The following is a 144,179-nucleotide window of genomic DNA, read 5'->3' as shown; positions in this document are numbered from 1 at the left end:
CATCAATAACAGAACTAAGAATAAAAAAAAAAAATCTGTGCATTCAAAAACAGTTTCTTTGAAAGTATATAGTCAGAGGAGGGAAAATATAAAGGGAATAAAGAAAACTGAGGGATTTATGGGACATTATAAATGTTTAGTTCTAGGAGTTTGAGGAGGAGGGAAGAGAAGCCTAAAGGAGAGGAGGAAGCTTGCTTTGAAAGGAACTGATGTGAGTTAAGGAAGGCCAGATGTCTCCATCCAAACAAGATTCCACCAAAATATAGTGCACTTAAGCTGTTGAAAATGAAAGAAAGACAAAACCCTGAAGGTGGCAAGAGGAAATAATCAAGACACATGTACAGGATTTTCTATAGGTCTAGGAGCATATTTCTCAGCAGAAACTATAGAAAGTGAGAGAGGGGGATGACGCATTCAAAGTGCTGAAGGAAAAAAAAAAAAAGCACAACGAAGGCTACAGTACCAGTAAAGCTGTCCTACAGAAGCGAAGCAGAGGTGACAAGTTTGATAGGTGCACAAGAGCTGGGGAAGTTTCCCACCACCAGACCTGTGTACAAGTCAGTCGGAAGGGAATCAATCTGTAATCTGAAAATATACTAATCAGTAACACAAAAACATAGCTAAATACTTCAAGATACTGGTACAAGTCATTTTCTGGATAGGACCCCTAAAAGGGGACAAAAGGAAAAAAAATGACAAATGGGATTATATATATATAAAGCTGCTTCATGGCAAAGGAAACAATCAACAGTAACAGAATAAGATTTAGAAAGGGAGAAACATGTATGAACTATGCATCTGACAGAGGGTTAATATCCAGATATATACAGAACTCAAAAACATAATTAAAACAAAAACAAGTAATCCAATCTAAAACATGGGCAAAGGGGCTGAATATACAATTCTCAAAAGAAATACAAACAGCCAACAAATATATGAAAAAAAATGTTTAAATATGATCAGCCATCAGGGTCAGATATTTCAACAGTTAAAATAACTATAGCAAAAAAACAAGAAGTAACAAATGCTGGTGAGGATATGGAATAAAATGAATTCTTATACACTATTGGTGGGAATGCAATAACACTGCCACTACAGAAAATGGTGTGGACTTACCTCAAAAAAACTAAAAATAGAACTACCCAAAGATCCAGCTGTCCTACTCCTGGCTCCTGGGTATACCGAAAAGGAATGATGTCAACATACAAAAGAGGCATCTGCATGTCCATGTTTATTGTGGCACTATTCGTCATAGCTAAGGCATGGGAGAAGGATGTAAGACAGCGGGGGCAAGGAAGGCAGTTGGACATGATCAATGCATACAGTGTACACATGGAAATTTCACACTAAATACCACTATGTACAATTAATGTGTTAAAAAATATATAGAAGAATAAAACCCATGAGTACACAAATTCAGAATACTTTAATAATAGAATAATGTCATATAAACCACATAATTTTAGTATGAAGCTATTAAAACAATAGCCACAATAAATTTGTTAAGGAATATACAAGAAACAAATGTGATAACAAAATATATTTGAGAATGGAGTGAAAGCATAGAGTTGTGTGCAAAATGAACTTGTTTAAAATAGCCTGTTGTAACTATGTTTTACATAAACCTCATGATAATTACAAAACCAAAACCTACAGATGCACAAAACAAAATGTAAGGCATATGCACAAAAGCATACTACTAGATAAAAGTCACCTAATCACAAAGGAAGACAGTAAGAGAGGAAGCAAGGAAGAGATCTTTAAAACAGATTGAAAATAAAATGACAGTAGTAAGTTCTTGCCTATTAATAATTACCTTTAATGTAAATAGATTAAATTCTCCAATCAAAAGACATAGTGGCTGAATGGATCCTTTAAAACACCCCAGTAAGATCCAACTATATGCTGCATAAGACTTTTCACATTTAAAGACATATATAGGCTGAAAGAAAAGGGATAGAAAAAGACAGTTGATACAAATAGGAACCAAGAGAAAGCAGGAATAGCTATACTTACATCAGATAAAATCTATTTTAAGTAAAATTCAAAACAACACCTCCCCCTCCCCCCAAAAAAAAACCCTATAAAACAAGACTATCATGTATTGACAAAGAGATCAATTCACCAAGAGGCTCTAACAATTGTTTATATACATGTACCCAATACTGGAGCATCCAAACATACAAGGTAAATATAATAGGTATTATAAAGAGACAATTGTAATAATATAATTGTAATAATACAATTGTAAGTGACTTTAATATCCTAATTTCATCATGAATAGATCATCTAGAAAGAAAATACTTAGATCAGAGAAGAAGAAAGTTCTCAAATAACCTAATGTTATACCAAAAGGAACCAGAAAAAGAACAGCAAAGTAAACCCAAAGTTATTAGGGGAAAAAAATGAAATAAGATCAAAGCAGAAATAAATAAAATAGAGACTAGAAAAATACTAACTCCTATGCTGATCTCTTCTTTTTAAAAAGGAGCAAACTTTAGACTAAGGGGGAAAGGGCAGCATCAGAAATGAAAGGGGGAATATTACAACTGATACCACAGATACAGAAGAGATAAGAAACTGCTGTGATGACAATATACCAGCCAACAGTCTACCCTATAAAAAATGTCCGATTCCTAGACACATAAGACCTTCTACAACTGAATCCTGAATAAGCAAAAAATCTGAATAAATCAATGATAAGATTCAAGTCAGTAATAGAAATTCTCCTAATCAAAGAAAGCCCAGGATCTGACAGCTTTACTGTTGAATTCTAATGAACATTTAAGAACTAATACCAATTATCCTCAAACACTTCCTAATTTTGAAAAGTAGAAAATTTTATTTTATTTGGGCAACATTGTCCTGATAGCAAAACCAGACAAAGGTACTACTAGGAAAAGAAAACTGCAGGCCAATATCCCTGATAAACAAAGGTGCAAAACTCCTTAACAGAATACTTGCAAACAAAATGCAATAGCACATTAAAAAGATCATTTACCAGCGTCAAGTGGGATTTATTCCAGGGATTTATCCCACAGGATTGTTCAACATATGCAAATCTATAAATGGGATATATTACACTAATGGAAAAAAGAACAAAAGCCATGCGACAGAAAAGCAACACATGTGGAAAAAATACTAGACAAAATTGACCTCCACTTCTCCTTAAAAAAATATAGGTATGGAAGGAATGTACCTCAACACAATAAAGACCATATAACAAGTCCACAGCCAACATCAAACTCCATAGTGAAAAGTTGGACGCTTTTCTTTTAAATTCTGGAATGAGAGAAGGATGCCTACCCCGTCACTGCTGTTCAATATAGTACTAGAAGTCCTAGCCAGAGCAACTAGAGAAAAGCAAGGGTCATCCAAATTGGAAAAGAAGCCAAATTGTTCCTGTTTGTAGACAATCTTTTTAAAAATTTCTATTTGTTCTTTTTAGTTATGTGTGACAGTAAAATGTATTTTGACACATTATACATAGAGCATAACTTCCCATATTTGTGGTTGTGAATGATGGTGTTATACTGGACATGTATTCATGTAAGAACATAGGAAAGTTATGTCTGATTCATTCTACTGTCTTATTCCCATCTCCCCTCCCTTCCCTTTATTCAGTGAACTTCTATGCTTTCCTCTCCCCAGTTATTATGGGTTAGCATCAGCTTATCAGAACAATCAACCTTTGGTTTTTTTGGGGACTGGCTTATTTCAGTTAGCAATGTAGTCTCCACTTCCATCCATTTACCAGCAAATGCCATAATTTCATTCTTTTTTAATGGCCGAGTAATACTCCATTGTGTATGTATATCACACTTTAGCCATTCATCTACTGAAGGGCACCTAGGTTGTTGGTTCCATAGCTTAACTATTGTGGATTAAGTTGTTGTAAACATTGATTTGGCTGTGTATGCCAAGTTTAAGTCCTTTGGGTATATGCTAAGGAGTGGGATAACTGGGTCAAATGATGATTCCATTCCAAGTTTTCTGAAGAATCTCTATACTGCTCTCCAGAGAGGCTGAACCAATTTGCTGTCCCATCAGCAATGTACAAGTGTACCGTTTCCCCCAAATCATCGCTAACATTTATTGTTACTTGTATTCTTGATAATTGCCACTTGGACTGGAGTGAGGTGGAATCTCAGTGTAGTTTTGATTTGCATTTCTCTAGATGAAAAATGTTCAACATAATCTTATATATAGAAAAGCTTAAAGACTCCATTCAAAAACTTCCAGAATAAATTCAGTAAAGTTCCACAGTGTGAAATCAATGTACAAACATCAGTAGCTTTTCTACATGGTAACAACTATCGGCAAAAGAAATTTGCAACCCATTTTTAACAGCTACCAAAAAATAGGAATTGAAGTTAAACAAGGAGGCACAAGACCTGTACACTAAAAAAGCAAAATGTAGCCAGGCGCGGTGGTGCATGCCTATAATTCCAGCAACTCAGGAGTCTAAGGCTGGATGATCAAGAGTTCAAAGCCAGCCTCAGCAATTTATCGAGGCCCTATGCAACTCAGTGAGACCCTGTCTATAATAAAATATTTAAAAGCAGGGGAATTCTGGGGATGTGGCTCTGTGGTTAATTGCTCCTGGGTTCAATCCCTGGTACAAAAAAAGAACAGAAACAAAACTAAAATGTGTTTGAGCCAGGTATGGAGGCACATGCCTGTATTCTCCGTGAGGCAGGAGGATTGCAAGTTTGAGTTCAGCCTCAGCCATTTAGTGAGGCCTAAGCAACTTAGTGAGATCTTGTCTCAAAATAAAAATTAATTAATAAATAAAATAAAATGAGCTGGGAATGTAACTCATTGGTTAAGTGCCTCCGAGTTCAATTCCTGGTAAGAAAAAAGAAAAAAAAGTTTTTGAAAGAAATTAAGAAAAAAAATAGGAAGATCCTATGCTATTTTTGAATGAGATTTGAGAATGTCTCACAAGGGTTTATGTGCTAGAAGCTAGGTCCCCAGTGCAGAAACACTGAGGTGGCGAAACCTTTAAGAGGTGGGGCCTAGTGGAGGATGATTAGGTCATTGGTGGTGTTGCTGCTTTTGGCAGGATCAGTGTCATTCTCTGGGGAACCCCGATAAGTTTTTGCAAGAGAATTATTTTAAAGAGGCTGATCCATGCACTTGGCTCCTTCTGCACATGGTCAGTTCTCTTCATTTTTCTGCCATGTTGTAATAAAGTCAAGGTGATACTTGCCAGAGAATGAACAGAGGAGCCATCTAATCTTGGACTTTTATCCTACAAAATTGATATTAAAAAAAAAAAAGGAGGGGGGCTCTTTTCTTTGCAAAGTACCTATTCTCAGATATATTTCTATGACATAAAGGACTAATACATTATGTGTTTATAGACTGATAATATAACAATGTCCATACTATCCAATGTAATCTACAGATTAAATGCAATCCCTATTGGAATTTCAGGACTTTTATTCCACAAATATAGGAAAATGAAGCTCTAAAATTATAAATACAAGAGACCATTATGGAAAACAGTTGGAGGTTCCTCAAAAATATGAAAATAGTACTAGATGACCCAGCTATCCCACTTCTGGGAATAGACTCAAAGGGAATGAAGTCATATCAAAGAGACACCTGCGCTCCCATATGCATTGCAGCATTGTTTACAATAGACAAGACACGGAATCCACCTACACGTCCCTCAGCAGACGAATGGCAGAGAACATATGTGTGTGCACACATATACATGGATACTGTTTGTCCTTTAAAAATAAGGAAACCTCGTCATTTGTAACAACAGATGAATCTGGAGGACATTAAGTAAAATAAGCCAAATGTAGACAAATACTGCATGATTGTACTTACATGTGGAACCTAAGTTGTTGAACTTGTAAGTAGAGAATGGAATAGTGGTCACCATGAGCTGGGGGACAAGGTGAGGTTGGGGAAATGTTGGTCAAAGGACACAAAATATCAGTTAAATATCTAAAGTTCAAGAAATCCACTCATCATGGTGACTATAACAATGTATTGTACTCTTGAAAAATCACAAAGATACTTCAGTGTTTGCACCACACATCATTATAAATAGGTAAGATACTGCATGTATTAGCTCAGCATTCCACAATGCTCATGTTTCAAACATGTTTTCCAAAAGCCAATGTAGTTTTTCATTCTTTTTTTTAAAGAAAAATGTTAGTCTTGGTGTTGCTACAAAGGTATTTTGTAAATGTAACTGAAGTCCATAATCGGTTGTCCTTAGTAATGTAGATTGCCCTACATGATCTGGATGAATCTTAAAGGCAAGGCTAATGGTTTGGAGAAGGAGATATTTCAACTGTGCATAGCAGCTGTGGGTTTTGAATTTCTCCATCAACCACCACAATTATATAACCCACTTCCAGGTAAGACATCTTTCAAGATCTATATTTTCTACTGGTTCTGATTGTCCAGTTAAATCCTGACAGATACAGTACTCCTTATGCCCATTTTACAGATGGGAAAACCTAAGCAAGTGTCGATACATGCAGGTTACACAACTAAAAAGTAGAGTCAGGAATCAAAGCTAAGTATCCTGATCTGAATCCTTGGTCTTATCTATTGCTACCTCTTTGGGCCATAAGTCTTTTCTGCTTCTTACCCAGTGATTTTTCCACAAAAGTAAGTTAGTTACACATTAGCAAACAGAAAACATAGGAGGCACAATGAACCGAAATTAACAGCTGAGACAAGATAAGTGGGACAGGTTTTGGAGGGGAAGAGAGAAACCAACCGTAACTCCCTTCTGCTTCCTACTTGGAGCTGACCCAAGCTTGGCATGGAAAGATGCCTCAATTTTACATCAAGTTCATAGTCTTGGTTATTATTGGGTTCTGAGTTAGTAATTAATGAATGAAGACTGTGCTGAAATTTAGAATAACTGGAAGATTTTTATTACACAAACGTGAGCAGGAAATTCATGAGACTCTGAGCTGTCCTCCATGGAGGAAATTAACTCTGCCAGATAAAAATGCTATAGATGGTTCAGTAGCACTGTGTGTGTCCACATTTTTATAAAATGGATAGATCTCCAGAACTCTTTCATCTCATTACCAGGCAGCCCAAGATCCTGCCAGGGAGGAAACAGTCTAGGCCACAATACCCGCTGTTCCACAAACATCGAAGTTAACTTGGTGGGAAACAGGTTTTGTCCAAAGCCAACTTTGAAGATAGAAGAAACTCAATTGTTTCAAAATTTCCATCTCTGAGAAACTCTGGGAGGAGGAAAGCCAATTCCAAGAAGGGGGAAAGGGTATATTACTGATACCATCTTGGAGATGAGGAATGGGTTCTCATCCTCCCGCCCCTTGTTGAAGATTAAACACCCACGAAATGCCAAGGCAAGAGTAGAAAGTTTATTTGAGAGAGAGACAGAGGTGCAGACTTCTGCAGAGAGAAGGGGGGCCCAGAGCTGGGTGCCCTAAGTCTTGCTCTTTTACAGACCCCCCAGAATGCCTGCTCCTTCTTCTCTATTGGTGCCCTGAGCAGCCCAGGGGGTAATGGCTTGTGTTGGGAAGTGGCTCCTGGGAGGTATTAGCAACCTTTGTCTATTCTTTGATAACCAACCCACGCCTTTCTCAATCTCCATTATTCATCATCTATACCGACTTGGCAACCTACCACCCCCTGCCTCAGTTTGTTGAGGAATGTGACATTTCGTTTCCCTCAGGACAGGTGGGGTTGCAGGCAGATTACTTTTGGGCAAAGAAAACATGGGGAGTTGAGTTCAGTGGGCTCCTTATATAGATCTATATAGAACTTAACCTCATGTTCCCATCATCCTCATCTATTTGTCCCCTTACATTAGGATAAAAGGGAATTTCTCAAGTTTGGAACAGGTTCTCCCTTCCAGGAATTTCACAGGTTTTTAACTCCTTGAAGCCCCAGGGATCTTTCCTTATCACATCAAAATGAGCTGGGACCTCCTGGGTCCAGCAGTTGTACCATCCTAATTTGGTGGTAGGGGTGGTGTGTGCCCCCAAATTGTCTGTTTCAGTCTTGAAAACTGAAACTATACACCCACTATAAAACACCCCCCATTTCCTCCCCACCCCTCAGTCCTTTTAGATATCTTGAATAAATGGAATTATACAATATTTGCCTTTTCAATGATGGCTTATTTCACTTAGCATAATGTTCAAGGCTTATCCATGTTGTAGCACACATTAGAATTTATCTTTTTAGGGTGCAGTGGTATGCTATTGTATGCACATAACATTGTGTCTATCCATTCGACCATGGATATCTGATTTTTTCCAACTTGGTTATTGTGAATAATGCTGCAACAGACATGGGAATGCAAATCTCTGAGATCATGTTTGCAATTCTTTTGGACACATCCAGAAGTAAAATTGCTGTATCACATTCTAGATACATTTTGAGGAACCATCATACCGTCTTCCACAGTGGTCACCCATTTTACATTCTCACCAACAGTATACAAGGGTTCCAATATCTCTCCATCCCCTTTTTCTATTTAAAGTGTGGAAGCAACCTAGATGCCCTTTAATAGATGAATAAAGAAACTGTGGTACATATACAAAATAGAATACTACTCAGCATTAAAAGAATAAAATTATGGCATTTGCAGGTAAATGGATGGAGTTGGAGAATATCATGCTAAGTGAAATAAACCAATCTCATAAAACCAGGGACTGAATGTTCTTCTCTGATAAGTGGGTGCTAATCCATATGGGGGGGGGATGGGATGAATGTAGGAACTTTGGATGGGACAAAGAGGAGGAGGGGAGGGGGCAAATGGTAGGAAAGATGGTGGAATGACTACTTCATGCACAACCAGAGAAGTGAAACATTCTGTTCCATTTGTGTAAAATAATTAAGAGCTTTCAACTGTCATGTATAACTGATTAGAATAAATAAATATCTTTCATTTTATATGTATTTATTGGGATCTACTACATGCTGAATGGATATAGTAATTTGGAAGTTTATTCTCAAGAATTGTATATTGTACTAGTTATCATTTATTCAATGTTTTTCTTAATCACCAACTATGTAACAGACTAAGGAAATCTACCATTTTTTATAAAATAGCTGTACATCAATATTTTCCTATGTGCACATATGATTACATGACCAACATAATGGTACATCATGTAAACCAGAAGAATGAGAAGTTACACTTCATATAACTATGTCAAACTATATTCTACTATCATGTATAACTAATAAGTAAAAAAGTGGGAAAATAAAATAAAGTGAGCCTGTGTTGCAATGACAAGTTACATGTCTTTTTCCTTTGCTCTTTGGCAAAAACACTTCTGCCCGTGTCCTGTGATGAGGCACCTTTTTCACTAAAGAAAGTTTTGCAGAATCACTTGTGCAAAAGGACATTCTTTCCCTCCTACACCATGAAAGGAGAACATTGTAAAGTGTGTAAACACAGTGAATGAGGCAATGCTGCTACTACACTGGTGATCCTGGATCTTCAATGTGCATCATTTTACGTTTCTTTGCTTCCTTCCTTCACAAAAGAAAAACTATATATGGCAAAACAAACCTCAAGTAGATTTCCATTAACCCATTTGAAGAAAGCAATTGTATATCGCCCTGTATTTGGGAAAGCTTCTTTGCATTTCAATAGTGTGCACTTACTAATATAACCAGCAAAACTGAATATGGGTTAAATGGATAAGATGCGGCATCTAACTGAAGGGTTATAATACATGAAAACTACAGGTATCTCTTTGCTTGTCACCAGGAGAGAGTACTACAGTTTGGATGAGAAACACAATTCATGGGGTCATATGCGTGTTTACATCCAATCATTCTTTTGCAATTCTACTAAATTCTCCCAAATTGCCTGCTTTCTGAGAAGTTGTGTTGCTGTTTACATGGGCTCTTTTTTCTTGATATTTTACTATTGGCAATCACTGCCATGGAATTTTTCATTTTCCTCTCTTGATTCAGGTCTAGGTCAGAGGCAGGGTGGAAATGAGTGACATGTCCACTCAACACAGAAATATCTGGCTGACAGCAACCTGTGACCTTATACTCTTAATCAGAGACCCTCTCCATTCATTCTCATTTCCCAGGATTTTCTGTCTGTGATATGAACAATGAATGGAGTAGAAATCAGTATAAACCAGAACAAGCCATTTGCATTTTGTTCACATTGCCATGAAAATGCATTGGTACTGGGAGGAAAGACTGGAGGGTGGGCAGGGCTGGAGTTACAACTGAGGTTGGCAGAGCCACCTCCCCACCTGGCCCAGTCCAACCTTCTGGTATTTGGTGAATGCCCCCAGGGTCTCCTGTGTGTATACACATTTTTGTATGAGGAATTGCCTCAACCAGTCCCTGGCAACGTGAGGAACTGGCTAGAAACCATGCGTTTAGTGTCCTAGTTCATCTTCCACAGCACTCTGCAGGGAGAAGCCTGCCTTTTAACTCCTCAGATTCCCGGGGGAGGGAGGAACTGGCCCAACAACCTTCCTCACACAGCCCTAGGCCTGGTCACCATTTTTCCCTCCACCACCAACCCCATCCTCACATCTTTAATAAAAGTTCATTGATAGTTAATTTGCATATTGAAAAATTCAACAAGTTTTATATGCAGATTAATAGATTTTGAAAATTTTATACAATTGAGTAACCACCACAGTAATCAAGAGACAGAACTTAAACCATCGTATGAAGTTCTTTCCCTTCCCTTCATAGTCAACCCAACCCCTACTCCTAGCCCTAGTTTGTATGAAATTCTAAGAAAAATTATATGAACAGACTCATACAATTCGTGCCTGGCTCCTCTTAATGATTTTATGATCCCATTTATGCTGTTGCATCTGCTGAGTGGTGTTCTGTCATATAGATGTTCCAAAATTTATTTTTTTTAATTAATGAACTTTTTGGTCCTTTCCAGCTTTGAGGGGATTACGATTAAGGTTGCTTTATAGGTCTTTTGTGGGTCAAATTTAGTTGTTTCACTGAGGTAATACCTGGAGTCGGATTGCTTGGTCATATGGCAAGTGTGAAGTTTGTAAGAATTTGTTCATTGGTTTCCAAAATGAGCACACCTTTTTGTATTCCCACCAGCAGCATCAGATTCTGGCCACTTCACGTCCTTGTCAACATGTAAAATTGCCCATTTAAAAGCTTTTGCCATGCTAGTGGGTATACAGTGGTATCTTATTGATTTAAATTTGCATTTCCTTCTTAAATGATGTTGAAGATCTTTTTCATGTGCTTACTTGCCATCCATACTGCTTCTTTTGTGAAATATATGGTCAGATCTTTTGTACCTTTTTACTGATTATTCATTTTTGTCAGTTGTCATTTCAATCACTCTGGGAGTCAACCCTCAACCAGGGACTCCCAGTCTGTGTGAAGCCACAGGTTCTTGAGGGCAGTGTGTACATACTGTAACATGGCAGCATGTTGCAGCTCATCATGGAGTTCATGCTGCTTTCACTACTTTCCTGCCTGTCGGGTACTGGCCCTAGGGGTGAGGCTGAGCTTTCCACCTTGAGCCTCCATCCTCAGAACAGGGTTTCTGATACCTGCTGCCAGGCCTCCCTGGTGGCAGCCCCTGCCCACTGGACCCAGGGGGCTTTCAGATGGTCTTTACCCTCCTCACACACATAAGTTAGTTTACTTCAGAGTTTTGTCTTTTAATTTTGAATGTGTTATCTTGGCTGCCCATCTTTCCATCTCATCCTGACCCAGGGCTCCCAATCACATCATTGACAAGACCAAAGGAAGCCAGTGTAGCATTGAACATCATCTGCAGGCAGATTCTACTCTTGTTTCATTGTATATCCTTTACAGTTGTTTAATAAAAAAAAGACACCCAAACATATTATATCTACCTGAAATCTTCACGCATCTCTCCTCCTCCAGTGATGCTCCTGTCTTTCATCCAAATCCCACCAGCCTTTCAGCCCCAATTCTAATCTCATTTGCTCTGTAAACTCCACCTTGATCTCCCTTCTTCCCCAACAAGCATTTGCTACCTCTACAAGGTTTTGTGTCCAGTCTTCCTCCCTCCACATCAGCAATCTTAGAAAGCACTGTTTCTTAAACTCTCCACAAACTCCAATATTTAGGAGTTTAGCTCCTTGATTTTTTTTTTCACGTCTTGTCTCACCTATTAATGGGAAATGTCTCCAGAGGAAGACCATGTCATCTTATGGCAACTGCCACATGCCACCTTGCATAGAGTAAGTGCTCCATAGTTGTTTATATTCCCTGGGTTTTTTTTCCTTTTTTTTGTAAATGAAGTTTTTAAAAAAATATATACAAAAACAAATGGTACATATTAATGGGATGCCATGTGATGTTTCAATAAGTGTATACATTATATACTCAGCTTGAGCATATGCCCTCAAGCATTTCTCATTTCTTTATGGAAAGAATGCTCAAAATCTGGCTTTTGGAGACAGGTACCACAGTCTCTGTCTATAGCACCCCTTCTGATTAACAGCACACCAGAGCATTTTACTCCTATCTGATGGCAGTTACCTATTTTTATTTTGTTCAACCAAATTCTGTTTGAAGATTCTTTTCCTGTTCTTTATGCTGGACCAGAGGGAGCAGACCAGCGGCTGGGTAGGGTGCAGGGCTACTTGAAGAATAGAGCCAGCAGGGGAAGAGAGAAGGGAGAATTGGAGGAAAAGGAAAGGAAGGAGGATTACCATCTCCTTAGGCTTTTCCAGTTGAGCCAATGCCCTCAAGATCTTCTATTCTCCACTCAAGAGTAGTTCTCATTCATATGATGACATACAGTTGGTCTCCGCCCATGTAACCCAGCATCACTCTCTCCCGAGGTTAGTTTACTGCCAATACCTATTACTCTCTCTGCCTGAGAAAGTAGGAAGTACAAGTTAATGCTTATGGAAGCTGCCCTCAATCAAGGGTGGATGGGAAGCTGATAGATTAATGTCCCAACTTCGTTGCCAGCTCCAAGGTGAGCTAGCTAGCACCAAGATGTGTTCAGCAGTCTCCTAGAGATCTCCAACAGAACTGAGATCCAGTTCACCACAAAGCCTGATCCACACCCTTGATTTTCTTTCTTCTTGTTGCTTTTTTTTACTTTCCTGCTTCCCTAACCAGATTTCCTGGGGGCAGTCTTTAAATAACTTACTTGTACACAACTTTTTGTGTTAGCCTTGTTAAAAATAACAAGGTAGGGCTAGAGATGTAGCTCAGTTGGTAGTGCTTGCCTCACATGCACAAAGTCCTTGATGGCCAGCACCACACACAAAAAAAGTATCCCCAAGGATATCAAACCTATGCTTGAAGTAGGTTATCAAGGCATAAGTGTACTTCTACAGAAAGATGCACTACCAAAGAGAAAAGATGGAGCTAGTGTACCTGGGTAGAAAGTCCACCAACCAATTTAAACAGATCAATTTCAAGCAAGAAAATAAAAGATCATCAGAAGCCTACCAACCAAAAAAACCCAAGACCAAATGGATATACAGCCGAGTTCTATAAGACCTATAAAGAAGAACTAATACATATAAAAATTATTTCATGAAATAGAAAAAGAGGGAGCACTTCTAAACTCATTCTATGAAGACAATATCACCCTGATTCAAAAACCAGGCAAAGACACAATGAAAACTACAGACCAATATCGCTAATGAACATAGATGCAAAAAGTCAATAAAATTCTGACAAATCAAATACAAAAAACACATCAAAAAGATAGTGCACCACAACCAAGTGGGGTTCATCCCAGGGATGCAATGTAGGTTTCAACATAAGGAAATCAATAAATGTACTTCATCACATCAATAGACTTAAAAATAAGAACCATATGATCATCTCAATAGATGCAGAAAAAACATTTGACAAAATACAGCACTCATACATGTTCAAACACTAGTAAAATTAAGGATAACAGGAACATATCTCAACAGCATAAAAGCTATCTATGCTAAGCCCCAGACCAACATCATTCTAAATGGAGAAAAACTGAAAGCATTCCCTCTAAAACTGGAACAAGACAAGGGATGCCCTCTTTCATAACTTCTATTTAATGTAGTTCTTGAAACACTGGCCAGAGCAACTAGACAGATGAAAGAAATTAAAGGGATATGGATAGGAAAAGAACTCAGATAAGCACTATTTGCTGATATGATTCTATACCTAAAAGACCCAAAAAATCCCACCAGAAAACTTCTAGAACTAGTAAATGAAATCAGCCAAGAAGCAGGATAAAAGTCAACACCCATAAATCGAAGGCATTTCTATATATCATTGACAAATCTTCTGAGAAGGAAATGAGGAAAATGACCCCTTTTACAATAGTCTCAAAAATACTTGGGAATCAACCTAACAAAAGAGGTGAAACACCTCTACAATGAAAACTACAGAAGGCTAAAGAAAGAAATTAAAGAAGACCTTAAATGGAAATATCTCCCTTGTTCTTAGATTGGTGATTTTGACAATATCAATTCTGCCTTACTACCAAAAGCACTATTCAGATTTAATGCAAAAATCCCAATGACATTCCTCATAGAAATAGAAAACACAGCCATAAAATTCATCTGGAAAAATAAAAGACCCAGAATAGCTAAAGCAATAATTAGCAAGAAGAGTGAAGAAGGTGGCATCACTATACCAGACCTTAAACTATACTACAGATCAGTAGTAACACAAACAGCATGGTATTGGCACCAAAATAGACTTGTAGACAAATGTAACAGAATAGAAGACACAGACTAACCCACATCATTACAGTTATCTTATATTAGACAAAGGCTCCAAAAATGTACGTTGGAGAAAAGATAGCCTCTTCAACAGATGGTTGAAAACTGGGAAAACTGGAAATCCATATGCATCAAAATGAAATTAAACCCCTTTCTCTCACCATGCACAAAACTCAAAGTGGATCAAGGACCTAGGATTAAACTAGACACCCTGCACCTAATAGAAGAAAAAGTAGGCCCAAATCTCCATCATGTCAGATTAGGACCTGACTTCCTTAATAAGACTCATAGCATGAGAATTAATATCAAGAATAATTAAATGAATGGATTCAAACTAAAAAGCTTCTTCTCAGCCAAAAAAACATTCAGTGAGGTGAAGAGAGAGCCTACACTTTGGGAATAATTTTTTTTACCCCTCACACATCAGATAGAGCACTAATCTATAGGATATATAAAGAACTCAAAAATCTTACACCAAAAAAAAAAAAAAAAAAAAAAAATCAATGGACCCAGGAACTAAACAGACACGTCTCAGAAGATATAAAATCAGTCAACAAATATGAAAATATGTTCAAAATCTCTAGCAATTAGAGAAATGCAAGTCAAAACTAAGATTTCATCTCACTCCAGTCAGAATGGCAGGTATTAAAAAAATAACAATAAGTGTTAGAAAGGAAGTGAGGAAAAGGGCACACTTGTACATTGCTGGTGGGACTGCAAATTGGTGCAGCCAACATGGAAACAGTATGGAGATTCCTCGGAAAACTGGGAATGGAACCACCATCTGACCCAGCTATCTCATTCCTCAGTCTATACACAATGGACTTAAAAACAGCATACTACAAAAGGACACAGCCACATCAATGTTTATAGCAGCACAATACAATAGCTATACTATAGAATCAAACTAGATGCCCTTCAGTAGATTAATGGATAAAGAAAATGTGGTATATATACACAATGGAATATTACTCACCAATAAAAAGAGAACAAAATCATGGCATTTGCAGGTAAATGGATGGAGTTGGAGAATATAATGCTAAATGAAGTTAACCAATCCCCCCCCAAAAAAAAGCCAAATGTTCTGATATAAGGAGGCTGATTCACAGTGGGGTTGGGAGGGGGAGCATGGTAGGATGAGGTGAACTCTAGATAGGGAGGGAGAGGGAGGGGGCAAGGGGTGTAAAAAACAGGGTAATGATATCCATCTCATTCCACCATAAGTACATATATAAAGACACAAATGATGTAAATCAGAGACATGAAAAATTGTGCTCTATATGTGTAATAAGAATTGTAATGCCTTCTGCTGTCAGAAAAAAAAATAGAATTTAAAAAAAAAAGCCCTATCCAATGCCAACAGAGGTAGAAGGACTGGCTCTAGCATCTCCTGTCAGCCTTTCTTGGAATCACATTAGGGGTCCACTCAAGCACTCTGAGCTACCTCTCACCTGAGGTGTTTCCAGTAGACTCCAGGTCTGGCCATTTCTAAAATTCAGAGCTAAATAAAATGCACTTCAGGAAATTAAGAAAATTAGAATTAGAAAACTTCTTGTGATAAAACCTGCATAGAATCTGATCAAATTTTCTGATGTACCTACTTTATGGTGGTTTTGGGGGGTGTGCTGGGGATGGAGCCCAGGGCCTCATACATGCTCAGCAGGCACTCTCCCACTAAGCTACATCCTTAGCTGCCCCTCCCCCTTAATACAATAAGATTTCCTTCTTTACATTGAACCCATAAAGCAAGATGGCCCAGCTTTGACATTTGTAGACATAAAAACATGGTGCTTTGGAAAGAGTTATAAATGCTTCACTGAGCCTCAGTAGAAAGACTTTTTTTTTTTTTAAAGAGAGTGAGAGGGAGAGAGAGAGAATTTTAATATTTATTTCTTTTTTTTAGTTATCGGTGGACACAACATCTTTGTTTTGTATGTGGTGCTGGGGATTGAACCCGGGCCGCACGCATGCCAGGCGAGCGCGCTACCGCTTGAGCCACATCCCCAGCCCCAGTAGAAAGACTTTTTTGAAAAAAAAAAAAAAATGAAATCAATGTCTAGTGTAATGTGTAACACTTTGGAAATAAGGCAGATTCTATATAAGCAACAGAATGTTGCCCGAGACAATAAGCTTGAGTGCATTCAATTTCACTATTGTTGTTATTACCAACACTGGCTGAAGAAAGTTCTTACCAGAAAGCAGCTTTGGAAATGCCAAATTTACAGTGCAATGAGAACTAGATAGGACACATTGCAATGCTGGATCAATAACCATCCTCACTATCTGGCAGGATGGTCTAATATGTCTACTGCACATCACTAGGGAATGAGAACGCTTCGTTCGCCATGACTAGGGATTGCACCTCTTATGGGCTGGTCTGGGAATCATTTGTTGCCATTCTGCTGGTGTTCATCTGTGGATCAAGTGTGTTCTTGTTACTTTCACTGTGAGACTCCTTACTCGTTTAGAGAAAATTCTCATTCTACTTAATGCAGTTGGTCAGTGTTTACTATAGAATCTTTACTCAATTGCTAAGAATATTCTGTTTTCCATCACTGACCTGCAGTAGTATACTCCTTATCGCTGGTCTTTGTTGGTCCGAGATGAGCCCTCTTGGAATCAGAGTTCCAAGTCTGGGTCAAGTTAACGTTTGCCTCTGTAAATGTCTTACTTTGAGATGACACTTATTTCTAAAATAATTAAAGGCAGAGAAAATGCAATAGATCTTTAGAGGGGGAAAAAAGTTCCCAGGGTAATGAAAATCAATTGGATAATGTTAATGTGGAAACAACTTTCAGAAATGGTTAGAGTAGTTTATCATAATATTAGTCACAGACCTCAGAGGACATTAAGAAAATGTTACTCACATATTGGAGCACAGGGAGTCTTCTCTCCACCACATAATTTTAGATGCAGATGACCTAAGTAATTTCTTAAATTTGTTTAATGGCTCCAATGCTTAGGATCCTACTTAAAGGTAGTGCTTAAGCTCTTTGAATGTGATGGGAGCAGCTGAAAACATTTCCCTAGAATTGTTTTCTGGACCTCAGCTAGAGGCCAAAAGGTCAGGCTGAAATCATTTATCATCTTGTATTAAAATCCCAGCTGGGATTTTTTTTGGACCTCATGCTATTATTGATTGTTCCTCCTCTCTCCTGTGTCAGCCTGGGCCTTATAAATGGCTCCTTTCCACTAACATTTAAACATGCTCAAGGCTCTGTCTCAACAAGCCTCCCCATAACTTCTTTTCACAGGTGAATTTTTTATACTTCGGTTTCTTACCCCTCTCTCAGTCCTCAACCCAAATTCAGCCCAACACCGTGTTCCATGAAAACTGCTCTTGCCTTTGTTACAAATGGCCTCCTCTACCAACTTTAATTATTGTTGTTGTTGATCCTGCCACCCCGAGGGTTCCACTAGAATGAGGGGAAGCTGGCAGGTGGAGGAAGCAGCTCCCTGCAGCTCTGAAGGAGATGAGGGGTAGAAGATGCAAAGGAAGAGGGAATTAGGAGGACAAGAGACCTCAGAGCTTCAGGACATACTTCACCTCCACAGTTCTGCCTACAATAGTGCTAGAAATATGACTGAGGGCAGTGCTGTACTGCTTGCTGTAGAAAGGAAGAAGCAAGACTGGCTTTGTAGCATCTTCCACCCACCCCTTTTTCCTCCTCAAAATTCTTCCAATCCAGTTAGATATGAGATGATGGCTTCCAGGCAACATGCATCATACCTCCCTGTTTATCCAGCATAATGCACCAAAATATAAGTTTGTTTTTAAAAAAATGATGGAACTAGGCAGGGTTTGCTATCCGTTTCCTTCTCCCTTTATCTTCATTTGGATGCCTCTCCTCCACATCACCCCACTGACAGGGTCATGAATTTCTATAAATAGCCATAATTTCTGATTTACACACTCTACCTTCACCCTTGCCAATATATTTGTCTGTACCATGACATGGGAGTCATGACTTCTATCCAACTGGCTTTCTGTGGTGCCTGCAAAATGGCAGCCGTGAATTTGTTTTCTTCCGTTTTCTATTTTTATTTCCTAGACAGAACTCCTGGCATGTAGATATATGAGGCCATAAGCACTGATCTCTATGATCTCCATCCTTTTTATCCTAGGCACTTTACGTAGCCATTCTGCAGTTGGCCTTTTTCTGTCATAATACCCATCATCCTGCTGGTATTCAGATTGCTATTGTTGAACAGTTCTCTATGAACACATTGGTGCTTAATAAATGTTTTGGTTGGATCCCAAATCTGTCCTCACTCTAATGACTCTTGCCATTTTCTCTCCTGTTTGCTACCCAGGGTCACCCTAATCACCTGTGCCTTCTGAGAAGAGGGTGTGTTGTGTGTTCTGCACAGCACTCTAAGAGAATGAGGATTTTACATCTCCATTCAGGGCACTACCACAAAACATCCCCTTTTCTCTTTTAAAGATAAGGAATTTTTTTATTATTATTAGAGAAAAACGACGAGAATCCTGAAGTATTTACAGGCCCTACTCCCAGTCGTTCTGCTCTTCTCTGGTGGCTTCCCAACCACACGGCCTTTCCCTGGACCAGCACCTTTGCCTTCTCCCCTCTGCCTGCATTATTCTTCCTCCCCATTTACTGCTGGGCTCTTTTCGCCTCCCTCAACTCTGCTCAAATGTGACTTAAGCCCCAACAACCTGCACATCCTGCCTCAGAATTCCTGATGCCCCAAATTCTTATTTTATCCTTTTATCCATAGCAGATGATACCATTTAGTTATTTGCCAGGTTTCTTGCTCATTGTCTACCTCCTCTTGGCTCTCCAAAAGGGGACGAATCTGACTCTTCACCATATCCCAAGTGCTAAGAAAATGTCAGGTCCCCAACTGATTATATGAATGAACAAAAGTTTTTTTTTAAAAAATGAAGAAACATTAAAAATTTCAAATGGTTATCTTTTCCTGATAAAATACCTCCAGCTCTATTTACTCTCAAGGTTTTCAAAACTAAAAAAAAAAAAAAAAAAAAAAAAAAAAAAAAAAAAATGACCCTCATGAAAAGTTGTCAAAGAGTTTCGTTTGCCAGAAATCGCGCTTTGGCAAAAGATCACAGGGTCGGTATGGAAAGGAGTTGGTGGTGGTACACGAGATGGAAAATCCACCCGAGGGGTCTGGACTCAGGAGATGGTGATGGAAATGCAGCAGGGTTGCAAGCCCCATGCTAAAGAGGAGTGTCCAACTTGAAAAATTTTAAAGGACCCAAGCCGGGAATGTGGCTGTAGCTGCTCAAGTTAGTTTGTGTTGCATGGATTTTAATCTTGCAAGGAGAATCAGAAAAAGGCATCCAAGACATCTCCTAAATTGTCCATGTTCAGAGAACATAAGGCTGCAGGAAGAACAGCCTTTAAAAAAAAAAAAATGCCTCTTATAGTTGAATCAAGGTGGTGTGACTGGAGACACAGTGCTACCTACCTCTGCAGGTGAGCTTGTGTTACATATAACACTGACAATGACAGCACTTTTCACCTGCATACTGAACTAGAACTCTCTCTCAACATTCTAAAACTGACATGCAGGAGGTACAGATTGAACCAAGGTTTTTGGAGCAGCTTCTCTGTGCCAGACCTGTGTTATTGGGTGCGAGCCGTCAGAACAGTAGATGTGATAACTGACCCCAAGGACAGCTGGTCTAGGGAGGCAGCAGCTGCGTGAACATATAACCAATTCAATCGCCGTTAAAAACAGAAACACTCTCAAGACTTATGACTAATTGGAAGAATCAAAAACTTTAGTAGAAGAAATGGAGAATAAACCAAAATAGGAGATAGAATTTTAACAGGATGTGGGAGATTTGTCCCACAGAGAAAAATCACCTGGGCAAAGATAGGGAGATTTGGAAAAAGAAAATGTGGAAGATTTTCCATTTGGTACAATATACGGCTAGCAAACTCCAAGAACCGTGGAGGGAGATAATAACAGGAAAAAAAAATCTTGTTCAAACTGAGGAGGATCCCTAAGGCCACTCTCAGGACTAAGGTTTACGCTGGCAGGAATAACACGTCTCCAGATGTTTATGAGCAAGCACACAAATGGCTCAGAGTACAGCTATCCCTTAGATGTTGAGAACTGAAGATTAAGAGGAGCCCATTTGGAAGGAGACTGCACAGTTCTGAATTCTTCTCAGGCCCCAACCCCCATGATGGGACTCTGGTGGCCTGGCAGTGGAATTGAATATTACAGAGCCCAGGAGGCTGCTCTCTGCACTCCCTGCTGAGTCATGTCTGGGCCTCTCTGGATTTCTCTGAGGCGGGTGGCCATAGAGATCAAAAAAAATACATCCTTGCTCTGCTCAGGAGAAACAGCCCTGTACCTAAAATTTATTTTCCCTGGATAAATTTCCCACCTCAAATTGTTGCTTCTAGCTTGCCATTTTTCTGGTTTTACATTAAGTCAAATTTTTAAAATAAAATATTTAAGAGGAAACATAATAGACATACCAAGTGAAAAATAAGCAGAAGGTAGGTTTAAATCATATTTCCTAAGGTATTAAGATGGAATAATCATATGGTTCTTATCTTTAAGTCTGTTGATGTGGTGAATAGCATTTATTGATATCCGTATATTGAACCAGCCTTGCATCCCAGGGATGAATCCTACTTGATCATGGTGCACAATTTTCTTGATGTGTTTTTGTATTCGATTCGCCAGAATTTTATTGAGGATTTTTGCATCTAGGTTCATTAGAGATATTGGTCTGTAGTTTTCTTTCTTTGAGGTGTCTTTGTCTGGTTTCGGAATCAGGGTGATGTTGGCCTCATAGAATGAATTTGGAAGAGCTCCCTCTTTTTCTATTTCCTGAAATAACTTGAAAAGTATTGGTATTAATTCTTCTTTAAAGGTTTTGTAAAACTCCGCTGTATACCCATCCGGTCCTGGGCTTTTCTTGGTTGGTATTCTTTTGATGGCTTCAATTTCATCCATTGATATTGGTCTGTTCAAATTGTGTGTATCCTCCTGACTCAGTCTGGGCAAATCATATGACTTAAGAAATTTATCGATGTCTTCACTATCTTCTATTTTGTTGGAATATAGGTTTTCAAAATAATTTCTAATTGTCTTCTGTATTTCTGTAGCATCTGTTGTGATATTGCCTTTTTCATCCCGTATGTTAGTAATTTGAGTTCTCTCTCTTCTTCTCTTCGTTAGCATGGCTAAAGGTTTATTTTTTCAAAGAACCAACTTTTAGTTTTGTTAATTTTTAGTTTTGTTAATTTTGTTAATTTTTTCAATAGTTTCTTTTGTTTCAATTTCATTGATTTCCGCTCTGATTTTAATTATTTCTTGCCTTCTGCTACATTTGCTGTTGTTTTGCTCTTCCTTTTCTAGGGCTTTGAGATGAAGTGTGAGCTCATTTTTTTTTTTTTTTTTTTTTTTTTTTTGAGGAATGACCACCAGGCGATGAATTTTCCTCTTAAAACTGCTTTCATTGTGTCCCATAGATTCTGATATGTTGTGTCTGTATTTTCACAAACTATATTACAGAGCAATAGTGACAAAAACAGCATGGTACTGGTACCAAAACAGGCGGGTGGACCAATGGTACAGAATAGAGGACACAGAAACTAATCCACAAAGTTACAACTATCTTATATTTGATAAAGGGGCTAAAAGCATGCAATGGAGGAAGGATAGCATCTTCAACAAATGATGTTGGGAAAACTGGAAATCCATATGCAACAAAATGAAACTGAACCCCTTTCTCTCGCCATGCACAAAAGTTAACTCAAAATGGATCAAGGAGCTTGATATCAAATCAGAGACTCTGCGTCTGATAGAAGAAAAAGTTGGCTCCGATCTACATATTGTGGGTCGGGCTCCAAATTCCTTAATAGGACGCCCATAGCACAAGAGTTAATAACAAGAATCAACAAATGGGACTTACTTAAACTAAAAAGTTTTTTCTCAGCAAGAGAAACAATAAGAGAGGTAAATAGGGAGCCTACATCCTGGGAACAAATTTTTACTCCTCACACTTCAGATAGAGCCCTAATATCCAGAGTATACAAAGAACTCAAAAAATTAAACAATAAGATAACAAATAACCCAATCAACAAATGGGCCAAGGACCTGAACAGACACTTCTCAGAGGAGGATATACAATCAATCAACAAGTACATGAAAAAATGCTCACCATCTCTAGCAGTCAGAGAAATGCAAATCAATACCACCCTAAGATACCATCTCACTCCAGTAAGATTGGCAGCCACTATGAAGTCAAACAACAACAAGTGCTGGCGAGGATGTGGACAAAAGGGTACACTTGTACATTGCAGGTGGGACTGCAAATTGGTGCGGCCCATTTGTAAAGCAGTTTGGAGATTCCTGGGAAAGATGGGAATGGAACCACCATTTGACCCTGCTATTGCCCTTCTCGGACTATTCCCTGAAGACCTTAAAAGAGCATGCTACAGGGATACTGCCACATCGATGTTCATAGCAGCACAATTCACAATAGCTAGACTGTGGAACCAACCCAGATGCCCTTCAATAGATGAATGGATAAAAAAAATGTGGCATCTATACACAATGGAGTACTATGCAGCAATAAAGAATGGCAAAATCATGGAATTTGCAGGGAAATGGATGGCACTAGAGCAGATTATGCTTAGTGAAGCTAGCCAATCCCTAAAAAACAAATACCAAATGTCTTCTTTGATATAATGAGAGCAACTATGAACAGAGCAGGGAGGAAGAGCAGGAAGAAAAGATTAACATTAAACAGAGACATGACATGGGAGGGAAAGGGAGAGAAAAGGGAAATTGCATGGAAATGAAGGGAGACCCTCATTGCTATACAAAATTACATATAAGAGGTTGTGAGGGGAATGGGAAAATAAACAAGGAGAGAAATGAATTACAGTAGATGGGGTAGAGAGAGAAGATGGGAGGGGAGGGGAGGGGGGATAGTAGGGGATAGGAAAGGTAGCGGAATACAACAATTACTAATAGGGCATTATGTAAAATTGTGGATGTGTAACCGACGTGATTCTGCAATCTGCATTTGGGGTAAAATTGGGGGTTCATAACCCACTTTAATCTAATTTATGAAATATGATATGTCAAGAGCTTTGTAATGTTGTGAACAACCAATAAAAAAAAATTCTCTGTGAAAAAAATAAAAAAAAAGATGGAATAATCACATCCGCCCGAGAGCAAGGGTCATAAAGGCATTGTCTAACGTCTGATTAGATGGTCTTCTTCAAAAAATAAATACAGACAATGATAACTTTGTTGCTCTCTGTATGTGTCATCATAAGCCCGACTTCCTCGGAGGTTACAAGGGCAGGAGAAGAAAAATTGCTTTAAAAATAATCCTCTGTCATTTTTCGATTTCCAAATAAATTGGTTATTTGGCTCAGAAAGTACCGTATGAAAGATAACTAATTTTTAAGAAACACTGAACTGCTATTAAATTCTTTCCTTATGCAGTAGACAGTCTCACTTTAAAAATATATACTTTACAAATTAAAGAATAGCAAGAGCATTTGTTCTACTCAAGCTGACAAGAAAACATGTTTAAACGAACATGCCATCTGTTTCCCCGGCCTAGATGTTGACATTTCCCTGTTCCTTCACATGTACCTACACGCCTCGATGTACATCACGTATTAACAGTGTGACAGATGCTCCCATTCCTGCTGCCTATGGAAACATGTAACAGATTGTATTTAGCTATTCCATGATGATATTGTCTCATATTGAGCCACCACTGTAGATTCACACACTCTGTAAGTAGCCAAAGCTAAGCTCCAGTCCATGATTTTTTATGTTACCTGAGGGGACAAGCTGTATTTTAAAGACATGAAGGTATAGAAGCCTTGTCTGGCTTGCTCAGACTTTTATACTCTTTAGATAACTCTAGCCTTAACAGGCATTTTGATCTTTTTCTAATTTCTATAGATTTTTTGTGTAGGGGTGGGCGGGGGTGGGGGTTTGCTGGGGACTGAATCCAGGGCCTTATCTTTCGTATGGTACTTTCTGAGCCAAATAACCCAGGGCCTTGTGCATGCGAGGCAAGCACTCTACCAACTGAGTTATAGCCCCAGCCCCAAATTTCTACAGATTGATGAATGGCCACATCATTTTCTTAATTCAAATAAAATATCATGTGCACACACCCACACCCCAAAATGTCTAACTGAAGTACCTAGAACCCTCCCAAAGCTTGAGCACCATAGGAGTCAATCTCTACGTTTTAAGTTATTCTATTCAATTCCACTCATGTACTTGTCTTTATGTAGTGTATCACTGGAGTGTTTATATGTGGTTAGAAAGTAATACTAATAAGTTTGTTTTAGTAGTTTGCAGATAAAAGCAGTGTGTGTCCATCAGTAAGAATTTTAAAAGCCCGTTTTGACAGTTCTGCTCCCCCATAATGGATAGGACTTCCTTTATATCATGCCACTGGATTGGGGTTTATAATGCAGCATGTATTAGCTTACATTGAAGCTTCTCTGTTCACATGCAATCATGGTTGTATTCTGCCTTTCTGGGTAAGCACCTCTGGGGAACATGTATCCTGCAGCTGTGTATATGTGTCATTTTTTTCAGTTTCACCCTCATCTTGTCTGAACTTTTCCATATTTGCAGAGTAAGTTTCCTTCTACGGTAGGACTTGGACAGCCATTCCCATGGCATAAATCTAATCAGGGGTGTGTCCTTGGAAAGTTGGAAATATTGATGTGTTCAAGGAAAAACTTAGGGTTTAGGAAGCTGGAGAATTCAGAAGCACAGGCCATTCTGAGGTGTGGGTGCTACAAGGAATATATCCCACTAACTTCTAAGTTATACAACACGGCCTCTAGGAGACAATATTTCTGATACTCTTCATTCTGGTTGGTGTCTAGAAACACTGTCAGAAAAAGATCCAATGAGCCTTTCTTCTCCTTTACCTGCAAAAAGAAATGACTGAAGGAAAAAAAAGAAACTGATGTGTTGTTCCTGGAAACAGATACCAGCAGAGACATGCAAAGGGACCAAATTTAGCTTCATATTAACAGGATGCAAGCTTTACCTAGAGATGCCCGCTAGTATGACGTGTGGCCTTAGGAACTAGTTCCCCTGGCATTGACATTGCATAGGAAACCTCATATTCTTTCTGTGTTGGAAAATGAAGTAAGTCCAAATAAGGGGTTTCTGAATCAGTCTGCAAATTAAAATCACTTCAGAAGTTTCTGTAAAGATTTCTGGGCCCCAGATCAGACTTAGAATATCCAAGGTGGGGAACCCTCAATATATTCTTTCATAAACTGCAGGCGATTCAAATGCGTAACATTAGGAACTACTTATAAATGTAGAATTCTAAGACATCTAACTTCTACCCCAGATTTCAACAATTATAACAATGGTAATAATAACTTTGTCTTCAGGTATCTGTTTCCCTAAAACCTAAGCTTTGATTTCTGTGGTCTTTAACTTTCAACCAGAATCTTTCAAAGATGTGTTCTGAGACCCCCCAGAGAACAGCTCAAACATGAGCTTTATTTAAAAGCAAAGACAATACCTGGACACCATGGCACACACCTGTAATCCTAGTGGCTCAGGAGGCTGAGGCAGGAGGATTGCAAGTTCAAAGCCAGCCTCAGCAAAAACAAGGTGCTAAGCAACTCACTGAGACCTTGTCTCTAAATAAAAATAGGGCTGAGGATGTGGCTGTGGTCCAGTGTCCTCAAGTTCAATCCCTGGTACATCACCACGCCCCCACCTAAAAAAGACAAGTCTATGACCACTAAAGAGTTTCATACTCAACTATGTTATAGGGCAAATGTAAACAATCCTTTCCAGGAATCTCTAGAACCTATGCAATTCCTACAGTCTCAAGAGGACAAAAGTCCTCATTACAGGTCAAATGCTCAATTTATATGAATTAGTCCCCCCAAAACATCAGCTATGACCTCCTTTCTCAGGTATGGCTTCTGTCTTTCTAGGACAGTGTGCATCTGTATCTAGCAGGGATTGTGGTAATGGTGGTAGTTCAGGATGTGGATTTAAATTTTCATTAAAAAAAACCCAAACAACTTTTCACTGTTTTTCTTTAAAACCACAGAATAAGAAAGTGGCTAGATTTTTTTTAATTGTTGATAGACCTTTATTTTTATTTATTTATGTGCAGTGCCAAGACTTGAACCCAGTGCCTCACATGTCAGGCAAGTATGCTACTGCTGAGCCCCAGCCCATGGCTGGATTTTTGTAGTTTCGTTCATTTGTGTGTTATCCAACTCCCCACTTTAAAATGAGAGGGAAGGCAACTTGATTGACTGGTTCAAGGATGGATCCACAATGCCTAGAATGTGGGTTGAATAAATCAGTAAAATAGTTGGCTTTAAAGCTGGGAAGGGGAACTGGGCATGGAGGCACATAACTATAATCCCAGCAGCTAGGGAGGTGGGGAGAGGAGGATTGCAAGTTCAGGGCCGTCCTCAGTAACTTAGCCAAGCACTGAACAACTTGGCAAGACCCTGTCTCAAAATGAAAGATAAAAAGGGCTGGGATGTAGCTCAGTGGCAAAGTGGGTTCAATCCCCAGTACCAAAAGGAAAAAAACAAAAACCACACAACACAGAGAAGGGAAAGGGAGATGCATGAACCACCTGTGGTTGCTTCTGGCTTGCTCTGCAGAGACTTTGAATATGGAGTGAATGAAGCTCCATCTAGCTGACCACAAGACCTGCTCCTCAGAGCGAGGCGCACCCAAGAGCTTATAGTCTGAACTGTGCTTGCCTTGGAAAGGGGTCTTTTAGTTCAGCCTCAAACTAAGCCCTGGGACACTGAACACCACATCATCAGGAAGCTGGGAGGGTCGTAGGAAAGAGTGGTTGCGTGACTAACGCAGTGGGCAAGGGCTGCTCACAACAGAGCAACTAAGTGCTCAGGAGGAGCCCAGGGGTTCAAAGTTGTCAAAAAATCAGTGAACTAAAAATAGGTGGTTTACTAAACTGGTATCTGTAGAGTAGAACTTCCCAGGGCAATTGGTCAGAAGTCTGTTTATCTTCTCTTTTTGCTTTCTCGTTGATCTTTATTAATAAAACATTCTCTTCTTTGGACAGATCAATGTTGCTAATGAAAACTATTTTTGACTTTTTTTTTCTATAGAAATCCCAGTACAGTGAACTTCTTTGGTCATTTCTAACATTGTACTCAAGAATATCCTGTCTTCATAGGAGTCAGTTACAAGGGATCAAAGTGGTACCCCGAGTAATGGCTTGGGACACTAGACTAAAGGTAACCATCCTATCTTGGAAGCTGCCAGTTGACCCCACCTGTGTCAGTCAAAAATTGGTATTTTTTAGGTAGCGTGGTGGCACTCACCTGTAATCCTAACAGCTTGGGAGACTGAGACAGGAGAATTGCTAGTTCAAAGCCAGCCTCAGCAATGGCCAGACAAGCAACTCGGTGAAATCCTGTCTCAAATACAAAATAGGGCTATGGTTGAGGATCAGTGGTCAAGTGCCCCCCTCCAATTCAATCCCTGGTCCTTCCCCCCCAAAAAAATTGGTTTCTTTTAGATCCAGCATTCTATAATTTATATTTTTAGAGACAATGGAGTGACTTTGAATTTTCCCCCACCTAGAAATTTCTATTGCCACCCACCATCTAAACATGACAGACCAAATCTTCTGAAGAGTTTTTAACACCTACAGCCTGGCAACACAGTAGGGAGAAAAAAAAAATTCACGCACAATATACACCTTTAAAAGTATTTTTAGTTTCTTCCTTGAAGTGACATTTTATTTCACTCTTGTTAAAAAACATTTAACTGTCACCAATGGTTCCTGTATGCCAAGTTTTGAGTTTTGCAATTCTCTATGAACAACTTGAACAATTTGCTTAGTTCAAGACAATGAACAGCTTCATCTGAATTTAGTCACCAAATTATAACAACAATGAAAAGTTTACCAAAGGAATAGTGGAATCTATTCTCCTAGAGCAGAGTCTCCAAGTCCTAATCTAGACTAGGATACGTTTAGATCTAACTGATGTAGTATACTGCCTAGCATGGAATGTATCCATGTCCCAGGGTGGAGGGTCGGGGTAGCAGAGCCAAACTGGTAATTTGAGCAGAGTTTTATAAATGGACTGCTATGATGTGAGTAGGGTGTTGGGAACCAGCAAGGAAATTCTCCTGGCTAACTGATGTAGCCTCCTGGGGTACAGAGCAGGAAGGAGGAACAAAGGATCAAAGATGAACAAAGGATTCTACTGTGTATGGAAGTGTGACAGTAAATGAGGAGGATCAAGGGGAGTCGGGGTGCTCAGTTCAATGCTCCTACTCATTTTTGCTCGTATTTGACTCAGCAAAAACACACTTGTTCAACACCTTCTACAGATGAAAGGGCTTTGGAAAACAGGTGAAGCATAGCAAATGGTTCCTACTCTTAAGAAGCTCTTAAAAGGGAAAACAAGTCATAGGCATATAGAATATCAAAATAAAAGCTAAAATGGGGGGACACAGCAGAGTGTCGGTACAACAGGAATTCAGAGAAGGGAGCAGTCTGCATGGGCTCTGGGGAAGGAGGGCTTGGGAGGAAGTATAAGAGAATTTTAAACAGGCCACACTGGGGGAGTCCAGAAGTTCCAAATTCAGCACCTCTAACTAGTTGTGGAGGAGGAGCCGTGATTCAAAGCCAGGTGTGTCTGTCAAACTTCAAGCTACTAATCTCTAAGAATAAATGACTTAGCAATAGTTGTCTGCTTTGGATTTAAACAGAGGCCTTAGTAATATCTTCTCATGTTCTTAGACAACTGGTAGCTAGAACTTTCTATTTTACATTGCTCCGACTCATAAAACAGGTCATGTTTCCATGCGTACTGCCTGCCATTAGCTATGATATTTGCATATATATAAGATCGATCATATCAGGTGCTCTCCATATCATCCCTGTTTAAAGCCCACTAGTGACTTCTTACTGGACTTTGTGTCAATTCCATGAACTACATGGACAAACTCTCTAGCCCCTCCTGCCTCTGATCTCTCACCAGCCATCATCTTTCTGTTCCTTGAAAGAATTCCTCTTAAGAATTTTTGCTACTTTTATTTTCAAATATACAGCAATTAAGTACATTGATTTATTATGCAAGCATAACAGGAAGTTCGAAAATTTGATTATATTTGTCATATTAGTCACTTAGTATATAATATTGATGTTCATTGGTTTTGACAGTTAATGTTTATTACCAACTCATTATACACATTAATGTGTTTGACACATGACAGATCATACTTTGATGGCATCCAACCTCCCTACCACCCTCTTGCCTTCCCCTTTCTACCCACCCCCTTTCTCTTCCCTAATAGTCCTTCTACTTGAAGGCTTTATTAAATCTTGTTTTCACATGAAAGAAAACAGTTTGTCCTAGACGTTTCCTCCATCTCCCCTCAGATTTTGCAAATTGGCTCCTTTTGTAATTCAGTCTCAACAGAGGCCTTAGAATCCTTTTCTGACCATGCCTAATAATGGGCCCCCACTCCATTATAAGACAGAATTACCAAGCATCATCTACTCTTACTTTCACTGTAATCTCAGCAATTACATGACATTTATTTACTCTGCATGAGGGTTGAACACTTTGATCATCTTGGAATGCTAGGTAACCCCACACTTGCATAGTGCCTGGTCCCCTAAACATTTGCCCAAGGAATGAATCCACAGAGAACAGTAGAGTACTTAACGGTGGCCTGCCTCTCAACTATTCTTCCTACTTATATTTCCAGATGAGAAAAGTGAAGTTCAGAGTCGCTCGTGGACATGTAGCCAACAGAGAAGGGCTACAACATGTACCTTCTGACTCTACATCCAACTGGGTTTTCGAATCCACTACGGCTGCTTGTATGATTTATGGTTGTGATTATGAGGTCCCCAAGTACTGTGGCTTAAATAAGATGAATGCTTTTTTTTTTTCCTCTCAAATGTTAGTACAGAAGTGCATCTTGCCATTTTCTAGCTGGTAGAAAGGGAGAAAGAGGGAGGGAGTCGGGGGCCTGATGCTTTTTGAAGACATGACAGGGAAGTCATGTGCACCACCTTCAATGAAGCTAATTAAAGAAGCTGGTAAATGTCATGGCTAGTTTAGGGAATCTGTCAATTAAAACTTGGCAAAATATATTACTCAAAGGAAGAAGGGGAGATTGATTATTGTCCCCCACATCCAGTCTTTGACTTTAATAACGACCCCATCAGATAGAGGTTATTATCATTTTACATATGGAGAAGGTGGGCTCAAAGAGTTTCACCACTTGTCAACATTAATGGCATGGTTTTACCATTAACGAAAGGGCAGAACTCACAAAGGCAACTGCATTTCAGCTCCTCATTTTATCATCTGTCTCTGTATCACACATTCACAGCTCCTAGCATTCTGTGGTTAGGATGAACGTGGCTTAAATTCCATCTATGAATGCCATTCAGCCTTGATGTCTTGGAGACGTAGTACAGGCGAGTGTCCAGAGAGTGGGACCCTGTCTGGCCCTCTAACAACATAGCACACTTCCTCCTATGTGCCCTGGGCGGCTGGGCAAGCTACCCTCTGGGGCAGTGTGCACCACCATGGTAGGACCCACCAGGTCTCAGGTGGAGGGGATCCAGTGTGCACTGGAGGTTATGTATGTGAAAGTAATGGAGGTCAGGATCCCCAACTGCAGAACAGGAGAGCATCTAAATCCAATGGGCAAATATCCTTGGTTAATGGAATAATCCTTATTTACAGCTATTTTCAGTGTATATTAGAAAAACTCATCTCAAAACTGCTCCAATTTGGATAAGTTGTGTGGTCACCCTACCAACAGGCCTATTACAACTGGCACTCAGCCTTAAAATGCTGGGACAAAAATAATAGATGTTCAAAGGTTAAGTGAACAGGAGAAGTGCCTAAACACCAGTCTCTGAGCCTGATTGCCCCTGTAAAGTCCCAGTGAGAAATTGCTCATTATTCTCCAGTTCACATGAACAATGACTCCTTTCTGCTGGACAAACCCCAACAATCTAGTTATAAAGGTTAATTTGATAATCTATTCTTAGTTTACCAAACAGTATAAAAACATCTTGGATGATGTTTTATGTTGCAGAATCATTAATGATTAAAATGTCTAGGAACAGAAGTATGCATAGTCACAAATTATTCAAACCACATAAGACTTTATAAAATTCTATCTGTAAGAGGTATTCAATAAATAACCCAGAATTCATCTATTTCATGTCCATGCCCTTTGGTTTCAATGACATTCTCATTTTTCAAAATAGTATCGAGTTACACCACAGATGGAGTTTCAGAAAAGTTCTTCCCGGTTAATCAAAATTTACTCAATTTGTAGCACAATTCTTTTCCCCAGGGGTCACCATTGACATGTCTATGAATCTGACTGAAATCCTGGAGGGGATGTGTGAAATGACAATCCTCAAGGAAATTTGTGATTTGAAATCAGAAAGACATAATTAAAGATCAACACGAAAAACAAGTGCCTGCTTTTGAAGGTTGGAATAAAAATGGGACATGTTCATTATCTAAGGGTAATGGATAAAAGAAAACCTGCTTCAAGTGAATCCACTTAAAAGCAGAACAAAAATATCAGAAATGATGAAAACAAAAATAGATTTGATGGGATTTAGTGAAATTAAAAACCATGCAGAGCTTGGTGTATCTTTCCAAAAGAATCATACTTCAGCAAAAACCATATTTCCCCTTGATGCTCAATTTTCACATGAACACAAAGAGGATCATTTAACAAGAATGTGTCAGGACTTCATTGGCTTCCTCAAGGAATTGTTTTAAACCTCTTCATATCCAAGTGTTCTTTTGAGGTTCCTAGCTTATCAACCTTCATGCCCTTCTGTCCTCTCCACCATTAATTGGTCTGACTCCAGCACTCCCTCATTTTTCAAAGTCTCAGCAAGTGTAATTTTGAGCAATTCTCTAATATCACATCAGGCTCATGAAATCCCACATCTTTCAAAAAGGTTGATATTTTTACCTGGTAATCAATTTTCATGGTATCACAGTTCATTCTTGGATATTCCAACCAACCAATAATCCTGGAATCTAAACAAAGGTATTAATTGGTGGGAACTGACAATAATGAAGAGTATTTTAATCGGGAATAATTTTATGACTATTTGGCTTTTTTTTTTAAACTTCCCTACTCCTTACCCCATATAAACAAGCAATAGTAGCAAGGTCTTTGGCCATGAGCAGTGCCATTACTTCAGGCTTCAGCCCTAACTATCAACTTGTACAATGGTCTTGAGAAAGTCACTTTGTCCTCCAAGCTCAAGAAAATGGAATAATTTTTCTGGAGTCCAAGGAGTTCTGTGTATGTTTTAATGTGCATGTTTGAACAAATGTCTGACCATAATCTCTAAAATTCTCAAGAGTTCAAACCTCGAATCACAAAGTATTTTGCATAGTTCCTAAAGTTGTTTCCAGCACTCACATTGATTTACAATTTTACCTGGGTCAAATGTTCCACAGGGAATGAAAATGGAATACTGATTAGACTGGGGGAAGACTGAATGTTACTTATAATCAGTGTTGAACCGTTAGCAGGTAACACATCTGTTCTAACTGAAATGTATCTCCCCGATGTCCCTTGAAACTGGTTTTGAGAAAAACTAAAGATGGCTTGAGCTTATTTCAGTAAAGGCAAAGTGCTGTAGAGAAGACTTAATGACGCATATTCAATTGTGAATCATTAGAGAAATATTGGGCACTCGGCTGAATCTATTTCTAAGGACTTGAAGCATCACTAAGTAACTACTGTCCTATATTAATTGTGACTAAAATCATTGAAAATTTTGGAGACAGGAAGCCGGAAAATGACATGTATTACAGGCAGAGAATGTGGGTTTTTTTGAAACAGCAGTAACTTGGCCTCTTACAGAGCTATTCCAAGCCTTGACTTTGCTATGGCCATACTTTAATACTAAAAACTAAATAAGTTCTAAAAATAACAAAATGTGATATTCATATAATAGCAAATACAAGAAAGGAAAAGAGGAAATGTTTTGTGCTCTACTTTCAAGGAGCCTAGTCTCCATTCTTGTTCAGAAATGGGAAAGGCTCTAGATAGGAAAACCTGGGGTCAGCAATGCACAGGATTTGCCTGAAATCCAGGGATTTTTTATTGTTTTTATTCTTAATTTTTTTTTCGTAGTAGATGGACATAATACCTTCATTTTTTATATGGTGTTGAGGATCAAACCCAGTGCCTTATATATGCAAGGCAAGTGCTCTCACACTGAATCACCACCTCAGCTCTAACTCATGGATCTTTGATGACAATATTCAATAGTGGGTAGGGGACTACGGACATAGCTCAGTAGGTAGAGTGTTTGCCTTGCATACACAAGGGCCTGGGTTCAATCCCCACTCCGTGGGGGTAAGGCTGAGGATTTTAGGAAATTTGTTTACTTTTTTTTTTTTTATTTAGCACTCATAGCACAGAACCTATCCATCCCTTGGTGTGGGTTTATACAGACTGAACTGATTCAAAGAGTACCGGAGGCTAGGACATGGAAATTTAAAGTGATTTGCTTAGTTGCTTTCTTGGCCACAGATTTTTAGAATTTTAAGGAGTTCTGAGAGATTAAATTTGTTGGACTACTGATGAGCTCATACTTCCTAACAGCTAAGACACATGACAGAATTATTGAATGTATGGAGAAAACAAAGAACATAGTTTACCAGTTCAAGTATATGTCAATGCCTAGGCTAAAAACATTGATCAACTGACGACAGGGAAGTATTGTTTTCTATTGTTGAACTGAGCCTATTGAAATCAGATTTCCAGCTGGCCACAGTGGTGCACAGCTGTAATTTCAGTGTGTTGGGAGGCTAACGCAGGAGGATGGCAAGTTCAAAGCCAACTTCAGCAACTTAGCGAAGCCCTGAGCAACTCAGCAAGACTCTGTCTCTAAATACAATAGAAAAATACAAAAGTGAGCCGGGGGCATGGGTCAGTGGTTAAGCAACCTTGGTTTCAATCCCTGGTGGTGGTGATATTTTCAAAAATTGCACCATGGTGAAAATAGATTGTGACTATGTAAGGGTGGATATTTTATTATTTGCCTTCCTAGCACCCCTTTTTGTGTAGTAGCCCATTTTCACTGGGATTCACCCCTTCCATGGTATCAGCATACAGGAGTCCGTCGAAGGCTTCAGTGATGACTGGGCTTAAACGCATGCTCAGTATGTAATCACTCAAGTACAGCATTATCTCCTTTTGGACACAGTGACTGGGAGAGTAACAGACATGACCCAAATGGTCAGAATGTCTGGAATTTGGGCGAGACTATTGAAAAGAAATTTTATATTCTTGTCTCAAACCTAGGACAGTGTAAGAATATAGCTGCTTTGTGAGAATATTGATGGTTTGCAACCTTGAGAACAGGTAGCTGCCAAGAACCATCTGAAGGAGCCCGAGAAAGAAGATAGCCAAAAATTCGAAGAGAAACTGAATTCTAGAGACACCATTAAGCCCTGAATCCAGCCATACTTGATGCCAGCGTGCCCCAGACTTCTCATCTGAGTTAATCAATTCCCTGCTTATCATCCACTTGAGCTTAGTTTTCTATCAATGAGAACAAAATAATCTTAACTGATTAAATGTATTTTGCTTTGAGTTTCTGCTAAGTATCTCTTTATTTTTAAAGAGAGAGAGAGAGAGAGAGAGAGAGAGAGAGAGAGAATTTCTTTTTAAATATTTATTTTTTAGTTCTCAGCGGACACAACATCTTTGTTGGTATGTGGTGCTGAGGATCGAACCCGGACTGCACGCATGCCAGGCGAGCGCGCTACCGCTTGAGCCACATCCCCAGCCCATGCTAAGTATCTCTTGAAGAATACATTTCACGATGATTATGAGGGGGCAGCTGCCATAGTCTGCCCAATTTCAAGAACAGATTGATGAGAATGACAGGCACTTCTGTGGGGTCACATGACCCCAGTGGAACCCACTAGAGACTATTCAGCAAAGAGATGTACTATCCTTGGGAGCGATAGGGGGAAAAACTATGAGCCTCTATTCTCTGGGCAGTGAGGCACCAAGAATATGATCATCCAAAGAAGCTTCATATATTAAATGTGAGATCCACCCTCAGAAAAATAAACCTGAAATTAGAATTGTGATGGATCCTGCCCTCAAACGGCTCATAAATATAAGTTAAATATCACTATTCTCACTTAACCAAAACATGTCAATAACCAGCATGATACCTATATTTTCATAAAATTTTGAGACTTGTATTATACATAGTGCCAGTCCAGACTTTAGATAATTTGGTTAAGGGGTTCCTTCACCCGCTGTCTGACAGGGTCACAGCGTGGGGGATGCTGAGGCAAGGCCGCACCTTCTGGAAACCGAACCATTAGGAATGTTAAGTGTTTTGTTTATGATACTCATGTTATGCATAGGGCATATATCAATTAATAACAAAAGTACGTATTGCCTGAGGTTGCAGGAAAATTCCTAGAATGAAATACAATTGAGACATGCCATGAGGTGCGTTTCAGTGTCACTCAGGATACAAACAATAGTGTTATTCCTCAAGCCTGAACAAGAAATATTTATCCCATGGTTAACAATTTACACTAGCCTCCCCCCCACCCATCCTAAAGCCACAACCTGTACAATAGCCTAGCTACAGAAAAACAATTGCTGTGCCAACAGTACAAGGACCACCATATGTGGCTTATGGTATCTCCCTCGAGGACAAGAGGCTAATAAAAATACATTCCCCCCAACCAATAGGCCCTCCTTTGCCTTACAAAGAAATTTATGATGGAAATGGAAAACACATAGTTAATATAAATGACAAATGGGTTGAGATATAAAGCCTGCCCTTTAGTTAAAGATTACAAAGACGTAAGAATTGGTGTGCCTTGACCAAGGATCAAGGAAGTTCTTTAAGAAAGCAGTCGAACAGGTCATATGAAAAAAGGAAATTCCCTTGGAAATTAAAAATAGAATAATGTAAGATTAACAGATATATTTTAGAGGCATTTCAGAGTAGTAGGCTTTTAAATAATAGACTTTCACTACTTTAAATGTGCTTTACTGGGATTTTAGAAGAAAGCTTACCAATAATCATAAATATGCTTTAAAGTTAAAGGTTAATGAAATAATTATAGGTATGCTTTAAAGTTAGAAGTGAATAATAGGTCAGGAGTCACGTAGTCTAGTTGCGTCGCCTAGCACCTAGTGATTGAGGTGAAAACGTAAAAGTTTAAATCATGATTGACTAAGGTTACAGAAAAATATTTTGAACAATGTAGTCAATATCTTAGGTAATCAATGTATGTCAGAAAAGATTGTAACTCTTGAAAATTATGTAAATCAAAAAAGTTTCGGGTTTTGAAGCTATCCATTAACTACCTGAAAAAACGTGTGTAAAAAACAAAAAGTATAAAAATAAAGATCCCTCCAGAGGCAGCAGAGATTTCTTCTGGAGGCTGCTCCCAATTGCAACCTGTCATTTCGACTCTTCTTTTGCGGATGCTACTCCTCCTTCAGGACCCCTGAAACCTCACTCCCTGCCGCCAGGGCTGGACCTTGGCAATAATTGGCTCATTAATCAAAAGGATAATTTTGCCGTACAGTTGAAGATACAGAATACCAATGACAGCTGAGGTTCATGCGCACGGGCTCACACAAAATGCTAGGGGATCAAAACTGAGGCCTTCATAACATGCTAGGCATGCACTCTATCACTGAGCCTGCCCCAGCTGAGTTTATTTCCAAGACTCAATTCTCCTTAGTAGAAAAATAAAAATCTCACATCTTTGACCCAAACTGGCAAATTGGGAAAACCCAGCGGAAGCTCAGACCTCTTGAGGCTGTCTAGGAGCCTCTTTTGCCCACCTTCCCTGGTACCCTGCATTTGCAGGGAGGCTGGTAAGTCAAGTGGGTTGTCTAGGGCTCTCCCAGAGCCTTCAAAGGATTTCTGGCTTCCCTCCATCCCTCACCACAAAAGGTAACTCCTACACCCCTCGACACTACAGCACATGGAGTCCACTTTGCTCTGGGAACACCTGCAGTTATTAGCAGCCACACCTGAGGGTGATGACTTTGGTCCCCATGCTCAATCAAACACGAAGCAGAGAAAGCAGGAGTGGGACAGCAAGGTTAAATTGGATGAGGGAGGTAAAAGAAAAAGCAAATTATTTTGAATTTGCTCTTCTTCCATGTAAAAGTGCTTCATGTAGTGTTGTTGACCTAAGCTTTCATCAGGCCTGGACGTTGCCATGAGTAACCTCCCGCTAATGGGGAGGAAGTACCAGTTACCACTGTTTCACAAATCAATGGCAATATGACTCAGTGGCTTTCGCAAGAAAGGTGCTGGCTTCTTGACGTAGCTAGCCCAGAGGCAGGAAAACTAACTGTGGTGCCACTTGAATAAACTGAGGTTTAATAAGAGGGTGACCGGATATTGGTGGCAACCTTCAGTGCCTACTGCTGCTGAAGAAACATGAAGCAGCATGCCAAGTGCAGGTAATCAGGAAAAGACTCAAAAACCAGGCAAACTAAAAAATAAACAAAGCGAGACCTTGAACCTTGGACCATTTCCAAAATAAGTGTTTTTCCCACCACAATGTGATGCCTCTGGATGAGCACCTACCACTGGAGAGCACAGATTAGCTCAGATTATTTCAACGGAGCAATGACACCTTCATTTCCACCCTTTTCCTCGGCGCTTCCCACGACTACCACCATCATGTTCTGCAACACTGCATCCACTGGTATGGGGCGATTTTCCTCTAGTTTTGGTCTTAAGGTCTCTCTCTGGAGAGCGCCTATAAATGCTTGCCCTGCCCTGATGGGGCTCTAGAGGAGGTCCTGGATGTTCACAGCGTGCCTTACACCAACCCTTCTTTAGGCCGGCAGACAGCTTACCGCCTCCCGTTTGGCCTGGGACCACATGTCCCTCTCACAGGGAATTTTCTGTGTGTACGTGCCAGTGCTGAGGATTAAACCCAGCGCCTCGCACATGCTAGGCAAATGCTCTGGCACCTAGCTTCTCCCCAGCCCCAGGAAGCTGGTTTATGCTGGCAGACATGCCTATGGTTCTTGTCTGATCTATGTTCAGCTTTTTCCTACCCAAATACCCACCCTTCAGGGGAGCTCCGGGGAGGATGAGGTTCCATCTCAGCCAGGTGACACACAGAGGTGGCAGCACAACAAAATATGTAAAATGACAAAAAGAATTTTATCACTCACCCATCCACGAGGGTTGACAGGAAGTCCAGAGACAGCGAGCAGCCCAGGAGGAGAGTAGGACCTCGTATTTAAGCTCAAGGGGCTTTATGCCTTAGGATAGGGCTGGTGCTTGTGGATTAGTTAAATTAAAGAAAACACGTGCATCAAGAACACTCCTCTATATGACTCTGGTGTTGACCTTTAAGTTCATCATGGTCAGCACCTGTGGGGTGTGCTGCGCTTTGTGTTAGTGAGATGGGAAGCGCCTGGGCTACATCCCAGACCTCCACACGGAGAGGAAGGTTAACTAGGTCAAAGGTGGCAGAGTACCACCGGGTTTCAAATAACTTATGTCAGGCCTAAAAATGAATGCTGAGGCAGCAAATGTGACAAGCAAATTCATGACACCTTAACTCACTGTGTCTGAACATATGAAGTTTATAAAGTTTCTCCCTTCAAGAGAACATGGAGCCTTGGCATGTATTCAGTGCCAGCAGGCGAGGACATCAATGGCTCTTCATTCAAAGCCACCTTTTTATTTGCCAATTTCAGGATTTGGGGAAAATCAGAAGAGAGATTCAAAGCTAGTTAGAAGAGGTACATACACTTATGGAAGGCAAGAGAAGTACCTGTTAGACATCCTGATGAAAATGTTTCCCTCAGATTCTTCTTTGAGGCAGGTTTTGCTTCTGTGTGTGTGTGTGTGTGTGTGTGTGTGTGTGTGTGTGTGAGAGAGAGAGAGAGAGAGAGAGAGAGAGAGAGAGAGAGAGAGAGAGAGAATGAAAGAATTATTGGGTATTTAATGGGTATTTAACTCAGGGCACTTTACCTCTGAGTTACATCCCAAGTCTGTTTTGTTTTGTTTTGTTTTGTTTTTAATTTTGAGACATGAAGTTGCTGAGGCTGGTCTCCAACTTGCTAGATCTTCCCGCCACAGCCTCCAGAGTTGCTAGGATTACAGGTGTGCCTCAGCACACCTGACTAAGTTTTGCTTTTCCAGTAGCATAAACATGACATTTTAGCTAATGCTCTTGGAAAACCATGATTACAAGAAAGTGTGTTTATTATGTTCTTTCCCTGGTTATCAATCTAATTTTACATTAGTCAAGAATATGCTGGAATGTAACATTAACCCTCTGGGTTTTCAATATGGACCAGTTCAAAATGACTAAATGTAAGATGAGAATTAATAGATAAAATGTACTTTACATTATTATTTTTTTTTTTGGACTGGAAACAATCACATAGTTATAGAAAAGTTACAAATGTGTTACAAATAACTCTTTTTTTTTCTGGATCCATTTGTAACTTACCCACTGATTCTTATCACCCCTAAATATTTTAGTATTCATTTCCTACAAACAAGGACCTTCACCTACAGAACCACAATACAATTATCAAAATGAGGCAATTAATTGATTAAATTGCTACCCCTTTAACCCTCAGCTTTCAATTGGTCAATTGTTCCCACCACGGCTTTAGTAGCCAAAGGCTCCAGCTCTGAGTCTTGCATTGCCTTTGTCATGTCTCTGAGGTCCTTTTTAGTCTGAAACTGTTTCAGTTTTTCTTTGACTTTTCTGACCTTGAATCATTGACTATTACCAGCCAGATACCATGCAGAAGGTTCCTCAGCTTGGGTTTGCTGATGTTTCTCCACAGGTGGATTGAGGTTATACATCTTCAGCAGAAATACTACAAAGTAGCAGGCACAGTGGCACTCACCTGTAATCCCAGCAGCTCAGAGGCTGAGGCAGGAGGATTGTCAGTTCAAAGTCAGCCTCAGCAAAAGTGAGGTGTTAAGCCACGCAGTGAGACCCTGTCTCTAAATAAAATTAAAAAGGTCTGGGGATGTGGCTCCTTGGTCAAGTGCCCCCTACCACCACCACCACAAGAAGCAAAACAAAACACAAAGTTCTAGATGGATCCCATGAGGCAGCAGATGGTTTCAATTTGTGTCCTTGATGATGATGTCTATTCACTTTGACCATTTTAGTTAGGTGAGGTATGTGGGGTGAAATTACATTTATGCCTCTGTAATTAATAAGTGCTGTTGGAGTAATCCTTTGAAATTATGTAAACATCCCACTTATCAATCTACCTATTCACTTATTTATTTCTTTCTGAGTGAATTCATGGTTTCCTATTTTGTTTAGTGGGTTATAATCTTTCATTATTGTAATTCAGTGTAATTTATAGACCATCCCCAGTTTGGCCATCGGGAGTCCCCTCCAGCCAGCTTCTGAGTCTGCATGACAGGCCTCCATCAGTCTCTGGTCACTTCCTTTTCTAGCTCAAGATGTCTTAGGCTTACTTTTACTTTTCTTGTCTCAGCACTGGACTCATCCATTTCTCCTATAAACCCTGGTTCCTGTTAGTAGATGGTTTTTATCGACCAAGATCTGGTTTTAGGATCATCACTGCTAACTGCTAACATCTCAGTGGATAGATACTGAAAACCATGAACTCACACTGATTAAGTTCCAACCCAACACCAACTCATCCTAATTTTCTCCCTCTCCACATTCGTAATTCCTGGCACTGACAGTGAACAATCATTCCATGTCATTAATACATTTTATTTATTTTTTCAAATCTCCCCCATTGTACCAGCTTCCACTTAGGTTACTATCACACACTCCCTGATACTCACCTGGCTCAGGCTCTAGTTCTCTGCTCTCTCCTGCTCTCTCCTGTGGTGGGCTCTTCTCTGTGTGGACATAGCCCACTCTTGTTGGGGACCCCACACCTACTCTGTAAGAGTTGAACACACTATGCTGAGCTGTCCCTCTGTGGGGACGCCTCCTCACCCTGCCCTGATGCTGACACCAGCTTTGGTCCACTGTGGCTCCTCTCACCCTGGTGCCTAGAGCTTCCTTACTCTCCCCTATCTAATGGCTTTAATAATGGATTGTTTAGGAAGAGGAGCTAGTCTTAGATTTTTAAAGTAAATTTTAAATATATATATATATATATTTGGTGCTGAAAACTAACCATGATTTCAGTCAAAAAGACAGAAAAAGAGGGAAGGAAATTTGGCGAGTTTCCAGGTCAATGGACTTGTCCTCTCTGACATTCCTGTGTTGAGGGCAACTATTAAGGGATTTGTATGTCTTTAAGGGAACAGAGCCCATCCTAGTTGAAGCTTTTTGTCCTCAATAGGTAAAGATAATAGGTCTGAGAAATGCCCACTATTGGCCTAGCCTTGGCACAACTTCTTGAGTCCTCACCGCCAACCGCACCCCTAGGAGGTAACTGCACACATCCTTTCAAGGGGCCTCAGGACCTCTGGACCCATGGGTTGGGGCTTCTCAGCTGCTTGAGCAACTTCACCTTCAAAGATACTTCTCTTCTGTGGCATAAAAGATAATTTCCTGGGAGGTTTCCTCATTTATTTTTAAAGGCTTGAAAATAAATTTGGGGCTTGCATTTAGTGCAGCATTTAAATGGAACTCCTGCTGTTTTGGAAAGTAGATTTAAATATTATTCATGAATTCTGTGAGAATCTGGACGATTGTTTTATCCTGGGCAGAAATTTCCAATGATTATCAAGGAAAACATGAGTTTAAAAAAAAAAAAAAAACAAACCTCAGTATGTTTATGTACAGGCCTAGGAGGTGATAGAAGTTTGTATGAGTGTGTTGGGGGTTGTGCTTTAGCAGAACCTTGGCACAGTGGGCACTTGGACCTCCTGACAACCCTACAGGATGGGATGTTCCTCCTCACCTCAGACAGCTGTTGCAGAGGGAGAGCTGGAATTTTTAAAACAATGAAGTTTTTTTTCCAACCTCCCCCAAAGCTGACTTTGAATAAAACCCACCTTCCTACCAATTTGACTTTGAAAGGCTCAGCATCCTTCCTCCCCAGCCAGGCAGGTATTAGAGCTTGTGGAACAATTTCTTTAGTTCTTGCCTTCTTTGATAACCTGCTGAGCCAGAGCACCTGTGGGGATCTGCAACCTCCAGTCCCTGTGCTATAGGGCTGAGGAAGCCTTCTGAGAAACTGAGGCAGTGCAGATAACCTCCCCCTTTCAAACCCCAATTCTTGCAATCAAGTCAGAAAGATTTCAGACATGTCACTCAGAGTAACAGGCATGAGTTTGTTGAAGGGATAGGAAAGGGGAAAGGAGACATTCTCAAGGGAGACAGAGGGACTGCGTGCCTCTCCTGCACTGTCTTATTGGGGTCCTAGAAAAGTGTCCAGAGAGTCCCACCCAGTTCTACCTCTTGACTTCTGATTGGCAGCATGATGACCTCAGACTTTCAAGTCCCTACTGTCATGACAACTTTAGGTCACTTTGCTCATGCTGACTGGTTCTAATTGGGAAGTGTTCTTATAGATTTTATGGTTAGGAAAGAATTATTCTTATCTCCCTGAGTTCCAGGATCTTGTCTGTGAAAGGGTCACAAAGTCTCTGCACTTTAGGATAATTTGTGTTCCTCATGAGAATTATCTTGGGTCTGAATTTCTCCTGTAGATAACAGGTGGTTTCCTGAGAAATATAACATATCCTGTGGACTCAAGCCAGGTGAAGCCGCAGGTAAATTGCTTTTTAAAAGTGAAAGCATGTGGGGGTCAGCACAGTGGGGCCCAGTTTATAGAATTATTTTCTTCACCTCATGGTCTCACCACTCACATTTCTGTCTCCTATCACCTGCGACTCTGCAGGAAGGATTTCAAGCAAGTAGCACATGGTAGCAGATAGGAGATTGTTAGAAAGATGGAAAATACAGAAGTTCAGAACAGACTTTCCGGGAGGTTAGCATGGGCCTTCCAGAGTTTTTTTTTTTAAACACTGAACTTGGAAGCCCTCCCCCTCGGGAAATGGAAGATGAAGATGCTGGTCCAGGAATTCCTATTTCCCTTTAACCTGATAAGGAAGGCACCCTGGACTTGGAAGTAGTTAAAACCCGTTAAATTCCTGGAAGTGAAAACCTTTTTAAAACCTGTGGAATTTCATGTTTTTCCCTACTGAATCCCTGCCCCCTCTAAAAGTTCTCTTCCTCCCAGAGCTTTTGAAGCTGGAATGTTTTTAAAACAATGAAGTTTTTTCCAACCTCCCCCAAAGCTGGCTTTGAATAAAACCCACCTTCCTACCAACTTGACTTTGAATGTCTCTGGCGATGGCGAAGGCTGATGGCTCGGCTTCCTTCCTCCCCAGCCAGGCAGATATTAGAGCTTGTTGAACAATTTCTTTTGTTCTTGCCTGCTTTGATAACCTTCTCTTATTTTTCCCAGTCTGGTGACCTGTGGACTTTCTTTAAAGCACGCCTCAGCTTTCTGCCCTGTAAGTTATCACCCTTTACTGTCCTTCCCTTGCTCTAGCCTGGCCACCTACCTAGCATTAGAGACCACCCAGCAGGTAAGGATCCTCCCAAGAAAGAGCAATAAGAAAGAGGTTCATGCTGTCTTTGAATCCTTGGAAAGAAAAGAACCGTATTAGAAAACAAATTTGTTTGCTTTCGTGTTTCTTGGAAAGATTAGAGAAATTCTTGTCTCTTAGATATCTTTAAATAAGGCAAAATGCAATTGATATTGGGAGACCAGGAGCTCTCAGTTTCTGCCTTGAGTGAAATAAGAGGGGAGGGGGGCGTGTCCTGTGCTTGTGGGAAGGGCCCCTTCAGCTGTGAGTGTGGTGAGGCTCTGTGGGACCTTTGCTGTCCTGTGAGCTCTGGGGCCCAGGACAGTTTGGGCAACTTGAGGGTCTCACCCTTAGTTTGAGATCATAAATAGGTATTTCTAGGCATTGTAATAATAGAGAATTAAAGAAAACCAAAACCCTTTACCCAGTATCAGGGCCTCTCGGGGTCCTGTGATTTCTGTTTCACTGGAATCAAAGACGCAAAGTAGAATATGTGCCAAAAGGTCAACCATCCCTCCAAGTGGAGGGAAACACAATGGGAATCCCCTAATGGGACAGCTGGCTCTCAGGTAATTCTCCAAACAAAAACTATTAGCAAATTATAAGTGAAAATTTCTGGACAAAATTATAATTGAGGATAAATAAAACCATATTCACTAAGTCTTTAAAACACAAACACACACACAAGTCATACTTTCAGTAGATTAATTTTGTTTCAAGATATAATAAATATCAGAGAAATCCTGGTGTGGTTTTGTTACTGGAGGAAATGGCTGCTATGCTAAAAACTCCTGAGTCAGGTCTGCAGGAAAATAGATTTATTCAAAGCCAGCTTTGAGGGAACTGGAGGAGAATTTTCTGTCTCAAGACACCATTGGGGGACTTAGAGACATAGAAAGCTTTTATAAGAAAAGGCAGAGTGAGAACCAAGCCAGGGGGTATACCTATGTGGATTTAGCTAGATGCACAGAGTCTGAGGGGCTGCCTCCACCCTGGCAGCTCTGAGAACCAGACTGAGGAGTCTGCATCACTTGGTATGAGGAAATAGGGAATGCAGAAAAACAGTTACTGGAAAGTTGCCCTTAGTCTCCAAGGGAGCCTGTTTCAGTTTTCTTTTCTTCTTTCTTTTGTGGATTGAACTCAGGGGCACTCAACCACTGAGCCATGTCCCCAGCCCTTTTTTTTATATTTTATTTAAAGACAAGGTCACATTGAGTTATTTAGGGCCTTGCTGAATTGCTGAATCTGGCTTTGAACTCATGATCCTCCTGCCTCAGCCTCCTGAGCTGCTGGGATTACAGGTGTGCACTACTACCCCCCCCCCCCACACACACACACACTGTTTCAGTTTTCTTAATGAGTTTGGTACAAAAACTAAGCAATATTTCTCCAAAATGTTTTGTGCATAAAGACTCTCCCAGGAACCTGTTTATAATGCAGATCCCTTGGCCTTGTTCCTAGGGTATACCTTGAGAGACAACAAACAAGGGTGAAAAGGAAGGTGCATGGCAAGCCAGGACTATTTCATGTGATGCAGGCAGGGTATAGCCAAGATCCTGGAAAGGCATGGCTGTGCCTCCTGTGGAAAGAGGAAACAGTGTTGTTGAGAAAAGCAACAGCAAATATTATAACCTATGGCCTCTAACATATTAGCTCATCTCTGATATGCCCATTTTGGTCACACAGTTATGACCACAGAATATGCTTTTACAACTTAACTCCTCTACTTTCCTCCCTGTTTCATTTTGCATAAGCCCTACTCCATTTCTCTTTCTGTCTAACATGACTCCAGAGTGTTCCATATTGTTCTATTGGTTGGTTTCATTTACTTTATCCCTGTCCTACCGTTGACCATTTAACTTGCTTCCAGCTTGCTCTGTTGAATACTTCCTTCCTACAACCCTTTGGCCTTCTCGATCAAGTCCTAAGGCAGATTCCCTTCACTCCTGAAGGGAAAAACTCATGAGCGCTCTCCTGTTAAGTCAGGGTCCAGGATCAGTCTATATATTAGGTAGTAATTTGTAATGAGAAATGAAATGTGAACCAATAAAGGAACAGGGTCACAGGGTTTCTGTGAAATTACCTTTAATGAGCAATCAAGTAACTTGTAGAACAACAGGTGGACTAGCCCTGAGAATAAACAAGGCAAAACAAAGGGAGCAATTGGAAATACCTCAAGAAGGAAAGATGAATGGGCTAACTACTGACAGGGTCTACTGAGGTCTTTGTAAGGTTCGGACTTATTGTCATAGTTTTCTCAGTATATTTCATTAGTAGTGCAGTTTCATTAGTAGTGCAGGTGCAGTAAGATGAAATTTGTCTGGTCATTGACCCCAGCACCCGCATTAACATAGAATTGACTTGTAGGTGAAGCCTCCCTGAATGGGGGTCGCCATGAGATTTGCAGAAAGGACCAACTGGGGTCAAAAACTTCCCTGCCTGTCATGAAGGAGAAAATAAACATCTGATTGGTGAAGACAGCAGAAGGGGAAACACAGGGCACATGGTAACATCAAGCAGTAATACACTTGGACATCACCTTATGTTTCCTTTGTTGTTTTCTGCTCAGAGAGGACCCACTCTTGAGAGTGTTCTTCACTTGGTCCTTACTTTACTTTCACTTATAATGAAATTCTCTTGGCTTTTTGTTTCTGACTTTAAATTTTCTTTCACTGGGACCTAAGAACTAAGACTTGGAGCTTGGCTCCCCACTCGCCAGTAACGTATCAGCCTCAGGGAAGTTGCTTGGGAAGCAATAGAATTTTCAATCAGTCCAACTACTGAAGGATGTTAAAATGGAAAGCTGTGTGTGTGTGTATGTGTGTGCGTATGTGTGCATGTGCGTTTGAGTGCCTGTGTATGCATGCACACTATGGAGTTTGTCTAGGTCTCTGGAATCATAAAAATATAAACAGGACTATTTTGTGGCTCACAGAACTTATAAAGTTAAAGGAAAGGAGGATTTGGGGAATGAAAAAAAACACAGAAAGGGGAAAATAAAATATATTCTAAAAGCTTGGAAAAGACAATATATAATATTTATTGAGTGTTTACTATGAAGACTGAGGGAACTGATTAAATAGCACCTGTCTATCCTGATCAGATTCCAAACTGAAGAATAAGACAAAGTCCCAGACCATGGCCAAAACAGTGCCTGTGTTACTGCTGAGATGGGGAGATGGCTTATTTCTGTGGGCCCCTGCTTATCTCCAGAACTCTCTAGGGTGTGCAGGATCCTGGGAAAAACATTTTGTTGGGTGTCAACTACAGAAGCAATTGTAGTTCAAAACTGTTACAGAACTCATGGGCCTGTGTGAGATATTGTGATTTATCAATGAAAATTTAGAAAAAACAATGAGTAAGGACAAAGTCCTTACATGTTTGTTTTTTCTTTCTTTCTTTCTTTTTTTTTTTTTTTTTTTTTTGTGGTGCTGGGGATAGAACCCTTGTGCTTGCAAGGAAAACATCTACCAACTGAGCCATATCCCCAGCCCCCTGTTTTTGATCTAATCAATGCATGTGAGGACTTTTCATCCTATTCAGGCACTACTTCTTCCTGTCCAGGAACTATTTATTTATGTTCCTTATTGTCCTACACACCATCCCCAGCAAATTTCATATTCCCCATAGCGAGGAAAAGGTAGGTATCAACATTGTAATTACTCATGATGCATGGATTTTTCAGAAACTATATTGGAACAACACATATCTTCTTGCCTCTGCAGTTGCCTAATTCTATTTATTAATGCTGGTAACATCATTACTCCTGAGACTATATCACCCGAATGCTGCTTGTGAATACCAGTCTCTACTGATTCTATCAGAGCTGATTGTTGGGCTTCACTGATGATGACCATGTATCCAAGTCTTGTCTGGAGTATGTAGGAAAACATGGATGATAATTCATTCTCTAGATGTGTTATTTGCAAGTTTCTGAAACAGAACACCCTATCTTCCAACCATACCTTACCTTGAACTCCTTGGACAGTACTCACTGCACTCCTAGACTGCACCCCTGTCTTCCATATATGGTCAGTAGTGAGTAGTGCTGGATTGAGGGAAAGAGAGGTGCTTTTGCATCAGAAATTCTGATTGCTTATCAAGTTTAGCTTTCAGACCACCCTGTGAAGGTGTGAGGTCCCAATGACTGGAAGCAGGAGAGGGTACAGACAGATAGGGCCTTCGGGTGCTGGAGCTATGGCTTCCAGAGACCTCAGAGAAGACAGGCACATGCACTGGAGAAACTCTGCATTAGGGGTTGCACAGGACCCCTGCCCCACCTCTCCAGTGCCATACACTTGAGGTGGTACTTTGGTGATACAGGCCTAAACAGAGCTCAAGTCAAGTTCTGGATTTGCTTTGTGTCTAATAAGAGTGAGAGTCAATCCAAATCAGCATGTCTTGCCAAAGAAATATGCCACCAGTCAGCAGGGAAGATGTACTCTGCTGGCTGTCTTCCTGGAACCAGAACCTGGCTACGGGGGGCCCTAGAATAACCCCATATATATGAGTCTGGGATCTCTTTGGGGCATCTTGTTGAGCCCACTTGCAAGTGTTGAAGGTGAGAGATCATGGGAGACACAGGGTTTGGGGCCCACTCTGATAAACAGTCAGACATCAGGAACTCAATGGTGCAGGGGTTCTGTGGCCAGGGTTGGGATAAGACTAAGGGCAATGTTGCTGTTCTTAATGATGAACATGGATTTAGACAGCCTGCCCATTCTGTAAAGCAGAGGCAACTACTCCCCAAGAGAGGAAGCCAAGGAGCTGAGTCAAGCATGCCAGTTTGTTCACTCCAGTGCTAACCAAACTAAGCCATTTCCAGCAGGTGAGGGGATGGGCCCAGGCCAGGAGGGTTCCAGCAGTGGAGTTCCCTCCATAAGGAAGAAAACAAGAGGAATGGCGAAGGAGTGTTCCCACCCAAAACCCACTAGTGCCAGATTCTAAGTCCTTTACACATATTAACTCACTCAATCTTCATAACCCTACAGGATACATACCATCTGTTTATTTTATAGGTGAGGCAACAGGCGTGCAGAGGTTAAGTAAGTTTTCCAAGACTTGAGAGTACAGGAAGCAGTTAGGATTTAAATGATCAATCTCACTGGTAAAGGACAGAAGTAAATGAAGAAGAAGGGGTTGGGGGAGGGAAGAGGAAGAGGAATGAGAATCTGCTAGTGCCTCCACCTCGGGAATAACTGCCAGGAGTGGGTTTAGCACATTCCCTTGTAACTTGGGAGTGTGTAAACAGTGCCTCTTCCCAGACTCAAGAAGCCCTAAATTTGTATTTCCTTGGGTTCAATGAAGCTTATCTTCACTTTTGTAGAGATTATCTCTGACATTAACAGGTCACCAGAGAACTCAGTTTACAAGACAAAATGCTCCCTGCACTGTCTTTTTTTAAAACCCAGCAGGTTTCCTACTTCAGGACCACGAAGCAATCACGAAGCAATCACAGCTCCTAGGGATTATCAATAAGTGTTGTCATCTTTAAAGACCTAGAAATTTCATCCTGTACTTCTATTTTAGTAAAGGACCAGCTGCATAGCAGGCTCTAACAAATATCCCTGTTTCCCTACCCCCAGCCTCCTAACTTACAATTGTCCCCAGATGGAATTAGAAAAACAGGGACTCACTAAAACAAGAAATTTTTCATCTACTTATTTAAGTCATTGTTTTCCTACTTTTCTGGCAGATGAGTACCTATGGGTGGAACAGGTTTGAGGGTAAACACAATCTATGAAGTGAAGGCCTTGGTGTTTGCCTAACTTAGCCGATGCCTGACAGTGGGTGACAACAGGCCCATAGCAGCAGCACAGCTTTGGGCACTGTGGCAATGTTTGTCTGTAGTCCCAAGACCTGACTTCAAGTCCTTGATGCAGTGCTTTGTGACCATGATCTTGGCAAAACATTGTCTCTTCCCTATGTGAGCTAATATAGCGGTGATTTATGCCCTTAATTTTTCATTGATTCTAAGTGCAAAGCAGTCCAGGGACAGGGGAGCATCTTCTGCCAAGTTGTTTTGGCTCTGTTGACTCTGTCTCCTGTGGTGTTTGTTACTGGAGATGCTAAGGCCCTGGGTTTTCACTCACCAAAGGATTAGCCACCTGGGACAGCGACTGACTAGGGCACAGCAAGGCCCACAGAATGGGAAGACACAGTAGGGACTTGACATTTACCCCGATTACATCTTGCTTTCCACCCGGGCCTTACCAGTCTGTACAAATACAACAGGCTGCCTTTGACCGCATTTGTTGTAGTGCTTATTTACGAATGTGGATGGTGTTGCTGCTGTTTTTTTTTTTTTGTACTGGGGATTAAACTCAGGGGCACTTGACCACTGAGCCACATCCCCAGAGCTATTTTGTATTTTATTTAGAGACAGGGTCTGAGTTGCTTAATGCCCTGCTTTTGCTGAGGCTGTCTTTGAACTCGTGATCCTCCTGCCTCAGTCTCCTGAGCCACTGGGATTACTGGCGTGCACCACCATGCCCAGCTGGCCTACTTTGTCTTAGCATCATGATCAACCTCTGAATGGATGGGGGCCTCCTGTCAGATAGGAGGCCAGTCCAATCCGCTGTGGCTGGGGAAAGTGAGTTCTTGGGCCTGCATGTTGCCATCCTGTTAGCAGGGGCTGTGAGTGTTGGGAGACAATTATTTATGCATTTATTGTTTCTATATGTCTTCTGGGCCAGAAGTGTGGGCAGCTAGCTCTTCCATATTGTCTTTTCAATGATGTTTGTATAGCAAAGTGTCTTAGAAGGCAGATATATTGTCCCAAGTCAGAGAATGGATTTGTTAACTTCTCAAAACAATGAAAATAATGTCTTGCCCCCCCAAGGCAGGTTTGCCAGCAGCTCCCTATGAGAGAGAGATTTCCTAAGCTCCCATTTTCTTGGCTTTGGTACTTACTCCCTGTGTATTCAACATCAACCTGTGCCAACCTTTGCATCTTCCTGAGGGACAGGGGGAATGAAAGGAACCTATAGTTATGAAGCTCAGGTAGCCAACTGAGCCATGAGAAACAATGTCTTGTGTCGCTCATATTCTACCAGAATCTAGGAAACTTGTTAGCTGGCGAAAGGGTAAAAAGACCCTTTGCTGTTTTTAACCACGGCCATGTTCTCATTGTGATGAACCCATTCAATGCAACCTTCTAGTCTTCTTCCTACATATGGATTAAATAATCTTTACAGGATTCTCCAAACCCCCCTCCCCACCTTTTTTTTTTGGAGGAGAGAAGGAAAAATGTATTGTACAGCAATAGGAGTTAGAGAAAGAAGACCCCACAGGCTTGTGCCTCCTTCTCCAAGTGAGCCCTGGCAGGCCCAGATTTGGTATGTTTGTATACCATGACACTGCTGGCTGGGTCAGACATGGGCCGTCTTCATAAGATGTCTTCAGTGGCCCATTTAGTCTCCTTGGTGCCTTGTGGTTCATTCAGCTGCTGTGAGATTCACATAGGAGTGAGTATGACAGTTTTATGGTGGTGCTTACTCTTTGTCAAGCCCCAAGTAGAGAGTTTATAGGGTTCATTATGTTAGCCCTGGTCTACAGCATGGTTACCAAAATTTATACAATAGTTTGCACCAAAGGTATATTTTTCCAGCAGGAAAGCAATGCTTCGGAATTGCCTTCATATTCCGTTTTCTGGGTAAAAACACAGTGGATGTTTATGTATGAAGGTCTTTGAGCACAGGGAAAAGGGAAAGGTAATAAAAATAAAGCACAGGAGATAAAGTGAAACACTGTTAAGTTTTGCTTTTCTCCATTCTGCTTGGTACCATCTCAAGAAAATCAATTTATTTGTTTGAAAATTTTCATCTGTGGTTTGCTGGGGCCAGAGGGCATATAACCTAAGAGATTTTCAACTTATGTTTACAGCAATATAGCTATAGATCTTCGGGCTCGATGGTGGTTGCTGGTACCTGAAGTCACCTTGGGGTGCTTGGCACTTACCCTTTTTCCTTGTTTTGGTTGTTTCTAGCTTAGGCAACCACAGAAGAGCCTCTAAGATCAGTCAGTCCCCAGGCTAAGTTGAACTCCTTCCTATAGAATGAGTCCAGGTATATGGGGGATGAGGGTGAAGACATGGAACAGTCTTCTCCAACAGTGGACACTTCTGGAGACCAGGGATTTTGCCTACCTTGTTCACAGGTTTGTCAAAATAGGCACTTGATAAGCATTAAGTGGACAGCAGCTCAGGTTATGTCAATAGTTAATTTGTTGGGATGGGTCAAGAGAATTTTTAGGCAATTTAGGGAGGATGCCCATTTGACATGTTCTAATGCATTATTTTCAGGAGCTCACTATTTTTAAATTAAAAAAAAAATTGAGATGCTAGTAACTCATTTAGATGTAGGTTGTAATTACAACCGAAAGTTTGGTATCAGTTCCCAATGCCAATCAATGACAATTTAAAAATGAGGACAGAGTTTTGAGAAAAAGATAAAATAAGATTTATTGCTTTGCAGCAAAGGAGAAACACAGGGGACTCCAATCCCAAAGGCTGTAACTATCTGGATCTCAGGTACAGAGGGGTTTTAAAGGAACTCTATTCAAGGGTTACATTCCAGGTACACTCTGATAGGGGGTGCCATTCCAGGTACACTCTCATAGGGGGTGCCTGGGCAGGAGCCTTGCTGTGTGTTAGGATTCACTTGTTAATTTGGGAGATATTTACTTCCCAGATCCTCAGCAGGCATCTCCTTCTTGTAGTGGGCATATTCAAGGGCAATTAACTAGGGGAAGAATAGGTAACACTGTCTCCCTAATCTTGTTAGAGAGGGGACAAGAGAGAAAAGAAATATATATTTTTAAATAAACCTCAGAGCAATGAGGACCATATTCAGAAGGTAAAGAGACCCCTGTTACATAATTAGGTGTTCACCTGTGAATAGTCTTATCACCCAGTTGAGGTTGGAGCTTCCTTTTAACAAGTTTGACCTTGTAAGCTCCTCATCCCTATCTTTAAATGTGAATTTAAACTAAAATAAAAACTCAGGCATTTTGATATGGCACCAAGCCCAGGATACTGCAATACCAGTGATGGGGACTCCCTGGCTCAGGTCAGAGGAAGAATTATTTGTTGAGGCCAATGGCAAGCCAGTAGATTGGTTCAGAGTGAAGCCCCTTACAAGGATTGTCTGTAGAACCTGGGATAACAAGAAAATAGGGCTAGACAAGTAGAACTAGGGCATAGCTTAAATGGCTGAAGATAATTCAAAATGGCATTTAAGGATTGAAATTAAAAGGAAAGCCTCTGTCAGGTTTCCAGTGATGCAATAACTCAGGAGTAGGTTTACTATGTCTGTATTAATTGGGTCTTGTTGGCTGCACAGGCAACAGGATGCTGCAACACAACTCTTGGGTCAGAGACAGTCTGCTGAGTAATTTAAGAATCCCAAATTATCAGGCAAAGGTAGGAAATTCTTTTCTTATCAATAACTAAGAAATTTAACTAACCAGAACTATGGTAGAATTTTTGGTCATCATTTTGTTCTAGACAAAAATGTCTAGAACACTGTAACAGGAGATTGGTTCCAGGACCTCTGTGCATGACAAAATCTGCAGATGCTCAAGTCTCTTGTATAACACACAGAAGTACCTGCATATAACATAATTCTCCCATGTACCCTACTTTAAATCATCTCTAGACTACCTATGATACCTAATACATTGTAAATGCTATGTAAACTGTTGTTACACTGTATTGTTTAGGGAATGGTGAAAAGAAAACCTTTACATGTTTACTAGACGCCTTAAAGAATATTTTTCATCTGCAGTTGTCTGACTCTATGAATTTAGAACCCACAGATAAAAGGATATGGAAGGCTGACTACAATACAGAAGAGCAAAACAAAAGTATTTTCCAGAATTTTGAATACATCTTGATTTTTCCCATTTGAAAAACTCAGACTGCATTTCAAACAACTAACTTAAATAATAATACTGACCAGAGAGGCTGCTCCTACTTAGAAAGGTGGTACGAAGTAGGAAGTACCCTTAGGCTCTTCTGCAGGGGTCTTCCATCATCTCTGGAACTTAGTGTGTGTGTGTGTGTGTGTGTGTGTGTGTGAAGGTGTGAAGTTGGGACAATACAACCAACTCTATGGACTTATTATAAACATTAGCTAAGGCAGAGTCTAATAAATACTTTATAAACAGGAATTACTCATATTTTGTATCAATGCATCTTAAAAATTAACCCCAAAGAAAAGTGCCACTATAATAAAAAAAAAGAATCATAGTGGCCAGCAAAATTTCTTTGACAATAAATATGAGGTCATATCATTCTAAAAAGATAAAGATCTCTTCCTGCCAATTTTCACTACAAAAACTGTATATTGATAATAAGCTAAGACTATCAGATGGAAGCCGGGCATGGTGGCACATGCCTATAATCCCAGGAAGCTGAGGGACTGAGGTAGAAGGACCACAAATTCAAGCCCAGCCTTAGCACTTTAGCAAGATACAATCTCAAAAATAAAAAAAATGAAAGAAGACATGGGGACTTAGCTTAGTGGTAAAGTGCCCTGGGCACAATTCCCAGGACAAAAAAAAAAAAAAAAAAAAGGATGGCGCAAATTGCCACATTCTTTCCTATCAGTAAGTTTGTTAGCTAAGTATACAGTCTTTTTTTTCTGGGGGTGGGGAGTTAGAGGGGTGGGGTACCAGGGATTGAACTCAGAGGCAGTCAACCACTGAGCCACATCTCCTGCCTTATTTTGTATTTTATTAGAGACAGGGTCTCCCTGAGTTGCTTGGCGCCTCGCTATTGCTGAGGCTGGCTTTAAACTCAAGATCCTCCTGTCTCACCCTCCCAAGCTGCTGGGATTATAGGCCTGTGCCACCATGCCTGGCTAGTATATAGCTTTTTAATAAAATCAATATTAAGAAAATTAAACTGTATTTGGTTTATAAAGTTTAATAAAGTTTAATAAAGTTTCCCTGTCAAAATTTCAGAACACCTGAGGTAATTAAGATGCTTTTAAGGATTTACATCTGAAATGTTCACCCATTTCCAAAAGTCGTTGTTAAAAACAGTGACAAAAAACAAGTATATTTCCCCAAGAAGAAACATTTTCTCAAATAGTATAACGTAATCTGTAATTTATATTCATTATTTTATAGCAAAAAAATAGACATAGAATAATTACGTGACTTATCAAGTTCATATTTCAAATACAATTTTGGGAGGGAGGGATGATGATCCAAAAATCTATTAGATGAGCTTGACTTTGATCACTTACCAAGTTCTAAGGCAGATTATTAAACAGAGGTCATGTAAGCAGTTGGAAAAGGAGGTAGTGTGTTTTCCTAAGGATGAGGCATTTCCGGCAGACTACATTTCCCTCCTTAACTTAATATACCAACAGATTAAGCTATTTCCAAAGACAGTGCAAGTGACTGCTAAAACAAGACAAAATTTTTATGATGTCCTTAGAAAAGAAAAAAAATAGGGTTCATGAAGTGATTGGTATTTGCTTTAACAACTGTACCAGAAGTACTAATAGATCATCTAGAGAACAGTCTACAGTGGCATTCTGAAGAGGGTTTGTATTCTACCCTGTTTGACTCAATAATTATACATAATCTGGACAAAGCCACTAAGTATTTAAAGCATCCTTGGTCAAAATTGGAACTGACACAAGACTAAAAGAAAGAATCAGAATTCACAAGGACCTTTACAAGTTAATTTAGTAAGGATGAATGTCATCCTTCAATTAGGATAAGAAAAAAATTATGTCAGTAAAGATTAGGAGAGGACATTGGTTTACTAGCAATGCCTTTGAAGTTTTTTAGCAAGAGACAACCATGTGATATGCTTGCCTAATAACAACAACATGACAGCCACAAAGAATCATTTTGAAGTTGGGAATAATGGCCCTGAACCCTGTTCTAGTGGAGTTACAGAATTGTGTTTAGTTCTGAGCAACACATTTTAAGAGAGGGATCGAAAGAGCCAACACCATGCTGGTCTGGAATAGGTATCATGTAAGATTCCAGAAAAGTGTGAGGCTTGAGGGAGGATATGAAGAAGTGGTCACACAAGAGACACAACTTTTCTAATTTAATAAGTACGCTATTTACAGAGAAATCTGGGTGACACTCCTCTTCTTTTTGATACACAGGGGTGCTTAACCACTAAGTCACATCTGTAGCCCATTTAAAAATTTTATTTATTTTTTTGTACCAGGGATTGAACTCAGGGACACTCAACCACTGAACCAGCCCTATTTTGTATTTTATTTAGAGACAGGGCCTTAGTGAGTTGCTTAGCACTTCTCTTTTGCTGAAGCTAGCTTTGAACTCTCCTGCCTCAGCCTCCTGAGCCACTAGGATTACAGGCATGTATCACTGGGCCTGGCTAAAATTTTTTTATTTTGAGACACTGAGTTGCTTAGGGCTTTGCTAAGTGGCTGAGGGTGGCTTTGAACTTGCGATCCTCCTACCTAAGCCTCCCAAGGTGCTGGCATTATAGGTGTGTGACACCGTGCTCAGCTAGGTGACACTCTTCTAACAATGAAACCCATCCCTTGTAGGTGCCAAGTAACTCCATCCTGCAATGGCTGGATAAACATTATAATCACCAGAGGACTGTGGCACGATAGCAGAGGGGTACCATTGCCATTAATAGCTCTGGATAATATTTTCCTAGCCCATTTATTCTGCCAGGGGAAAATCAGAATTCTAAACTTTCTAAACAAAACTATTAGTTTTTGTCTAATAAGGTGGACATAATCAGCACCCAAACTGACCCTGCTGAAACGCATGATGTCTCTGAACCCTCTGTAAACCACAAGCTAGATTTGGAGAAAGATAATAAACAAGGTGGACCCCCATCCTGAACTTTGAGAGTTTTGGCAGTCCTGAGTTGATGTGAAACCAGGCTCTGCTGGAACCTACAGAACTGCCCAGAACATTAGGGAGGAGAGGGCGACTACTCCTTCAGAGTCTCCTGGGCAACATTAGTCCACCTACTACTTCAGTAAATTCTCAGCAGTCCTTCTCAGATTATAGATTAAGGAATTAAAAAATCCTGTGATGGGAGCCTATTCTAGACTTCCTTATTAGTTGTGTTCTTGCTATTAATCCCTTCAGGGGTTATGTTATAGAAGTGACACGATTACACAATTAAATATTAGAAATGACCACCAAGTATATCCTGTTTATTGTTTATGATTTACACGGAAGATGATGGGCTGGGGTTGTAGAACAATAAACCAATCATTACATTTAGACCTGGGCTTTTGAAAAACTTGCATTCCATTTAAACAGTTCATATATATTTAACAGCATATATATAAATCCAGATCACAAATAACCTTAAGAGTTAGTTAGCTCAGAGATAAACAATTAAGAAACACAAAAGAAAACCACATAAATCTAACTTTAAATATCAGCATTCATATTATAATAAGAAAATGTTCAAAAAATAAAATTATTAGGTCAAGTCACAACATAAAATAGAGAAATAAGATAAACAATATTTTATTAATAATATTCATACTTCTTTCTAATTTACCTTCATATATTCTTAACTTTTTCAAAAGGATCCAAGATAAGATCAAATAATATTTTGGGGTCTGAACTAGTCAGCCTCAGCTTATACTGGCTTGTTATGAAAATCCTAAAACTTCAACTTTCTTTTTAAAAAAATTTAAACTAACTTTTTCCCCTCATAGCAGCTGTTATAGATAGTAGGGAGCCAACAATGAAGGACAGTAACAGATGGAAAGCAAAAAGTACAACAGCTATCTAAAGTCAGCTCTCAACATTGGTGGTTGAGTTTGGAACCAAAACCTCTTAACAACTGGCAGATACTAGCTAAATCTTAACAGGCAGAGAAGAAATATTTTCTTTGGGACAGCTGCTATGTAGGAGAAGAAAACCAAGGTCCCTTAATACTGCCTAAATATAATGGATGGCTTATTACAGATAGATCTGTAACAATGTAAGTTTAACCAGTAAGTGTCACAACTGATTAACACTACTTGAAAAGAAACAGACAAACAAAAAAATCACAATAGTCACGAATTTCCACAATATACACATGAGAATTAATTGTAATCTGATTTGACTCCTTGACACTAACTGATCATCAATGAAATATGGTATGGAAAGATCACAGAGTAGAAAACAAGCAAAGATTAGTTTATACAACAGTGACTATATACATCTGCAGGAAAACATGCTAGCTAATGCAACATTAAGGCCTGAATGTAAGCATTTCCAAAGTCACAGAAGCCCCAAAGAACCCCTAAATTACAAATTCACCACATTACATGCATGCAATGTTCACTTTTGTTTTACCCATAAAAGGATACACAGTATTTTGCTGTAAATACCAGACACATTTACAATATATGCAAAAATTAGAATGCAAGTGTTATGTTCCTTATATTTAAGCCTCAAATGTGCCAACAGTGAAAATTCATTTAAAGAATGGCAAAAAGAGACAGAATATAAATACTCAAGAGAAATTACACAAAATGTAATTGGGAAGCCATATAAATATTCTTCAAATTAAATTATTGATGGACCACCTGGATGGATGTACACTAACTATGTACTTTGCTATTTTACTTGCTCAAATGTGATATTCTAAAAGCCATCGTTCTCTGGTGTTGATATTAAGTCACATCTTTAAGTTAAATATAAGGCTTATGTTTGTACAAACTTGCCTAATGCATGCGATCACCTAAAGGAGAAGCTGTGTCATTTTGGTTAGGGTTATATAATTACAAAGATGATCCTGTCTGATTTTTAGACCTTCCAAAATATTTCAGAACCAAAATTACCTTAACTATATCCAATGTTTATTAAACAAATGTGCCAATAGTATTTTGGACTTTCAGGTATAATTTTAACCAATAACAAAAGGTTGGCTATCAGCTTAAAAAGGGTTGCATATAGTCTTCTAATTTACCTCACTGTACCAAGCACAGAGCACACCAGATTCTTCATATGCATTACCAACCTTTAGGTACATCTACTATTTATTAAATAATTTATTTTATTACCGAACCACTTCAGGGGGTATACATCTAAGATTTTAAAATTTTGTGATGTTCTGGTCAAAATTTTGGCTTTTGTATGGCATTCTGAAAAGTCCTAATTGTAAGCAAAGATGAAAAAGTAGACACCTTTCTTAAAAGCTTTCCAGTATTATGAACCAAGAGGTTTTGATGGAGCAAAAGCAAAGGGACCAATGAAAAAGCATGCTTTAGAATTCAATTTATTTCCAATGAAACCAAATTTTACTACTGCTGTGATCACAGTTTTCACATTTGATGCAAATAGGAGAGCTTAGCTATAATCTCTTAGTGGCAGAATTTTTGACAAAATCATTAATGTGTGCCACATAGATGACTATTTCTTTCGGAGTTAACTGATAAGCCTGACTTTACAATTAATACCAACATATTCAACTAAAGAAAATGGATGCACTGCTTTAACATTCAGCTTGAAAATGTTTAGTACTTTCTGCAAACCTAAATTCAGTTTAGAAAGGTTAATATCCTCTTTCTAAACTATGGCATATACTATATATAGCATTTTCAATATATTTATATATAATTATTTGCACATCAGATTTAGAAGGAATTTGCAGATTAACTTTGATAGACTGATCTCATTTCAACCGATAAGGTTTAGGGGGCTTCTGCAGTACTGTCATTTGAAGGTGGGGCATCAGGATCAGGCTCGGAGGAAGCAGGTGCAGATGCTTCGATAACTGCAGGTGGGAAATGACGGCGGCACACAGGGCATGTTCCCGACTGGAGGGAAAAAAACAAGTTAACAACCACCAGAAACATCTTAACTGCCACGTAAGTATCTAAATAGAAAAAAAGATAGTTTCATTATCCTAATAAGAAATCAAATATCTGAAAAATAAAACCAAATAAACTTAAAAACCACACAATACAAAAGGACAAATTTTTAATGTTATTTCTTCTGCACCCTATCAGACCGTAATTTCTTTGAGGGAGAAATGTCTTATGATTATGTCTATACTTTTCAGAGAGTTCACCAAGGGTTGAGAATGTAGCTCTGTGGTAGAGCACTTGCCTAGCATGCTCAATGCCCTGGGTTTAATCCCCAGTAAAGAGAAATTCACCTCTTATTTAGTATGTTTTAATTAAGAGTCTCCATGCTTGGCACTGAAGCCAGTGGTAAAAAGTGAGCAAAGGATCATACAGCATTTCCTCATGGAAGTCAGCATTTAACTCAATAATGATCTGAACTAAATTATTATTATTTCATCTATTATGCAAATATTAAAGAAACCATACACATATTTATCTAATTTATTACTCCAGACTTTTCATATATAGAGAGTTTATATATAGTATCTTTATATATGTAGATATATATAAAGATGGACCTCAGACCTTTCTTAGAAGGTATGTTAATATCTTTATGAGAAGAACTGGAGTTAAATGCCTTCTTCTTCTTCCTCTTTTTTTTTTTTTTTTTTTTTTGGTACTGGAAATTGAACCCAGAGGTGTTTTACCATTAAGCTACATTCCCAGACCTTTTAATCTTTTGAGACAGGGTCTCACTTAAAAACCTTAGGGCCTTGCCAAGTTGTTGAGGCTGCCCTTGAACTTGCAATCCTTCTGCCTCAACCTCTTGAGTCACTGGGATTATAGAGTATGCCACTATGCCTGGCATTAGATGCCTTTTATATGACAAAGTAATTCAACTGGCAGACCTGGGAATGAGGGAAGGAAGGAGATGTCTTTATACTAGAGATAAGTCATTAGATGCCAGATCATTCCTTGCAAATCTGGTATTTTCCCCAAAGAAATCTAGACAGAAGGAAGGATGAAGAGATCATGCTGTTGAAGGTGACAGAAAACTGTATCTTAGGAACCTTCTTTCTGGGGGGAACTGGGAAAGGCTTTTCATTAAGCAGTCTCCTTACGACAGACTCAACAGGACATTATCTTGGGTTATGGCAAAATTAAGAACAGTTCCAGGTATATTTACAATTTACGAATTCAATTCTGTGAACATTTACTTATCCAACAGATTGGGCCCTATTAGTAACATTTTAGAGTCAGACACACGAGTGCAAATGAGGTCAGCCACATACCAATTGTGTAACATTGAATAAGTAATGATCACTGAAAATGGGAACATGGATACCAGTATGTCCTCAGGTAGTTATGAGGATTAAATGTGACAATATAGGTGAATCATCTAGCAATGCCTGAATCACAGCAGGCGCACGGAACACTGATCCCTCTCAAGTCTCTGAATCTATCATGGGAATTTAAAGAAAGGTTATGTTAAAAATAGAAAAGGTGGCATTTCAGCTGTATCTACTTAGATAATCTATTAGATGGTATAGATGGATGATCACAACAGGCTTCAAAAATAAATGCACAGAAACATGCAAATAAGTAAATTATAAGACAGAAGTTGGGGGTGAGGTCATAAAAGACTGGGAATTGAACCCAGAGGTGTTTTCAAGAAAGCCAAAACAAATTATTCCACAGGTGACCAAAAATCAATCTCAATCCCAACATCTTCCCCTACTCTTTTTTGGGTAGGGAAGCAATATGATCAGAGCTAGGTAATATGTTGAAAGGAGATATGGACACAAAGTAGGTAATTACCATAGTAGTTAAGCCAACATGGGTTGATGATCTACTATGTGGGGGTGGAAATGAATGAGAGAATGGACCTCACAGATATAAAAGCATACTCAACACTTGATGGCTCTCCATTTTGTTCTTTCCCACTAATTTTTTAAGAAATATTTTATTAGTTATTGATGGACCTTTATTTGTTTACATGTGGTGTTGAGAATCAAACTTATTGCCTCACACATGCGAGGCAAATGCTCTACCACTAAGCCACAACCTCAGCCCCTCCCACTAATTTTAATAACATCTACTACTACCACTACCACCACAGGCATTCCATTTTAGTAGTTCTTTTCTATTTAATTCTGGTTTTAATTACTACTAACTTTACTGCTATTTTTCCAGGTACTATATCAATTCGCTATGAATTATTTACTTCAACCATTATAAAAGCCCTAGAAAAGTGGACATATTGTGTTAGTTCAGTCATCTAGGCTGTATCAACATAATGCCAAATAAACTGGTTAAGAAAAATCACCTAGCATTCTAGTTCCCATATTACATTCTCAGGGAGGGAAGAGATCAAAGAAAACAATATTTTACAAATAATTCTGAATCCAAGATCATGCCTCAATTCTGAAGGCAGGAAATCTTATGAGAGTTGAAACACTCTTGATCACCACACAGGCAATACATACCAAATAGCAATCATGTTGGTAAAGTGCTGTTTTTTTAAGTTGTATCATAATTAAGTTTATATTTGTGCTTTTGTTATAAAGCCATCTCTAATTTTTAATTACAGCTTTGATCTGATAAGATTTTTTTTTTTTAACATTTACTGGGCATTCACCACATTCCAGGCACTATGGATTATCTCATTTAGTTCTCATATTATGTGATATATATATCATCATAATTACCATTTAACAAATGTTAAGAAATTAGAAAAAAATCTGGCAGTAATCAATTATATAACTTGACTTTAACTCAAATGAGCATTATAGCTCATAAACATGTTTGTGTTCCATCAACCTAACTCTAAAAGCATTCAAGAGCAATTCTCTAAAATAACACATAAATTTAACGGAATCACAATTAGCAACCTAAAGTGAATTCTTTTGGAGATAAGAAGCAAGTGGATAAAACTATCTGAGAAGTCAAATAGAAAAAAAAAATGCTGAAGAATATGCAAAATAATAAACAGAAAAAATAGCATGTACTATTAAAAATAATAAAAAATTTAAAAAGACATCAGTACTACAAATATTAGTGAAAGGGTTTAAGCAACTTGGAAAAAGTGTGGATATATACATCAATGGATGGGAACACCAGTTATTTGGGGAGCAGGAACAGTAGTGAGGAAGAAAGGTAGAATTGAGCAGGAGAACATAAGAGATTGTAGCAAACAGAAAAATGTGCAAATAACATTTTATAAAAGAATACAAAACTAAATAATACAAATTTGGTATGCTTATAGACATAGAACAGGAGCTAATGGCAACAATTAAATGATGCATGTGAGCTGGGCATGGTGGCACACCCCTGTAATCCCAGCAGCTGGGAAGGCTGAGACAGGAGAATTAGTAGGAGTTCAAAGCTAGCCTCAGCAAAAGTGAGGTGCTAAGCAACTCAGTGAAACCCTATCTCTAAATAAAATACAAAATAGGTCTGGGGATGTGGCTCAGTGACTGAGTGCCCCTGAGTTCAATCCCTGATACAAAAAAAAAAAAAAAAAAGATATATTTGATTCATAAAGAAATAATGAACATTTCTATGTTGGATTTTAGTTTCAAGAAAATGAAGTGGTCATATGGGTGCGGGGGGCAGGGAAGACAGCAAAGAAAGGGAAAGGAAAGAAGAAAGAAGGCAGGAAGAAGAGGGGAGGAAAAAAATGGAACAGAAAAGAAAAAAGTAGTTATCAAAAAGAGAGGGAGTTAAAACCATAAGTAAACGAACTAGGAAAGGTAATTTGGGAATTCCTATTGAGATGGTAAATATCCTTTGTATAAAACAGAGATGACAGAAGATTTAAGTAAAACTCTTATTTTTTTAAGTAGTTTCAATACATTTAAAAATTATTAGATAAGTATTGAAGGACAGTGTATAAAAAACAGAATAGGAGGTACTTGGTAGGTTATTAAAATTCTCTCATGTTGCTGGGTACAGTGGTCCATGCCTGTAGTCCCAGAGGGTTGAGAGGCTGAGGACTGAGAGTTCAAAGCCAGCCTCAGCAAAAGTGAAGTGCTAAGCAACTCAGTGAGACCCTGTTTCTAAATAAGATACAAAATATGGCTGGGGATGTGGCTCAGTGGTTGAGTGCCTCTGAGTTCAATCCCTGGTACCAAAACAAACAAACAAACAAACAAACAAAATCTCACATTATTTTTGGAAACACCAATCTACATTAGCAGGATACTTGTTTATTGTTGCACTACACCTTGAGTGGTGTCAAAGACTTCCTTCCTTGAGATACTTTTTAAAATATCAAATTGAGGATTGTAATTAAAAATATATTGTTACTGTGTTTTCTTGCTATTTTTCAATGCTATTTTTTAAGATGTTAGTAAAGCAAAATAGTTCTTTATTATTTCTAATCTGTAATCATTAAAGACAACCACTCTTTAACCCTGAAATACTGTCTTGCTTTTATTTTTGTACCAGAGATTGAACCTAGGGGCACTTAACCAATGAGCCACATCCTCAGCCCTTTTTATTTTTAATTTAGAGACAAGGTCTTATTAAGTTGCTTGAGGCCTCATTAAGTTGCTGTGGCTGGCCTTGAACTTGCAAACTTCTTGCCTAAGCCTCTTGAGTTGAGAGGATTAGAAGTATGTGCCACTGCACCCAGCTATATTTCAAAATAAATAAATATTTATTTCATAGCTAAATAAAACAGGCTTAAAAGAGACTATTATCATCATTAATGCGTAGGAGACACTATTAAATATTAATTTTTAAAAAGCAGATTTAAAACTCACCTTCTGTAGCCAAATTGAGACACAAGGCTTGTGAAAGAAATGGTGACAGGGCAACTCTGTTGCTATATCATCCTTAATATACTCACTGCAACAGATTGGACAGCATTGTTCCTGACCAATAGCTGAAAACATAAACAATTTAGTTCTATCAATCACATAAAGTTCAATTTTAATAAAAGTATAAATCAACATATTGACTCACAGATGATACAAAAGAAGTAGACTTGGATCGATTAATTGGCAAACATGTGTTTCTGCATAATACACGACAATTTGGCATTTAATAAACATCGCTTTTGTAGAAAATTTGATTGGGGAATATTTGTCTCAGTCCATCATGTTATAATTAAAAATATTCTATTAGGTGAAAGTTTGTCAGCATATGGTTTCAACAGAAAATCAGATGATGGATTCTAATAGTCAAGTATTTCATCTTCTAGTGCACTGAAAATATACTTAAATATGCAGCATATATCATTTAATACTTGAGATCAACTTTGCCCTTACCAGTGTGATCTTCAAGAACAAGGGTTTCTGGAAGACCATCAATGCTTTCCTTACTGGCTGGTGGATTGGCAACCTCAACATCCACTGCCAGAGACTCTAAATGTGCCAGTGCAGTCTGAAAAAGAAAAGTTACAGTTCTGTTAGAAAATACTTTAAAACAGTATTAGAAAACTATTGTTAAGGTATTTTTCAAAATTATATTTACCATATTCTTTTTCTGTTTCCTTTGTTCCGTCCTTTGCCTCTTTCCAAAAGAAACTACCATCATCACTATTAAACCAAAACATTTTCTCATGCACACACACGTGCACACACACACACACACACATGCAAAGCCCTACTTCTCATGAGTAAAAATATAATTTGTCCCAATAATCATCTAATTAATTGCCCATTACAATTATATTTTCAGAGGAGTGGTTATGTCTTCCAACTTACAGCTTCCTGTGTGGGATGAACAATATGAAGAAAGTAAACACTTAAAAAAGGTTCATTTCATGAAAGATAAAAGTATTAGGAAGGATGGAAAGAACAATAGATCATATGACCATCTATCATGAGTTATTCTCATTCTTTTGAGTTCCATTAGACCAGAACGGCAGTTAAGACCTTTATATTTTACCTGCCGCTTGTACAAATACAAGTTCTTAGTGCACATGCAACTTCCTCTGCCTGGCACTTTCTGTACCAGGTTTAAGTCCCATCAGTTCCTCAAGGACTGGGTAAAGTCCTGTCTCTTTTAGGAAGTCTATGTCAGTGGTCCCAAACCATACTGGTATCTTCCTTCTGAATTGCTACCATATTCAAATAATTAATATTATACAGTTAAATAATTACTTGTTTCTATTATATCCTAATTACAGCATCATAAGGCTTCAGAGTCATAAAAGACCTTAGCATTAGTCTAGTTTAATCCAGCAATTCCACTTCTGGGTATATACCCAAAATAACTGAAAGCAGAGATCGAAATGAATATTTTTACAATTATGTTCACTGAAGCATTACTCACAAGATCAAAAGGTAGGAGGAGCAACCTAACTGTCTATTGATCGGTTAATGGATACACAAAATGTGATATATGTATATTCAGTGGAATATTATTCAGTCTTGAAAAGCCAGCTCCAGCAACTGCGAGGTACTAAGCAACTCAGGGAGACTCCGTCTCTAAATAAACTACAAAATAGGGCTGGGGATGTGGCTCAGTGGTTGAGTGCCCCTGAGTTCAATCCTTGGTACCACCACCCCCCCCAAAAGCTGTTTTTTCTATGTAGAAAAAGAATTATGTCTGATAACACTGTAGTCTTTTAGTTGGTAAACATTATCTTTTATATATGCCTAAGGATTTAGCATAGATATTTCTATAGATATTGTATAGACTTAAAATAGAGGATAGGGCCAAGCCTAAATCAAAATCAGAATTAAAAAAGGAAAAAGCAAAAAGGTTCATCATAAGTTTATGAACATAATTAACAATACTGAACACCAAATTTTACTCTGGATTTGCAGAGGCAGTGCAGAAAGAAAAAAACATGTGCCAGTATCTGGATTATTGCCCCACAGCTCCAAATTCACCCCCCACCCCCGCTTTATGAAAATAAATCTGGACCTTTCAAGTATTTTCCCTTTGTCAGCTAGCATGATCTTAAGTTTCGTCTGTGGAGAGTGCTAGGGAGAGAACACAAAAGGAAATGACTTTTGCACTGTGGTTCCCTTTAGCCTGTTGGGCAGAATCCCAGTGTGCGAGGCTTCCCTGTGCACAGAGCACCAGGTTCCTTTAGTGCCTAGCTACTGCAGTATAAGGTGGCATCAGCTTCCTGGCATTCATCCTAGGTGGTTTTGTAGAAAGTGTTTCCAGTGAATCACTGCCCTGTGAATAGCTTCTCAGGAATCCCAGAGGGCAGAAACCCAGCAAAGTTCCACTGCGGTCATGTCCTCCCCGGCAATGTCCGGATCTCAGCTTTGGGATGGAGACGAAGAATACTCCATCTTAGCTTGAAAATTATTCTTTAAGTCTGCTATTTCTATATTCTTTTTTAAAAATATATTTTTTCTTTAGTTGTAGTTGGACACAATACCTTTATTTTATTTATTTATTTTTATGTGGTGCTGAAAATTGAACCCAGTACCTCGCTCATGCTACGCAAGGGCTCTACCGCTGATCCACCAACCACCTCAGCCCATATTTCTATATTCTTTAGAGTTCACTACTTTATTCTAATCTTAATAATAAGGTGATCCATAATCTCCTATTGGAGGCGATAACAGTTTATTTTAAACTTTCCCTGTTCAAACTATTATTTTCTCTCTTGCGACTGATACCACAATGACACAGATTTTGGTATTATTGGGGGTGGTCGAGGACACATACATGCAAGAATAAGATTTCTGGATTGTTTTGCTTGGGCTGCTGGTCTGGGGTTGAGTCCAGTGCTGACTTTACTTCCAGGGGAATGGGATGCTATTAACCTAAGCTCTGTAGTGCCATCACAATTAATCAAGCTATCATTGTGGTTCACTGTGATGAAGTGTTAACTGAAGCCAGTGTCTTTGGAGCCCAGTAACTGCTACATCTGACCTTATGGCAGTAATGAGCTCAATAAAAATTCTGATATGGGGATGGATTGCTTTGAGAGCCTGTGCATTTATAGAGAAAATCACAAACTCAGGTCTGTTAACTCGCAGCTTAAGACACTATAGGAACCAGAGGTTCCATGACAGCCTTAAGAAGAAGCTCTTACTTTTCAAAAATCAAAGGCAAACTATTTGTACAGATAGTTAACTTAAAATGAGAGCAAAATGCTGTATTTCCTCAAAACTTGTATCATTGACTGGTTAAAGAATGGGACTCTGGGTGAGGGGTGGACATGGTGGCAAACGCCTGTAATCCCAGAGGCTTGGGAGGCTGAGACAGAAGGACCACAGTTCAAAGCCAGCCTCAGCAACTGCAAGGCGCTAAGCAACTCAGTGAGACCTTGTCTCTAAATTTAAAAAGTACAAAATGGGGCTGGGGATGTGGCTCAGTGGTCGAGTACCCTTGAGTTCAATCCCTGGTACCAAAAAAAAAAAAAAAAAAAAAAAGAATGGGATTCTGGGTCTGGAGAAGTAGCTCGATGGTACAGTGCTTGCCTGGCATGTGTAAGGGCCTTGTGTTCAATACCCAGCACTGCAAAAACAAACTGACAGACATTCAAACAAAATGGGATTCTGAATCTTGAAATGAGGGATCTGGTTGAACTCAGATGAAAGTGATGATCCTGAATGGCTGTCATTCTGATCACTGGTTTGAAAACTCTGATAATTTCATTTGGAGTGTACATCTCTTAGTTCTTCCATGTCCACTGATAGAGTTAATAAAAAACTACAGCAACTAGAAAAGGGAAAGACAAGTTGGGTTCTAAAACACTTTAAAAATGTAGATTAGGGTCATTCTACCAAGTAAATCATTTCTAATTAGCTGAGGACTTGGTGAAGGCATGTAAAATATAAAATGGATTATTGAAGAAGGAAGCCATAACTACCAATTAATGACCTCATGACCAAATACAGAGAAAGACACTAGTAGCTTTACATGTTTTCTATCTATTTGTTTTTTGGATGCATATGTGGTAGCCATTTTCTTTTTCTCTCTTCCCATTTTTACTTCATATAGCAGTTGTTAGAAAATAACTCTGCAATTTAGTCTTTACATGAGAGAATATTCAGTGTGACTTAATTTGTGGTGAGATTAACACAACTAATAGTTTTGATGATTTTGAGACTGTGCATCTGGCTCATTTTGGGAAAAGGGTAAAAACTTTATTTGGAAGAATTATTATACCTTGTTAGGTAACAACATAGCTGTATTGTTGGATGAGAGCTCAAATGTGAGTAGAAAAATATACATGGAAACCAAATAGTTAAAATAATGGACTGTTACATTTACTGAATTATTGTTCCTCAAATCCAAAATCACAATTTTGTCAGCTTTGTAAAAATGGATCTGGGCCATTTCAATATTTTCCTTTCTAACAGATGGTGTGATGCTAAGCTTTGTTCACAAAGAATGCTGAAACTACAGTTCAGGAGAAACAGGACTTTGCTTTTGAGCCTGGTGTGCTTGCTTGACAGGTTTCTGTGGGAGTCATGGTTTTCTCTAGCACTGATTCCCTTAGGGTATGCAGCTTCTCCAGTGGCCAGCTCTTTAATTCTTTTGACCAGCAATTTCCCCTAGCATCAACCTTGGACAGTTCTGCAGCACAAGTGTTTTACAATTGGACACCTTCCTATGAATAGCTTTCCCTGGCACCCCAGAGGGATGACTTCCAGCAAGTTCCAGAGGATAGTTTTCCAGAAAGCTCTGCCAGCACGGCACCACAGTGACTGCTCTGCCATCCAATGAGCCCAGCTGTGCCATTTCCATCAAGACTGGGATCTCAGCTCTGGGGTGGAAGGGGAACTCTTCCTTGGGTGTTCTATTTTAGCTGGACAGGTGGCAGCTGCTCCTTTTATGTACTTTTCCTATGTTTTTAAAAATAATTATCTTTATTTCTTATTAGCCAATTCCTTGTTACTTTTTTTTTTCCTTGCTGAGGATTGAAGGGTGCTAGGTTGCTGAGGCTGTCCTAGAACTTGCAATCCTCCTGTCTCACTCTCCCCCAGTTGCTGGGATTACAGGTGTGCACTATCACATTCAGCTCTAATATCTTGATATAATTAATAATTCTGTGTATCAAATTTTCCTATCAGGAGATAGGAAATAAAAGGTAAGCCCTTGTTATCTGCTTCTTCCTTTCTCACATAACCGTAACCAGGAATGTCTTCCAGTTCCCTATGGACTTCTCAAAATAGACTCTGTTTGAAAGAACTAGCCTGTGCTACAAATAAACACTAAGAAGGGATACTATTTATCATGACTTCCATTTCAGGAGGTTATTCCAGGCTAACTATACTTTGATACACACTTGTTTCAATTGGTTCAATATTCCTTTCTGATAAATCTCTGCCTATTTGCAGTGCTAATAAACACCTGGTATTTCATATGTAAAATTTATTTACTGCCTTGGTACGACATATATTTATAAGATGATCTGGGATCATTTATAAGCATTAAGAGCAAAAGAGACCATTTTATAGCCACTGTTATAAAGTTTCACAAAAATTCAAAAATCTAATTCATTAGGCAGTACAGTATATTTTCAAAAGTTATACCAAAAAACCCTAAATTGCAACATATCTAAGTTTAAAGTAGCATATTCCTTGAATCACAAAATTTAATTTCAAAGGAATAAAACAATTTAATTTTTAAATATGAAGATTTATAACAAATGATTTAATGACAAATTTGAAAGAACATCACTGATTCAAGATTTGTTAGATAATTAAAACTTGGTTGACTGATGACTTGAAGATGCCTATGAATATAGCCACTTCCTGACAGCTTACTAGTATTTTTGCTAAGTAACAGTCTCAAAGTAACCTATGAGGTAGATTTTATTATTCCTGTTTTACAGATGAGATTCTTTAAGTTCAGAGGTTAATAGGTGCATTTCCCAGGTCATAGAGCCCACTAAGTCAAAAGGTCATGCTCTTAACCTCCACATGTTATATTCCTATTCTTTATGTGTCTATAGAGTGCCCTTCTGAGTATATTAAGACTTTCCAAGGGGTTCATAAGTGTGGACAATTTTAAGTTAACTTCTTCTTTTTTAAGTTTTAATGCTAGGACTCTTTTCTAAAACTTTTATTTTATTCTTTTATATGCAGTGCTGAGAATCGAACCCAGAGCTTCACACATATGAAGTAAGTGCTCTACCACTGAGTCATAACCCCAGCCCTTCAATTAACTTCTCAAGTAATCTTTCCTCAAAATGATCTACCTAACAATGTACCTAAAGTATAATGTTGGTTTTCTGTTTCCATATTCCATTTATACTAACCTTTCTCCCACTTTATTTTAATTAAAAAGAATTTTTTTTTTGCAGTACAGGGAATTGAACCCAAGGATATTATACACACTGAGCTACACCCCCAACTCTTTCTGTTTTATTTTTAGACAGGGTTTCGGCAAGTTGCAGAGGCTGGCCTCAAACTTGTAATCATCATGATTTGGCCTACTAAATCGCTGAGATCATAGGCTTGCACCATCACATCTGGCTCTTTCTTCCACTTTATAAATAAAAGCATACCTATTACTCATTCAGGGTTGCAATCTGAAGTACCAGGGTCAAAACAAACTTTAACAACTTAATAATAAATCTTTTTAGGTGCCTTTCAATTTTTTGCTTTTAAAAAATTAAAGGAGGTTAATGATTTTTGGCAAATAGAAGAACCAAGTGACAATTCTATGATAAATTTCTTCCTTATCAATTTATGTATGTGACAAGGTTTCTTAAGCCTATATTCATAAAGATGAAAAACAAATACAATTTATGCTCAAATATGGGAAAAGAAGAAAACCTCCATCTCATTAAGAGATTCATTTCCAATAAAATCTGATGTTTAAAGAATTGTTTATCAAAATTTCTATTTATCTTTGATTACCTGGATGCTATTGTTTGCAACTCAATTTATTTATTTTATATAAATATATATATTTATTTTATATATATATATAAAACACACCACCTTTATTTTATTTATTTATTTTTATTTTTATGTGGTGGTGAGAATTGAACCCAGTACCTCATACGTGCCAGGCAAGCACTCTACCACTGAGCCACAACCCTAGCCTCTGTAACTCAATTTAAGTAACTTTTATTTCCAGTATTGGGGATTGAACCTAGAGGTACTTTACCACTGACCTACAGTCCTTTTTATATTGAGACAGAGCCTTGCTAAATTGCTGAGACTGGTCTCAAACTCGCTGCCCTCCTGGAACCTCAGGCTCCAGAGTGGCTGGATTACGGGTGTGTGGCACAGCAACCGGCACAAATCAATTTTTAACATTAAAATTTTTTAGCAGAGCTGGGGTGTAGTGGTGCACGCCTGTAATCCCAGCAGCTCAGGAGGTTGAGACAGAAGGACTGCAAGTTCAAAGCCAGCCTCAGCAAAAGCGAAGTGCTAAGCAACTCACTGAGACCTGTCTCTAAATAAAATACAAAATAGGGCTGGGAATGTGGTTCAGTGGTGGTCCAGTGCCCTGACTTCAACCCCTAGCACCACCCCTTCCCCCCAAAAAGGTGAATAGTTTTCTCATCCATTCTGTAACAATTACTGAATACCAAATTGTTGCCAATGGGTGTATATAAATTTCACTTGATATTCTGCCTGTGTACCTCAAATTGCAATATTTCTCAGTTTTTACTGCAGAATAGAAAATGTTTTGCTTACATTTAGAAAATACAATTCTTTCTTTAATTATGTTGTATGAGTGTGACTATTTTATACATGTATACACATGCAAAGGCATATTAGTGAACTGAAATGGAAGACCTCCAAGGATATCTTACAAATCACTTCCTTTCTTTTGTTGTCATGACTTCTGACTATTGTGTTGCTGCATAATAAAGTTTGGAAATTTTCTTCCACTCATACACGCACGCGCACACACACACACACACACACTACTTTCACAGGTATAGCATATTTGCTACCAAAAATTTCTCTTGCCTTTTTTTCATTATTTGACTAAACCAGAAAAACTTACTTTTAAAATATATTTTTATAAAGTCAAAAGCCCCCAATATTTTCACATTTAGGAATCTCCATTGCTCTAGTGGATTTCATTCTAAGAAGTCTTTCTTGAAATCACTAATTCTAAAGTGATTCTAAAGTAGAGGAACACTAATAATTATTCAATGTGCCAGAGGTTTGAACTCAGATCCTCCTGCCTCAGCCTCCTGAGCAGCTATGATTACAGCCACATGCCACGGCTTCTGAGCACCCGGTTTCACCTTTCCTTAAGGGTAGTTGAAACAAACAAACAAACAAATAAACAAACAAACAAAAACCCTGAAGCCTTTGACTTTTATCATTTTATGTCCCATCAACATAGGTATCAGAATTACTAAAATACCTCCATAGCCTGGGCTAAGCGTTCTTCCAGTGCCATATAGGTGAGGAACTGAGGATCCACATAAGAAATAGCTTCAGCCACTCCCAGTCCATCCGCAAAGCCATCAAATAGGCTGGAGGGAAAAAAACACAAAACCCGTAACTATGATTTAGAAAATTTTATGCTGAGGCTATAATTATATTAGCATTTCTTGCAAGCAGAAATTCTTAAATTATTTTAATGTTAATCTTGTGGGATAAGGAGCAGGAAGGACCCAGCATAAAAGTTAAGTGCTAAGCATAAGATGTCACTCTCTTACCCAACAGCCTCCACACTCAAAAGTCTATAGGAAATTTTTCTTTTCGTGTTTCAAGGCTAACTCTGAGGACTGCTTAAATGCAGTGCTTTTCCCCATCCAAATATTTCCTACACTTCCTTTTCTATGTTTCCAATCTGAGTGTAGGTGAGAATGAGGAAGAAAATTGTTACATTTATTTTAATTGTGTCATTAGTCAAGGCCTCTTTCTTCTCTCACTTTGTATTGCTTAATTACTTTGGGTTAAAAATATTTTATTTTCTCAGACTTTTCTAATTAATGTTTCTTTTTGAACTCTGATAAGAATTAGGCCTCTTTCATTATTATGCTTGAAAACAAATTTGCTCCTAACTTCATTTTTTTTTAAGGAACTATAAGCCCCTGAAGAAAAATACATTCCATTCCAGTATTAATCTCTTTCTTCTAATCCCTAGACATAAACATATTCCTCCTTTTTCTCTTTTCATGGAAATGCTAAGTATTTCAAAATTTGGAAATAAGTATTTCCTTGGTACCCTTCTCTCTTTAATCTTGCTCCCTTGGAGGCTACATTCCATTACATTTATTCAATTGTCCTCTCTGTAGGTAATTTCTGAATCTCTACCTAATTCTGAGCTCCTCTGGAACAACTGATACTTTTAGTTGTTTAGGGGGCACTTTGTGTGGATGTACTCCTATCATCTTATAAGCCCAGGATCTCTAAAACAACTTATTTTATCTAAAGACAAGCTTCTGTTGAATTCCACATCCTATCCAAACTTCAACATGATAGTCAGAAACATCCATAGTCACACAAAGTAGCTCAAAAATAGTGTTGATGTCAACCCGTGTGTCATTATTAAAATTACAAATAAATTGCAAAGAGACACAGAAGTGATTCTCATAAAGAACAGAGCATAGCTTAACAGTACTTAGGAATCAACATGGTGCAAAGGAACATTCTCAAACCATCACAAATTTTAGAATCAGAATTAATACTAAGAATTCTGAATCCACACACCCTTGTTACGCTAGAATTCCTTCATCTAACAGTGAGATATAAAGCAAAGAGCCCTGGAGTCAGAGATTTAAATGATTCACAATTAACTTGAATTATTTAATTGTGACTGTTTCTTCATCTATAAAATAAAGAGGATCTTTTTGATACTTTTCTATAAGTCTGGAATTATTTCAAAAATTTCTATTACTTACAAAATTAACTTCACACACTTTATTAGGTTAATCATTATAATCTTAACTTCTTACAGGAAGACAGAGGTTAAGGAGTTATCAAGGAACAAATGAATGGTAATAGGTAGGATTTGTCTAAATCTCTAACCATGTTTTCTCCATGTCATATCCTACCACACCAACCTGAGATACTCAAGGTATTTTAAAATACTTACAATTTCAATCAAGATAAATTAACACAAGGTAGGGAACTTCTCTTATTTTTTTTTCTACTTAAAATAAGGAAACAAAGGCTTTGCATTTTTTTCTAAGTAGTACCAGAGTTTGACTTTAGAAACAAGAATTGCTAATATTTGCCATGGCTTTGCATTTCAGTTGTTAAAATGACATGCTATTTTAATATGAAAATGGAACTCTAGTTTCGCCTTATCAACCTTAGTCACTACCACATAAATTAATGTAGTGCCACACATGCAAATAATCAGATGTTAACATATTTAAATTCAAAAGAGCAAAGTTCAAAAATTTTGTTTTAAAATCGATGATAAAATACTTTCCACATTAAAATCCTACTTTGAAGCTCTGCAAATTTTAGAACCATCAGTAACGTCTCTGAAACACAACATATACATCCAGAAAGATCATCAATTAATTAGAACCCAAAGTAAAAGTTTTCAAATTGAAGTTAAAATTATATTCATTAAAGACATAATTCTTTTGAATTGCTATGTGAATTAACCTTTTTTTCAAAGATATCTGGAAGTATGTATCAAATCTTGAAAAACACAACATACCTTAGTAATGTCAATTCTATTTATCTGTCCTAAAAGAATAACCAGAAATACAGAACATGTTTAATAGTCCATTGCACTATTTCAAAGGATAAATACTCCACTAAATCTTAGTATACCTATAGGCTGGAGCCAGCTACATAATGGAGCTGTAAAAAATATTTTTAGTCCTGAAAACATGCAAGAGAAAAAATGCCCTCATGTGAAACTACAACTGCTTCCAAAGACGTACAGATGATACTAAATGACAATTCTTTAATCTTTATTCCGATCACTCTGAGGAATTATTCAGCGTAACAGAGAGAAGATTTCAAAATTAAGGAGCTCAGGAGGTAGTTAACAGGGAGAAAAAAGAAAAGAAGGAAAAGAAGGAAGAAGCCTCGAGGCCAGCAAGACTGAGACCAGGATCAACTGATTCTCCATTATGTTTGGCAAATCAGAAAATGCATTTGAGAACAAGAATGTTTAAGGTGAAATTTTAAATTACATGCCTTTGATAAAACCCCACTTCTACATCCACAAAATTGTTGACAAAAGTTTGTTTTACATACATGACTTTTCCCCTCCTAGGGAGTAATAGGAAAGGATAAAGGATCTCAAGGAGATGGTGAGTTTCTTGTCTGAAGAAATAGAAAAAAGTAGCTAGCTTAGTGAGACCCTGTCTAAAAATAAAAAATAAAAAGGACAGGGTATGTGGTTTAAGTGATTAAGCCCCCTGGGTTCAAGCTCTGTTGCCAAAATAAAATGAAATGAAATAAAATAAAATTATCTTCCATATTCTACATACAGACAAGGAAAAGGAAGGACAGAATGATAACAATATTCTTAAGATTCCTATGATTGAATCACAGGTTTTAATTTCCTTCAAGTAGTATTCATTCAGAACCAATTTTTTTTTAAAAAAGATGATGCTGCTGGGTGTGATGGCAAATGCCTGTAATCCCAGTGGCTCAGGAGGCTGAGGCAAGAGGATGTAGAGTTCAAAGCCAGCTTCAGCAAAAGCAAGGCACTAAGCAACTCAGTGAGATCCTATCTCTAAGTAAAATACAAAACAGAGTTAGGGATGTGGCTCAGTGGTTGAGTGCCCCCTGAGTTCCATCCCCGGCACTCCCCCCCCCCCCAAAAAAAAAAGGATGATTATGCTAAGTGCTACATCCCACATTTGGTAAATCAAAAAAAAAAAAAAAAAACAAAAAAAAACCCTAAAGTTCAAATCCCTGAGAAGTGTATAAATAACTAGGTTAGAAGGTGAACTTCATGAGAGCTATAGATCAAAGAAGGAAGAGGTCTCCAGTTGGAGGAAAAGGAGAGTCCATGTCCAAAGTGTCATCTGAAATGAGCTTTGAAGGAGGAGACAATTAGTAGATGGGAAAATCAGAATACCCTTTACCTCAGAAATTCAATTCTTACAATTCAGAATCCTGAATGAATTGTACCCTGAGCAATGACACATGCTCATCACACTGAGCTACATACCTCCAGTCCACATCTAAGTCTTCACTCACACTGGAGTCGTCCTCAAGGTTGTTGTTACCATCTAACATGAAAGCTTCTGGTTGTGCAAATTCATTGGCAGGCTCATTGCCCTCATCACTGCTGCTTTCATTGACTTCATTGTACTGTAACCAAGGAATTTCTCCCTCTTCCAAAGATGTCTGTTCCCTAACACAAACATTTTAAAGGAAGAAAAAATATTATTTAAAATATATCATTAACATTTTGTTCTGTTTTTGTACCAGGGATTGAACCCACAGGCATTTAACTACTGAGCCATATCCCCAGCCCTTTATATTTTTTATTTTGAGACAGGGTCTCAGCAGATTGCTCATAGCCTTGCTAAGGTTATGGAGGCTAGCTTTGAACCTGTGATTCCCCTGCCTCAGCCTCCTGAGCTGCTGGGATTACACATGCACCACCATGCCTGGCATTAACATTCTTTATTTTAAAGAATTCTATTTACTGCAACTGAACACTGTTTTTGAAGTACTAAGCTTGGTACTCCTATGATTCTAAAAAACTATTTTCCTTAACAACAAAATTATTTAAAAAGGTAACAAATTTGTTACAGTGTCATATGTGTATAGAAAGTTCCTAATTACACAAAAACATGTTTCTTTGGTTTATGCACTGTCTGTGCTGTGCTCCTACATTTTTTCCTTTTTTTTTTGCAGGAGAAAAATACGAGAAATCCATATTAGACTACTTGAATTTTTAAACATTGTTTTTGAGTGGTTTCCCTTCACAGTTAAAATCTACATTCCTCAACCTGGCCTAAAAGTGCCTACGTAATTCATGCTTTCTTTGCAACCCACTTCTCCACCATCATTTCTGCCCACACTTGTCCCTGGTCTATTATGTTCCTAATCCTTTTGTTTATTCTTGGAGCACATGGAGATCACTTCTATCTTAGGGATATTTCTTCCACCTGAAATTTTTTTTGCCATATTTTCACATTGTTAGTCCCTTCTTGATATTAATGTCACATTGCATGCCACCTCCTCAGACATATCTTAACACTGTATTTAAGTAGCTCTCCAGTTACTAGCTACCACAGCATTCTGCTGATTTAAATTGTACAATTTATTTTTACCTAGTATTTTCTTATTTGTTTATTTTCAGTAGAATATAAGTTCACAGAAACAGGGACAGACAAATCAATGGTACAGACCAAGAAAATAGGAGGTAAAGGGAGCACTTTAAAACAGAAGGAAAAGGACTAGCTAAAGATGATACTGCGAAAACTGGATGCTCACCTGGAGGCAGAGAGGTTTAATCCCTAAGTAACTATTCTTAAATAAATTACTTTCTTGCCAGGCATGGTGGTGCATGCCTATAATCCTAGCAGCTTGGGAGGATGTGGCAGGAGGATTGCGAGTTCAGCAACTTAGCAAGGCTCTAAGCAACTTGGCAAGACCCTGTCTCTAAATAAATATAAAACAGGCTGGGGATGTGGCTCAGTGGTTAAGCAGCCCTGGGTTTAATCTTGGGTACATAAAACAAACAAACAAAAAACCTTTCTGTTTTGAAATCCATGTGCATACATATTCCACTACCATTATCACTAACATATAAAAGAACTAGGAAAAATCATGGGAGAAATTTTTACAAGTCTCATGTCATCCTAAGCTCCTAAGCACAATGAAAAATCTTGAAGCCATAAAGAGATTGCTAAAATTCACAATATACATATTAAAGAAAATATAAAAATAAATGTATATATAGAGAGAGATGTAAAAGCAAACCACTAAGGAAAAGATCAACACATAGCAACAGAAGGGAGCAAAGGATATAATTATTTGCCAGAAAAGGAAATTTAAATAGCTATTAAATATATGAAGAGATGCTTTACCTCATGCATAATGTAAACTAAACAATAAAATACATTTTTCAATGATTGGTAAATGTAAAAAAAATTGATAATACACTGTTGATAAAAAAGTAACTGATATAACTGATATAACATCCTTTGTAAAGAAATGTTAATAGCTATAAATTAAGAGTCTGCTTTTAGATACTTCTCAAAAAGTATGTACAATGTTCATACCTATTAAAGCCCAAACTGAAAAAATTTAAGTGTTTACCAATGAAAATTAGTATACCATACTACGAAGATTTTTTTAAAGAATGAAAGAAATCCTTATGTATGAATACAGAACAATTAAAAAATAGATCTACGAACAAAACAAAAACAAAAGGAAAGTGTTCACAGATACAATGTGCTACCAGTTGTATAAAAAAAAATAAAGAAGTGCACATATGCTTTTATATAAATAGAATATCTTTGGAAATTCACAAAGGAAATTGGTTATACTGTTGTTATTTTTTTCCCCTGTTGTTGTTTTATTTTCCTCACATTACACAAATTCACTTTTTAGCAGGTATATTAGACTCTGTATTCTTTTTTTGGGGGGTGGGGGCAGCGGGGAGAGTTACCAGGGATTGAACTCAGGGGGCACTCCACTACTAAGCCACATCTCCAACTCTATTTTGTATTTTTTTATTTAGAGACAGGGTCTCACTGAGTTGCTTAGCACCTTGCTTTTTCTGAGGCTGGCTTTGAACTGGGGATCCTTTTGTCTCAGCCTCAGGAGCCCCTGGGATTATAGGCGTGCACTACCACACCTCGCAGAATCTGTATTCTTAAAATGTAATTTTATTTTATCTGTTTAGCAAAATAAGTTAAACCAGAAAGCACTACTTGGCAATAAATTATTAGCAATTCATTAAATATTTCTAAAACACTAAAGCCTGTATCATTAAAAGGTAAAGCTGTATTCACTCTTACTAATCATATTTCAGAATCATCTTTTCAATTACTATAAACTACAAGAGTGAAATGAGCAGTTATGTGGGTCATCTGACCAATCAATAAGGAGTTGTTTGTATATCAATTTCAAATATAGCTAAAACTAAAAGATGTCTAAAATTTAACAAATGTTCAAATCTTGAAGGTTTTCTTAACTTCAACCACAAGAGTCCCTTTTTCCCTTTGGTCAAAGCCCTATTATAGGAACAAGTCAGAATTCTGAAAATGTACTAATTTATTATTATCTTCTAATTTTCTCTTTGCTCCACTTCAGACATTAGTCATTTCTTGATAGATATAATCAGTCCATCAGAATTATGCATTTGACATTGAATGTACCCCATCATTCCTAATGAATATATTCTGGATGCAAAATATATATCAACTGGAAGAAGACTTTTGGACCTACATTTATCTTGGTAATACAAAAACTAGTTTATTAAACAGTTACTCAAAAATTACTGTTAAAAAATAAAATCTAGGGGCTGAGTTTGTGGCTCAGCGGTAGAGCGCTTGTATCACATGTGCAAGACCCTGGGTTCGATCCTTGGCACCACATACAAAAATAAACAAGTGAAATAAAGGTGTTGTGTCCAACTACAACTAAAAAATAAATATTTAAAGTAAAATAAAATAAAATCTAGGGGCTGGGGTTGTGGCTCAGTGGTAAAGTGCCCTAGCATGCACATGAGGCACTGGGTTCAATCCTCAGCACCACATAAAAATAAAATAAAGATATTGTGTCCACCTAAAACTAAAATAAATAAATAAATAAATAAAAATAAATAAATTAATTAAATCTAGATGTAGTCACAGATTGCTCAAATAAGGCTGTTCACTCTCTAAGAGCAAGTCTAAATAGGAAAAATATGAGCAAAACTGTAATTTGGCATTACATCAGTGTAAAAGACTAATTTTGAAAATCTGGTCTTCCTAAATTATCAATTTTTCAGACTGCAAATAACTGAACAGAAGGTACTTTTAGAATTGGTATGCCTTTTAGAATGTAAAAGGAGGTTAATATTAGAGCAAATTCTTGGCAAAGTTGAATTTTAGTTTTGGTCTTAACAGATGTGATTATTCAACCATATACATTTTTGATAAATGTATTTTGTAAAATATACAATTCATATATTTAAGATTCAAGAGAAACTCATTAGAGTTCTATTAATATTTGGTGCAAGCTTAACTTAGAGGAGTAAAAATGATGTATACACTTGGCCCTCTGTATCCTTAGGTTCTACATTGAAGGGTTTAACCAACCTAGACTAAAAATATTCAGGAAAAAAAAAAGTGACTATACTAAGTATATACAGACTTTTCCCTTGTCATTATTCCTTATTTAATAAATTACAACCATCATTTACATAGCATTGACATTGTATTAGGTGTTGTAAGTAATCTAGATAATTTAAAGTATATGGGATGGGTAGGGTCAGTAGTAGAATGCTTGCTTAGCATGTAGGAGGCCTTGGGTTAAATCCCAAACCCTGAAAAATTGGAAAAATAAAATATATGGGAGAATGTGTATAGCTTATATGCAAATAACTACACCATTTTATAGAAGGGACTTGAGCATTCATAGATTCTGATATAGGCTGAGGGTACTAAGAGCAATCCCTGAGTAGTTACTAGAGACTATTATGTTTAAAGAGACTCAGACAATATCTACATGTAAGAATCAATGTATTTTAAATACACAGAAATGGAAGCTCTTTATGTACCCAAACCAATGAAATTTTTTTTAAGTAATTTCTAATACTAAACTGAAAATTTAATAAAACAGGCTTGAGACTTGGCACCTAATATGGCCAGTCTAATAAAACCAGTGAAATGAGCACAACAAATATGCTTATTTCCTTTAAATTTTAATATTTAATATATAAAGTGGATGTTTTCCTTTTGTGTAGCATAATTAGACCCAATGAAAAATTAATCCCAAAATGGAATAGAGATACAAGGTTAAACTCAAAATTTCTAACGGATCTTGATTCACATGTTGATGGCAGCACTGATCACACCATATTATAGCTCATCTGGTGACTCATCTGTCTCCTCCACTAGAGTGGGAGCTCTAAAGGGCATAGTGTTGTGACTCATCATGTAGCCTCACCCTCTAACACATGCTTCACAATAACGGGTACTCTCTATCTGATGTTGTGAATATAATAATAAATTCTTGAAAATAGCTTTAAAAAATTCAATTATTAAATTTGGAAAAGTCCTTGGAAATTTTTGTTATTTCTAATGTACTCCAACAAAAAATACATTTCTTTTTCTATTACAGACATATCACAATGACTCAGTTATTCTGTGCTTCAGATATGTAACATAAAACAAAATTAATATGTGGGTGAAAATAATTAAGTGTAATAAGTAAGTATTAACTTGTGGGTTTTTTAAACTCAAAGAACAAAATTAAAATAAGAAATCATTGTGAATCTAAATAATTTGTAACATGTCATTAATACTCCTATTGCATAAACAATTCTCATCTACATAATTTGTTTAAACATTTGGTCTGATTCACATTTTGTGTGTGTGGGGGTACTGGGGACTTAACCTAGGGTCACATTACCACTGAGCTATGTACTGTATCAGTTTTCTGTATCACTGGGATTATAGGCATGTGCCACCATGCCTAACTTAATGATTCATTTAACAGTTATAAAAAAAAGAAAATTATTGGGATAAGACATATGCTATCAACATGTTACAAACCAATTCCTACCATTTAACACAAAATTTACTAGGTAAGAAGACTGGTACTATGCTGAGACTACAATTGGCTTGATTTAAAAAAGGAAATAAAAGAACTGGTGCAGGAGAGAAGGTGATTATTTAATCTATGGGTGTTAGGGTGAGGTTAGATAAGAATAAGAAGTTCTGGTATGTTACTACATAGTAAGGAGACTATAACAGTTAAATGATGTATATTTCAAACATTGGTAAAAAAAGAATTTTGAATGCTTTCACCATAAAGAAATGAAAAATGTTTCAGGAGGTAGCTATGTTTAATTTTTTTCAACCATTACACAGTGTATAAATGTATTTGAAATAATACATGGTACCCCTTAATATGCTCAATTTTATGTATGTTAAAAATAAATTTAGGGCTGGGGATGTGGCTCAAGCGGTGGCGCGCTCGCCTGGCATGCGTGCGGCCTGGGTTCGATCCTCAGCACCACATACCAACAAAGATGTTGTGTCCGCCGAGAACTAAAAAATAAATATTAAAAATTCTCTCTCTCTCTCTCACTCTCTCTCCTCTCTCACTCTCTCTTTAAAAAAAAAATAAATTTAATTAAAAAGAAAGGCCTAACCACCTCAAGAAAAAATATTCATTCATGTTCCTACTTCATATCCTCTCAGATCCCACTATGCTCTCTGCACAGCCTCAAAGAGGATTAGAAGGACTGAGGGAGCAGACAGAGACAGGGGCAGGATTTCCAAGGAGAAAGTGGTTCTGTGGGGATGGGGAAACAGTCATAATAGCAGGCTGCAAGGTAAGGAACAGCTCGGAGAAGAAAAACAGCACCTGCAGGGGGGAAGCCATGGGTCCAGCCATGGTTTTAATTTTAAAGTTCACATAGTGGGAATTTAACCCCCAAATTCATATGCTACTTTGGGGTCCTTGAGGGGCAATTAGATTTAGATGAGATTAAGAGGGAGGAACACCACGATAGCATGAGTGATTGTAACCAGCATGCTTGCTCTGTCTCACCACGTGATGTCCTCTACCAGGCTATAAAGTAGGAAGACAGCCCTCATTAGATGCCAATGCCAGGCTCTTGGACTTCCCAGCCTCCAAAACCATAAGCCAAATAAATAAATATCAATTCTTTATAAATTAAAACAAATAAATAAGATTCTGAATAGTAGGGTCAAAAGTATTTTCAGTTTTGTAGAGTTAGTGGCAGAAACAAATATCCCAAGGGAATGAAAGACTATAATTTTAAATTTTTCAAAAACTTCAAATATATTTACAGCAATTTATTTTCTTCCTTTTATATCTTGCCTTTTATTATTTTCCCAGTGTACCATGGTAAGACCTCCACTAGGAAGGTTATAAAAACAATGCTAATGAGCAAACTTTTCTTAACTACTAATTTAAATTCAAGGAAGGAAAATTTTTAATATTTTCTTGTTAAAAATAATTTCTACAGATTTTGCTATTATTGCCTAAATACAATAATAGCAAAGAAATGCCATTCCTTGGTCAAGGAAATACCATTCCAATCTTAATTTGAGTTTCCATCATACAGTACTAAGTAATTTTTTTCATTGCATCTATAGACTATATAATATGGATTTTCTCCTGTATTTTGTTAATGTGATGAATAATAATTACAGATCTTCTATGTGACTCTACCTTCACATTTCTGGAATAAACTCAGATTGGTAATTTATCTTTCTTTAAAAAAATTAAATATTCAAATTCCCAGTAATTTTTAAGATTTTGAATCTATTTTAATAAATAAAATAAGCTTAATTTTTTTCACATACACTTTTTAAATTAGGGTTACACTGGACTTTCATTGAATTAATTTGAAGATATAGTTCTTTTTTATTCTCTGGAAATAATTTACATAAGAATGAAGTGATTTGACCCTGGAATCCATTATTAAAGAGAATTCAGCTCTAAAATCATTCAGATCAGCTATGATCTGATATGAGAACATTTTAAACAATTGATTTCATATTTTTTATATGATATGAGAACATTTTAAACAATTGATTCCATATTTTTAATAGTTTTAAGATTATTTAGACCTCCGTTTTCCTCTTAAGTTTGGTAACTTGTTTTTCTAGTAACTTGTCAATATCTTGAAAGTCTTCAAATTCACCACACAAAATTTTACAGTACTATTTTCAGTTCTATGCAATCTTTGTCTATTAAACTTATGACTTCTTTGATATTCAACTTTTTTTCTACTTCATCGATGTTTGCTCATAGTTTTATTAATACTAATTCTTATCTTCTATTATTTTCTTTATTCTAATATTCCTTTTCTATTTTAAGTTAAATGCACAGCTCCTTCATTGTTAGCTTTCTTTTCTTTCTTATTTTTTGGTACCAGGGATTGAACCCAGGGGCACATAATCACTGAACTACATCCCCAAACCTTTTTCTTTTTCTTTTGAGACAGGGTCTTGCTAAGTTGCTTAGGGTGTCACTCAATTGCTGAGGCTGGCTTTAAATTTGAAATCCTCCTGCCTTAGCTTCCAGAGTTGCTAGGATTACAGGTACATACTACCATGCCCAGCCAATTTTTCTTCTTTTCTAACACAGCATTTATGATCATAAAGTTTCCTTTGAATATAATTTTCACTGTATTCTACAAGTTTTGACTGATGGTATGTTTATTATCATTGAGTTGTAAACAATTTTAAATTTCTATTATACTTTCTTCTTTGTTCTACTGGCTATTTAAAGAAAGAATAACCATATGTATAAGTATTTTTTTTTAAAAAAAACTTATGCTTTTGTTTTTTCTTCTAAGTTAATTGTAGTCACAGAATACAGTTTGCATATTTGATTCTTTGGAAAGTGTTAACTTGTACTTAGTAGAATGGTAAATATCTGGTTTTTATAATTGTTCTTTGTGTATTTCTGAGAATGCAATCTTCATTAAATCATGCTTAACTTCCACAAGTCTGCTAAAGATAGAGCTTTTAAAATCCATGAATTATTAGCAATTGAGATAGGTATGTAAAAATTTCCTAGTAAGATGGTAAATTTTGTGTATAGTTTGGTCAAATTTTGATTCGTACAATTTGACTCCATGTCATTAGGTGCATTCAAGTTTAGAATTGGTACATTTATTTCCCTGGTAAGTTGGGTTTATTACCTTCAGTTGTGACTTTATTTCTCTCTAATAATGTTTGTCTTTTAAGTCTACTTTGTAAATGCTATGCAACGTTTTCAGGTTTTTTGTTGTTGTTAGTATTTGCCTGAAATATCATTTTCTTTCTTTCTTTCTTTTTTCCCTCCCTCCCTCCCTCCCTCCCTCCCTCCCTCCCTCCCTCCCTCCCTCCCTCCCTCCTTCCTTCCTTCCTTCCTTCCTTCCTTCCTTCCTTCCTTCCTTCCTTCCTTCCTTCCTTCCTTCCTTCCTTCCTTCCTTCCTTCCTTTTTTTTTGTGTGTGATGCTTTGGATTGAACCCAGGGCCTTGTGCATGCGAGAAAAGCACTCTACCAACTAAGCTATATCCCCAGCCCCTGAAATATCATTTTCTAACCTTTTACTTTCTTTTTAAAATTTTTAAATTTTTCCATATTTTTATTGATGTGTTATAATTACACATAATAGATTTATTTTTACATATTAATACATGCACACAATATAATTTGGTCAACATCATTTCCTCCCTTTTTCCCTCCTTCTAATCCCCTTTCTCTACTCATCTCCCTTCTATTTGCAGGAGAACCTACCACCATTCTTTTCCTCGTTTTTTATCTTTAGCTTCCACATAAGAGATAATACATAGGATCCTTGACTTTCTGAGTTTGACCTATTTTGCTTAAAATAATGCTTTCAAGTTCAATCCATTTTTCTATAAATGACATAATTTCATTCATTTTTCTTTATGGCTGAATAAAACTCCATTGTGCCCATATACCACATTTTCTTTATCCATTCATCCACTGACAGATACTTAGGTTGGTTCATAATTTGGCTATTGTGAATTGTGCTGCTATAAACATAAGAATGCATATTTATTACTATAGTTTGCTAATTTTAATTCTTTAGGACAAATACCAAGGAGTGGTATTACTGGATCATATAGTGATATATCATATATTCCTAGTCTTTTGAGAAAACTCCATACTGATTTGCTTAGTGTCTAACCTTTTGTTTTCAAAAGAGTAACCCTATTAGTTATCTTTTAGCACATTGCTGTTGTATTTCCATTGTAGTATTATCACAGTTTGTAACTTATTGTATTTATATCTTATTTATTATCTGTCTATCCTACCTAGATTTTCTTAGAGCATTAATATCAAGCAGGAAATTTATATAGTTTGAGAAGCACAAATTTTAATACTAATACAGGATGAAAGAGTACTTTTTTTTTCTTAGAAAACAATTCACCAAAATAGAGACAATGAGATAATAAATATTAGAAACCAACCAGTTATCGTGGGAAAAAACTAAAATTATCTAAAAAGATATTCCCCTACAATAAACCTAGATCATTTCACAAGCAAATATTAACAAACTTTAAAGGAATAATTAAGCTATTTAAACAACTGATGCAGATAATAGAAAAGTACAAGTTTTATTTAGCAAAGCAAATACCAAACTGATACTGAAACCAAATTGTAGAAACAATGCCTACTTAAGGATCTCAAAAGTACTAAGCAAAATAACAGCAACAGAATCCAACATTAAACTATGTCTATGTGATCATGTTTGGTTTATTCAAAGAGCATGGGTAGTTGAATATTAGCAAATCTAATGAGAATAATTCCTCAAGATCATCAGGTCAAAAGTGGAAAATCATTATGATCATTTCCACTGATGCTAAAAGGACTTTAATACAGTCAACCAAAACCCATATAATAAAAAAGGTACATATTTCTTTAGTGATTTAAAAAAGAACCTGTGAGTGTAGGCACATACATGCTCTTATGTTGAAGAAAGAAATCAACCTAAAAACCAAGATCATTCTTACTGGGGAAATACTAGAATAAGTAATGGTACACCATGAGCCACAGGTTATTTACAACACCATTTTTGTAAATAAACTGTTATTGGAACCACAGCTACAACCATTCATTTGCATATTGCCTATAGCTACTTTTATACAACAGAAGTCTGAGAAGCTGCAACAGAAACTGGCATATGAAGTAAAAAATATTATCTGGCCCTTCAAAGTGTAAGTTGAACAACACTTAGACTAGGAGCATTTCCATTAGAGTTAGGAAAAGTCTAAGATGTTTATCATCATTCACTGATGTTTTGATGATATCATCCAATGCAATTAGACAAGAATATTAGATCTTTCGTTTTTGCAACTGTTTCCATTTCTGTGAAACAATCACTGATTTCCCTCTTGAGGTTGCCCATTCTCTTTAGCCAATGCTTCACATGTATAGCAATGGCAACTGTAATTTATTCATTCCTAACTCAACTAAATTGACCTTTTATCTTATTTATCTGTTTTTCTTGTACTAGGTACTGGGGATTGAACCCAGGGGCACTTTACCACTAAGCTACATCCCCAGCCCCTTTTATTTTTTGAGATAGAGTCTCACTAAGTTGCTTAGGGTCTTGATAAGTTGCTGGGGGTGGTCTTGAACTTGTGAACCTCCTGCCTTGCCCTCCTGAGTTGCTGGGATCACAGGCATATGCCATCTCATGCAGCTTAAATGGACCTTTTAAATGTACACATTTTCCTTAAAAAGCAAAGTGACAGCATACATTATATCTCTGTAGAAGATACTGACTAGTATTCTTAATTGTCCCTTTTAAAAGCATCATGAAAAAAAATCAGTAGAGCCTGTTGGTTCTGAATGGGTTCTAAAAAGGTATTCAGAGGCATACCCAACATTTAAATGTGATATATACCATTACTGTACAATACACATCAAAAAACAAATAAGAAGGTAAATCTCACTGTTTTAACATACCCTTCCTGAAGAGATAATTCTTGGTTTTCTTCTTCAGGGCCACTGCTATCACTCTGCAGCTCGGGTTCATTCTCATCTTTTCCTGGCAGAGTCTCCCAGCTTTCATCACTTGAGGACTGATCTTTTTCTGTACCAGAAAATCGATGAGGCAAAGAAGCAGACCATTCCCCATCACTACATTCTGAACTGCAAATCAAAACAGAAATAAAATATATCATCATTACATGTTCAGTTAGTTTTATCATTAGAAATATTAACCAGGCAGCACGGTATAGAGGGGACAGCTGATGTCACACATGCTTAGGTGTTAATTCAATTTTTAAAACATTTTTTAAAAATTCAGAAATAGATTCAGCAGAATTAATTCTTTCAAATGAGCAGGGCATATGGCAAATTGCAGACATGTCACATTATTTTTTTCTTTTACTGACGCATATAACTCCATTGTGCTTACGTATAGGCTTTCAATAGTTTTGATGTATTTCTAAATAATATTTTAAATAAAATTTGGTAATCACAAATACTATCTGGATTAAATAATAAATTTATTGCTCACCTGATCTGACTGAAATAACTTTCTAATTACATACTGACATGTAATGACTTACATTCTGTGTATAAATTTCAACTACTACCATAAAAAAAAAAACACAATTTTTATTTTTTTTTATTTTTGGTACCAGGGATTGAACCCAGGGGCACTTTGACCACTGAGCCACATCTCCCACCCTATTTTGTATTTTATTTAGGGACAGGATCTCACTCAGTTGCTTAGTGCCTCACTAAACTGCTGAGGTTGGTTTTGAACTTGCAATCCTCCTGCCTGTGGAGCCACTGGGATTAAAGGCTTGTGCCACCGTGCTCAGCACAAAACACTTTTAAAAGGATATTCAAATTCCTAAGAAGGAGCACTGAATAAAAAATGAATTTTAGTTCAACAGAATATTTAGATAGGGAAACAAAAGGTAAAATAAAGAGGATTAATAATGAACTTCATAAAACTCAGAAAATTTCATTTGGCTAATCTGGTTTTATTTTACTTTTTTGGGGGAGGGGGCTGCTTGATTGTTTCTCTTTTGGCAGTAACTGGGGATTTTATCTTAGCTCATATTTTGGAAGGAAGTGATAATTGGTAGGAAATTACATGATATAATGCTATAAATATCTAGTGAGTTCCTCCTTTTATAGAAAGATGAATCAAGAGATCAAGATGCTATTAATAAACAGCAGAGCAGCACTAATCTAAGCTCCAAGAGGTTTATTAGAAGCAAAAAATTAAAAAATAAAAATAACCAACTTCCAATTTTGAGTCAACAATGGGTAGCAGGGTACAAATATCCTAGAGAAGGAATGCAATATAGTTAGGTACAGCAACTAAAGAATGTTCAGTTGGGTACGAACCAAAGTAATTTGTGTTCTGTGAAATGTTCTGTGACCCAAAGAATAATCTAAGATCAAGTAAACCATTTCTAGACTTATATAAGCATCAATATCTAAAACAAGATATGGTTTTAAAGGAGTTTATTAAACTCCTTTAAGATTCCTTGACTACGAAGTTTCCTAAATTACTAACTTCAATTTTGATATATTTTTAACAATATAAGATTTCTGTGTAAAATGGCAATTTCCAACATACTTATATAAAAGACCACATTTAAAATATTTAACTCAAGAATACAGCCTGTCCAGAAACATAACAAATAAAACTTCTGTACTTTCCCAGATTAATGAAATAAATTATGGAATAGCTCTAAATGTCAATACAAAAGGAATGGCAGCCGGACACTACGGCACATGCCTGTAATCCCAGCTGCTTGAGAGGCTGAGGCAGGAGGATGGCAAGTTCAAAGCCAGGCTCAGCAACCTAGCAAGACCCTGTTTCAAAATTAAAAATAAAAAAAGGGCTGGGGATGTGGCTCAGTGGTTAAATGCCCCTGGGTTCAAAAGTCAATATATTTTAAGAAATCTATGTCAAAGATAAGCAAACTACAAACTTTGGGTCAAACCTACCCCTACTACCTATTTAAATTGTGAACTAAAAATAGTTTTACGCGTTTATCTTGGTTCTGCCTCTTGGTCAGCAAAGCCTAAAATATTGACTATCTGACCCTTTTTTAAAAAGTTTGCAGATCCTGTGTCTATGTTATTATTACTCATTACACATAACCCTCACCTCTAAGGAGACAACATCTGAATGTACAGATGTTATTTTTTTTATTATTGTTAACTGCTCATTGATCATTTTTTAGATTTCTCACCCTCCTTTCAAAAGTTATATTTTTATTATGAAATTCATTTCTAAATGAGTCTCTTTCCTCAATTTCCTATTTGCTAATGGCATTACCATGCTCTCATTTAAAAAACCACTTATCTTTGATTCTTCCCTAATCTTTCATGTTTAAATACTTTCTTACTTTTCATTCTTTTTTGCGCAAACACTCTTATGTATCTCCCCCATTTCTACTTAAAAAAAAAAAAAAGTTCTCTGGTTCAGTGCTGTTATCCAAACCTAGACCTCTCTAGTCAACTCTTAATTGATCTTCCTGAATTTAATCCTATTCCTTCAACTCACTTAAAAAAAAAATCCATCCTGAGTAACAATATAATTTCTTTTCAACTTATATTAAATGGTACATTTATAGTATAATACTCCAAAAACCTTTAATAGCTCTTTTTTTCTTAAAGCAGTATTTCAAAAACTTAAGCCATGTACTGATCATCTTCAGGATTTTGCTACAGTTGCATAAAAACACTATGTCCTGGGCTGGGGTTGTGGCTCAGTGGTAGAGTGCTCACCTAGCAAGTACGAGGTACTGAGTTTGATCTTTGGCACTATATAAATGTAAAATAAAGACATTGTATCCACTTAAAAATAAAAAAATAAATTTCATAAAAAACAAAACAAAACAAAACAAAAACACTGTGTCCTAAGGAACAACAGGTGAGAATACAGGTTCTGCAGTTAGCTTTTCTGGACTTGAACCTACCACTTACTAGCACTGAAAACTTCTCTGTACCATTATATGCTGCCCTCAAACAGAGTGGGCAGCTGAACTTAAGATCACTTGTGTGAATTTTCAGGGACACCAAATAAAACACAGTTTTACCTTTACAATTTACCTTTACACAAGCTTCAAGATGGATTCCCCGCTCTCAGCCTCAGGCTCCCCAAAAGAGAGAGCAAGAGAAAGTCACAAGAGGCTGACAAGAGAGGCAATACATTCGGAAGTGAGCTTTTATTGGGGGGACTCTTGTTCTTAGAAAGTTCTATCCAAAAACGGGCAGAAGGGGCAGGATTACAAGGAACAGGTGAGTGTAAGTCAACCCTAGAGGCACATCCCACAAAGAAGACTCCTTATCATTGGAGCTAGACCCCGCCCAAGCCACAGTGAATGCAGTGGTTGGTCAGAATCTGAGGTATCAGGACTGGAAGGGTGTGGTCATTCACTGTGGCTCCCCATAATTATATCCTCACTATCATGTACATATAATGCAGTATCTAGTAACTTGGTGAGTTCATGTGAGGGATAAGTATAATTTATCAATCACTTTAAGAGGGCCTGGAAAATAATAAGACATCAATAAATCCCAGGTTTAATGTGCCAGCTATATTTTTAAAAATTCTCAAATAAATAAACAATGATAAAAATAAAAACACTTCTATGTACCACCTGATGTCCTTCACCCACTTTCTTTCTTTTTTTTTTTTTTTGGTGATGCTTGGGATTGAACCCAGGGCCTAGTGCATGCAAGGCAAGCATTCTACCAACTGAGCTATATCCCCAATTCTATGGGACCCACTTTTGAAATACTGGCATACATAATAAAAACATTAAACTTCTTTGAGAACCATTATTAGTCATTACACTATGATTCAAGAACATTCATACAACCAACTCTTCCCTTAGACAAACGCTCTATTCCAAACCTTAGTCCCAAATCATAAAATTTTGCCAAAACAATTTTTCTCACCATCAAGACCCTTCACAATAACTTCACCCTATTTTCCTCACTGAGAACTAGATCACCTCATTTCTTTCAAGATTCTTCTATGTAAAATTGCAGATTCTGTTTTCCAATTATTTCATGAACTAGAATTATTGCTTTTTCAGTCCAACTCATTATAGTACAGCTGCTTCTTTAACATATCATTTATTTTTCGTAAGTGTTAAATAAAATTTGTGGGAGTTCATGGACCTGGTAATCTGAGCTGGGTTCATCAAAGCAAACCAACAGAATTTAATCATATGAAGTAAGCTTTGCTTGGCTGTAGGAAGTCCTGCAGCCAATTAACTAAGATGTAACCAAATGACCAACCAATAAACTAAGCTGTAGTCAATTAAATTGTTTTCCATTTCTCATCTCCATCTTTCTACAAATGCTGCCTGATCACATTGCTGGTATGTGTTGAATTGGGAGCTGCCCAATTATGAATTGTTTTTGTTTTGCTCAAATAAAGTCTACTAATTTAATTGGTCTAAGGAATTTCCCTTTTCTATAAGTGCAAAGTCCTAGGTTCTTTAATAATTTACCAGTAGTGTCCAAGGAGCCTGAATAATAAAATGCTTAAAAACTCTTGGAGGGTACTAAAGACTGTGCAACCACATGATTTTAAATAGAGAAATTTTAATTCACAATTAGCTTTTTGAAAAGAGCCAACAATTAACACTTTCAAGTATGTTCTAAAAGTTACTTTACATTTCTGATGAGTGAGAAATATTAGTATATGAACAATTTCTATTACTATTTCATTGTCAATGTTATTTTCTCTGACAAATTTCAAACTTAATGTCTATTACCAATTTGTAACTCTAAAAATCTAAACTGCTTCCGAGCATTAGTAAAAGGAGACTATTCAATTATAATACAGATTTTCTAATATTAAAAAAATTAAACAAAAATCCTACTGTGGGCAATTTCTTTACTTAAGAACTTAAGAAACAAAGCACTATTTAACATCAGGTGAAAGTTCCAGTCACTACTGCCTTTTCCTTAACACGGGTGGTGGAACCCTATATTGCTAAGAACAAGGTTTGAAATCAGATTTGGGTTGGAATCCTGTCTCAGTTACTTACTAGTGATGCAAGCTTGGGCAATAAACTTCAGTGAGGTCACATTTCCTCATCTATGAAATAGGGATATTAATATTCGCTTTTCAAGCCTATAGTGATATTTAGATGAATATTGCAGACAAAAAGTACAACTTTTGGAAACAGCAAACATTTAAAAAAGACAACCATTATTTCTTTCATAACATAATCTATCTCTTCAGACATTTCAGTGGATTTCCTACCAGCACACTACTATTTTCCTTTTTAACAAAAGAAAACCTACTCTACATCCTCCAGTTTGTCTATATTTAATAACAATTATCAGCTTCCTGGTGACCCACTAAACTTTTGTCTTCCTTTATACCAGAGGTTACACTCTGGCCGAGAATCAAGTTAGGTCACCTGCCTGCCTTCTCAAGACCTAGAAAATGAGTTTGTTTGTTTTATACTTTACATGGTTATATACATAATATTCTTGATTTTTGCCTTTGGCCCACAAAGCCTAAAATATTTACTATATGAATACTCTTTAAGAAAAAGGCAGACCTCTGATATCCAGAAAAGAGTTAGCAAAGAAGAAACCAACCTAGCTCAATGGAAGAGAAACTGTAGGGAAGGATGAATAAATAGCCTGAAGAGTACAAGTCAAGGAAAATGGATTCTGCGAAAAGATGAACAGATGTGGAAATTAGGAGGTCACTGTTAACATTAGAGAATATAGAACTAATACTGGAAATTGGATTTTAAGGCAGTTACTATATGTGGAATATGAACACTAAAAATTTAGCAGTGAAAGAGAAAACAAACAGGACAAGTGTTAACTGAGCAAAGATAAAGTGAAGGTTTTGCCCAGAATTTAGAAAAAAATTCAAGCTTGAGAGGAAGAAAGATACAATCTAGGGGCAAGGATAATAAATAAGTAAGGTGCCAGAAGTAACTATTGGCACAAAGTAATTATCAGCACAGAATTAGAAAAACTACTTCTCTATTGAAGAAGAAATTAAAAATAACATTCTAATACAAAGGAGACAAAGTACACGTTTATTTTAACCTATCTAGGAAAGCAAGGAAACAAAGTTATCCACTAAGATTGACAGGAGTATATGGAATGAAAAACAAAAAGATTTAAAAATATTTTCACTAACAGAAAGCAACAGAATAAATAGGATTTTAAAAGCAGGTAAGTTAAGCATTTTAAAATTCTCAAAGTAAAAACCAAAGAAAGTACCTCCTTGATCTCCATATGGTCTTTCATTGGTATCGTTCCCAAGAAGCATTTAAAGTGACATTCAAAAGTAGACAACTTACTCAAATGTTACCACTTTATCCATTCAGTTGTGAAGCAAAGGAAATTTTTCATATAGAAGTAAAATTATATGTGATTTACAGACAGACAAAAATACTTTAGATATAAATTACAGGCAGAAATAAGATTTCTAAGTAAAACCAACCCAAGTAATCTTTCATTCCCTAATTCCCCAAGGAAACGATAGGTTTGTCTTTTCTGCCATTTACCTCATTTTTATGAAATTCTATAGAGGAACCTAGGGAAAGTGAAATTTTTGAAAATTTTGTTATCTGACATAATTTTCATTCTAGGACATTTCACCACTACTAACATTGAACTGTGATGCAATATGCCGATACAAATGGAGTATATTCAAATATATAAGGCTACTTAAACTTAGTTAACAAGACCCAGATGTCTGTGCTTTTTTGAATTATGCCTATCTTTTATTACTTTCTTTTCCCTTTATACCAGGATGTTGTAACACAACAACTTCCGAGCATGCCTGAGGAACACATTCATTTATCTATAATTTACTACTAAATTTCTGTGAACTTGGAAACAAGATAAAAAGTTTGCTAAAATGTTGCAGCATGTGCTTAAAGATCTTTGTTTAGGCTGTTTATAGATGTTTTATTTGTTGCTGTGGTTGTCAAGGGACCTCTTTCTTCATGACTCTCAACTAACTTATATAGAATACAAAAAAGCTTAATAGCCTCAACAATGAGTTTCTTCATAACAACAATTTTGTCTTCTTCATAAGGCTGCTGAATACCATGTGTACAGGGATCACTATTATCATACATTTATAGAGCACATGAAATAAACCCTAGTACTTAAGAAAATTTCAATAAACCTTATTGAAATCAATATATCAAGCTGAAATCAACTAAATGGCAAATATTCATTTTATTCTCCCAATAATATCAATAAAAATAGTTGTCCTGACATTTCCCTTAATTATTTTTATTATTTTGTAACATTTTTAAAGGAAAGTTAAGTCCTAGGAACAGAAAAACCCTAAAAAAACCCCCTCGAGTGCTATAAGGAATGATCAGCAGATGGCATGCCTCTCTTCAAAACAGGCCCAAGTTTAACAGGTACTAACTAGTATTGCTGAAAGTTTTTTTTTTTTTTTTTTTTTTTTTTAACTCAACATCTTATTCTCAGTTACTAAAGTTCTCAAGGTATATTTCAAAACGGTAAGGTGCTAACCTTAACTCTTTGGTCTAATTCCAAGTCTTGTAATTATATGCTGTCTATTAAAATTCCCTTTGCAGTTCTAATTTAATAAGGTGGTGCTCCATTTCTGTCAAGGAGCCTAGAGCAATGCTACCAGCTGCAATGCTTATCCCCACAGAGTGTAACATTTCAGATGTGATTAAGTGATCCCTTAGAATTTTCAGGGAAGAAGGCAATCATGCATTTTTAAAAATATTTTTCCACATATTAAAAAAATCCATATTTTTTAAAAAGTAGCCCAAGTTCTGATATCTAAAAAAATGTCACAATAAATTTTAGTTATGTTCTTGGTGTTTTATTTGTTGCCTTTTTATTTTTTTTTTTTAATTTTATTTTGAACTGGGTTTGAACCCAGAGATGTTCTTCACCACCGAGTTTTAATCCCTAGTCTTTTTTAAGAGGCTGACATCTACTTACTTACTTACTTACTTATTTATATGCAGTGCTGAGGATCAAACCCAAGGCCTCACACATGCCAGGCAAGTGCTCTACCACTGAGCCTCAGCCTCTGGAGTCACTGGGATTACTGTCTTCTGCCACTATCCCTGCATGATTTATCACTTTTATAATATAACCATGACCCCCCCCCCCAAAAAAAAAGTGTTTCAAGTATATCACCTTTAGTATTACATAGCAGATAAATCAACTCAAACAAAACAAAACAAAAGCTCACAGACGCAAATTGAGAATCAGCTTTTTATATTTTGCTTCTCAAAAAACAGAAAAGTTGAGCCACCATTTCCCTATTTCTCCAATCTGCTAATATCATCGCTGCACAGGGCAACAGTAAAACATCAGGTAGATGAACAAGGGGCAAAATGAAACTAAACAGAATGGTATGGCTATTCAACTTTAACCTTCAGAGGCATCACATTAAAAGGCATTCGGGCATCTATAATATTTGGAAGGGAGTTAGTATAGAAAAACAGAATGAAGAAGCATAGAAATAAAATTACTCCTTGACACTATTCTGACTACTGAAATAAGGTCCTAAAATATATATTTGTATGCAAATATAAGTGGAATGGAAAGGAGAAGCACTATGCTTCAGAACTTATTTCTGTGATCTTAAAAAACAAAAAACACCCAAGTTGTTTCTAGCATTTCAATGTGTCTTAAATAATGCTACAAAATCAGTTCCATTATTATGGCACACCCTAATACAAGTTCTGTAAGTCAATGTTACTAATGTTTCTATTAACTATAAGTGTTTATCCTATCTGTATATTCTATTTGTTAGGAAAATAATAAACAAACAAACAAACAAAAAAAAAAAAAAACACTGAATTCGGTGACACATGTCTGTAATCCCAGTGGCTCAGGAGGCTGAGGCAGGAGGATGGCAAATTCAAAGCTAGCCTCAGCAAAAGTGAGCAACTAAATGAGACCCTATCTCCAAATAAAATACAAAATAGGGCTGGGCATCTGGTTCACTGGTTGAGTGCCTCTGAGTTTAATCCCCAGTTACTGCCCTCCCCTGCAAACAAACAAACAAACAAAACCAGTCATCATTAATAATGCTAACATATTACTTCAGGAAAAAAAATTACAAATAAATATACTAAGAAAATACCATATAACCATTTAAAGTCCAGAGTCCTTCTAGGCAAAGTAACATTTCCATAGCTGGGGGGAGGTTCAAGCCCTTGAACCAAAACAAAAAAACCCAAACCCAGAAGCTAAAGAAACTACCCTTTTTCTGAGGGCTGACAAACATGATATTTCATTAACTTCATCATATGATATTCAACCTGACCATTAAAAAAACAAGCAAAACTATGGGGTTTCCATTTTTGATTAGTGTTCTCACAATGGTGAAGGCATAGTCAAGTTAAGCAATTTTCTTCTAAGAATCAAAAATATAACTAAGAAAAAATGCAACAACCTTATGTTTTCCAAAAGATAGATTATCAAAGACCTTTTCTTTCATAGTAACCTAGAGATACAAGAGAGGTTCACAATCCAATCCAAAAATCTTAGGGTTGAATATGTTGAGGAATTTAGATATACCCTGCCCCCCACCCCCAATACACACCAGGTTTAGAAATACTACTTAACAACACCCAAGGCATTCAGGCCAACAACTAATAACTGAGCAGATTCATGTTTCTGTATTAAAATGCATGAATACTTGAAAAAAGGGCCTCATTTTAGAGCAGATTCAGATCAGCTATCAAGAAGGTTAACATTGGGTCAAGTTTTTGTAGCCAATTTCTGTTTTCATAATTTTGTGGATTTTGAATAAAAAGCTGTAGAATCAAACTGAAAAAACAGAAGTCAAGCAAAACTTCTTAACTAAATTTACTCTTAGCTTAAAAAACAGTACACTAAAATTTTCTGCTATCCCTTAAAGCTTATAAGCTTCATGATAGCAATAGAAATTATATTTTAGTTGTTTTCTAAAATAAATTGAACATACTATATTATACTTAATTCATACTTAACAATCAAATGTTCACTATTTTATGACATGAAGTAAAGTTCATTCATATTTGAAATGATAAATTTTTTCCTTTATGCTACCATCTAGTTAAAAAAAAGATGATTATTTTACTAGTTAATAAAATCTTACAATTGCACTGTCAGGGTTGTAACAGCTTAAAAGGATGCATGAAAGTTTGGACTCTGAGGAGGTGAAAATTCACCAGTTTTACAGACAAATTCTCCATTTTGTTCTGATGTCCTATAGTTTAGGAGGGGGAAAAAAGGAATTGTGTATGTAAAAGGAGTCAGAATGCTGAGGATAAGAAAAGTTACACATTCTCTTGAAAATAGCATAGTACAGTGAAGAACACAGCCTCTGGAGTTAAGAATAGGAACTCAAATTCCAGCTTTATCATTCAGTCACTTTGTAACCTTAGAAGTTAGTTAATTCTTTATGCTTCAGTTCCTCAGTTACTATTGGGGGACATAGCAGTGCTTACAAACGTAGTGGTTGATGATAATTTTTAAATGCTAACAAATATAAATAAATAAAAAGTAAACCTAATGAAAGGAAGAGAAACAGGAAGAACCAATAAAAAGGGAAATAGATGACATTAACAACTACTTGCAAGCTTAATGCAATATTACTAGTCAATGATTCCTGTGATTTTAATCACTTTTTAAACCCCAAACTGGCTTTATGTAGAATTTTTTAATATAACAAACAGGTACTTTGCATTTCATTCATTGAAATACTATGAATTGAAATAATTAGCATCTTTACCCTTAATAACTAATAATCATTATCTGAATTTCTAATTTCTGTAGATTGTTATAATGTCTAAAACAAAGTACCTATGAAAAATTCTAACGATTAATGCTCGCTAAGAATATTTATAAGTCAAAATATCTAAGTTCCTGATCGTACCCAAGAGCCCATCAAGCCTCACACTAGAAATAAACCACTTTATTCAACATAATCTGACCAAGTACTTCCTGAGGACTTACCTATCTTCATCTTTGTCATAGAGTTGGTAATAATCTCCACAGCCATTCCAAAAGCTGTTATCCCGAACTTCTTGCCTTCCGGCTGTGGCTCCACTTTCAGGTGTTACATGGTGATGTTCTGTTTCCCTTTGTGTAACTCTTGAGTAGGGTGGATCCAAGAACATACAGTCATGTTCTCCATCATATTCTTCACATTTTATTAAGGGGTCATCTGAGCCACTCTCCTCAACTTCCAAAGCCTCCCTCCATCTCTGAACACTTCTTTGTTTAGCCTCATGCCTATTAAAACCCACTTCTTGGTCCACCTGACTTGCACTTATCACTTTTCTAACTTTTGGCCTCACTACCTGTTCAGGAGAACTTCCACGGTTTTTGTCCCTATCACTGCCATTTTGTTCACTACAAATACGCTCAGGAATACAGGTGGCATCTTCAGTTGAATTTTCTGTTTGTCTTTCCTGGTCAGTATTATCTTGTTTCTTTCTAACAACTTCATCTTCAGAAGAGGACCTCTTTAATTCCTGGCCGTTCTGATGGACAAACTCAGTATCACCAGTGGAATTTTTCACTAAAGGTGCTGAATCTAACACTTCAAACTCATCTCTTATTTCACAGTTAAGAGAGGGAACTGGTGAAAGACCATTGTATGCCTCTGCCTCTCCATTTTCCAACTCAATTACTGTATTGCCTAATGCATCCTGATATTTATCACCTTCCACAACTTGTACAGAAAGTTGAAGATGGTCATTATCCTCTCCGTGTTTGCCTTCTGGATCATAAGAGTCACTATGAACCAACGCAATTCCATTTTGGACACTTGAGGCATTACAAGCTCCTGGAGTGTATTCTCCCTCAGAGTGATTAGGAACATTCTCACTGCTTCCTAAGATCTCCCTGCCTTCCTCACTCTGGTGCACAGCAGCAGCGGGTGGACTGCTCTCAATGGTTTGATCCAATGCTGTACCACATGTGGGAATTTCTGTTTCACTTTTTTCAAATATGGGTTCATTGGGTAAAGAATGAGCTTGATCCAATGCACTGGAACCTTCATAGAGAACAAAAGAAGACATTTTGAAAAGATTAATTTAGATAAAATTTTATGGAATAACTATCATTTATGTGGAAATTATACCAATTATTACCTATTTGAAAATGAGTGATGTGGCAATTGATTTTATTGCTTCCTAACTTAATTGGCAAGGCAGAATGGTTACCCTAAGAGTTCATTTATGCCCTGTGTAGATTCTCAATATATTCTCCCTCATATTTCTTTTGCAGATGGTTTTTTGCCTAAGTAATACCTAAAACCTTCTGCAAGCCACATAAAGGAGAAGCTTATGAGAGAATAAACAATGGGAAGTATAAGTGGAGTAATGGAGTAATTAATGTGCCCTTGCTGTAATCTCAAATTTACCTACTTTTATTACATACAGGTGGAAAAAAAGAAAAAAGAAAAAATTTCTTAAGTACTTATGAAAGACATCAACAAGCAATAGAATCTAAGAGAAGTGAGACACCATTGTGTTTTGATGTTAATTCAAAAGACTGTGTCTGTTTCTAGACACATGATTTCTATCTCCAAAATGAACTGTTGTAAGATATTTATAATGAGTTCATTTTAGATGTATTATAGCTATGACTGAAAAAAAACAACAAAAAATTCAGTATGTTGACTCTCTTTGCCATAGATTGTCAAAAGTCTAAAACATGAATCAAATAAAATCTATACCATAAACTACTCTAAGCATGACTATCTTTCATCATTAATTTAATAATAAAGACAGATATTTGTTGGAACAAAAATTTATAAATTATAAAATAAATGAAGTTTAATCTTATCACAAGCTTCTTTATTAGAATGACCTTAACTACTAATCCAAATTCTTAGATAAAAATGACAGTAAAAATATTCTAGAATTACTGCTTGAGATAAAATGAGGATGGTGAATTCAGTTAAAAATGTATAATTACCCTCACTAAGTGGGTCAGGTATTTTCCCTTTATTTTTGCTTAATGATTATTTGTCTGTTTTGCCTATTAGATTGTATCCTCCTTAAGAACCAAGATGATTTTTGGTTTTGTTTTATTATGATAAATATACGTAACATAAAATTTACCACCTCAACCATTTTTAAGTTCACTGATATTAAGTACATTCATGTTGTTGTATAGCTGCCACTATCATCCATTTCTAGAACTTTCTTCAACTTTCCAAACCAATACTCTTATCTGTTAAACAGTTATTTCCCTTTCGACCCGGCAATCAGCATTCTACTTTCTGACCACTTTAGGTACCTCACATAAGTGGAATCATGTAGCATTTGTCTTTTTGTGTCTGGCTTATTTAATTTAGCACAGTGTCATCAAGGTTCATCCATATTGTAGCATATGTCAGAATCTTCTTCCTTCTTAAGGCTGAATAATGTTCCATTGTATGTATGAGGCATATTTTATTTATCCATTTATCTGTTGATGAACACTTGGCTGTTGTAAATAATAATGCTAAGAGAATGGCCGTACAAAATTACACTTTGAGACCCTACTGTCAGTTCTTTTCGGTATATCCTTAGAAATGGAACTTATTAAATCACACAAAGTGTGTGTGTGTGTGTGTGTGTGGGGGGGGGGGGGTGTCTGTGTGCGCATGCTAGGAATTGAACCCCAGGGCACTCTACTACTGAGCTACATTACCAGCCCTTTCTCTTTTCATTTTGAGACAGAATCTCACTAAGTTGCTGAGGCTGGCCTCAAACTTAGGATCCTGCCCAGCCTCCAAAGTCACTGGGATTATAGGCATCTACCACCACACTCAGCCTATTTTTAATAAATCTCCATACTATTTTCCATTTTGCATTCCTATTAATAACCCTATAATAACATGTTACATACCTGAGGAATTTTCCTTTGGAACATCATCTAGTTCCAACACTTCATAGTCATCACCAGCCCGACCTAAGCTTCTTTCATGTCTGGTCATACATGGTTTAAAACTGACATAGGCATGTCTTCTTCCATATCTCCTGCCTGTAATTGTCTGATAGCCTCCTGCTGGTTTGGGCCAACCAGCCTTGTTGGAGTCTTGATCCATTGCTGAAGAAAACATCAACAACAAAAGAAGGACATCAATGATAACTAGTTAGAGAGGAACTAACATTTATATTATCATTTACTAAATCATATGCTACTGAATATCAAGTGCACCTTATTAGTATCTTAAAACCTCTTTTTCACACACTAAATAAGACAACATGAAATATTTCATAATGCAACTTAGTTGCCTCTTCCTTTCAAAATTTGGTTCTTCTAAGGTATCAAAGGTATTTTGGATTTTTTTTTTCCCCAGTACTGGGGATTGAATTCAGGGATGCTTTAAGCACTGAACTACCCCAGCCCTTTTTAGTTTTTACTTTGAGACATGGTCTTGCTAAGTTGCTTAGGGCCTCAATCATTTGCTGCAGCTGGCCTTGAACTTGTGATTCTTCTGCCTTAGCCTCTCTAGTTGCTGCGATTACAGGCATGTGTCACCATGCCTGGCTGGTATTTTATATTTTTATAATGAAATCCACCAGAAAATATTTTTTATATACCAAATTATTATACCACCAAAGCTCTCTCTGGATTGGAGAATCATCTTCCAAATAACCTAAATAAAGTACCTTCCATATAAGTGCTCAATATGAATATAATGAATTCCTAGAACACAATATGATGGTTTCAGTTCCTTTCAGGAATAAATACATTCCTATCAAAGGTGATAGGTAACTTCTTAAAATGGTATGTGTTCCATGCAGATCACAATAAAACATGTCCCAAAGCCTAGGGTCAATAAAATTCTCCATAAGAAAACAGTCACGGACCAAGTTAAACAGATGCTACCTTATCTACCAAATCTATGTGTGAATGGTATACATTATGGTAAAAAAAAAAAGCCACCAACATTTAAATGTGGATGTTAACTTTTGATGACTGAATGATACATAATAAATAGTAAACAGTAGCATCTTTTACTAAATAGCATATTATATTTATACACATATATATAAAGTCTAAGTTTGTTTAGTCAATCATATAATATACATATAGTAGGCAGGAGCAGAATGTGTACCGAATAGTCAAAAATGGAACAGTTTCATACTTTTGTTTTCCTATATTAAAATAATAACTTCTGAGCATCAAAGAAAAACATGTGTATATAACACAATATCAAATGTTTCACTATCTTATTTAATCCCTTAAACAACCTTTAGGTGGATTCTGTATTCTATTTTGAAAATAGAAAAACCAAAGTTAAAATAAAGTGTTTAGGCCATTTGTCCAAAAGTCTAAGAACCAATATCATTAACAACCAAACGAATAGTCTCTACTGTGGAAGGCACAACAGAAGCCAAGGGGTATGGAAAAGAATATCAGAATTTCCACTTATTTTATATCAAAAGTTAGAAATTAAGCTTTACAAATATACAATACATGAATCAAAACTAGCCTTTATAGTTTAGTTAAAACTAGCCTTTAAACCATATATCAGATGATGACATGTCACATATTACACAAAAGGTATACAGAGAGAAGTATACAGAAGAGAAAAACAAGAAGTCTTTAATGTAGAAGAACTACATCCTCCTTACCTGAAGGCTCCTTTTCAGTGTACTGTGACATATATGGCAGTTTCTGTGTGCCCAATTTAGTAGAATTAAGGATGTGATTTAGTTTTACTCACACAATGGATAAGCTGCAAAAGATTCCTACAAAGAAATAATGTATTGAACAAATATTAGTAATGAAAGCACAAAATAAAAATGGGAAGATTGATACTTCTCCTCCTAGTTAAATTTGTTAGCTTTATAATTTAGAAAAAACATAACCTGATCTGACAAATCAAACACCCTCAAAACTATCAAAACAAGCTATATGAAATTCAGATTTATATCTGCTCTTGATAAATCTTGCCCTTGGTATATATCATCCTTATTATTGCCACTGACAATACACATATAATTTATAAGTATAAGCAAATACATTGGAAAAAATGCTGGCTGAGATACATGGCTAACCAAACTATTTGTGAGTCTACTATAATGCTATCACTGCTTCTTCATCAAGTACTATTCTCCCTTTACCCCTAAAATTGTTAAAATTCTTAAATGTAAGAATGCAAACTCAGTTTTTAAAATGTTTAATGGCTAATAATAATATGTGTAAATAATGATGTATTTATTCTTCACAACACTCAACTGATGAAATAAACCCAAATAAGTCTAGTCTAAGTCACAAGAAACTACAATGTACCATTTAACACAAAAAAAAACTTTCTTCTGTTTTGAAATGAAACCATCTATTTACTCCTTGAGAAGTTGCAACTAGTGGCTTTTATTTTAAACTTAATAAAGGCTCAATTTTTTTTTTTTATTTAAAGAAACCTTAGTTATTTAAACACTTGAGCCACTGCATTTGCCTACCATTAGTCCAAAAGATGACAGCTCAGCAAATGAGTTTAATTGTGTGTGTTATTTTTCTGACCACTAACAGTTACATATTAGCATACATAAGGTACACACCCACATTCACTCATATGAATCACAAGTTCATCAACAGTTTGTGATCCTCTAATGTATCTGGATCAAGTCAGATCATAAGCAATAAAGAGAGAATAAAATACAATCTTAAATAAAAAACAATCTTAGCATACTGACTAAAACTAGGTGCTAATTAACATTGTTTTAATAAGAAAAATAATCCTTAAATAACTTGAATATTCACAGATCATAGTGGAGTACATGGCAATCTTAAAAGACTGACTATGGATATCAGTATATATGACAAATATTTTACCCAAAATCTTTTCCTTAGAATAAGGGCTTACTCTACCATGTTTCAAACACTATTTTCAGAGCTGCAGATACAAGGACTACATATTGGATTAATAGTTCTTCTTTTCTAAAATTACCATATGAGGCATGGACACTAAACAAAATAATTAAATAATACATATTATGGGCAAAAAAAAAAAAAAAAAAAAAAAGCAGAGAATAACCAGTTGTTGAGGGCGAACAACTTCACTGAAAAGGGATCCCTGATACAAACATCTGGAGTAAAGAAGGGAAATGTGTAAATCTAGGGAAAGAGGATTCTAGGCTTAATACAGAGAACTTGTGAAGTGAAAGCTTCCAGAAATAATCAAGTAATAATCAGTATCAGAGAGAATGAACAAGAAAGTAATAAAGTTAGAAAATAATGGAGACAAGGAGAGGGGAGTGAAGCAGAACATATTACATAGGCCTCTATAGGCTAATGCAAGAAATGCAGATTTTATTTCAAGATGGAAAACCACTGACAACTCTGAGCAGAGAAGAGACATTATCTGACTTTTGGCTTAGTAGGACCCCTCCACCTACTTTGTTGAATATGTTTAACAGCCTAAAGAAGAACAAGGCCAAATGCAGGGAGCCTGACTACAAAGCTCACAACATAATACTGGCAAGAGATCATAGTGGTTCAGATCAGGGTAAAAAACAGAGGTGGTGAGAAATAGGTTTTGGATATTTTATGAAAACAGAGCTAACAATATTTACTCATAAAGGATACGAAGGAAGGAAAGGAGTCAAAAATGACTATTAGATTTACCATCTGAGCAACTGGAAAAAAGAGAGGGGAAAGTTGTTAAAGCAGTAGGTTTGGAGAAAATATCTTGCCTTTAATTTTGGGTGTTAAGTTTTAGCTATTAGATATTCAAGTGGAAACATTAAACAGGAGTCCAGAGTTGACTAAAGAAATCTGAGCTGTTAGTATAATCTGGTAGTTGTTAGTGCATAGATAATACTTAAAAAGGCATGAACTCAGACAAGGTCATTAAGCATACATAGAGAAATAAAGAAGTCTTGCAACAATTCAACTTTAAGAAGTCAGGGGGAAAAGTACCAGAAAAAACAACAGAGAGGCCAGCAAGAACAAAGAAAAAATCAGGAGTGTATGTCAAGAGAAGAAAGTGTTTCAGGAAGAATAACCAATCCACTGGGCCAAAAGGTAAAGTACAGTGAGTACCTATACTTGACCATCAGCACAGAAGATACCACAGATCTTGCTAAGGGCACCTTTGATAGAATATTGTGTTCAAAAGCCTGAATGGAAAGCTGTTAAGAGAGAATAAGAGGAAGGAATTGGAAAGAGTATAGGAATCATGAAAAATACTGTTTCTTAACCCTCCAACATCCTGATCTATTTGTTATCAAGGCCTATTACCAACTACTTTTGTGGTAATTTTGATTGCACTACTGAGTTTAGTCTCCTGCTTTGATTTCCATATTTTCCTTTTATTTTTCTTTCCTAGAAAATCATCTAAAAATTTTGGGGGGAGGTATAGGGAGGAGCTAAACTCTTGAGTCCTTACATGTCTGAAAATATTTTTTTTCTTTCTCTCATAAATTAAGTGTACTTCAAGATCAAATCATTTTTTCTAGACTATGAAATACACTGTTTTCTAGTATTCCTTGTTACTATTAAGAAAGTCTTTGGCAAATTTATTTCTTCTTTTTCTAGAGGTAAACTAAATTTTTCTCTGTGGAATATTTAAAATCTTGTTTTAATAATTAGTATCTGCAATTTCATAAGGATTTATTTAGGAGCAGGCCATTTAAAAATTTCTCCTATAAAGTAAAGGCTGCCCTTTTTTAATTTCAACACATCCGTGTCACATAGACAAGGTTTTGCCTTTCTTTCTTCCTATTATCTCTGTATTTGGCCCACATGGATTAATTCTTTGTCTCTAAAATTTTCATAATTTTACTCTTTGGACTGGGAGATTTCATACACTTTTCTAGTCTTCCATTAGTAATAGTGATATTTTTTGTTTCTTTTAATGTTCTTCTTCTTGATTATTTTCAATAATGGTTCTTGTTTCATGAATAATACATAGACTAGACTAGACTATATAGATATCAGTTATCTCTATTTTATCTGAGGCCACTATAATCATGTGTTATAATAGTGTTCTAGCTTCTATCTCTGAAGTATTAAAGAAAAAAAACAGAAAATGGAGAAAAGGGGAATGAACAAAATAAAGATCATAGTTATGGATCAGGATTAAAATGATTAGTTTATCTGTTCCAAGTCTGTATATAAAGTAAAATAGGAACATTTACTCTTAGTTTTCTGTAGATATTTCTACAGAATTAGTCTCTACTGAATTAGTCTCTTGTTCTAGGTATTATTCACCTAATAAATAACATATGACTCTTCTCTACATATGACACTTATTCATTTCAAATGCTTTGGGTTTTTAATATACTTCTTACTTTTTAAAAAAATATATAAATGTGTTGCTAAGAATTAAAGGAGTGAATTAAGGAAACAATTCTAGATCTTCCAGTTACTAACCTAGAAGTCATCATTTTTAGCATTTTAATTAGGATACGTTATGCCAACAGCTCCATAGACAGGCCATATAGACAACATTTGAAGAAACATAAAGAGAAGTACAGGAATAGAATACTCCCCATTCTTAACTCCATACAATAAACCAGTGAACTTTCAGAAAAGGGCCTTATTTTATTTGAATGTACTAGTCTATTATATTGTCTAACGTAGTATACATTAAAACAGTAGCTGAATGAATGAACCAGACAATTTTGTGTTCTTTTCTCTGATGGAAATGTGATAATATAATGAAATATGATACGTGTTTGGGCATACTGGATTCAAACTCCAACAATGATACCTGAGTAAGTTCATAGCTGCTCTTAGTATTAGGGGCTTCTCTTATGATTTCTTTCTTTCGGTGATAATCTGGTAAATAAGACTGTGATATACAGGATTAGGCATAAAGGGCATTATAGCTTCCTCCTTGCTGTCTCTCAGCTTAATCTCTGGGAGAAGCCAGGGGCCATATCATGAGAACACTCAAATAGTCTCATACAAAGATCCACATGTTGAAATATCAAGAGTTTTGCCAATAGCCACAAAGCACTGTGGTCTTCTGCCAGCTTGGAAGCAGATCCTTTAGTTTCAGTCAAGCCTTCAGAAACCTGCAGTTTCAGTTTACATTTTGAGTACATCTTCATGAGACCTTGTGCCAAAACCACCCAGCAAGGCTGCTCCTGATTTTCAGCCCCATAGAAACTGTGTGATAAACTTCTGAGCTACTATGTTTACTGAAGGATATTGTTGTCCTAACAATAGATAACAAACACAAATAACATAAAAACATGTGCTTAAATATTGGATTTTCTTACTTTCTTTTTTTTTAATATTGTTTAGTTGTCAGTGGATTTTTACTTTATTTATTTATATGTTGTGCTGAGAATTGAACCCAGTGCCTCCCAAATACTGGGCAAGTGCTCCACCCCTGATCCATAGCTCCAGCCCCCTGGATTTTCTTACTTTCCCAGCCCAACTTTTCCATCTATTACTAGAAAAAGAGTTTGCTAATATCATCTCATGAGAGTGTATTTTGTCACTTTAGAAGATCTACTTATTATCAATATGAAAAGTGAAGTGTTGAAGTTGGCAATATCAAAATGATTTATACTCGTCTTCTGTTGGCAATGTTGGAACTGCTGCTCAAGAACCTGCACTCATTAAATACATACTGGATCAGAAGCACTTACTTTAACAACTGATCTAAATAAAGTTTTAGGCAGAAAGAGAGGGGTTGGGGGAGTAAATGAGAATCACTCGAACTTCCAGAAGTTTTAACTGGTAGCTTGTGAGCCATCTATGGGGAGCTAAGAAATAACTCAAAATTTATTTATTTATTTTGGTACCAGGGATTGAACCCAGAGTGCTTAACCACTGAGCCACATCCCCAACCCCTTTTTATTTTTTATTTAGAGACAAGATATCTCACTGAGTTGCTAAATTGCTTGCTAATTTGCTGAGACTGGCTTTAAACTCCTCCTGCCTCAGCCTCACAAATTGCTGGGATTACAGGTGTGCGCAATGGTGCCCAGAGAAATAAGTCACTTTTAAAGTGTCTTTTCTAGAAAAAGAAAGGGTATTTGAGAAATATGACTCTTACTTAAAGGGAAAGTCCTGACTACTCTTTTGAATCCCATTAGAATATTTATTTTACATACTCCTGTATTTAACTTTATACATATACTTCTAAAATGTTCTTAAAGTTTTTCCTAAAATAAACTTCTATAATTTATTTAGCCTGCAGTTCCTTTTAGTAAAGTAATTCCTTAGACACACAAAATTTTGATAATTTACACTTTTTAGCACACTGGAGGTAAAAATTCAGAAATATGAACTTTATGACAAAATGAGTTGATGACAAATGATGACAAATATTGTTAGGAAGCTGTTTTGTATATGCTGGAATTAACTACCATGTAGTTTACTAACATTAGTTCATCTTTATTTTTAGCTGCTAAGGCAAATATTTCAAGAAATTAGTAGATATGTGTTTTGAATAACAAAGCTTTTTACACTTGCATACTCTTTTCAACCTATCTATAGAGTTTTCACATCTTCTACTCACAAGCACATATGATTACTGATACACATACACAAATGAAAAATTGTTCAGCTGATCCTAGGACTATAACTGGTTATGGGAGCGGAGATAAAGGGTGACTGCCATGACAAATTGCCATAAAAGAATAAAATCAGCCCATTAAAAACCAAAATGAACTGGGCATGGTGGCATACTCCTGTAATCCCAGTGATTTGGGAGGCTGAGGTAGTAGGATCACAAGTTCAATGCCAGATAGGCAACTTAACAGGATCCTGTCTCAAAATAAAAATGGCTAGAAATATAGTTTAGTGATTAAATCTCCAGTACTACGGAAAAAAAATGAAATAAAATAAAATTCTCCTCAACTTCACCTGTCATTGAGTTAGGAAGATTGCTCATTAAAATGTGGTACATAAGTTTTGTTTTGTTTTTGTGGTGTTAGAGATCAAATCCAGCGTCCAACATGCCAGGTAAAAACTCATTCTACCCTCCTTTCAAATGCACAAGTCAGAAAGCACATCAGAATAAAGCAGCAGCAGAGACTAATTTCTATGTTAATGGTACAGGAAAAGAACAGAAATAAGGGAATATATAGGAAAATAAGAAACTCAACATTATTGTGCATACCAAAGTGTAATAAATTTCACTTTATGACAAATTTGAGAATTTTTATAATAATAACTTGTATTTTTCTTTTCTCTGCAGTAATCTGAAGAATTATCTATGTCTAAAAAGAACAAAACTTAAATGCACGGCCTAACAAACTTCCTTATAGGTATATAAATATGTACAATTACCAACTAGATCAAGATGTAGAGCATTACCATTAGTTTGGAAGTTTCTCTTTTACCCCTTCCCAGTCCTTACTTTCTCCCAACTAAGAGAAAACCAATTTCCTGAGTTCCAATAGCCCAGATTAGTTTCTCTTGTCTTAAATTTCATGAGTGGAATAATATTGTATGAACTCTTTTATGCCTATCTACTTTCACTCAATACATTTTGGGGATTCATTCATGTTGTTACAAACACCCTTGAACATGTGTTTCATTGTTTTAAGGCACATATGACCTGGAATTAGACAGTTTAGAAATAATGTTTTGCTTTAACAGATACTGCCAGTTTTCTAAAGTGGATAAAGCAATTTATATTCCCACCATCAATATCCAAGGATCAATTTTTTCATAGCTAGGTAAATTTGATATTGTTACTCTGTAAATTCAGAATTTAAATTTTGTTTTTATTTTTGTAATTTATTTTGTATTTATTTTGCAGTATTGCCCCAAACTGAAATTTCCCTTTTGGATGTCTCCTTTTGTTAAGACCTGCTCATCTTGTTGCATATTTTAAAATATTGGGTTGTCCACCTTTTTCTTTTAGATTTCTTTGTTATTTATCATTTTTCAGTCCAAGTCCTAGACCAGTTTTATTTGTTGTGAATACATTCTTGGAGTCTGTGGCTTGCCTTTCTCCCTTCTTAATGATGTCTTGAAGAATAGAAATTCCTAACTTTATCTTGTCTACCTTATATATTTTATTTTATTTGCTCATACCAAGGTTGTGAAGATTTTCTCCTAGGTTTTCCTCTAGAAGACTAATATTTTCACCTTTTAAATTTAGATCTGTGATCCTACTCAAATTAACCTTTGAACAGAGATTTGGCAATGGTCAAGGTTCCCCTGACCCCATGGGTATTGAGTTGACCTAGTCACAACTTATTAAAAATAATTGCTTTCTCTATTAACCTCAGTAGAGCTTTTGTTATACAGACAGAAATTACATGTGAAGTTCTATTTCTAGATGCTCATTTTCTTCCACGGATCTTTTGACTGTTTATTCTAATACAAAACTGTCCTACTATAACTTCATAGCAATTCTTGATACGTAAGATAGTAGCTTTTCACATAAATTTCAAAATTCACTTGACCAAATTATAGAATTTTAATTGCTGAATGCATTGTATCTATAGATCAAGTGGGGGTTTGACATTTGGAACAATACTAAGTCTCTGATTATAAAGAAACGGAATATTTTTTCAAGCATTTTAAAACATCATGTTTTTATATTTTTTAGTACATAAGTCTCATCAAGTTTTATTAGATAAAGTCTTAGTTTTCCTATATATTTTGATGCTATTATACAGGTACTTTAAAATGTTTACTTCACACTCTTTGATTATTAGTACACAAATTCCAATCTAATAGCCCTGCTAAAATCACTTTTTTGTTTGCTGGCAAATGCATTGGGTTTTACTTTTTCCTTTCTAGTTTTTGTATTTATTTTGTTTGCCTAAGGAAACTGGTTAGAATTCCAATGCAATGTTGAATACAGGAGATACTGTATATGAATCAACAGTTTCTCATTCAGCATGATATTATAGTTTTTTGTTGTTATTGATACACTTTACCAAATTAAGGATGTTTCCTTCTATTGCTAGTTGGAAGATGGTGTTTAACAAGCATATGTTGAATTTTGTCAAATGATTTTATTTATAGAGATGACCCTATGGATTTCCTTCATTATTCTGTTAAAGTGATGGTTTACTTTGATTTAAAAATATTAAACCAATTTTGTATTCCTGTCTACCTTATAGACAGGATCTATACCAACAAATCCATGTCGGTCATAATATATTATCCTTTTTATGTATACCTACATTATTTTCTTGGAAAATACTGGCCTATAATTGTCTTCTTATCAAGCTGAGGTCAGATTTTGTATCAAGATTATGCTAAAATTATAAAAAAAATTCAAGAAATGTTTCCTCTTTTTTTCTCCTCTTCTCTGGAAGAGTCTGTGTAAATCTGGTATATATCTTACTTAAATAAATAGAAAATTTGCCAGTGAAGCATCTGGGTCTGGGTTTTCTTTTTGGAAAAGGTTTAATGGGTTCAATTTTTTTTGTTTGTTTGTTTTGTGGTGCTGGGGATCAAACCCAGAGCCTTTGTGCATGGGAGGCAAGTATTCTACCAACTGAGCTACATCCCCAGTTGTTGTTTGTTTTTGACAGAATGTTTACTGACTTTAATGCTCAGGACTGGAGCATTAATAACTCAGATTTTCTATTGTTTCACATGTCATTTTGGATAAATTATGTTTTTTAGGAATGACGACCCTTAAGTGGTCAAAAAGTGTTTGTATAATTTTTTGTTTTACTAACGATTTAATATCAACAGGATCTGTAATAATATTTTTTCATAACTGGTCTTGATAATTTATATTTTATCCCCCTTTTTTCTTTCTTAATCAGTTCATTACACATTTTCATTTTACAAAAATCTTCTCAACAGACTAAAAATTTTGCTTCACTGATTTTTATACTACTTATTTCTATTTTTTTTGGGGGGGAGGGTAACTGGGAATTGAACTCAGGGCATCTGGACCACTTAGCCACATCCCTGGACCTACTTTGTATTTTATTTAGAGACAGGGTCTCACTAGTTGCTTACTACCTCACTTTTTGCTGAGGCTGGATTTAAACTTGCGATCCTCCTTACTCAGCCTCCTGAGCTGCTGGGATTACAGGTATACACCACCATGCTGGCTCTACTTTAATGGGGTTTGATTTGTTGCCCTTTTGAGTTAAGGGCTTAGACTATTCACTTCCAACCTTTCATCTTCCTTAATTAATGCAAAGAGTTGTAAATTCACCTCTAAGTATTGCTTTAGCTATATTCCACAAATTTTGATAGGTAATATTTTTATTATCAAATTAAAATGTTTTCTAATTTCCATAGTAACTGATTTATTAATTCATGGACCACTGGAGAAGTGTCTTAATTTACAAATATTTGGAACCATTCTAGTTATTTTTTTTACTGAATTGTAATTTAACTCTAGAGTGATCATAAACCAGGAACTATATAATTTCAATCCTTTGAAAATGAGTTCTTTACTGCTCCGAATATTTTGGCAAACATCCCATGTGCACTTAAAAATAATGTAGTCTTCAATTGTTAGATATGATGTTGTATAAATGTTAATAAGGTCAAGTTGATTAATTCTGTCAACTTTTTCATTCCCTTACCAATATCTTTATCTAAATGTTTTCAGTTACTTTAGGTATATACTTAAAATGTTCCACTATAAATATAAAGCTATCTATCCTTGAAGCTATATTAACTTCTGCCTTTTATATTTGGAAGCTGTGATATTAGGTGAACACACATTTAGGACCATCATCTCTCGATGAATGTACCCATTTATTATGTACAAATTATTATTTTCCTCCTAATCTACCACAATACTTCTTTCCTCAAACTTATTTTGATGTTATTATATCCATATCAGCTTTTAGTATTTGCCAAGAATACTTATTTCATCTTTTTATTTCCATCTTATCTGTGCCTTTACACTTAAAATCCATTACTTATAACAATGTTTAATCCATTTACATACTTAACAATGTAGTTTGACCGATGTGTACCACTTTGTTTTAATTCTCATTCATTTTATCTGTTCTTTTAATTCCTTCTTTATTAACTTCTTTGGTATTCATCAAATCTTCCCTAGAAATTACAAAATGCATTCTTACTACATGCTGAGTGCTATTTCCTGGAAGTTCTGGATAACTTATCTTCCTTTTCATTTGGCAGGCAATTATATTGCAACCAAATCACCTTAATATTACAGTAGTTCAGTTTTGGTCCACTTCTGCTTGTTCTTACATGAAAGTATGAGCTATTTTCCTACTGTCTATTCCAAACTACTTCTTAAACCTCACAACAGTTGAACTCCATTTACTCCCCAATGTCTTGTGTTGTCAGTTTTATGTAGTTCAATGTGAATAAGCACCAAAAATTACCATGTATTTTTCAAACACAAATAATTTTTAATATTCCTTCCTGAAGATATCCACTCCTTTTCCATTTCCATGTCTCGACCTTCCAATGTATCTTCAGCCCAAATAATATCCTTTAATATTTGAGATATTATAGGTCTGCTGATTACAACTTCCCTCTCTGCTTCTGTTTGTCTAAAACTACTACTTTTAGTTTTAAAGGATATTTCCCAAAGGAATAGAAATCTAGATTTGTATTTTCTTTTCTTCTTTTTTCATTCTGAAATTTAAAAAAATAATTCCATTGTCTTTTAGCTTGCATAATTTCAGTTGAGACGTCTATGCCATCTCTGCTAAATTAATGTATTCAAAAATCTAATAGTTGAGGTTTCTTATCAGTGCAATAAAATTAAAAGAAAAAAGGAACACAATTTTAAGGATTGGAAAGGAAAAAAGAAATCTAATTCAGAGATAACAATAATTGTATACAATAAAATTGGAAGAGACTGATTACATACGAACTTCCACAATGATAAATGTTTTAGCTGATTGACAGATACAAATATAAAAATGCATTAACATATTCTAACGCATAGCTACACAACTAAATTTATTACAAATTTCATTTTAAAAGTATATACTTTACAGTAGTAATTTAAAAAATCAAATCCTCAAGTAAACCCAATAAAAGATGCAGAAAACTACTGAGAGAAGTTTAAAAAGACATACTAAATGGAGAGAAATATGATGCTCATTGGCTTGAAAACTCAATTTTATGAATGCCAATTCTCCCAAAGTAATCAACATGTTTAATGTAATTTTAATAAGATCCCAGCATGCTTTTATTTATTTATTTATTTTTGGTAGAAATTGACAAGATGATTCTAAAAGTTAAATGAGAGCCAAGATCACATTCAAAAAGAATAAGGAAGAATAAGGATCATTATGTCACTTGATGAATGGACCAATAATGTCATTATTAATATCAAGCTTTTATGGCCACTTTAAAGCTAGGTTGTCAAAAGTAAGTTTTAAGAGTTCAGGGAGATGCAATTAATAATTATGCAAAAATCAAAGGCATAAAGTAGAATTATCCTGAGCATACCAGGACATCTGGTCATACTCCTAATAAATAGAGTACAACATCTCATGAGGTTTCAATTTCTCAATTTCCATTTTCCAACAGTATAGTAGCCAAAAGCAAAAGCAAAACAAACAACAACAAATACCTCCCAAATCAAAGCACATGAAAATGTCTTAGCTTTGGGTTAGGGGCAGATGGTAGGGAAGAAGAGTACTGCTTGCCTAACAATTCAAAGCCACACACTATACCGCACCTAGATCTGTGGCTGCAAACCATACTACCTGCATAAGTTGCTTATAAACCACAAGCAAAGAATATTGTAGTCTCAGGGTACACTGTCTCAACCCAGGGTGAATTTTATATAAATATTGAAAGGATGTGAGCTTACAATTAAAAGTACATGAGAATTATGAAAAGTATGTGAAACAGATGAGAATTAAAGCTGGCAAGAGTTGGCAAAACAAGATACAACAGGAAAATGTCTACAACAACTTTAGATACTAAGATTATCAGGTATTAAAATTTTTCTTTAATATGTAAAAAACAAAAAAGACATTAAAAGGATGACTAAAAAAAAAGAAGAAACTATTAACTGGGCAGGATGGTGCACACCTGTAATACCAGCCTCTTGGATTGTTGAGTTCAAATCCAGCCTCAGCAACTTAGTGAGTCAATAAGCAACTCAGTGAGACCCAACTCTAAATAAAATACACAATAGGGCTGGGGATGTGGCTTAGTGGTTGAGTGGCCCGAGGGAAATTCCTAGTACCAAAAAAAAGAAAGAAAGAAAGAAAGAAAAGAAAAAGAAACTTTTAAAGATGACTAGGAAAATTAGAAACAGAACCATTAGAACTTCTAACAATAAAATATGCAATTAAAACTAAAACACAATACATGAGTAAAAGAAGAGATCAGACCTAGCTGAAAAAATAATCAGCATAATAGAAGAGGGATATTTTAAAAATGCCAAGGATGTAATACAGAGAATGAATAAAATAGAAATATAAAAGAGCCATGGAGGATAAAATAAAAAATGTGGAAAATAATTCTATGCAGCATTCCAACACAGAGAAGAGAGAACAGATGAATATCAATAGTCAAATGATTAATAGTCAAAGAAGAAAGATGAATATCAATAGTCAGCAATAAAAGTGAATTCTTAGATTCACAAAGCTCAAAGAATCTCAAGAAGATAAATAAAAGATTCTTTTAGTCATGTGCAATGAAAACCACAGGAGACAAAGAGTGCATTCACCAACAAAGAAGACCTTAAGAGAAGCTATGGAAAAGACAAAGCTTTCTAGAGTGGGTAGGAAGATGAGGAGGAAGTCCAAATAATTAATATAGGAATTGATTATATGAACAGAATTCCAGAGGAAGAAGTTGAAAGACAAAAACATAAACAATATGTGAAAATTTGAATGAAATGCGCAATGTCCAAGAAAACTAAACTGCCAAAGTTGATTGAAAAATAAATATAAACGAATTATGATTCTTCATCATTAAAGAAATTCAAAGCCATGGGGCTGGAGTTGTAGTTCAGTGGTAGAGTGCTTGCCTCGATGCATGAGGAACTGGGTTCAATTCTCAGCACCACATATAAATAAATAAACAAAGGCCCATTGGCAACTGGAAAAATATTAAAAAAAAAAAAAAGAAAAGAAAGAAATTCAAAGCCAGGCATAGTGGCACACACCTGTAATGTTAGAGACTTAGGAGACTGGGGCAGGTGGATCACAAGTTTGAGGCCAGATTCAGCAAATTAAGACAGATCCTGTCTCAAAATAAAAATAAAAAAGGTAAAATCTTCCAAAAGTTGAAAACTAGGCCCAGGTCTTACTAGAAATTTCTATAAACCAGTTAAGGAAGAAGTAAGCCCAATGTTATACAAGCCCTGGGGAATATAAAAACTCATATCAGTAAATAACATAACTCACTTTATGAGCACAATAAAATCTTTGTAAAATGACATTACAAAATTGAAAAATCACAGGATGACTCCAGCAATAAAAATCCAAAAAAGTATGAACAAGATACCTGCAAATCAAATATCGTGATGTTTTTAAAAGGTACAAATTGAGTCTACTTCAAAATGAACTCATTACATGTGAAGAATTACACTGCCATATCTCTATAGAAATAGAAAAAGCACTCAACAAAATTTAACTTTAATGAAGAGGAAGAACTAAAAATTAGAATGTCTCAAGCCTTATAAAATATGTCAATCAAAAAGCTACAAAATTATGGGGCTGGAGTTGTAGCTCAGTGGTAGTGCACTTGCCTGGCACGAGTAAGACACTGGGTTCAATCCTCGGCACCACAAAAAAAGAAGTAAAAATAAAACAAAGGTATTGTGTACATTTACAACTATAAAAATCTTTTTAAAAAGCTACAAAGTTATATCAAATGGTAAAATGTAAATATTATTCTATATTTTCTAAATGCCCAATCATCACTTCTACTTAGTAGTATCCACTGTTCTGGTTGGAGGAGTAGTAGAAGGAAAGGGAGGGGCACACACAAAAATTATTAGGGGAGAATATTTAAAAAGTCAATTTTTTAAACATATATTTTTTATAACTTTATTTATTTTTTATGTGGTGCTGAGGATCAAACCCAGGGTCTTACCCGTGCTAGGCAAGCTCTCTACCACTGAGCTATAGCCCCCAGCCCTAAAAACGTCAATTTTAAAAAGTCAAAAAGAAACATCAATAGAAAATGTGAAACACACAAAAGAACTTGGCATATAGCTAGTGCTATGGTTTGAACACCAGGGCCCCCTTCCAAAACTGATGAATAAAATTAATGTGAAGTGATGTGAAGTGAGGTCTTCTGAGAAGTCATTAGTGGGTGAAACATGCTGAAGGGAAGCAGGTAGACCCCTTTTGTTCTCCCACTTTCTGCCCTGTATGAACCCAAAAGGTACCACCGTAGAAGCAGATGAAAGTTCTCACTGGATACTGTATCTACCAGCACCTTGATTTGGGTTTCTAGGATTCAGAATAAATTTGATTTTCTTTGATAAGAATAAAATTGATTTTCTTTATAAATCACCCAGTCTCTGGTATTTTGTTATAGCTGCAGGAATAAACGAAGACAGCCAGCTATAACATCAAGATACAAAGTCATTATTAAATATAATCATAAATATTTATAGAAATATATTCAAAATATACCATTTGTAGGGCTGCCACATCTTACTAAAATATAGAAAGCTAGAGTGCTATCTCCAGCCAACAATAAGAAAATGCCATATAAATAACAAAATCATGTTTATTATGATTATAGATTTGAGGTAGTAATACTGTCAAGTAACCTGAAACAGAAGGAAACAAGGACAAAAAGGACATGATGATTGGCTCAATTGTGCAGGTCCAGTTCTCCTGGGTTCAAGCCCTGGGATAAAGAAAGTTGGGGGGGGGGCAGGGCTCAGAAATTTCCATATATGATTTTAAAAATCATAAATCCAAGAAACTCCTTTCCCTAAAACAGGATAAACATAACACACACACACACACAAGAAACATCACAGTTAACCAACTATAAAAATCCCAAAGATGAAACATCTTTGATATAAATGGTCAGGAAAAAAGTAACAGAGAAGAATTACAGGGGACTTCTTGTCAGAAACTATGCAAGCTAAAAGTCATAAAATGGCATTCTGGATGTAAGAAAAACACTGTGAACAAAGAATGTTATTTCTAAGGTGTATTAAGAATTGCAATGCAAAACAAACAAACAAATAAGAATTGTAATGCATTCCACTGCTGTTGTGTATTTTAAAACATAAAATCAATAAAAGATAAAATATAAAGAAATAAATATTTCTGAGAGTTAAAAAATGTTATTTCTAATAAAACATCTTTCAAAAGGTAAAACAAATATTGCTGCAGCAACCAGAGACACTTTGTTACCAGAAGATCTGAACTGCAAGAAACAAGAACTGGTTTGAGGAAGTTCTTTAAGTAGAAGCAACATGTACTTGAAAACTGGATAGTCTCATAGTGGGGTAGGGAGGGGGAGCATGGGAGGAATAGATGAATTCTAGATGGGGTGGAAGGGTGGGAGGGAAAAGGAGAGGGCAGGGGAGTAGCAAGGATGGCGGAATGTGATGGACATCATTATCCAAAGTACATGTTATGAAGACAGAAATTGGTGTCAACAAACTTTATATACAACCAGAGATATGAAAAGTTGTGCTGTATATGTGTAATAAGAATTGTAATGCATTCCGCTATCATTTATTTTTTAAAAAATCAATAAAAAAACTGGCTAGTAAAACAGAAGGAATGAATTTAAATTAAATTTATATTACCAACTTTAAATTCAAATTTAAGTAGCTACACTGGCTGGTGACTACCATCCTTGGATGGTGCACATCTAAAAAACTACCATACAGCTGTCCTATTGCCATGGGTTCCACATCCATGGATTCAACCAACCTCAGATAAAAAATATTTGGAGGAAACAAACAAAAACCCTTGCATCTGTACTTGACATGAGCAGACTTTTCCTTGTCATTATTTCCTAAATACAGTGCCAATATTTACATAGCATGAATACAGTTTAAAGATGATTAAAATACACAAGAGGACACTCATAGGTTATATATAAATGCTATGCCATTTTATGTAACGTGAGGAACTTGAACATCCATGGATACTGGTATCCAAGAGGAAGTCCTAGAACTCATCCTGAAGGATGACAACTATATAAAGATATTATGGGTATATAGTATATGTAAAAGTCAAAAATTGAACAAAGTGGCACAAAAGACAGGACAAACTGGAAAGATACTATGGCAGAGCTTACACTAAACAAACAGTAGCATAATATTGCTTGAACATAGTCTATGATTTAAGATCTATAATGTAAATCATAGAGAAAAGTACATTTTTAAAAAGCAAAATAGTATAAAAGGTAAGGCACTAGTAAAGATAAACTTAAAAAAAAAATAGGATCAGAGAGCTGCAGTAAGTAGCTCAGTAGTACAGGACTTGCCTAGCATGTGTGAGGCCCTGGGTTTGATCCCCAGCATTGGGGAAATAAAAGTTTTAAGCTGGGAATAGTGGGACATGTCTGGAGTCCCAGCTACTCAGAGGCTGAGGTAGGAGAATCACTTGAGCTAAACCTGGAAAACACAGTGAGACTACCATTTAAAAAAAAGAAAGCAGATAAATAGAAAAACAATAATTACATCAAATGTACATTGAATCTTAATTAAGGGTTAGAGTTAGAATGACTTGAAAAAATAGGTTATCCAAAGCAAACCCAATTTAAAATAAAAAGTCATAGATGGATGTGGCTCAGTGGTAGAGGGTCCCTGCGTTCAATACCCGGTACCAAAAAAAAAAAAAAAAAAAGAAAGGAAAGGGAAAGATATATAAGATATATCATGCAAACACTAACCAGAAGACAGAGAGACTATATTGATATTACATAAAGTATATTCAGGATGAGAAATGTTATCAGAGATAAAAAGGAGGGCATTATAGAACAAAATTTCATCAATTCACCTAGAAGACAGAAAAATCCCAATTTATATATTCCAAAACCAAAAGCTCAAAATACATAAAGCAAGAACTGACAGAACAAAAAGGAGAAAAAGACAAATCCTTCATTTACTTGGAGACTTCAACTCTGATATCCATGGTAAAAAAACAAGTAAACAAAAACTCAGTAGGAAGTATTAGTCCTAACAAACACCATCAATCAACTTGACCTAATACCTAAGAGAATATACTCCAACCAAAATAGCAAAATATATATTATTTTAAAGTGTACATAGAAAAGTGACTAAGGCTGACCAAATTCTGGATATAAAACAAACATCAAAACATTGAAAAGAAATCATATAAAGTATGTTGTCAGTCTACAACAAGAACAAACATAGAAATTAGTAAGAAAAACAAACTTCACAAGCTTCATAGGTCAAAGTGGAAGTCATATTAAGAACTTAGTAAATATCAACACAGTAAATTTGTATGAGCATTTAATGCATTACTTAGAAGGAACGGGTGACAAATCAATAACCTAAGGGCATATCTTAAGATATTAACATAGGTGTTGGGGTTGTAGCACAGTGGTAGAGTGCTTGCCTTACATGCTGGCCACATCCCCATCCCTTTTTTATATTTTTATTTACAGACAGGGTCTGACTGAGTTGCTTAGGGCCTAAATTGCTGAGGCTGGCTTTGAACTCAAGAGCCTCTCAAGCTGCTGGGATTACAGGCATACACCATCACGCTTGACTTGAAATAAATTTCTCAAAAGACAAAAACTTCAAAAGCTCAGAATGGTGAAATGACTCTCAAAGACTAAAAGCTTTTAAGAAGTAATGGATAACTCGAATAACTCTATACCTATTAATTGATTTTGCCCCTTAAAACATCTAACAAAGAAAACTCTAGGCCCAGAACGTTATCTTGCAACTGTAGTTAACTTTTATAAAACAAATAATACTAATCCTACAAAAATTTTTTCAGGAAATGTAAGAGAAAGAAACACTTCCCCAGTTTATGAGGCTAGTATTACCCTGATACAAATGATCACATGAAAAGGTATCCTGCATAGACGCTGAAGCAGAAAAGAAAGAAGGAAAAAAATCATCTCAACAAAATATTAGCAAATACAAAACATCAATTTCTGAAAATGAAAATAGCATCACCAAGTACAAGGTACAAACGCAAGGTTAACTGAACATTTGAAAATAATGTAATTTGTCTTATTAACAGACTAAAAAAAATCATATGATCTCAGTAAATATAGTAAAATCATTTGACCAAACAAACATCTACCCATGACAGAAAAATCTCAGCAATCTAAGAACAGAATGTGACTATTCTCAAAATGATAAAAGGCCACTTCCTTTATACCATTGAAAGCTGCTATAAAAATAACTAGGATAGACTAGGTGGTTTATATATGGCAGAAATGTATTGCTCAGTTTTGGAGGCTGGAAAGTCTAATATCAAGTTGCCATCAGATTCAATCTGGTGAGGGGTTGATTGCTGATTCATAGACTGCAGTCTTTTCACCGTGTCTTCACATGGTGCAATGGTGGATGGACAAGGGAGGCTTTCGTGATCTTCTTTTAAAAAGAAGCTAGCTAATCTTCCCAGATACTGGGAAGATGAGGCAGGAGGATCACAAGTTGAAGGTGAGTCAGAGTAACATACAGACCCAGTCTCCAAAAAAGCAGGGAACACTAATTCATTCATTAACCTTCAAAATCCAATTACCCCCCCAAGATCCCACACCTCCCAAATACTCACACTGGGGATTATGTTTTAAAATAGAAAGTTTGAGGGGGACACAAATATTCAATCTGTAGCACCTCTCTATCATACTTAATGAAAGACTGAAAGATTTCCTCTTAAAATCAGGAGCAAGATAAAAATTATCCACTCTCACCACTCCTATTCAACACCATACTGGAAGTTCTACCAGTGCAATAAGGACAAAAAGGACAGGGGGATAATATACAAATTAAAAAAGGATAACACTATTCCACAAATATTTGCAAATAACATGTCTAAAATTTTTTTCAAAGCATCTACCAAAAGAGTTAACTAGATATCTACCCCCCTCCCAAAATAAAAAGTAGAATAAATGAACTTAGCAAGTTTGCGGAATTCAAGGTCAACATGGAAAAACCAACTGTATTTATATGCATCATCAATGAATAAATGGAAACTGAAATTTATCATCTATAATAGCAACCAAAGTATGAAATACTTAGATACAATTTAACACAATGAACAACAGTAGCTGAATGTTGAAACTATAAAATGTTTATGAAAGAAATTTAAAAATTATCTAAATGAATGGAAACAAACTATGTTCGTGAATTGGAAGCCTCAATTGTTCCCAAACAATCTATGCATTAAATAAAATCCAAATTAAAATCCCCTTAGAAGATGCCTCAAAAAGTTTTATGGAAAACTAAAAGAACTAAACTAACCAAAATGATTTTTAGAAAGAAAAAAGCTCAAGAATTCTTCACTTTTCCTGACTTTAAGATTTACTATAAAGTAAGACCACTATGACAATGTAGTACTTGGCAAAATTACAGGCACAAGATCAAGGAGATAATATCTGTAGTACATGATACTGTTACATACCCACTAGAAGGGCTGAAATTTAAAAGACAGAAATAACCAAGTGTTGATGGGGATGTGAAGCAACTGGAACTGTCATACATTGTTGATGGACATGTAAAATGGGACAACCACTTTGAAAAACAGTTTGGCAGTTTTTTTAACTGATTAAATATTAACTTACCATACAATTCCACAAATTCCATTTCTTAGTATTTACCAAGAAAAATAAAAATATATATTCACACAAGAACTCAGAATGAATAAATGAAGCTTTATTAATAACAGCCCAAACTGGAGACAATCCAATGTTCATAAATAGGTGAAAGGGCCACAAACTGTGGTAAAACAATATCAAGGACTATTTAGGAATAAAGAAATGAACCAGTTAAATACACAAAAAGGATGATCCTTAAAAACATCATGCTGGGAAAAAATAAATAAAACAGATGCAATAGAGTATATATCACATAAATTCATTTATATGAAATTCTAGAAAAAAATGAAACTACTATATAGTGAGATAAAGATGAGTAGTTTCCAGGAGCTGAGGGTAAAAGCATGATTAATTGCAAAAGCCCAGGAGGGAACTTTTTGGGAGATGAAAATGTTCTTTGTAGTATGCAAATATTTGACTCTTAATTGTGATGGTGGTAACAGGTGCTCACATTTCTCAGAACAAAATTAACTAAATTTTAAATAAGTACAAATTATTGTATATAAGGTATCCTCAATAAAGTTGATTTTTAAACTATTAACCAGGGAATACTGGTGATGCCCATATAAACCACTTTAAAATATGTCAAATAAAATCTAAGGAAATTTAATACACACTTATAGTTTTTAAAAATGTCAAAAAAATTGAAACAATGATAATATCTTGGAAAGCCAAAAATAGAAGGAAATTTTTAAACTTAGTTTTGGCTATTAATCAGAAAGCTTCAGCAAACATTCATATTCAATGCAAAAACATCAGAAGCATTTCTCTTAGACAAAAACAATAGTTTTTAGCTCTTAGAGCTGTTGTTCAACATTAGATACAATGCCAAAGCAATGAGAAAAATATTATAAAAACTGAAAAGGAAACCACAATACTATGAATATTTATAAATAAGTATCAATACAATAATGATTAGATACATAATAAACAAAATTCAAAAGCTTTACTATGGGGGGAGGTGGGGACATGTTACTGTAAGTTTTCATTTCCCATAGCAATCAAACCATAAAGCAGCTAGGAATACTGAGAAGGAATGTCATAAACATGGGAGATGGAGGGGGGACTATTAAACTTTCCCTGAAAATATAAAGCAAGATGTGACTAAAATGACAGGACCACATTTCAATATGTGTATGTGTTTAAATGCTATATTAGCTCCCTTTATATTAACCTAAAATTTCAATAATCTCATTTAAAATAACTAAGAGTTTTAAAAATTAAATAACAAATTGAGTATAAAGTTCTTATAGAAGAAGAAATACCTAAGAAATAGTCAATAACATTTTCACAAAGAATACTGAGGGAGAAACAGTTATCAAAATTTTAAGTATGCATACCCTTTTCATTCTATTCTAGAAATCCATCCTCAGGAAAAAATAATAATACTTATGTATTATTATGGTTTACTGAATTGTTAACAGTGAATGATTCTTTTTAAAAATATATATATATATATATATATTTTAAGTTGTAGATGGACACGATTCCTTTATTTATTTATTTTTATGTGGTGCTGAGGTTCAAACCCAGTTCCTCAAACATGCTAGGCAAGTGCTCTACCACTGAGCTACAACTCCAGACCAACAGTGGATGATTCTTAAGATGCAGATAAAACTAGAAAGAGAAATGGGAATTGCACTTTTTAAATCTTACATTCTCCCATAGTGTTTAAATTGTTTAAATGAAGGACTTGATAATTAAACATCAGTTAAAGCTCTCTTTATTATAAAGCATGATTTGTGTGGGCAAAAAAGAACTGCAACTAATTTAAACCTCTTTCAATAAGGGAATGGTTAAATTGTAGGCCATTCAAACTGTGAAATACCATACAGCCTTTAAAAAGTATTTGGGAGACCTACATACACTAAGGAAATGATGTGCAAGATGTACAATTAAGTAAAAAAGCAAGTGATATACAAAAGTGCTCGGTATATGCCCACCCCCCAAATAAAGTTTGCATTTTTATGTGTGGTTTTTTTTATTTTTATTTATTTATTTTTTATTGTTGGTCGTTCAAAACATTATTTATGTGTGTTTAAAAGGACATTTGTAAAAAGACTTTGAAAGGTGAACACTAAATTGTTAACTCCAGATACTGCAGTAGGGCTGGAAAAAATAAAAAGAAATATTCACATTTTACCTAATACTTGTTTATTTAAATTTTACATCAAACATGCATGTCTGTATTTATTAATTAAATAAAAAAATTAGTTATTTCATATACAAATGACATGAATCCAGAAGACAATTACAAAATTGAAAAAATAGTTTAAACGTTTATTTCTGTTATTTCCAGGTTTATTTACATGGTCTCCAAAAGATCTGTAGTCTTCAGCAAAGGTGACTGCCATTTTAAAAGAAATGTGACCAAATATTTCATGATAAAAATAACAAAGTATTTTAACCTTTAAAAAAAAAAACGTACACTTCACAGAACCAGCAGACTGAAAGCACTATCTATGCGGATGGTAAATTATTTTTTAATACTCGAGGAGTGAAATCCCGATTATTCTACCTTCCTGCAAAAAAAAGAGAAACCGTTTACCTCCTCTCCTTTCCTTCAACTTGTTCTATGGCTTTAAACTCACCATTTTGAATGTGCGCAAAATGATTTACCAGCAGTAATCTTAGGGAGGCCAAAATTGGAGGTGCATCTGCCAGAGGCATGCTCTGACCTGACGTCCTAACGGGGAGAAGCATTGATGGAATGGTGCTAACAACGACAGAACGATCTCTAGGGTCTGAACAGGTTGTCTGAGGGCCCAGGCCCCCGTGACAATCAAGAAAAATGCAAATATACCCAACAGAGCGGCCGCAACGGGAGGTTTCTCCGAGAAGGGGGGCTGCAGGCCTGTGGCGCAACATGGATCAGCTCTATGCGGGGTGACTGGAAATGGGCAGAGAAGGCGGGTGTGAGTTGTTGGTGGGCGGCACACTCTAGGGCAGTTACGAGTGTGGGGAGAGCGGCAGCAGGGTCCTTGGCTGAGGCACCAAGGACAGCAGAGGAGGTGGCAGGAAAAGGCAGCGGGCGGAGACCCCCGACACCGATCGATGCCATCCTTCGGGGGAGGCAGCAGACACGGCGGCCCCAGATAGGAGCGCAGCCCCAGGTCCGGGCTGGACAGGGCCCAGGAGGCGAAGGAGGCCTCTCACAGCCATCAACCCCACCCACCATGGCCGGCGCAGCGGGCCAGGGACAGGCCCCGCTCCTTCTCCAGAAGAGACGAAGAAATCGAGGAGCTGAAGGCAGCAATTTCCTCGCCCCGACCCCCACACTCCCGACATCAGAACAAGCCAGATTAAAAAAAAAAAAAAATCCCCTCACCGAAATGTGCAGCGGCTCCGGAGCGAGAACAGCGCTCGATCCTCCACCCGCCACCACCGCCTTCTTCTCCGCCTCCGACTCCTCCCCCGCCGAACGCGCAGCGGCTGGCGGCGGCGGCGGCGGCGGCGGCGGAAGCAGAGGCGGTGGCGGCGAGTCCCGCCCCTTTCGCCGCGTCCGAGGCGGAGGAGGAGGAGAGCAGGCAAGCCCCGCCCCCAGAACCGCGCTGACCAATAGGCTCAACGTCCCTCTGCGGGGAAAAATACACACACCCAATGGGAACCTGAGGAGTGGGCCCACGTCAATGGTTGGGACGTGGCAGAAAAAGGGAAAAATACTTGGACTGTCTCCACGCCCCACTCCCCCATCTCTCGGAGGAACTGTACCCATTGGGCGAAGAGCGGAAAGACGAAGCCCGACTCCACATACCCCCCCCCCCCGTCCGGGCCCACCCCCTCTCCCTGCAGCACTGCGACGTTTGGGGGAGGGGGCGGGGCAGCGTGTTGGGGCCGAGACGGCACAGCCTTTTGTGGTTTGGGCTGGGAGAAAAGGGCGGGGTCTCGGGGAGAGGGATGCGGGTGGGGAGAATCGAGGGAAGGACTGGCGCAGTTAGACTTTTTCAGAAATTCTAACAGCAGCTACCAAGATGGAGGCCTTAAAATCGGTCTCAATTCGACTGGAAACCTAACAAGGTTAGGATTTCCTAGCATAAAATGCAATCATTTGCGATTCACGAATCAGTGGGGAAAAATGGGGAAAAAAAAATCACAGGAGGAAGGGCGTATTTGTCTACCCTGATGGTACGCATTGTGTAGTGCTTTTTCGGTCTACCCTCCTACCCCGCAGTCAGACCAAGGAAGGCCTGCCTTTCCTCTCTATAGTCTTGGCCTGACCGAAGCCTTGCAGGCTAACCGGTTGTCAAGCCGGGAAGTAACAGCTCCCATCACTTGCAGACAGAATTAATACAACAGCTGTAGTCCCCGGGCATCTTGCTTAATTTAAACGCGGGTAACAGTTTAATTATGTCAGCGATGCAAAATTGTTTTTTCGTTCCGCACATCTCCTTCTCTTTTATCCCGAAACATGTCCGCTTCTCCGATTACAGTCCTGCTTTCCTCTCTCAACTCCCCAGCCCACTCCACCACCCCGCCCCATCCCCATAGCCTAGTGCCCAGGATATATTTATCGCGTCCCCTCCCCCACGAATTAAGAGCCCTATTGCTTTGGCTGTCCTTTGGTAACTGTAAAATCCGCCAGTTGAACTGAGTCCCCCCCCCTCCCCGCCCCCGCTATTGATGAAAACAAATTATCCGAAATTTATCGTAGAAACAGGCTATGAGGATTTGCTAGACACTTTGGGGAACCAAATCTAATTCCCAGCCATCCTTCATGGTGTATATCTCACCAAGAAACCATTTCCAATTTGATATCACTCCACCTTTACACATGCTGCTGTTAAGAGTTGTACTTTCTATCCAAGTCCCTCCCTCCTTGAAAGAGAATTCATATTTTAATTACATTCTTATAGTTTCCCTTTAGTTTTATAGAAAGTATTAACCTGCTTTTGGGGGGTAGTGTTTTTCAAATTTCAATCTTTTTCATATCATATTTGTGTATATGACTCAGCATTATTTTCTTTAAATTAATGTATTTTTCTTCATTTTCTTTAAGAAGGAAACTTGATGAAAGTGCTGTAAATTAACAACTTAGTATCACTTATCCTAAGTTGAACTGTAAAGGTACCCATGAAATAATGTTTTAGTTAGAGCCAGAAACCATGGCACATGCTTATAATCGTAGTGACTTCGCAGGCTGAGGCAGGAGGATGGCAACTTTCAGGCCAGTCTTCAGCAATTTAACTAGATCCTGTTGTGGGAGGGGGGATCTGGTTAGAAACTATTGCCCACTAAAGGCTCTGAGACTAAAAAACACATCTTTTGTTGAAAAGATAGATTATCAAGCATTAGACAAATATTAAAGACAGCACAAAAACATTTTTTATCATAACTATCAAAGGATAGAAAAATAGAACCAAAATAGCAATCACTTGCTCACTGTGTGACTCATTGTTTTTAATCTTGCATGCATGTCGCAAGCACAGTCATCCAAAGTATCATAAGTGATCTATGTTACTCTGAGAAATGAACTCTAGAAACAAAGAGATATTCTCATACTAGTTCCCTGCCTCTAGGCAACCTACTTACCTCTTTGGCCTTGAATTCCTCTTTATGGGAAACTAATAATACCTATGTATGGGTTATGTAGATTAAATGGGTTGTATAGATTAAATAACCTAATCAACATAAAGTATATGATGCATAGAATGAAATACTAAGTACATATTAGCTTATGTAACTGTATTAGTGTATGCATATATAGATACAATGTATTATTGATTCTAGAGTTGGGAAGCACTCCCTAAGCCAATGAGTTGAACTAACCACATGGTATATAATGCAATTTTTTTTGGTGTTTTTTAAATCCTTTTATTAGTGAATTATAGTTATACATAATAGTTGGACTTATTTTGACATAATCACACATACATGGAATTTAATTTGCTTCTTTTCAGTCTGGGGTGCCTCTTCTTTCCTGCATTGCCTTCCTCTCTCTATTCCCCCCCTCTCTACTGGTCTTCCTTTTATTTATTTATTTATTTATTTATTTATTTATTTATTTATTTATTTATAATTGGCACTTTATAGATATACATGAAGGTAAAATTCACTGGTATGGTTATACATGCACATAGCATATTTTGTCTAATTCATTCCTCATTTCCTCCCTTTCCTGTCCCTTCTCCCTCCCCCTCAATCTCCTACTTCACTTGTCTTTCCTCTAATAATATCTGACCCCCTTCCTTTCTTCCTCTTACTTTGTTCTAGCTTCTGCATAGGTTAAGAGAAAACATTCAACCCTTGATTTTCTGAGTTTGGCTTATTTCACTTAGCGGGATGTTATCTAGTTCAATTCATTTACCAACAAATGCCATAATTTCATTATTTATGGTTAATACTCCATTGTGTATATACACCACATTTTAAAAATCCATGTATCTATTGATGAGCACCTGGACTGGTTCCATAAGTTGGCTATTGCAGTTGCACTACTATAAAAATTGATGTGACTATATCACTTATATATGCTGATTTTAGTTCTTTTGAATAAATGACACTGATTACATGGAAGACAGAGATAGCTGGATCACATATTGGTTCCTATTCTAGCTTATTTTTTTATTTTTTAAAAAGAATTTCCTACTGTTTTCCAGAATGGTTGCACCAATTCATAGTCCCACAAACAATGTATGAGTATACCTTTTCCCCCATATCCTCACCAACATTTATTATTATTGGTATTTTTTATAATTATCTTCTGATTTGAATGAGATGAAATCTCAATGTAGTTTTGGTTTGCATTTCCTTGAACATTTTTTTTTCATATATTTGTTGGCTATTTGTACTTCTTCTTTTGAGAAATATTAATTTTGTTCTTTTGCCATTTCTTGGTTTGTTTTTTGGTGTTAAACTTTTTGGATTTTATATTTTCTAGATTTTTAATACCCTATCAGAGGAGTAACTGGCAAAGATTTTCTCCCATTCTGTACACACTCTCTTCATGCTCTTAATCATTTTCTTTTCTGTGCAGATGCTTTTTAATTAGATGCCATCCCACTTACAAATTCTTAGTTTTATTTCTAGAGCTTTAAGGGTCTTATTAAAGAAGTTGGTACCTGTGCCTGTGTGTTAGAATGTTAATCCTAGCAATTTTGCTAGCAGTTTCAAAGTTTCTGGCCTAATTCCTAAGTCTTTGATTTACTTTGATTTGACTTTTGTTCAGGGTGAGTGATAGAGATCTAGTTTCATTCTTCTTCTTATCTATATCCAGTTTCCCTAGTATCTATTTGTTTAAAAGGTTATCTATTCTCCCACATATATTTCTGGCACCTTTTTAAAGTATCAGATGATTGTATCTGTGTGGATTTGTCTCTGTATCTTGTATTCTATTCCACTTGTAATACCACAGTTTGTTTTTTTTTTTTTTTTTTTTTTTTGCGACTGTAGTTTTGTAGTATAATTTGAGATATCAGGAATTTTGATGTCTTGGCATTATTCTTCTTGGTCAAGATTGTTTGGCTATTTTTGGTCTTTAATTCTTCCAATGTATTTCAGGGCTGTTTTTTTCTAATTCTATGAAGAATGTCATTTTGATGGGTATTTTGATGTGTATTTGATGGAGATCACATTGAATCTGCTTAATGCTTTTGATAATATGCCCATTTTGACAATATTAATTCTGCCCAGCAAAGAACATGGGAGGTTTTTCCATCTTCTAAGGTCTTCTTCAATTTCCTTCTTGGAATGCTTCACAAACTTGCATGTTATCTTTGTGCAAGAGCTATGCTAATCTCTGTATTGATCCAATTTTGGTATTTGTGTTACCAAAGCAAACAGAATGCAGTAATTCTTAAAGAGTAATTCTCAAACCAACAGCATCAGTATTACCTGGGAACTTTTTAAAAATGCAAATATTTTGACCTGAATCAGAAACTTTAAGTGTAGGGCACAGCTGTATTTTTAACAAGCCTTCCAGCTAGTTCTGATGCACATAAAATGCAATGGCTATGGCCAGAGGACCTGTGTTGATGTCAGCAAAAATGGAGGCAATAAGGACATCTGAAAGTCTGCATGTGTTTTCCATAAAAGTCACACGAGAATGCTGGCAAAATTGTCAGAATCAACTTTTCCAGAACTCTGAAAATTGATCAAAAGCTTTCTGCAATCTGGGGAGTGTTTTTTCAAAGAAAAATGACTGAATTTCTTTAAGAATTGCAAACTTTGGGGCTGGGGATGTGGCTCAGGCGGTAGCGCGCTCGCCTGGCATGTGTGCGGCCCAGGTTCGATCCTCAGCACCACATACCAACAAAGATGTTGTGTCCGCCGAGAACAAATAAATATTAAAAATTCTCTCTCTCTCTCTCTCTCTCTCTCTCTCTCTCTCTCTCTCTCTCTCTCTCTCTCTCCTCTCTCTAAAAAAAAAAGAATTGCAAACTTTGTAGCACTTTGATTTGCTTTATTCCAATTTCTTTTGTTTTCTGCTGAATTTCTGAAAATTTTACTCTTCATATGAATCATTTAGGAGTCCGTCAACAACTTGAGGGGAATTTCTATAAAGGTTTTGAGTTTCTTTCTTTGTAGTTCTCTCCTCTTGGGAATTTTTCTCCATGAATTCAGCTATTTTGGCACTTTTATTCTCTGACCTGTCTCCTCTGTGTAATAAGATGCTTTCTGTATGCCTCTTTCTGCTCAAACTCTTCCTTGACACCACAATTTGGTAAACTCCTGGATGATTTGGAAGCTCACCTCCTGTGTTTCCCTTCTCAAGGATCATAGGCTCTCAAGTTTTACCTGCATGGCTATCTTTTCAGTGCCTTCAAATATTTGTTTTATATATTTTCCTGTTTTTTGTCATTGCCTTTGGTGGGAAGGATAGTCTGAAAGAAGTCAATCAGTAGCAGTTGTAACCAAAAGTCTACCAGATAATTGTTTTTAAAGCTTTTAACAGGAAACACATTTTTAGTCTAGACTCATGGTTCCTTTGCAAATCTTTTAATAAATCCAAATTCAAATTTTAATAAACTTCTGAAAATATTTTCCTTCCAGGCAGTTTTGTGAATAATTATCCATATTCAGAGTTCTTTCCCAGATTTAATTTCAAATCTGGTTTGAATCTTTCCTTCCTCACCTTCATCCTCTGTGTTTCAATTTAATGGTGACTACCTTTAGGCCTTTGGGCTTGAATAGGAAAGCCAGGTTCTTAAACTGAATTTTTTTCCATAAAGTTTATTCTTTTTTTTTGTTTGTTTTTTAACTTTTAAAAAATGTTTAAGGAAAAGATTAATCTTAATTGGCCTTTGTTGATCAAAACCTTCCTCAGTGTTTTATCTCAAGAATTTAGGGTCTAGTGTAAGTCCATATTCCTAGTCATTTGCAGTTCCAAATTTCTGAAATTTGTTTCATTTCTATTTTCAGACAGCCATTTCTTGCCTGTATTTCTCTCTTTCATCTTATACTTTGCTAAACAGTCAGGAACTGTAATATTCTATTATAAAATCTTTTTCCTTTGAATTGTAAACTCAACAGGCACTATACCTGCTTCCCAAATTGCCACAGTGATAGCAATTTTTTAACCAAATGATTTGAGACTGCATAGCATGTATTTCTATCATTTTAGCACTTAGCTTCACTATCCACTAAGAAACTCTTAAGCCAGTGCCACATATTTTCAATATTTTATTATAAGAAATCTTGTTTTCATTAAGCAACATTAGTTCATGTAACAGATGAAGGCTAAACTGTTTTGGTTTAACCCAATAGAAGTATATTTCATGAATAGATAATATTCACCTACTGGTGGGAGAGAGAGCTTTGGAGAGAGGTTCTGATTTCTGCTGTAATTCAATGACCCTGTGTTGGAGAGGTGCAGCCATCTACAACTCAATGTTCCCAGTTTTTTTGATAATCCCCACCAAAGAGCTAAAAGCTGAATGCTGTTTGAGTGACAGACAGGAAGGTGAAATTGTCAGAAAAAGGTTATAAATACCAATTATAGCTAGTAACATAATTATTCTATAGATTTAAGCTATGGTTTTGAAACTGTTGCCATGAACAAATAGCATCTGCACAACCTAGGAATTGCTATAAATACAAATTTGGGGCTGTATTTCATTCCATTTAAATCAGAAACAAAGTAGGGCCCAGTTACCTGTTTAATCAACTCACCTGCTCCCCAGGTGATTCTAATGCAAGCTAGTCTTTGAAAGGCCACAACTTCTCTACATCAATTCTGTGTTGAGACATGGGAGCAGTAACTGCAAAGACTTTCTCTCCTTTTGTAGAGTTTAAGCCATTACATGGAAACTGTTGTGTAAAAGTTTAAGAATAGAAAGATCATTGTATTAAAATAGGGACTATGGATTGGCTTCTTTGGCCTTCGTAACTTTCTAACACAATTTCCTATGCTGGAGGTACTAGAAAACTAAGAACTCTGCTTCCTAGATACCTTTATTACTGGAGCTACCAGGTTAGGTTCTGCTAATTGATACATTCACATGAAATTTAGAAGGGAAAAGGGATGTTGTAAGTCAAAGTTACCCATTCTCATTGGTAACAATTCTCTTTGTGACAGAGATTTCATTGTGTGGTCTTGAGTTCTGTGGCAGTGTGGAGTTAGGGAATGGGTCATCCATTTTGTTTGTGTAGCTTATGCTGGACATGGTGTGGTGCTGGGAAGCTGGGAACTGCAGGTGATGGTTTCCCTGAAATGTCAAGCAGATCTAGGTGGTATTTTCCTGATCAGGGTGAGGGCAAATATTCTTTCTGTGGCCCAGTTTTGCAGTGTGATATGCAGGTAATTATTGGAAGCTCAAATTAGAGCCTATTTTGTCAGCCTACCCACCAGTAGTGAAAGCCATTGGATAACAGATAGAAATCTCTTTGATGCTTATTGCTACAGTGAATCTCTACAACAGATTCTAAATGATAGAGCAGGTAACACTATTCTCTTCCCCCCAGACTTTTAGCACTTTCTTTAGTTTGTGCTTGAAAACTTTACAACAATTTCTCCTTCGTGTGTCAGTTTTATTTGTGTGCTAGGCATTGGGTAGATCTTTCTTTATAAAGACTTAAAATTTTGTTCCCAGGGAAATTTTTCTATATCATTACATTGATTCTCCCTTCTCTTTTTCTTTATTCTCTAGATATCATTCAATATTTTTCTACACCCTTTCTTTCTTTCTTTTTCTTTCTTTCTTTTTTTTTTGGTCTAAATTTCCAGGAGAGTGTTTGAACTTTATTTCCTTTTATTGAATTATTTTTTTTCAACCATGATACTTTTAATTTCTATGATTTCTTGCTTTTCATTTTATACTCATTTTATGGACAGAATATTGTTTGAATACCTCCAAAGATACCAAATAAGGGTTTTGTTTTTGTTGTTTAAAGTTCCCTTCTGTTCTTTGAACTCTATTTTCTTCAGTGTCACAATATTTTCAACTTTAATAGTTCTCCTTCTTATTGAAATATTTCTCTGCTATATTTGCAATACTTTGGGCTTGTGTTCTAATTTGAAAATAACTAATTGGGAGTTCTGTGACTGAGTTTGTTGATTAACAGTTTCAATTTAAGGATAGCTAACTCTTCTGGGGAAACAATGAATGTTGGAAATTCGTAATTTTGTTGCAGGGCCATTAAGATTACATATATACACGTATATATACATATATATGTATATATACATATATATATAAACAAAACATTTTTAACTTTTCTATAAGGGAGAACAGACACCTGGGTTTTTAAATTTTTTTTCTGCATAGAATATCATATAGAGTTCTGTTGGTCAATATAGTAGCCAGCAGCCATGTATGACTACTGAGCACTTAAAATGTGGCACATTTCAAGATGCATGGGAATATGAAATCCAACTCAAATTTTAAAGATTAGTGCACGCACGCGCGCACACATACAAACACACACACACACTATATAAAAAGCTCACTAACAAATATTATATTGATTAAAATGTTAATATATTATGTTAGATAAAATATATTAAACTTTACCTTTTTACTTGTTTTAATTTGCTATTTGAAAATTTAAAATTATATGATTCAATGTATATATTGTCCTATTCTAATACAAAGATATCTTCTGTTTTCAGTACTTTATCTTTTGTCTTTTGTACTTTTGTATCTTTTTTGTCTTTTATACTAATACCTACCATTCTAAAATCCTACATATGTCTAGGATAAGTTTAAATTCACTAATTTTTCACGTTAGCTGTAACTCTTCCTGAGAATCCTTGAATTTTAACTTTTTCTATCATTAGTTACACTCCTCAGAACTGTTCTTTAAAAATTTGCTGAAATCTCTCAGATGCAGATATATTCCCATTGCCTTTCCATTGAGGACTTATACTTTTACATTTAAAATACTATTCTACTATAGGTCCAGGAAGAAGAGGCAATAACATGCTGTTTTGAACACTCTCTGACAAATAGATTATTCAAGCCTAGCAGACATTCCCTAGGTTACATGCCCAGATACTTCTTCAAGACTGCTAGAACCGAGCATTGTAAACAGAGATTCATTTAACTTCTAATGAATCTCATACTTGTAAGAGGATGACATCAAACTGCAAGTAACTAATCCTGTTTCCTTATCAATGGTTAGGATTAAAACCAAAACTGGCTGATTAAAGAAGAAAAGAAAAGAATTAAAAAGATAGTAGGTAGCTCCCAGAAGACTAGAAAAGCAGACTTGGGAAACTAGCAGGTGCAAGGGGAGGCTGGCTATTGAAATCCTAGCCTGAGGCATGCCACATAACCAGGCTAGCAAGGACACTGCCGTCATTTCACTGAGCACCAGCTGACACAAACTGCTCCAATATAGGGTGGTGCTCTTGGCAACTTGACCACTCAGAGTTGGCTGCTGCTGCTGTCAAAGTAAATCCTTCCCTGACCATGCTTCTTTATCTCACCAGGGCCTGAGCCAGAGTCCCTGGAAGGGGTATCTGATTACCAGAGCCTAAGTCATGTGCCAGTAAAGAGTAGGAATTAGGTAGCTGACATTTTCTGCTACTATAATGGGCAGCTCGGCCTCTGCCTAAGATTTGTATGATAGGGAATTCCTCAAAATAAAATAAAATAAGTTCAGATTCCAGGTAACCAAAAGAAATAGCAGGTGTACCAGCAAAACACCTAGCCAATGTAAGAACAAGCATTTAACATGACTTTTTAACATGTGAATGTTTAGTACTTTTAAAATATATACTCTAATTGTAGTAATTGAAAAAATATAGAGACAAATAGACTGTGAGATACATAAGACTTTGTCTACTGATTATTGGAAAGATTAAAAATCTGAAGAATCAGAAGGAAGAGTTGATATTGATGTTTATCTTCTTACTCAGTGTGCAGATTCTTTCCCGAGATCCATTCAATATTTATCAATATTTGTGAAGCTCATTGAAATAAGGTTTCACTTCAACTCTGTGAATTGTTAAAAATGGAATGTCAGAAATTTACTCCTCAGATAAGATGCAATCTTCCTTCTTACAACATCCACCCATGAGTTCCATATCTGATGGCTCTCATTATTCAGACTAAAGCACAATAGTTAAATGTTTTGTCTGGATCCCATATTTGTTTCTTACTAACTGGGTGACCTGATTCTTGTTTTCTATACCTGGAAAACAAGGTTCATAACAGCCTCTACTCAAGAGTTACTGTGAGGAATAATGAAATAATTAGTGGTTAGATCAGTAACCAGAACATAGTGAGCATTCAGTAATTAGTGACAATGATCACTGATTAATGATGATGATGATTTCATTTCCAAAATTAAGAGTCAGCTGCCATGGAAATGTAGAATGATATTGGAAAAAGAACACAGAACTGACTTTTCAGTTGTAATATGATTCTTCTACTAATTCCATACTTCAGAAGTATATTACTTCTGAATATATATTACCATATTACTCTCTTTGCAAAATGAAATATTTGGTCTACTTTATAAAGATCCCTTTCTTCTCTAAAATTCGGAAACTCTATGTGTACTTACATCATGTTTTTTGGTACTGAACATTATCAGTTCTCTCAACTAAACCTTATATAACTTGCATAGGAAATTGAATTGGAAAACAAATTATTTCTTCCACTACACACAATACTTCCAACAAAATGTGTATGGGCTTTTTCTACATTGATGAATTCTCCAACACAAGCGGGGTGTCTTACCATGCAGTTCAAGTCTGATACTATCTACTTGGATATAGTGTCAGATCTCACAGCCCTACAAGAGTACTTCCAACTTTAGATGTCAATCACAATTAGTAAGTCCCCATGTTACCCACATTTCTGTCCTGCTTGGTTGCACATAAAGGTTCTCACAAACCTCTCTCTCTTTTTTTCTTTTTTTTTTAGGTTTGAGAATTTTCTATGATTGCTCACAGAACTCAGGGAAACTGGTTTATTATGAGAGATATGATAAAGAATACAGATGAACAGCCAGATAGAGAGGTACATGTGAAAGGTTCAGTAGATTCCTGAATGCAAGAGGTTGAATTCCTGTAAAGTTGACATTCACCACTTTCCCAGCATATAGATGTTTTTATGAATTAGAAGCTTTTTAACTTTCTACTTTAGGGATTGTTATGGAGGCTTCATCACATAGAAATGATCAATCCTTAACTCAATATATAGCACCTCTCAGTGGAGAATGGGGTGAGGCTGAAAGTTCCAAACTACTAATCATAGTTTGTTCTTTCTCGTTATTAGCCCCTATACTAAAGCTATGCAGGAGCTCATCAGAAAATACCTCATTAGAACAAAAGATGCTCCTGTCACTCGTGAGGTTCTAAGGGATTTAAGAGCTTTAGGTCAGGAATCATGGCAAAAGACCAAATAGTAAAACAACCCCTATTGCTTAGAAAAGTATAAGGTTTTAGGAACTGTGTGATATGAAATGAACATAAAAACCAAAAATATTTATTTCTTATTATATCATAACTTGATGCTAGACTCATTGTAGCCTTTGTCACCTTCCTTAACAATGCTTGTCAATGTCACTCTTAGCATGTAACACTAAGGCTATTATTTTATTAGTAGGCTTATTTCTTCAAATAACTTAAGGGTATTTTAAAAATTGAAAATAGAGCATTAGATATGTATGTAGCATATACATGTATACATACACACATATATGTGTATGTATACATATATATACACAAAGAATAACAATATAAAAGAATGAATCATAGCTCTCATTTTTTTTGGTACTGAAGATTGAACTCAGGGGCACTCAACCACTGAGCCACATCCCCATCCCTATTTTGTATTTTATTTAGAGACAGGATTTCACTTAGTTGCTTGGCACCTCATTTTTACTGAGCCTGGCTTTGAACTTGCCATCTCCTGCCTCAGCCTCCTGAACCACTGGGATTACAGGCAAGTGCCACAATTCCCAGATTTTCATTAATTCTTTATAAAACAACTCTAATCTTGGCTAAGCAAGAATTATCTATACTGTAACATTTTAAATAGAGGTCTCATATTCCTAGAAGCTTATATTTATTCTACATACAGTCTATATTTTTATATATTTTAGATAAATGTCTAACTTCATGATTTCCTAATATTTATCAGAATTTACGTGTGTATGTATACAAACAAATATTTTGAAAACTTACAGTATTTGAGCAACACTAATTCTACCTACAAGCTTTACTTTTTCAAGTATTGAGTTTGTCTTCAGGGATTGGTGTTATTTAGGATTTTGAATGGCACTTAAAAAAACATATGGTGCTATATATTTTGCTAAATTATTTTAATCCAACCTTTTTAGACATTACCAAACCTTTGAAAAGTCAGTATCGCCAGGAGTTGCTATTGCCAAAAGTTTGAAAATGTTGACTTAGACATGGGAATAAGTAGCCAGAAATTGCTTTTGTAGAACACCCCCTAATTTTGTTTTGGAGAGAGACTAAGTGTAGATGAGGACACTAAAAAAGAGAGATATTTTGGACTACAGGGCCGTCATTATGCAGATAATATTCAGCTTTATTCAGCCATACATCTCCCTTTCCTTTAGCCCAGATGGTGAAATGACTCATCTATTCCACTGGCCAGCAAAGCAAGGGAGACAGAAGAGGAGCTGTTATAATCCAGATAAAAATGGATGATGTTTCAGAAGCAAGGGGAAAATATTTCTAGGCAATGGTGATGGTACATTGATAGTACATTTTAATACTTTACATTCCTTTTCAGATTCACAGCTTGGGTTTCACATTGCTTCCAGGATTCCTGCTGAGGAGTAGTTCTGACCAGGAATTCTTTTTATCTGTCTGGTGCATATGTAAGTTGTAAATATTTATGACCTTCAAAAGACTTACTTTAGTCATTTGTCTTTGTGAAGACTAAAGATCACCCTCCAAACATGTGATTTTTTTGGGTTACTTTCTTTGAAAATCACCTAGCAATTTTATGTGGAACATACTAATTAAGAATGTGGCTAGGATGAATGTATAATTCCTTCATTGAATAATTGGGGAAATGCCTAGTGGATAAGAAAGAACAATGAGAGAAAATTATGGGGTCTGACAGACAAAAATGAAGAGAGTAGAGTGAGACTTCTGCATGTGCTTGTTTCTGTGGTTATTATGTGAGCTTATACTGATTGTGTGGAGGGCTGACACAGACATGTCATCACAGAAAGTCTTAAATCTTTACTTCCTTTTCCAAAGATCGAAGAAATTATTGATCTCTAGGAAAGCAGACTAGTCTGTCACTAACCAGAAGTTCAGTATCTAATAAGAGAAAGTGGAGATAGCTGGGTAAGATTTATTGTTAGTTACTAGAGAATATGACCCCTTCCTTGTCTATTTGTTAATAAAGCCATTTACCTGAGTTTCCTGAACAACCATTCCAACTGTGTTTTTCCTCTATCCTGAAACATTTAATGTTTGCCCATTTCCTTGTGACTTTGGGCAAAATCTTTCCCTTGGGCATTCAGGGAGAGTTCTACACAACAATGCCTACTTCCCAGTGGTTATCCTGTGAAGGTTATTTACATGTTCATGCCAGCAAAACTAAGCTTGTTCACAAATTTTACAATTGTTATGATTTGGAGATGATATGTTCCCCTAAAACTCCTGTACTAATGCATACTGTTCCAAGGTGAAGTGATTGGACTGTGAGAGCTGTGACCTAATCAGCCCATCTTAGTTTGAATGGACTGACTGGGTGCTAACTGTGGGGAGGCGAGATATGGCTCCAGGAAGTGTGTCATTGGGGGCATGCCCTCAAAGGGTTCATTTTCCCAGTCAACCTTTTCCCCTTTCTCAGCTTCTTGACCCCAGCAAGAGTTGAGCAACTTCCCCAGACCCCCACCTGCTGCTGGGCCCTTCAACCATGATGCTCAGCTTCATCAGAGCAATGAACTCGGTCCACTACAGACGGAACACTGAAACTGTGAGCTTCAAATAAACTTTACTCCCTTTAAGTTGTTTTGGCCAGGTATTTTGTTCATGGCAATGCAAAACTGACTAAAACAACAATTTATTAGGATTCCAGTACAAGCTAAGTGACACTGCTCTTAACAGACAAATTGTGATTTTCTAGTACAGTGAAAATCTCTGGCTTTGCCTGCCTATTACATATGTTCTCTTCTTATGATATGATACTTTGAATTTTCATTGAGGAAGAACCTTATCCCATTGCAAACAAGCACCTTATCCCATTGCAAACAAGCACCTTATCCCATTGGTGAGTTCTTCTAAGGTGCTTATCCTACCTCTGGTTAAGAAGTGACTGCGTTACTCAAGAAAAGCCAGTTATATTTTATCTTTCCCTGGTTGGATTTTCAATAGCATAATAACAAAAAGTTGTTGGAGACAATTTCTATTGCTTGTAAACCAAGAGCCAGTGGGTCCTGTGGTAGGCAGAATAATGACTCTCCAAAGATGTTTACATCCTGATCCCCAAAACCTGTAACATGTTTTACTACAAGACAAGAGAGAATTAAGGTTGCAGATGAAATCACTAATCAGCTGACGTGAAGGAAAAGAGGCTATCCTGGATTATCAAGGTGGCCCCAGTATAATCATACAACACTTGAATGGAAAGAAAGAAACAGATGACTCAAAACCAGACATATGACATCATAATAAAGATATAACAGCCACGGCTAGATTTGAAGATCTAAGGGAACCATGAGCTGGAGTAGATTCTTTCCTAGAATCTACAGGAAGGACCACAGCCCTGCTGACATCTTGATTTTAGCTCAGTGACATCTATTTTGGATTTATGAAATCTGAAATTATAAATAGTAATTTTATATTGTTTTGAACTATTAAGTTGTGACAATTTTTTTGGGGGGGGAGTGCTGGGGATTGAACTCAGGGACACTCAATCAACGAGCCATATCCCCAGCCCTATTTTGTATTTAATTTAGAGATAGAGTTCTCACTGAGTTGCTTAGCACCTCATGGTTGCTAAGGCTGGCTCTGAACCCATGAACCTCCTGTCTCAGCTTCCCAAGCCACTGGGATTACAGGTGTGTGTCACCACACCCAGTGTAAATTGTGATAATTTTTTAAAGCAGTAGTGGGAAATTATTAAGTTTCACAAAGCATGACTGCATAAATCCTATATATACTTCGAGGCAAATATCACTTCCACTATCATGACTTTTATTTTTAATTTTTAAATTCAAATATTTGAAGTGTTTATGAAAATTTGAAGAAATTTATCATGATTATACATGTTTACCACCAGTTTTGTTAAATTATAAAATTTGTAATATTTGCTTCAGTATTTTTAAAACTAAATAAAATAGTAGAATAAAATCCCTTGATACTAGTTTTCTTGATCTCATCTCTTTCCCAAATTCCCTAATTGTATCTCAACCTCAGTTTGTCATTTCTGTCATTCATTTTTTAAAAAAAATATTTAGTTGTACATGGATACAACATCTTTATTTATTTTTATGTGGTGCTGAGGCTTGAACTCAGTGCCTCACATGTGCGAGTCGGGTGTTCTACCACTGAGCTACAACCCCAGCCTCTCTGTCATTTATTTTTCATGACTCTATTGTTTATACATAAGCAACATGTAATTTTATTTTTCACATTATCAGACTTAAATACATGATAGCATTCCGTATAAATCATTCAGCAACTTCCTTTTTTTCACTGAAAGGTTTGATTTTTTTCAATTCAGTATCAAATAGGTAAATCTAATATACTTCTAATATTGATATCTGGTAGTGTATAAATTAAATAACAGACAAAACTCCTCAAAATTGAGTGGCTTAAAACTAGATAAACATTTCCTCTGTCACATAATGGTTCAGAGGTGGGCAGAGCTGGCCTATTCTGCCATCTTCAACATGGTTTTCATGTGGGGGATGAAGATGTTTCTGCTGTGACTTTTCTTATTCTCCAGCATGAGCAGGAAAGGGTAAGAGTTAAATAGTTTTAATCTTTTTTGGCATGACTAGGAAATGACATGCATCCTTTCAGCTCACATCTCATTGCCAGAACTTAATCACAAAATCTTACTCAGCTTTAAAGACGCTAAGGAACATGACCTCTAACAAGGCATCAGAACGCCCAGCTATGATTTTGAAGTTCTGTTACTAAAGATAGCAAAGGGGACTTCCAAACTTCCCTCTCAGTAGAACAGACTTCATTGTCAGAAAAGTGACAGCGAAAATCTGAATCCTATCAACAAACTGAATTTGGTTGACATTTATGACATATTCCACCCAATAACAGTAAAATACGCATTGTTTTGAAGAGCACATTTACCAGGAGAGACTGGTCATATAATAACTTCAACAAATGTTAATAAATTGAAATTCTGTAAAATATATTCTCTGCCTTTAAAGGAATTAAACTCAAAATCAGTACAATATCAGGAATATATTCTACCAGTTGGAAATTAAAAGAAACTTCTAAATAATCTGTCAAAAAATAATTCTCGGGCTGGGGATGTGGCTCAAGCGGTAGCGCGCTCGCCAGGCATGCGTGAGGCCCGGGTTCGATCCTCAGCACCACATACCAACAAAGATGTTGTGTCCGCCGAGAACTAAAAAATAAATATTAAAA

General features: G+C 36.7%; 1 protein-coding gene across 1 annotated transcript; it reads right to left on the bottom strand.

Annotated features, from left to right (window-relative positions):
• Positions 1 to 57,413: 57,413 nt before the first annotated feature.
• Positions 57,414 to 127,671, bottom strand: PJA2 (praja ring finger ubiquitin ligase 2). Its single transcript, XM_081311159.1, has 10 exons — positions 127,515 to 127,671; positions 104,185 to 104,301; positions 102,449 to 102,649; positions 99,560 to 100,604; positions 88,547 to 88,732; positions 77,082 to 77,267; positions 73,350 to 73,461; positions 65,357 to 65,471; positions 64,850 to 64,971; positions 57,414 to 60,053 (listed from the first exon to the last, which is right to left on the bottom strand). Exons 2-10 carry the CDS (start codon positions 104,213 to 104,215, stop codon positions 59,928 to 59,930), a joined length of 2,124 nt encoding a protein of 707 aa, XP_081167285.1. The 5' UTR covers positions 104,216 to 104,301; positions 127,515 to 127,671; the 3' UTR covers positions 57,414 to 59,927.
• Positions 127,672 to 144,179: the final 16,508 nt, after the last annotated feature.

Source organism: Spermophilus citellus (assembly GCF_964194105.1).
Source record: "Spermophilus citellus genome assembly, chromosome: 1".
Lineage (NCBI taxonomy): Eukaryota > Metazoa > Chordata > Mammalia > Rodentia > Sciuridae > Spermophilus > Spermophilus citellus.
This window is presented reverse-complemented; position numbering and strand designations above follow the sequence as displayed.

What these genes read in the sequence shown, in the direction of transcription:
- PJA2 (XM_081311159.1), bottom strand. Translation starts at nt 104,215, where the DNA reads ATGTCACAGTACACTGAAAAGGAGCCTTCAG. An exon ending in CACTGAAAAGGAGCCTTCAG is followed by an intron (nt 102,650 to 104,184) that starts GTAAGGAGGATG and finishes TGTTTTCTTCAG; the next exon opens with CAATGGATCAAGACTCCAAC. An exon ending in GACTTAGATGTGGACTGGAG is followed by an intron (nt 73,462 to 77,081) that starts GTATGTAGCTCA and finishes TTTTCCCTCCAG; the next exon opens with CCTATTTGATGGCTTTGCGG.